Source organism: Rhinoraja longicauda, chromosome 35, assembly GCF_053455715.1.
Source record: "Rhinoraja longicauda isolate Sanriku21f chromosome 35, sRhiLon1.1, whole genome shotgun sequence".
NCBI lineage: Eukaryota > Metazoa > Chordata > Chondrichthyes > Rajiformes > Arhynchobatidae > Rhinoraja > Rhinoraja longicauda.
The window spans coordinates 1,599,719-1,743,897 of NC_135987.1; the positions used below are offsets into that span (position 1 = coordinate 1,599,719).

Consider the following 144,179-nt stretch of genomic DNA (forward strand, 5'->3'; position numbering starts at 1 on the left):
ACAAACATAGAAACATAGAAAATAGGTGCAGGAGTAGGCCATTCGGCCCTTCGAGCCGGCACCGCCATTCAATATGATCATGGCTGATCATCCAGCTCAGTAGCTGTACCTGCCTTCTCTCCATACCCCCTGATCCCTTTAGCAAAAAGGGCCACATCTAACTCCCTCTTAAATATAGCCAATGAACTGGCCTCAACTACCTTCTGTGGCAGAGAATTCCACAGACTCGCCACTCTCTGTGTGAAGAAATGTTTTCTCATCTCGGTCCTAAAAGACTTCCCCCTTATCCTTAAGCTGTGACCCCTGGTTCTGGACTCCCCCAACATCGGGAACAATCTTCCCGCATCTAGCCTCTCCAACCCCTTAAGAATTTTATATGTTTCTATAAGATCCCCCCTCAGTCTTCTAAATTCCAGCGAGTACAAGCCCAGTCTATCCAGTCTTTCCTCATATGAAAGTCCTGCCATCCCAGGGATCAATCTGGTGAACCTTCTCTGTACTCCCTCTAAGGCAAGAACGTCTTTCCTCAGGTTAGGAGACCAAAACTGCACACAATACTCCAGGTGCGGTCTCACCAACGCCCTGTACAACTGCAGCAGAACCTCCCTGCTCCTAAACTCAAATCCTCTTGCTATGAATGCCAACGTACCATTTGCTTTCTTCAAGGGAAGTTAGAGATGAAATAAAACTAAAAGAAAAGATGTATAACATAGCAAAGAGTAGCGGGAAGCCAGAGGATTGGGCAACTTTCAAAGGACTACAGAAGGTAGCAAAAAGGGTAATAAGGGCTGAAAAGATGAGGTACGAAGCGAAGCGAAGCTGGCCAAGAATATAAAGAAGGACAGTAAAAGCTTCTTTAGGTGAGGAGGATACCATTGTTTTAAGCCAGAGCTGGTTATAGGCACAAGGTGATGGCGGAAAAGTTGGTGCGGTGTGTTTCCTGCAGGATGTGGGAAGACGGGGACGTCGCGGGAGTTTCTGGGAGCTACACCTGCAAGAACTGTGTCCAGGTGCAGCTCCTGAAGGGACGTGTGGTGGAGTTGCAGAGGCAGTTGGATGACCTCAGGGCCATCCGGGAATGCGAGAGTTTCCTCGACAGGACCTATTGTGAGGCTGTCACGCCAAGGGTCCAGGTCGAGCGAAGGTGGGAGACTGTTTCCGGGGGGAGTGGACGTGGACTACAGGAGACCCCGGTGGCTGTGCCTATTGCAAATAGGTATACCCTCTTGGGAACTGTCGGGGCAGAAGACGTTTCCAGTCCGAGTGGCGGACCTGTTGGCAAGGATACTCGACAGGGGAGACCGAAGTCTGGAAGAGCCGTAGTGGTCGGTGACTCCATAGTCCGAGGGACGGACAGAAGATTCTGTGGCAGCAGGAGGGACTTGAGGATGGTCTGTTGCCTCCCTGGTGCCAGGGTTCAACACATCACAGACCGCCTTCAGAAAATCCTAGCGAGGGAAGGCGATCAACCTGAAGTCGTTGTGCACGTGGGCACGAATGACGTCGGGCGGAAGAGGAAGGAGGTGCTACAGCGGGAGTTTAGAGAGTTGGGAAAAACGCTGAGAAGTAGGACGTCGAAGGTGGTTATCTCTGGACTGCTACCGGTACCTCGTGCTGGTGAGGCCAGGAACAGAGAGATAGAGGGTATGAATTTATGGCTGAGGGACTGGTGCAGAGAGCAGGGATTTAGATTTCTGGACCACTGGGATCTCTTCTGGGCTAGGGGTGACTTGTACAAAAGGGACGGGTTGCATCTTAACAGCAGGGGGACAAACATTCTGGCAGGCAGGTTTGCTAGTGTGACACCTGTGGCTTTAAACTAAGTAGTGGGGGGGAGGGGTTAACAAATTGTGAATATGAAGATGAGGTAAAAGGGAATACAGGAGATATTGCAAAAGACTCTCGGAAGAATGGGAACAGAAGTTCTAGAGCGGAAAAGAAATTAAGGGCAGGGCCAATTGTGAACGATGTGAGAGGGGAGGTAAATACAGAAGTTAAAGTGTTGTACTTAAATGCGCGTAGTATAAAAAATAAAGTGGATGAGCTTGAGGCTCAGTTAGTCATGGGCAAGTATGATGTTGTAGGGATCACTGAGACATGGCTACAAGAGGACCAGGGCTGGGAACTGAATATTCAGGGGTACACAACGTATAGAAAAGACAGACAGGTGGGCAGAGGGGGTGGGGTTGCTCTGATGGTAAGGAATGATATTCATTCCCTTGCAAGGGGTGACATAGAATCAGGAGATGTTGAATCAGTATGGATAGAAATGAGAAATTGTAAGGGTAAAAAGACCCTAATGGGAGTTATCTATAGGCCCCCAAACAGTAGCCTCGACTTAGGGTGCAAGTTAAATCAGGAGATAAAATTGGCGTGTCAAAAATGTAATGCTACGGTGGTTATGGGAGATTTCAACATGCAGGTAGACTGGGAAAATCAGGTTGGAAATGGACCCCAGGAAAGAGAGTTTGTAGAGTGCCTTCGAGATGGATTCTTAGAACAGCTTGTACTGGAGCCTACCAGGGAGAAGGCAATTCTGGATTTAGTGTTGTGTAATGATCCTGATCTGATAAGGGGACTAGAGGTAAAAGAGCCATTAGGAGGCAGTGATCACAACATGATAAGTTTTACTCTGCAAATGGAAAGGCAGAAGGGAAAATCGAAAGTGTCGGTATTACAGTATAGCAAAGGGGATTACAGAGGCATGAGGCGGGAGCTGGCCAAAATTGATTGGAAGGAGGCCCTAGCAGGGAAGACGGTAGAACAGCAATGGCAGGTATTCCTGGGAATAATGCAGAGGTTGCAGGATCAATTTATTCCAAAGAGGTGGAAAGACTCTAAGGGGAGTAAGAGACACCTGTGGCTGACAAGGGAAGTCAGGGACAGCATAAAAATTAAGGAGAGGAAGTATAACATAGCAAAGAAGAGTGGGAAGACAGAGGATTGGGACTCTTTTAAAGAGCAACAAAAGTTAACTAAAAAGGCAATACGAGGAGAAAAGATGAGGTACGAGGGTAAACTAGCCAATAATATAAAGGAGGATAGCAAAAGTTTTTTTAGGTACGTGAAGAGGAAAAAAATAGTCAAGGCAAATGTGGGTCCCTTGAAGACAGAAGCAGGGGAATTTATTATGGGGAACAAAGAAATGGCAGACGAGTTAAACCGTTACTTTGGATCTGTCTTCACTGAGGAAGATACACACAATCTCCCAAATGTTCTAGGGGCTGGAGAACCTAGGGTGATGGAGGAACTGAAGGAAATCCACATTAGGCAGGAAATGGTTTTGGGTAGACTGATGGGACTGAAGGCTGATAAATCCCCAGGGCCTGATGGTCTGCATCCCAGAGTACTTAAGGAGGTGGCTCTAGAAATAGTGGAAGCATTGGAGATCATTTTTCAATGTTCTATAGATTCAGGATCAGTTCCTGTGGATTGGAGAATAGCAAATGTTATCCCACTTTTTAAGAAAGGAGGGAGAGAGAAAACGGGTAATTATAGACCAGTTAGTCTGACATCAGTGGTGGGGAAAATGCTGGAGTCAATTATAAAAGACGAAATTGCTGAGCATTTGGCTAGCAGTAACGGGATCGTTCCGAGTCAGCATGGATTTACGAAGGGGAAATCATGCTTGACAAATCTACTGGAATTTTTTGAGGATGTAACTAGGAAAATTGACAAGGGAGAGTCAGTGGATGTGGTGTACCTCGACTTTCAGAAAGCCTTCGACAAGGTCCCACATAGGAGATTAGTGGGCAAAATTAGGGCACATGGTATTGGGGGTAGGGTACTGACATGGATAGAAAATTGGTTAACAGACAGAAAGCAAAGAGTGGGGATAAATGGGTCCCTTTCGGAATGGCAGGCAGTGACCAGTGGGGTACCGCAAGGTTCGGTGCTGGGACCCCAGCTATTTACGATATACATTAATGACTTAGACGAAGGGATTAAAAGTACCATTAGCAAATTTGCAGATGATACTAAGTTGGGGGGTAGTGTGAATTGTGAGGAAGATGCAATAAGGCTGCAGGGTGACTTGGACAGGTTGTGTGAGTGGGCGGATACATGGCAGATGCAGTTTAATGTAGATAAGTGTGAGGTTATTCACTTTGGAAGTAAGAATAGAAAGGCAGATTATTATCTGAATGGTGTCAAGTTAGGAGGAGGGGGAGTTCAACGAGATCTGGGTGTCCTAGTGCATCAGTCAATGAAAGGAAGCATGCAGGTTCAGCAGGCAGTGAAGAAAGCCAATGGAATGTTGGCCTTCGTAACAAGAGGAGTTGAGTATAGGAGCAAAGAGGTCCTTCTACAGTTGTACCGGGCCCTGGTGAGACCGCACCTGGAGTACTGTGTGCAGTTTTGGTCTCCAAATTTGAGGAAGGATATTCTTGCTATGGAGGGCGTGCAGCGTAGGTTCACTAGATTAATTCCCGGAATGGCGGGACTGTCGTATGTTGAAAGGCTGGAGCGATTGGGCTTGTATACACTGGAATTTAGAAGGATGAGGGGGGATCTTATTGAAACATATAAGATAATTAGGGGATTGGACACATTAGAGGCAGATAACATGTTCCCAATGTTGGGGGAGTCCAGAACAAGGGGCCACAGTTTGAGAATAAGGGGTAGGCCATTTAGAACGGAGATGAGGAAGAACTTTTTCAGTCAGAGGGTGGTGAAGGTGTGGAATTCTCTGCCTCAGAAGGCAGTGGAGGCCAGTTCGTTGGATGCTTTCAAGAGAGAGCTGGATAGAGCTCTTAAGGATAGTGGAGTGAGGGGGTATGGGGAGAAGGCAGGAACGGGGTACTGATTGATAGTGATCAGCCATGATCGCATTGAATGGCGGTGCTGGCTCGAAGGGCTGAATGGCCTACTCCTGCACCTATTGTCTATTGTCTATTGTCTATTAAGAGAAAAAGATTAGTAAACACAAATGTGGGTCCCTTGAAGGTAGAAATGGGTGAAACAAGGAAATGGCGGAAGAGTTGAACAGGTACTTCAGATCTGTCTTCACAAACAATCTCCCAGATATACAAGAGAACAGAGGATCTAGGGAGACAGAGGAACTGAAAGAAATTTGCATTAGGCGAGAAATAGTATTGGGTAGACTGATGGGACTGAAGGTTGATAAGTCCCCAGGGCCTGATGGTCTGCATCCCAGGGTACTGAAAGACGTGGCTCTAGAAATTGTGGACGCATTGGTGATCATTTTCCAATGTTCAATAGATTCAGGATCAGTTCCTGTGGATTGGAGGATAGCTAATGTTATCCCACTTTTCAAGAAAGGAGCGAGAGAGAATCGGGGGAATTACAGACCAGTTAGCCTGACATCGGTGATGGGGAAGATGCTGGAGTCAATTATTAAAGAGGTAATAATGGCGCATTTGGATAGCAGTAAAAGGATTGGTCCAAGTTAGCATGGATTTATGAAGGGGAAATCCTGCTTGAATAATCTTCTGGAATTTTTTGAGGATGTGACAAGTAAAATGGATGAAGGAGAGACTGGATGTAGTGTATCTAGACTTTCAGAAAGCCTTTGATAAGGTCCCACACAGGAGGTTGGTGAGCAAAATTAGAGCACATGGTATTGGGCGTAGGGTATTGACATGGATAGAGAATTGGTTGGCAGACAGGAAGCAAAGAGTAGGAATAAACGGGTCCTTTTCAGAATGGCAGGCAGTGGAGAGTGGATTTTTTAGATTTTTTAGATTTAGAGATACAGCACAGAAACAGGCCCTTTGGCTCACCGGGTCTGCGCCGCCCAGCGATCCCCGCACATTAACACTATCCTATACCCACTACGGACAATTTTTACATTTACCAAGCCAATTAACCTACGTACCTGTACGTCTTTGGAGTGTGGGACGAAAACGAAGATCTCGGAGAAAACCCACGCAGGTCACAGGGAGAACGTGCAAATTCCGTACAGACGACGCCCATAGTCAGGATCGAACCTGAGTCTCCGGCGCTGCATTCGCTGTAAGGCAGCGACTCTACTGCTGCGCCACCATGCCGTTCTGGAGTGCCCGCAAGGCTTGGTGCTGGGGCTGCGTGACATGGGTGTCCTTGTACACCAGTTCCTGAAAGAAAGCGTGTAGGTAGAGCAGGCAGTGAAGAAAGCTAATGGCATGTTGGCCTTCATAACGAGAGGATTTGAGTATAGGAGCAAAGAGGTCCTTCTGCAGTTGTATATGGCCCTGGTGAGACCACATCTCGAGTATTGTGTGCAGTTTTGGTCTCCTAATTTGAGGAAGGACGTCCTTGCTATTGAGGCAGTGTAGCGTAGTTTCACGAGGTTAATCCCTGAGATGGAGGGACTGTCATATGAGGAAAGATTGGAATGACTGGGCATTTATTCATTGCAGTTTAGAAGGATGAAAGGGGATCTTCTAGAGACATATAAAAGTATAAAAGGACTGGACAAGCTAGATGCAGGAAAAATGTTCTCAATGTTGGGGGAGTCCAGAACCAGGGGCCAGTCTTAGAATAAAAGGGAGGCCATTTAAAACTGAGGTGAGAAGGAACTTTTTCCTTCTGAGTTGTGAATTTGTGGAATTCTCTGCTACAAATGGCAGTGGAGGCCAATTCACTGGATGAATTTAAAAGAGAGTTAGATAGAGCTCTTGGGGCTAGTGGAATCAAAGGATATGGGGTGAAGGCAGGCACTGATTGTGGGTGATCAGCCATGATCACAATGAATGGAGGTGCTGGCTCGAAGGGCCAAATGCCCTCCTCCTGCACCTATTTTCTATGTTTCTATCCTCCCTCAGATATGGCGCCCACAATTGTGCACAATATTCGAAATGTGGCCAGACCAGCGCCTTATTGAGCCTCCGCATTTCAAGGCTCTTTTTGTGTTCAAGCCGTCTTGAAATAAATGCATTACGTTTGTCTTCTTTATTACCAATTCGACTTGCAGATTAACTTTTGGGAATCCTGCACCAGCACTCTTTGCACCTCTAATTTCTGGATTCTCTCTCCATTTATAAAATAGTTTGCATCTTTATTCCTATGACCAAATTGCACGAGTCCACACTTTGCTACACTATATTCCATCTGCCCCCGGTCACCTATCCGTGTGTAGGAAGGAACTGCAGATGCTGTTTTAAACCGAAGATAGACACAAAAAGCTCAGCGGGTCAGGCAGCATCTCCGGAGAGAAGGAATGGGTGACGTTTCAGGTCGAGACCCTTCTTCAAACTAATTATAAATAGTGAAATAGATGTCTGAAGAAGGGTCTTGACCCAAAACGTCACCTACTTTTTTCCAGAGATGCTGCATGACCCGCTGAGTTACTCCGGCACTTTATTTCCATCTTTACCATCTATTTCGTCTTGTGACATGATCATCATATCATATCATATCATATATCATATATATACAGCCGGAAACAGGCCTTTTCGGCCCTCCAAGTCCGTGCCGCCCAGTGATCCCCGTACATTAACTATCCTACACCCACTAGGGACAATTTTTACATTTACCCAGCCAATTAACCTACATACCTGTACGTCTTTGGAGTGTGGGAGGAAACCGAAGATCTCGGAGAAAACCCACGCAGGTCACGGGGAGAACGTACAAACTCCTTACAGTGCAGCACCCGTAGTCAGGATCGAACCTGAGTCTCCGGCGCTGCATTCGCTGTAAAGCAGCAACTCTACCGCTGCGCTACCGTGCCGTAGTTTTTTCAATTTAAAAAAAAGTATCCAAATTTTCACGTAAATAAATCAACACGACCCTCACCCCCCCCCCCCCCCCCCGCCCCCGCCCGAGGTGACCTGCCCATGTTCTCCAGAGATCCTCCCTGACCCGCTTAGTTACTCCAGCACTTTGTGTCTTTCTCTTTTCTAAATCAGTATCTGCAGTTCCTTGTTATTGCTAGCGATTCTCCGGGCACTCCCAGCTCGCATATTATCCTGAACACACTGGCGGCTGTGAATGTGTGTGGGAATTCCCCGGGCTGGCTGCGGGTCAGGCTCAGCCCTCGGCCGCTCGGCCCTTCAGCCTCGCCTCGCCCAGCCCGGGCCTGCATTTGCATACCTGTGCTACAGCGGCCAATGGGACAGCGACATCCCCCCCCTGGCAACCAATGGGCGTCCGCGATGACCTGGGCGTGACGTCACGGGAAATCCCCGCTCCCGCTGTTGCAAATAGCGCCGGGGATTTCCACCGCCCAGAGGGGAGGAGGGGGGAGAGAGAGAGAGAGAGACAGAGAACCAGGGGGAGAGAGAGAGAGAGAGCACCAGAGCACCAGAGAACCAGGAGGAGAGAGAGAGAGACAGAGAACCAGGGGGAGAGAGAGAGAGAGACACACACACACACAACCGGGGGGAGAGAGAGACACACTCACACGAGGGAGAGAGACAAGGGGGGAGAGAGAGAGAGACGGGGCTAGGAGAGAGAGAGGCAGGCCGGGGGGGGGGGGGGAGAGAGAGAGAGAGAGAGAGAGAGAGAGAGACAGACAGACAGACAAGGGGGGAGGGGGAGAGAGAGAGAGGGGGACCGGGGGCAAGGGGCGGGGACAGGGACAGGGTGACGAGAGGCAGCGCTACAAACAGCGCCAGGGGGTTCCCAGCGGGGAGAGGGGACTGGGAACCAGAGACCGGGAACCAGAGACCGGGACAGCGCAGCGAGAGGCCGCGACCAGAGGCGACAGGGACTTTCCACTGCGAGAGAGGAAGCGAGAGTCCGGGACAGGAGCCGAGTCAGAGCGGCGCGGACTGGGCACCGGGGCCCAGAGACACAGACGAGGAGAGGCACCGGGACTGGGCGGCCGTGAGAGCCGGGGACCAGGGACCGGGAGCGGCCGGATCCAGAGCGCCAGGCGGTGGAACAGAGAGTTGGAGCCGAGACTCCGCGCTATCAGGTAGGGAGATCCGGCGAGAGTCCCTGGGCCGGGCCGGGCTGGGGATCAACGCTCAGCCCCGCTCTGCCGGGGTAAAGCCGGCGTGAATCATCTGCCAGCCCCGGCCAGACCGAGGCGGGACAGGCTGGACTAGTGCTGGGATAGCCGCGGCCGAAGGGCTGAAGCGGCGGCAGCAACAAGGCGGCCTTTCCCCCCGTCCACCCTGTGATATCCCCACACCCCTGCCTAGACGTCAGTCTGAAGAAGAGTCTCGACCCGAAAGTCACCCATTCCTTCTCTCCAGAGATGCTGCCTGACCTGCTGAGTTACTCCAGCATTTAGTGTCTTCAGTTGGCAGCGCCTTGTTCTAGACGCGATGTTGGTGTTGGGTCGGCGTGACAGCACCAGCGGCTGTAACCCTGGCGTCTCCCCATCTCCAGCTCCTCAACCTCTCCACACTGCAACTTGGCACGTGTTCCCCCAGGAATATCGGTGTTTCAAGCCTCTCCCAGGGCAGGGGCTTCAGTCTCAGCGTTGGGGTATGGGTAAGGGTTCAGACAGAGGATGCGAGGATGAAGTTTAGATACAGCATGCCCCACACAGTGAGACAAGGGAGACGTGTGATGCCTTATCAGTTATCAGTTTAGTTTATTGTCACGTGTGCCGAGGTACAGTGAAAAGTTTTTGTTGCGTACTATCCAGTCAGCGGAAAGACTACACATGATTACAATGTCTGCAGAAGGGTCTCGACACGAAACGTCGCCCATTCCTTCTCTCCTGAGATGCTGCCTGACCTGCTGAGTTACTCCAGCATTTTGTGAAATAAATGCTACATGATTACAATACTCTGTGCCCAAGATGAGGTGTTGCATATCTGGACATCTGAGATGTCCTCAGTCTTTGGGGAACGGGGGGATTCCCCTCTCCCATCATAGATGAAACTCCCCTAAGGTCTCCTCGATATCCCTCTGCTCCGCCCTTACTCCCTCTCCCCCTAGTCACAACAGAGACAGAGTCCCCTTGTCCTTACCTTTCACCCCATCAGCCGTCGCACAGAGCACATAATCCTCTGGCATTTCCGCCACCTCCAACGGGATCCCACCACTAGCTACATCTTCCCATCTCCACCCCTTTCCGCAGAGACCGTTCCCTCCGCAACTCCCTGGTCAACTCGTCCCTTCCCACCCCCTCCCCAGGTACCTTCCCCAGCAACTGCAGGAGATGCAACACCTGTCCCTCTACCTCCCCCCTCGACTCTGTCCAAGGACCCCAACAGTTTTTTCAGGTGAGGCAGTGATTCACTTGCATCTTGTCAAACCTCATCTACTGCATACGCTCATCCAGGTGTGGACTCCTATATATCAGTGAGACCAAGCGCAGGCTCGGCGATCGTTTCGCTGAACACTTCTGCTCAGTCCGCCTAAACCCACCTGATCTCCCAATTGCTCAACATTTTAACTCTCCCTCCCATTCCGACACTGACCTTTCTGTCCTGAGCCTGCTCCATTGTCAGAGTGAGGCCCAGCACAAACTGGAGGAACAGCACCTCATATTTCGCTTGGGCAGCTTACACCCCAGTGTAATGAATATTGACTTCTTTAGCTTCAAGTAACCCAGTCTGTCTGTCCCTGATTACATTTTATCTCTGTTTGCTTTGTTGTTCCCTTCTCCGACCTAACAATGTATTTCTACATTTGACTTGATCTCCACTCCCTTTGATGTCTCGTTCTCACACCTGACACTTCCTTATCTCTGTTATCTCCCCCTCCCCTGACTCTGTCTGACGAAGGGTCTCAACCCAAAATATCACCCATTCCTTCTCCCCAGAGATGCTGCCCTCCAAATGCTCGAGCAAATGAGTTACTCCAGCATTTTGTGTCTACCTTGTGTCTGCATCTGCAGTTCCTTCCTACATACAGTGTAAAAAATACATGATAAGGGAATAACGTTTAGTGTAAGGTGAAGCCGGAAAAGTCCGATCAAAGTTAATCCGAGGGTCTCCAATGAGATAGATGGTAGCTCAGGACCGCTCACTAGTTGGTGATAGGATGGTTCAGTTGCCTGGTAACAGGTGGAAAGAAACTGCCCCTGAATCTGGAGGTGTGCGTTTTCACACTTCTGTCCCTCGTGCCGGATGGGAGAGGAGGGAGAGAGTCATCCTTCAGGCCGTGTCCTCCATTTTGTAAAGTGAGATCTGTGGCACTACTTTGTGAGATCTGTGGCACTACTTTGAGAGACGGGAAGTTTGCAAGTTTATTTCTGGTAGCATCGTTGAGTGGAATGATCGATGGTACTGTTTCAGAAGGTTTACCCTGTCAAAATTGACCACACTCGGCCACATTGTGACAATGACTACGCCCGGAAAATAATTTAGAGAAATGAGGAACTGCAGATGCTGGAATCCTGAGCAATGCACAAAGTGCTGGAGGAACTCGGGGGTCAGACTGCATCTGTGGAGGACGTGGATGGGTGACGTTTCGGGACCAATGTGTAGGAAGGAACTGCAGATGCTGGTTTTTCACTGAAAAAAGACACAGGAAGCTGGAGTAACTCAGCTGGTCAGGCAGCATCTCTGGAGAAAAAGAACTAAGTGACACTTTTGGGTCGAGACCATTCTCCAGATTAATATTCAGACGAATAATAACCAAACAATATTTGGTTGGGTGCATTCGCCAGGATGTGGAAGATGTTCTGACTGAGGATCCCAGACCCAAAGCACTATGTCTCGACCCGAAACGTCACCCATTCCTTCTCTCCCGAGATGCTGCCTGACCTGCTGAGTTACTCCAGCATTTTGTGAATAAATATTTGTACAGCATCTGCAGTTATTTTCTTATACTATCTTGCACTATCTATTTCTCCGCCCACAGACGCTGACTGGCCTGGTAGAAGTTTGCAGCATGTTCTGCTTCATTTGGGATTTCCAGCATTTGCAAGTTTTTTCCTTGATTAGAAAATGTGGAGATGTTTTTTATTTGAGTCATTTAGAGTAGGAGGCGGTCTGGTGTGGTAAGTCGATGAGGTAATAATTAGGTTACAAATGCAGGGCAAACTATGAGAGGACTGAAGGGATTGAGTTTAATGAGTAAAGGACACACAGTGCTGGAATAATTCAGCGGGTCAGGCAGCATCTCTGGAGATCGTGGTCAGGTGACGTTTTGGGTCGGGACCCTTCTTCAGACTGCAGTTTAATGTAGAATATGGAAATATATTTCTGGTAATTAATATTTGTACAGTGCTTCACCCCAGTTACCGAGATTTGTAAATTCATTTAATCTTGTAATGATTGGAGCAGGGTTTGGTTTTTACCCGTACGCTGACAGTAAGACTCTCTGAGTGTTGTTCCTCAGCGCGGGCGTATGGGTACTGGACGAGGGCAGCGATCCACAACTCCCTGGCAACGTTTCGAAAGTAAATTTACCCCCGCCCCCTGTTTTGTTCAGTAATTTGAGTTTACACTTCTACCATAAAAGCAACCCACAATGGGGAAATTTTTAAATACTGTTTTTAACATTATTATTTTAAGTTCAAATAACAATAATAATAGCACATAACAATGTTATTTCATTTATTTATGAGCAACTAGTATATCAGAGCCAAACACAGTCAGTCAATGAGAACACATCAAACAACATTTCTATGTCTAAACTAATTTTTTTTTAAATTGAATTGAAAAAAAAAGTACAAATCCAGAATCAACAAATTTACCCCCTGGGGAATCAATACAATACAATACAATATATATTTATTGTCATTGTACAGAGGTACAGCGAGATTAATCCTTGCATTAATGTGTGCCTGGACAGTTTAATTGGATGTTGTAGAGAGAGCTTTCTGATACATTGAAACTGAAACTGAAAATGCTGGAATAACTCAGCAACTCAGACAGCACCTTGCTGGAGTTTAGACAGACAGCTCCTTGCTGGAGTTTAGACAGGTGAGGGGCGATCCCATTAAAACCCACCGGATAATGAAAGGTATCGATAAAGTGGATGCAGAGAGGATGTTTCCACTCGAACCAGAGGGCACAGCCTCAGAATAACAGGATGTTCTTTCAGAAAGGAGAGAAGGAATTTCTCTAATCAGTGGGTAGTGAATCAGTGGAAGTCATTGCCACAGACCAAGCAAGTCAGGCCAAGTCAATGGGTATTTCCAATGATGATTCTTGTTGATTAGTAAGGGTGTCAAAGGTTATGGGGAGAAGGCAGGAGAATGGGGTTGAGAGGGAAAGATTGATCAGCCATGGTGGAGCAGACTTGATGGGCTGAATGGCCTAATTCTGCTCCTGTGACGTATGATCCTCAGACTGTGGAAGGGGGGCACAGTGGTGCAGCGGGTAGAGCCGCTGCCTCAGCGCCAGAGGCCCGGGTTTCATCCTGACCTCTGTGTGGAGTTAGCACGTTCTCTCTGGTTGCTGACGTTTCTCCGGTTTCCTCCCAACAACATTTTGACATATGAAGAAAGAATGGGTCGACTGGACTTGTATTCACTGTAATTTAGAAGGATGAGAGGGGATCTTATAGAAACATATAACTTCTTAAAAGATTGGATAGGCTAGATGCAGGAAAAATGTTCCAGATTTTGGTTGAGTCCAGAACCTGGGGTCACAGTTTAAGAATAAGGGGTAGGCCATTTAGGCCTGAGATGAGGGGGGAAAAAATCACCCAGAGTTGTGAATCTCTGCCACAGAAGGCAGTGAAGGCCGATTCACAGGATGTTTTCAAGAGAGAGTTAGATTCAGCTCTGAGGGCTAAAGGACGCAAGGGATACGGGGATAAAGCAGGAACGGGGTACTGATTTTAGATGAACAGCCACCGAACGATGGCTTGAAGGGCTGAATGGCCTACTCCTGCACCTGTTTTCTATGTTTCTAATTCAAAGACCTGTCGGTTTGTGGGTTCATTGGCCCTCTGTAATATAATATATATATATAACAACTACAGCATGGAAACAGGCCTGTCCGGCCCTACCAGTCCACGCCGACCATTCTCCCTGACCTAGTCTCATCTACCTGCACTCAGACCATAACCCTCCAATCCCCTCCTATCCATATACCTATCCAATTTACTCTTAAATAATAAAATCGAGCCTGCCTCCACCACTTCCACCGGAAGCCCATTCCATACAGCCACAAGCCTCTGAGTAAAGAAGTTCCCCCTCATGTTACCCCTAAACCTTTGTCCCTCAATTCTGAAGCTATGTCCCCGTGTTGGAATCTTCCCCACTCTCAAAGGGAAAAGCTTACCCACGTCAACTCTGTCCGTCCCTCTCAAAATTTTAAAAACCTCTATCAAGTCCCCCCTCAACCTTCTACGCTCCAAAGAATAAAGACCCAACCTGTTCAACCTCTCTCTGTAGCCTAAGTGCTGAAACCCAGGCAACATTCTAGTAAATCTCCTCTGTACCCTCTCCATTTTGTCGACATCCTTCCTATAATTTGGCGACCAGAACTGCACACCATACTCCAGATTCGGCCTCACCAATGCCCTGTACAATTTCAACATTACATCCCAACTTCTATACTCGATGCTCTGATTTATAAAGGCAAGCATACCAAACGCCTTCTTCACCACCCTATCCACATGAGATTCCACCTTCAGGGAACAATGCACAGTTATTCCCAGATCCCTCTGTTCCACTGCATTCCTCAATTCCCTACCATTTACCCTGTACGTCCTATTTTGATTTGTCCTACCAAAATGCAGCACCTCACACTTATCAGCATTAAACTCCATCTGCCATCTTTCAGCCCACCCTTCCAAAAGGCCCAAGTCTCTCTGTAGACTTTGAAAATCTACCTCACTATCAACTACTCCACCTATCTTAGTATCATCTGCATATTTACTAATCCAATTTGCCACACCATCATCCAGATCATTAATGTAAATGACAAACAACATTGGACCCAACACAGATCCTTGGGGCACTCCACTAGACACTGGCCTCCAGCCTGACATACAATTGTCAACCGTTACCCTCTGGTATCTCCCATTCAGCCATTGTTGAATCCATCTTGCAACCTCACTATTAATACCCAACGATTTAACCTTCTTAATCAACCTTCCATGTGGAACCTTGTCAAATGCCTTACTGAAGTCCATATAGACAACATCCACAGCCTTGCCCTTATCAATTTCCCTGGTAACCTCTTCAAAAAATTCAAGAAGATTAGTCAAACATGACCTTCCAGGCACAAATCCATGTTGACTGTTTCTAATCAGGCCTTGATTATCCAAATAATTATATATATTGTCCCTAAGTATCTTTTCCATTAATTTTCCCACCACAGACGTCAAACTAATAGGTCTATAATTGCTAGGTTTACTTTTAGAACCTTTTTTAAACAAAGGCACAACATGCGCAATGCGCCAATCTTCCGGCACCATCCCTGTTTCTAATGACGTTTGAAATATTTCCGTCATAGCCCCTGCTATTTCTGCACTAACTTCCCTCAATGTCCTAGGGAATATCCTATCAGGACCTGGAGACTTATCCACTTTTATATTCTTCAAAAGTGTCCGTACCTCCTCTTCTTTAATCCTCCTAATTTCCATCACTACTCTACTTGTTTCGCTTACCTCACATAATTCAATATCCTTCTCCTCTGGCCCTAGTGTGGCCCTAGTGTGCAGGAAGTGGATGAGAAAGTGGAATAACCTAGCACTGGTGTGACCGGGGGATCGATGCGCGGCGTGTTATAGTCCGTGGCCTATTAGAAAAAACAGGCAGACAACCGAATTCGTTTAACCTCTTTATTCTACTCACCCAGATGGGAGAGAGTCTAGAAACCGAAGCGTTTAGAAACGCTCAGGAAGCTAGTGTAGTCTCTCTCCCCGAAAGCTAGTGTAGTCTCTCTCCCCGAAAGCTAGTGTAGTCTCTCTCCCCGAAAGCTTACATTTGACACCTTTTATACCCTAAATACATGTGCCAGTATTTTTCCATCACTGCCTTATATGGCAAGTTTACAATGCCCTATAAATCTTTGTGTCTTTTGGGTCCGTCGTGTCAGTCCGAAGACTGCTCTTCTTTCTTGGGAACAAAGTGCAGTCCATAAGGCAAGATGTTCTTCTTAACACTTCAAAGCTTTGAGGCCAGTTGCTGATATCAGAGGATACGATCAGCCATGCTGACAACAGGATGCCCCAAGAATAATCCGAGCTGGAGCTTTTACACTCCTGCAATAAAACCCAGATTGCTGCATTCATAATGTTAGCCCTTACATTCCCCTCTTTGATTATGCTATAATCACAGTCTTTTAAAGTGGCCGATTGACAAATATTTGGCATATCCATGGACCGAAGCAATAACAGATTAACAGAATCACAACAATTAACACAATGATACTGCCATAATGGAGAATCGGCCCCCACAAATATCCTAAACCAAACCAATCCCATCCTGAAGCATTAATTTGATCTTAAACAGTTCACAGCACCCCCTCAGAGGGCTCAAACGCTAAACACTCTTTCTATAACCTCCTTCATATGCCCTGCGATATTGGTGATATTAGAGGATACATCTGGTACAAATGTACAACATTCTTGCCCTATCATAGCACAGGTGCCCCCTTTCTCAGCTAGCAGGAAATCTAGGGCCATACGATTCTGGCCACCATTTCAGTTGTTAGCTGGGATATTTGTTCCTGAGTCTCGTACAGTCTCGTACAGCTCATCAGCAGTACAATTTGCTAATTGTTCCAGGGCACTAGCTAAGTTTCTAATTTCAGTTCCCGCCCGAGCGGTTCCCCATCTCGGGAATATTATCCACAAAACCTCTCAAACTCCGATACAGCTCGTTTAGAGCGCCACTCTGGATATTGTAGAGGATAATTTATAATTCGTAAATGTGGGATTACAAAAGCTAGATAACAGCACCCTGTCCAGGTCTCATAAGATCCCTGATCATACCGTGGCGAAAGTCCTGGTAACCAGACATATGCCCAGCTCCCACATATTAAGTAAGTCCCATTGAGAGGTCTTGGGGGAACTGCAGTACTGATATGGGTGCATGTGCTGAATCCCACAGACAGGCTAACTACATTTGGTCTAGATCCCATTCTACAGAAACAAGTTGTATTTATTGGTGTTTCTGGAGAGTCATGAGGAGAATTAACTTGTATCCGGGGCCAATTCTCCTGTGTTTGATTAAGATAGGGTCTCAAGGACCACTCATTAAAACATTGACATCCACAGTCATCTGATTGGTTGTCATAATCCGTACACCAATTATTGGAGCCAGGGCTCTGTGTGATTCAAAAAGAACCGGGCAGACCTGGTGTTCCAAAGCACCAGCTCACCCTCCGAGCAAATGGTTATCGCTCTCAATACTAGGCAGTAAATAAGTCAATAGTAAAGCGTGCACGGAATAGGAGTAAGGAAAGGTGTTATCCATAAAATAGTTCACCATGAAGTTGCTATGCCTGATTAAAAGCTTTGTCAACTTGTAACATGAATTTTAAAATACCTGGACTGAAAGACAAAAACAAAATTCCCGTGTAATCTCCAATTTTTCCAAAGTACAAGGCCAATTTATTTCATAGTGTGCCATTTGCTCGTTCCACTATACCTGCAGCTTGTAGATGTTGTACGCAGTGGAACTGCTGGCGGATATTTAACTGTTCGCACATTTCCTCATTAAGTTTGGCTGTAAAATAGGGTCCATTGTCCAAAGTGCTCAATGTACACAGTAGTCCAAACCTCGGCACTATTTCTTTCCTCATACAGTGGGTGTAATTCGAATTTAACTCCGTTTGATTCTGCATTACCCTTTCCAGTTCTTTTTCTACCTCTCCATTCTGTCTCCAAGTCATTACATCAGATAACCATCCTGAAAATTGCATTTCTTGTAATCCTTTATCCTAAGCATTTCATAGTTTTATTCCTTCTCCCATCAATCCTCCCCCTGTCTGTATCTTATTTTGTAGGGTCTCTATATCAAAGGAATTTAACGTTCCTATTCCAGTTCCAACACCTCCATTGTAATGTCAGAAAAGTTACATTCACTCTGCTTCCTGGATTCATATTCTATCCTGACGGTCAAATTTAACACATTCGGGGATCTAACCATTGGGGTACAAGTTGTATACATTCGTCTTAAATGTCCTACATTGGATTCTTCCTGGGTAGTCTCTCGTACTGACCAGATTATTACTAGGGGGTGCCTTCCTTCTATCTGGGTAGCATTGGTACACGCCAACCAATCATCTTTCTTCAGAATGTAAGTGTTGCTACTTGCCCCCCAGCTGTTCCAGCCCTTTCTGCTCCATTCCCTTAACGCAGTTTGATTACTCAACCATGCGGTTCCATCTCCTCTTTCACAAGTCATGCTTACATTCCATTTAGTGGTCAAATTGACCTTCCCTTGGTTATGTGTAATAACCATTAGTTGTCCTTTTGCTGCATACCCTCCGCACCCCTCAGGGCATTGTACTTCATACTTCCCTACTGCGCATGCTGTGTTGGCTGGACATGTAAAGCTCTCCTGCGTTCTACTGCAAGAGTCCCTTCTCCAGTCTATTCTTCCCCTCATCTCTTCTCGTAGGGACGACTGATGTAACCCTCGAGTTCGTCTAGACCGACCCTGATATGGCTGCTGCTTCTTACATGGAAAACTAAATTCATCTGTCAGGCATTGGAAATTAAACTGGCACAAAGCGTGTCCACAGGATACAACCCAATAGGCTTGGTCTCTCGATTGTTTAGCTCTGGTCTTATTAAACCATCCTGAGCAGGGTCCTATTCTTTCTGCCTTCCAGGGTATTGTGCCATTGCCTCCTCTGCACATCATCTGATCGTCTTTACATAAATGTCATGGAGTAAATACAGATTAACCACAATCCCATATAGATCTTGAGTGCACTTCCCCTAATAGCAGGAGTAACAATAGCAAAATAGCAACATCAATAGCAAAATCAATTCATCAGCTAAACACATCAACAATAACTAAGCAATACTTATAACTATGTACACGTGGCAGTTCAATAAAATCAATTTGTAAACCCCAATGTATTTTGGGGTGATACCATGTAGCATTTATTACATCCAACATTCCCCTCTTACCAGCATAGGTAAGAGAGTGCACATAATGCAACAAAACAGGTAAAAGCGCGTTAGGGACACAAACTTCGCCAGAGGCAGTAACCCAAAGCAAATCAGATTCGCGAGGGGAACACCCATCCTGGCTCCACTGGTGTCTCTCAGTCCCCCTGAAGCTGGCAGAGTTCCGAAACACTGGGCATAGCGGTAGTTGCAGAAAACTGCTGTTGTTCACCTGAAGAAACTAAAATGGTAGGGGTCAGGGCCTCTGTGCGTGCCAATATGTCAGCCAATGCATTCCCGAAAGAAATGGGATCCTTGGCAGATGTATGCGAATTACATTTAATGACAGCCAAGGTTTTCGGGAGTGTTAAACTCGCGAGTAGATTTCGGACAAACAGGGCATTTTTAATAGGAGTGCCTGCTGCAGTCAAAAAGCCCCTGTGTTGCCACAGGTTACCAAAATCATGTGCAACCCCAAAAGCATATCGTGAGTCGGTGTAAATGTTAGCACGTTGGTCAACGCAAAGGTGGCAGGCCTGCGTGAGGGCAAATAATTCAACCTGCTGGGCAGCATGAGGTTTACTGAAAAAGGCCAGGGTAGGCAGTATCCTCAATCTCTAGCGCCGATCGTGCGGATTCATGTTAGTGGCGCAACTTAACCCTTTCACCAACGGTTGTCTGGGACCTATCCATATTCCCTGATGCTGCCTCATAATCGGGGGGGTAGTCCCGAATATCCTGGCGGGAGGGTAGAACCGGGACTGGCACCACCGCACCGGATTGGACGTGTCCAGGTTCCTCGTCACCCTCCGATTCCTGATTACCTAATAAAGCCGTTATAGACTCCAGTGGTTCGGATTCTGACTTTTGTTGTTGTTGGGCGGGATATATCCCTTTGGTACCGGTTTTAAATTCTCCTCGAGCTCGGGTAGTACGGGCAAGTCTTAGATCATACACCTTACATTCCGCTTGCAAAATATCGCATGTTTTCGGTATTCCCAACAATCACGCACTGATATCCCTCTACTACTTGCAATTTCCCTCCAACTTCGCTCCCTCGACTCCTGATGGCGCTTCTGCACCCCCTCTCTCCATTCTTTAATCCTCTTTGATAGTCTCTACATTCCATTTACCTCTCACTGGCCAGGCCTCGTTTCCCAATCTTTTCATTAACGAAGCAAATAAATAAATAACACATGTGTTGTACCGGGGCACCGCCATCACTCTTATCCAAAGACTGTCCCATATGTCTGATTGCCATTTATCCGAAATTATGTTACCAATAAATACTACCAATAAATATTACCAATAAATATTAACAAACGATCAATTTCACCAAGATCAAGACAATGACAACAAGAGTGACCGCCCCTTACCTTCCAAATCCGGAACCTTATCCTTGTCCTTATCCTTGTCCTTATCCTTGTCCTTATCCTTATCGGTTCGTCTGTGAATCTCAGTTGAACACGAAATCAACCCCAAACGAGGGACTTCAGTGTCTGAAAGACGTCAACGTCCGGGGTCTTGAACAACGGTCGAGAAGTGCACTCTGTCTCCTTCGGACGTGTTTCAGTCACCGCTGCCTCTTAGTCGTTCGTGGTTGACGGTGCCAAAGAGATCCTGCCGACTACACCAAATGTTGTAGTCCGTGGCCTATTAGAAAAAACAGGCAGACAACCGAATTCGTTTAACCTCTTTATTCTACTCACCCAGGTGGGGGAGAGTCTAGAAACCGAAGCGTTTAGAAACACTCAGGAAGCTAGTGTAGTCTCTCTCCCCGAAAGCTGCTCAAAATGGGAAGGTTGCCCCATTTCCAAAATGGCACGGTGGCACAGTGGTGGAGTTGCAGCCTCACAGTGACACCAACCCCCGGGTTCAATCCACATTCTCCCTGTGACCGTGTGGGTTTCCTCCGGGTGTTCCGGTTTTCTCCCACATCCCAAAGACGTGCAGGTTTGTAGGTTCATTGGCCCTCTGTATAAATCCCCCCTGGGTCTGTAGGGTAGTGCTAGTGTACGGGGTGATCGTTGGCTGGCACGGACTTGGTGGGCCGATGGACCTGTTTATGCGCTGTATCTCTAAACTGAACTGAAAAGCAGCCTGCACTCCAGTGATGGAAATGGGTTTTAGGAACTAGGGGTACTCTAAGGTCCGTGAGGCTGAGGTTGAGAAGGGGGGGGGTTTATGTGCGGTCATATCTGTGTAGGGCCTACCTTTGTGTACAATATTATATACAGTTCTAAAAACTCGACCTGTTTTTGCTTTGTCCTTTTTCACTGACATATACACTACATTTTTGATTGCTTTTTTTTCAGCTGTTTCGTTGATTTTTGGCATCTGATATGAGCTTCACTATTTTTGTGCTTAAAAATCTTTTTTCTTAAACTCATTAACTATTTTGTTTTGTCATCATTCACTCCTACTACATTACACTGCACCACTCACGAGACAAATGAATTCCTTGTGTTCGTTCAAGTCCAAGATGACACTTGCTGCATACACTACATCCTAGTTTTCTGTTTTTAACAATTAGCCAGGGATATTCTTTCTTTTTGTTTAAGTACATTTCTTGTGGCCAACAGTCTGGGAGATCACATTTTTCATTCTCTTTCCACATGCAGCAGCAGCAGCAGCAGCAGCAGCAGCATCAGGTCAAACAGCTGCTTCAGTTACATTATCATTTTCATTATCATTTTTCATTATCTTTCCACATGCAGCAGCAGCAGCATCAGGTGAAACGGCTGCTTCAGTTACATGATCATTTCCATTATCTTTCCACATGCAGCAGCATCAGGTGAAACGGCTGCTTCAGTTACATTGTCATTTTCAAGTAATTTTGCCTTCTTTTCTGGCTGAGTGTTTTCATTATCATTTATTTCTTCATCGAAGACGCTGTCTTTCAAAGTATCTCAGTATGCTCATTTTCACAGGGGTACACAAATCTGAAATTTATAGATATTTGATAGTGATTTGATAGTGATATATAATAAAATTTGATTATGATATATAATAAAATATTTCCACTTGCACTATTGTTTTGCTAAATAAAACCACCCACAATAAAATATTCACCACTCACGATTTAGGCTGGAAAAAACTATTGGTACTACTTATTTAATTTTCTCCCCATCCATTCTAATTTAACTGAAACAACTGAGGCACAGCGGCAGAGCGGCAAATAAAATAACGTGGAGTAATAAAGTAACGTGACTTTACCTGAGCCCGTGCTCGCGGTCCGGTAGCCCTGACAGTGAGTTTAAGAAATTCTGCCTTGAATTTTCTTCAAAGGAACGCGGTGTCATTAATACATGGTCAAAACACAATTACATTTACTGAGGAATGTGGATCGATGTATTGATGACACATTGTATAACTACTACCTGTTAACTACTGGCTGTAAACAAGTGCTAACAGTGGCAGTTAACAAATCTTTTTTGTCTGAGTTGAATAAAGTGATAAACGACTGGAATCTTTCTGCAGTGCTCATTAAACCCCAGCTGGAAATTGAAAACTAGGGGAACACCGTCCTCCTGCGTACCCCCCATTTCCATCACTGCTGCACCCTGATCAATGTTTAATTTATTTTCATGTGTACCGAGCGAGGTACAATGAAAAGCTTTTGTTGTGTGCTAACGAGTCAGCGGAAAGACTGTACAGTACATGATTACAATCAAGTTGTTCACAGTGTATAGATAAATGATAGTCCAATTAAAGATAGTCCGAGGGTCTCCAATGAGGTAGATGGGAGGTGAGGATCACTCTCTGAAGAAACTGTTAAAATGTAGTCAGCCACATGGTGAAAGTGGACAACCATCTCCTCCAGTCTTGTGCGTATTTGATCAGAGCACGTTATTACAAAACTACTTTGGGTATGAGACAATGGAAGCAGCCTCTGATTCAGTACTGTATCATTGGGTGGTGTTTCAGCTGAGAAGGAGGAAGTAAAGTCTGTGTGGGGAATTCCAGGATCATTTTCCTGAGAGAGGAACTATGACAAAACATTATCATTGTAGGTGGAGCAAAGCAGGTTGTCCAGTGAACATGTACCCTGCCCAGGCAGTGAAACATAGAAACATTGAAAGTAGGTACAGGAGTAAACCATCCAGCCCTTTGAGCAGGCACCGCCATTGAATATGATCATCCCCAATTTGTACCCTGTTCCTACTTTCCCCCCATATCCCTTGATTCCATTAGCCCGAAAAATTATATCTAACTCTCTCTTGAAAACACCCAGTGAATTGGCCTCCACTGCCTTCTGTGGCAGAGAATTCCACAGATTCACAACTCTCTGGGTGAAAAAGTTTTTCCTCATCTCAGTCCCAAATGGCCTACCCCTTATTCTTAAACTGTGACCCCTGGTTCTGAACTTCCCCCAACATCGGGAACATTTTTCCTGCATCTAGTCGTCCAATCCCTTAAGAATTTTATGTGTTTCTATAAGATCCCCTCTCATCCTTCTAATTTCCAGTGAATATAACCCAGTTGATCCATTCTTTCATCATATGTTAGTCCCGCTGTAGTCGGCTTGATTGTAGTCATGTGCAGACTTTCTGCTGACCGGTGAGCACGCAACAAAAGCTTTTCACTGTGTACCGAGGTACCGGTACACATGACAATAAATTAAACAAAAGCAGGCTGCTTTTCAGTTCAGTTTAGTTTAGAGATACAGCGTGGAAGCAGGTCCATTCCCTAAATAGCAAGAATGTCCTTCCTCAAATTAGGAGACCAAAACTGCACACAATACTCCAGGTGTGGTCTCACCAGAGCCCTGTACAACTGCAGTAGAACCTCTAGTAGTTCCTGTACTCAAATCTAATACTTCCTGTACTCAAATCCATTCGCTATGAAGGCCAACATGCCATTTGCTTTCTTCACTGCCTGCTATTCCTGCATGCTTACATTAAGTGACGGATGTACAAGGATACCCAGGTCTTGTTGCACATCTTCTTTTCCGAATCTGACACCATTCAGATAATATCTGCCTTCTTGTTCTTGCCAGGAAAGTGGATAACCTCACATTGATCCACATAATACTGCATCTGCCATGCATCTGCCCACCCACCCAACCTATCCAAGTCACCCTGCAGCCTCATAGCATCCTCCTCGCAGCTCACACTGCCACCCAGCTTTGCGTCATCCGCAAACTTGGAGATGTCACATTTAATTCCTTCGTCTAAATCATTAATATATATTGTAAATAACTGGGGTCCCAGCACTGAGCCTTGCAGCACCCCACTAGTCACTGCCTGCCATTCTAAAAAGGACCCGTTAATTCCTACTCTTTGTTTCCTGTCTGCCAACCAGTTCTCTATCCATTTCGGAAATGCTGCAGGATAATGTGTTGGGAGCGGGGGCTGGTGGGGTGAAGGGTGAGGTCCAGGGGAACGCTACCCTTGTTCTGTCTGGGGGGGAGGGGGAGTGAGAGAGGAGATGTGGGTGAGGGATCCGTCTGTGACAGTAACCACGTTTACTCTAGAAAGAGGACATTGCGGATGTCCTAGAATGGAAGCCTCATCTTGAGAGCAGAAGCGGCGGGGACGGAGGAATTGAAAGCAGGAGACGGTGTTTTTGCAAGGGGCAGGGTGGGAGGGGGTGCAGTCCAGATAACTGTGGGGGTCGGCGGGTTTGTGGTAGATGTCAGTTGATAGCGTGCCCCCTGTAACGGGCAGGGTGGAAGTTAATGAAACCATTGAGTTCTGCAAGGGTGAAGGAGGCAGTCCCGAAGCAGCCATCCATGTAACAGAGTAAGACTAGCGGATGGTGTCAGTGTCTGTTTGGATACCAAGGAATTGGTGTGAACGAGTGACCACTGCCCCATGTGCACTCGGTGGGCCCACTTCCATGCTGTACATCCACACTACACTAAACCCCATCTTAGACCATGGCCTGCTGCAGGTCTCAGCAATGGGGTAAGGTTGTTCAGTCTATATTCTCAGTTTTCTACACCTTTATACGACCCCTCTGTGCCTCCTCCATTCCCAGGGAAACAAACCCAACCCATTTGGTTTCTCGAAGACAGATACAGAAAACTGGAGTAACTCAGCGGGTCAGACAGCACCTCTGGAAAAAAGGAATAGGTGACGTTTCGGGTCGAGACCCTTCTTCAGGCTGAGAATCAGCGGAAAGGGAAGTGAGAGGTATAGACGGTGATGTAGGTAGATATAGAACAAATGAATGAAAGATATGCAAAAAAGTAACTATGATAAAGCAAACAGTCCATTGTTAGCTGTGGGTTAGGTGAAAATGAGTTACAGACAACGAGACTCAACAAGCCGACTTTGAAACTCGTACGACGGGTGGGGGAGGGACGGAGAGAGAGAGAGGGGAGGCAAGGGTTATTTGAAGTTGGAGAAATCAATATTCATACTGTTTGTGTTGTTGATGATGTGTTGCTGGGAGGCCACTGTACCATCACCAGTGTGGTCACAGCCTCCTGTACTGTTGTGACAACTGTGCCCCATGGTCCAGCTGTAGATCTTTATAAACTGGGACCGTGGCCTCCATGTGCTTGAATTACCTGCCCCAGCTGATGAAGCCCAGAATCCCACAGATCTAACTTCCCATTGTGTGCTACCACAATGAGGGGTCAGTGCACTCGTACACCGCCGTCTCTCTGTTCCTCAATATACCCCCCCCCCCACTGCTCCACCATTCACGGTCCACGTCCTACACATAGCAAACTTGCAAAGGTGCGTGTCCTTTTTCTGCCTGATTTACCAGCTGATCAACATTGTTCTGTAAGCTCAGGCCTACCTTCCTCACTATCAACATCACCGCCCCATTTGGCACAGTGTCTCTGTGTAGAGTTGCTGCCTCACAGCGCCAGAGACCCGGGTTCGATCCTGACTACGGGTGCTGTCTGTACGGAGTTTGTACGTTCTCCCCGTGACCTGCGTGGGTTTTCTCCGGGTGCTCCGGTTTTCTCCCACACTCCAAAGACGTGCAGGTTTGTAGGTTAAGTGGCTTCTCTAGATTGTGAATTGGCCCTCGTTGTGTGTAGGATAGTGCTGGTGTGGGGGCATCGCTGGTCGGAGCAGACTCGTTGGGCCGAGGGGCCTGTTTCTGCGCTGTATCTCTAAATTAAACACCCAGTTTTTGTCAACTGCCAAGTCACAAATTACTTTTCTGACATTCATATCCAAGATATTAACGTCTGTGATAAATAGCAACTGAGCCAGTACCGATCCCTGTGGTCACTGCTGGTGACTGGCTGTCACTGACAAGAGCACCACTTCACTCTGTCTCCTGTTACCAAGCTAACCCTGGATCTGATTTACCAACTTGTGTTGCTGAAGACTGAAGTGGACTAGAGAGGCAGGATAGAGTCACACAGCACGGAAACAGGCCCTTCGGCCCAACTTATCAATGCTGACCAAGATGCCCCAATCTGCCCACGTTTGGCCCATCTCCGTCTAAACCTTTCCTATCCATATCTCTGTATCTGAATCAAGCTTTATTAGGGAGATGTAGAAACTGGTTTATACCAAAGATGGACACAATGTTCTGGAGTAACTCAGTGGGTCAGGCAGCATCTCTGGGGAGAAGGAATAGGTGGAGTTTTGGGTTGAGACACTTCTTTACACTGAGAGTCAGGGGAGAGGGCAACTAGAGATATGAAAATGTTCAGAGCAGATCAGAGCTCTGATGACCAAGGGAAGGTGAAGCCACAATGGAGAGGTGATAATGATGCTGTATGGATGCGCACAGTGGAACTGGCAGGACGTCTAGGGTGGGGGTGGGACGGGGAGAGGGGATGCAGGGCCTGATATTAGAGATATCAATATACCGCTGGGTTGTGATTTGGGTCAGAACTCTTCTTCAGACTTGGCTTGCGAGATACAGTGGTTAGTGGTAGAGTTGCTGCCTCACAGCACCAGAGACCCCGGGTTCCATCCTGACTACGGATGCTGTCTGTACGGAGTTTGTACGTTCTCCCCGTGACCTGTGTAGGTTTTCTCCGAGATCTTTGGTTTTCTCCCACTCTCCAAAGACGTACAGGTTTGTAGGCTAATTGGCTAGTGTTAGTGTGCGAGGATCTCTGGTCGACACAGACTCGGTGGGCCGAAGGGCCTGTTTCAGTGCTGTATCTCTAAACTAAGCTACACTATAAAATTAGTCCGAATACTTCTCAGTATAAATAACTGTTGATGAACAAGTGTACTTTGAAATTCAGCAAACCTGTTGGAGAGGTGCACCTAATGAAACAAACCTTCTAGGAAATGTCTGTGGGTACAGGTGATCGTGATGTGATTTGCTAATTGTGCTGTGTGCTGCATGAGAATGATGTGGTTAACTGGTTGGAATGAGAATCGTAAATTGAAACAAAAGATGGAGCTGAGTTTGAGGTGTCGGAATTAGATTTGCAACTGAGATTGAAACTGCAAGAAGGCAAATATGGAAAATTCTTTAATTCTCACAAATCTCTTCACACAAAGGGCTGGGTGTGGTGGGGGGGGGTGGGGAGGTTCCTGGAACGTGCTGCCGGGGGTGGTAGTGGAGGCAGATATGATAGAGGTGTTGAAGAGATAGGCACAAGGATATGTACCTGCATTTATTTCTCCCCTCTCCCTTCCCTTCCAACATTCCCCCCTCGCTTCACAATTCACAACTCTTCAATCAATATTGTTGTCATCTCTGGCCTTTGTCCAACCATCAGCCCATCAACAAACTCCTCCCCTTACACTAGCACTGCCTTGTACACCAGCGACAATTTACTGAATCCAATTAACCTACAAACCTGTACGTCCTTGGAGTGTGGGAGGAAACCGGAGCACCCGCAGAAAACACACGGGGAGAATGTACAAACTCTGTACAGACAGCATCCGTAGTCAGGATGGAACCCGGGTCTCTGGCGCTGTGGGGCAGCAACTCTACCACTGCGCCACCTTGCTGACTAGGCATGAGAATTATTAACAACATCAGTGTGATTGAGTTAGTGTTATCTCTCACTTCATTAAGCTGTAGCCTTACCGCTGAGTCGCTCTCCACGGATGCTGCCTGGCCTGCTGGGTGTTTACAGCGTTGATTTATAGAACATGGAACAGTACAGCACAGGAACAGGCCCTTCAGCCCACAATGTCTGTGCCCAACATGATGCCAAGACCAACTCTAGTCCATACCCCTCCATTCCCTGCACATCCATGTGCCTCTTAAACACCACAATGGCATGTGTCTCCACCACCACCCCTGCCAGCACGTTCCAAGCCCCCACCACCCTGTGCGTTGTGGTAGTAGCTGTAGTAGGAGTGCATTCGTAGCAGTGTACAATTAGCAGTAGTATATTAGTATAGTAAACATGTACTACTACTAATATACATATTAAATCATACTACTCCATATGTACACCATATCATAACCCCGCATGCCCACAAGCACTCAGACACACACACACACACACACACACACACACACACACACACACACACACACACACACACACACACACATGAATGGTCATGCACACACAAACACACACAGCCGCACACACAGACACAGGCACACGCACACACACACATAAACACAGACGCACACTCATGTACACACAGACGCATATACATACACACACATACATAGACATACGGACACACACACATACATACACACACAAACGCACACATACACACACACACACAGGCACACACGCACACATACACACACACACACACAGGCACACATACATGCATGCATACACACATACATACACACACACATAGACACACACCCGCACACATACACACATAGACACACACACACATACATACAAACACGCTCATACGTACACACACACACGCATGCACACATGCATGCATGCACACACACGCACACATAAAGGCTTTAACTATCTACCATATCTATACCACTCATAATTGTGAAACTTCTACTGCCTTCCCTCATCCTCCAGCGTTCCAGAGAAAGCCACCCATCTATTGTCTATTGTCCACTGCCCACAACATTGTCTATTGTCCATCGCTGTGTAGATCCCTCATTCATCCGGTGCCACTCTCCAACCAAACTAATTCCTCCCTCTCTCCCCGTGCTCGTTCTGTCCCCACCACACACTGACCACATTCCCAACAACAGTTAAAGATGTTGCCCTGAAGCACCTCCCCTCCTCCTCCACTGGCTTCCCCACGGACTGCTCCTGATCTGATTAGTTCCCCTTCACCCCCCTTCCTCCTGGCACCCATCCCCTCCCTCTCACTCCAGCACCTGCTTTGCCCTGTGCCCTGTGCCCTGTGATGCTCATTCCTTGGCACCACCCTGCCTTCTCTACAGTGTTCCACCATGTGCCCATCTCCAGCCCGGGCTCCCCACCCCCAGCACTGAGCAGCTACCCTCCCCCTCCCCCCCCCCCCCCCCACTGTATATAGCTCCCCCCCCCCCCCACTGTATACAGCTCCCCCCCACTGTATACAGCTCCCCCCACTGTATACAGCTCCCCCCCACTGTATACACCTCCCCCCCCACTGTATACAGCTCCCCCCACTGTATACAGCTCCCCCCCACTGTATACAGTTCCCCCCACTGTATACAGCTCCCCCCACTGTATACAGTTCCCCCCACTGTATACAGCTCCCCCCACTGTATACAGCTCCCCCCACTGTATACAGTTCCCCCTCTGCAGTGTATAAAGCAGCTCCCCCCACTGTATACAGCTCCCCCCACTGTATACAGCTCCCCCCACTGTATACAGCTCCCCCCACTGTATACAGCCCCCCCCACTGTGTACACCCCCCCCACTGTGTACAGCCCCCCCACTGCATACAGCCTCCTCCCCACTGCGTACAGCCCCCTCCCTACTGTATACAGCCCCCTCCCCACTGTGTACAGCCCCCCACTGTATACAGCTCCCCCCCCACTGTATACAGCTCCCCCCCCACTGTATACAGCTCCCCCCCCCCACTGTATACAGCTCCCCCCCACTGTATACAGCTCCCCCCCCACTGTATACAGCTCCCCCCCCCCCACTGTATACAGCTCCCCCCCCACTGTATACAGCTCCCCCCCCACTGTATACAGCTCCCCCCCCCCACTGTATACAGCTCCCCCCCACTGTATACAGCTCCCCCCCACTGTGTACAGCCCCCTCCCCCACTGTGTACAGCCCCCTCCCCACTGTATACAGCCCCCTCCCCACTGTGTACAGCCCCCCACTGTATACAGCTCCCCCCCCCCCCCACTGTATACAGCTCCCCCCCCCCACTGTATACAGCTCCCTCGCCTGTATACAACCAGTCAGCGGAAAGACAACACATGATTACAATCGAGCCATTCACAGTGTTTAGTTTAGTTTAGTTTAGAAAAACAGGCCCTTCGGCCCACCGGGTCCGCGCCAACCAGCGATCCCCGCACACTAACACTATCCTACACGCTCTAGGGATAATTTTTATATTTACCAAGCCAATTAACCTACAAACCTGTACGTCTTTGGAGTGTGGGAAGAAACCGAAGATCTCGGAGAAAACCCACGCAGGTCACGGGGAGAACGTGCAAACTCCGTATAGACAGCACCTGTAGTCGGCATTGAACCTGGGTCTCTGGCACTGCATTCGCTGTAAGGCAGCAACTCTACCGCTGCACCACCGTGATCGCCCAAATATCATGTATTTCTACATGATAAAGGGAATAACGACCCAGTCAATCCCACATCATCCCCCTCCCCCCCTCCCCCCTCCCCCTCCCCCCCCCCCCCCCCCCCCCCCCCGGGTCTGGGACTGGGATTGGGACTGGGACTGGGTCTGGGTCTGGGACTGGGACTGGGACTGGGACTGGGACTGGGACTGGGACAGGATCTGGGACAGGGTCTGGGACTGGGACTGGGACTGGGACAGGGTCTGGGACAGGGTCTGGGACTGGGACTGGGACAGGGACTGGGACTGGGCCGGTGTCTGGGACTGGGACTGGGACTGGGACAGGGACTGGGACTGGGCCGGTGTCTGGGACTGGGACTGGGACAGGGACAGGGACTGGGACTGGGACAGGGACTGGGACAGGGACTGGGACTGGGCCGGTGTCTGGGACTGGGACTGGGACAGGGACTGGGACTGGGCCGGTGTCTGGGACTGGGACTGGGACTGGGACAGGGACTGGGACTGGGCCGGTGTCTGGGACTGGGACTGGGACAGGGACTGGGACTGGGCCGGTGTCTGGGACAGGGACAGGGACTGGGACTGGGACAGGGTCTGGGTCTGGGACTGGGACTGGGACTGGGACAGGGTCTGGGACAGGGTCTGGGACTGGGACAGGGACTGGGACAGGGACTGGGACTGGGACTGGGACAGGGACTGGGACTGGGACAGGGACTGGGACAGGGACTGGGACTGGGCCGGTGTCTGGGACTGGGACTGGGACAGGGACTGGGACTGGGCCGGTGTCTGGGACTGGGACTGGGACTGGGACAGGGACTGGGACTGGGCCGGTGTCTGGGACTGGGACTGGGACAGGGACTGGGACTGGGCCGGTGTCTGGGACAGGGACAGGGACTGGGACTGGGACAGGGTCTGGGTCTGGGACTGGGACTGGGACTGGGACAGGGTCTGGGACAGGGTCTGGGACTGGGACTGGGACAGGGTCTGGGACTGGGTCTGGGACTGGGACTGGGACTGGGACTGGGACAAGGTCTGGGACAGGGTCTGGGACTGGGACTGGGACTGGGACAGGGTCTGGGACTGGGACAGGGACTGGGACAGGGACTGGGACTGGGACAGGGACTGGGACAGGGACTGGGACTGGGCCGGTGTCTGGGACTGGGACTGGGACAGGGACTGGGACTGGGCCGGTGTCTGGGACTGGGACAGGGACTGGGACTGGGCCGGTGTCTGGGACTGGGACTGGGACAGGGACTGGGACTGGGCCGGTGTCTGGGACAGGGACAGGGACTGGGACTGGGACTGGGTCTGGGACTGGGACTGGGACTGGGACTGGGACAGGGTCTGGGACAGGGTCTGGGACTGGGACTGGGACAGGGTCTGGGACTGGGTCTGGGACTGGGACTGGGACTGGGACTGGGACTGGGACAGGGTCTGGGACAGGGTCTGGGACTGGGACTGGGACAGGGTCTGGGACTGGGACAGGGACTGGGACAGGGACTGGGACTGGGCTGGTGTCTGGGACTGGGACTGGGACTGGGACTGGGACAGGGACTGGGACTGGGCCGGTGTCTGGGACTGGGACTGGGACAGGGACTGGGACTGGGCCGGTGTCTGGGACAGGGACAGGGACTGGGACTGGGACAGGGTCTGGGTCTGGGACTGGGACTGGGACTGGGACAGGGACTGGGGCAGGGTCTGGGACTGGGACAGGGACTGGGACAGGGACTGGGACTGGGACTGGGACAGGGACTGGGACTGGGACAGGGACTGGGACAGGGACTGGGACTGGGCCGGTGTCTGGGACTGGGACTGGGACAGGGACTGGGACTGGGCCGGTGTCTGGGACTGGGACTGGGACTGGGACAGGGACTGGGACTGGGCCGGTGTCTGGGACTGGGACTGGGACAGGGACTGGGACTGGGCCGGTGTCTGGGACAGGGACAGGGACTGGGACTGGGACAGGGTCTGGGTCTGGGACTGGGACTGGGACTGGGACAGGGTCTGGGACAGGGTCTGGGACTGGGACTGGGACAGGGTCTGGGACTGGGTCTGGGACTGGGACTGGGACTGGGACTGGGACAAGGTCTGGGACAGGGTCTGGGACTGGGACTGGGACTGGGACAGGGTCTGGGACTGGGACAGGGACTGGGACTGGGACTGGGACAGGGACTGGGACAGGGACTGGGACTGGGCCGGTGTCTGGGACTGGGACTGGGACAGGGACTGGGACTGGGCCGGTGTCTGGGACTGGGACTGGGACTGGGACAGGGACTGGGACTGGGCCGGTGTCTGGGACTGGGACTGGGACAGGGACTGGGACTGGGCCGGTGTCTGGGACAGGGACAGGGACTGGGACTGGGACTGGGTCTGGGACTGGGACTGGGACTGGGACTGGGACAGGGTCTGGGACAGGGTCTGGGACTGGGACTGGGACAGGGTCTGGGACTGGGTCTGGGACTGGGACTGGGACTGGGACTGGGACTGGGACAGGGTCTGGGACAGGGTCTGGGACTGGGACTGGGACAGGGTCTGGGACTGGGACAGGGACTGGGACAGGGACTGGGACTGGGCTGGTGTCTGGGACTGGGACTGGGACAGGGACTGGGACTGGGCCGGTGTCTGGGACTGGGACTGGGACTGGGACAGGGACTGGGACTGGGCCGGTGTCTGGGACTGGGACTGGGACAGGGACTGGGACTGGGCCGGTGTCTGGGACAGGGACAGGGACTGGGACTGGGACAGGGACTGGGACTGGGACTGGGCCGGTGTCTGGGACTGGGCCGGTGTCTGGGACTGGGACTGGGACTGGGACTAGGACTGGGACTGGGACTGGGACAGGGACTGGGACAGGGACTGGGACTGGGCCGGTGTCTGGGACTGGGACTGGGACAGGGACTGGGACTGGGCCGGTGTCTGGGACTGGGACTGGGACTGGGACAGGGACTGGGACTGGGCCGGTGTCTGGGACTGGGACTGGGACAGGGACTGGGACTGGGCCGGTGTCTGGGACAGGGACAGGGACTGGGACTGGGACAGGGTCTGGGTCTGGGACTGGGACTGGGACTGGGACAGGGTCTGGGACAGGGTCTGGGACTGGGACAGGGACTGGGACAGGGACTGGGACTGGGACTGGGACAGGGACTGGGACTGGGACAGGGACTGGGACAGGGACTGGGACTGGGCCGGTGTCTGGGACTGGGACTGGGACAGGGACTGGGACTGGGCCGGTGTCTGGGACTGGGACTGGGACTGGGACAGGGACTGGGACTGGGCCGGTGTCTGGGACTGGGACTGGGACAGGGACTGGGACTGGGCCGGTGTCTGGGACAGGGACAGGGACTGGGACTGGGACAGGGTCTGGGTCTGGGACTGGGACTGGGACTGGGACAGGGTCTGGGACAGGGTCTGGGACTGGGACTGGGACAGGGTCTGGGACTGGGTCTGGGACTGGGACTGGGACTGGGACTGGGACAAGGTCTGGGACAGGGTCTGGGACTGGGACTGGGACTGGGACAGGGTCTGGGACTGGGACAGGGACTGGGACAGGGACTGGGACTGGGACAGGGACTGGGACAGGGACTGGGACTGGGCCGGTGTCTGGGACTGGGACTGGGACAGGGACTGGGACTGGGCCGGTGTCTGGGACTGGGACAGGGACTGGGACTGGGCCGGTGTCTGGGACTGGGACTGGGACAGGGACTGGGACTGGGCCGGTGTCTGGGACAGGGACAGGGACTGGGACTGGGACTGGGTCTGGGACTGGGACTGGGACTGGGACTGGGACAGGGTCTGGGACTGGGACTGGGACAGGGTCTGGGACTGGGTCTGGGACTGGGACTGGGACTGGGACTGGGACTGGGACAGGGTCTGGGACAGGGTCTGGGACTGGGACTGGGACAGGGTCTGGGACTGGGACAGGGACTGGGACAGGGACTGGGACTGGGCTGGTGTCTGGGACTGGGACTGGGACTGGGACTGGGACAGGGACTGGGACTGGGCCGGTGTCTGGGACTGGGACTGGGACAGGGACTGGGACTGGGCCGGTGTCTGGGACAGGGACAGGGACTGGGACTGGGACAGGGTCTGGGTCTGGGACTGGGACTGGGACTGGGACAGGGACTGGGACAGGGTCTGGGACTGGGACAGGGACTGGGACAGGGACTGGGACTGGGACTGGGACAGGGACTGGGACTGGGACAGGGACTGGGACAGGGACTGGGACTGGGCCGGTGTCTGGGACTGGGACTGGGACAGGGACTGGGACTGGGCCGGTGTCTGGGACTGGGACTGGGACTGGGACAGGGACTGGGACTGGGCCGGTGTCTGGGACTGGGACTGGGACAGGGACTGGGACTGGGCCGGTGTCTGGGACAGGGACAGGGACTGGGACTGGGACAGGGTCTGGGTCTGGGACTGGGACTGGGACTGGGACAGGGTCTGGGACAGGGTCTGGGACTGGGACTGGGACAGGGTCTGGGACTGGGTCTGGGACTGGGACTGGGACTGGGACTGGGACAAGGTCTGGGACAGGGTCTGGGACTGGGACTGGGACTGGGACAGGGTCTGGGACTGGGACAGGGACTGGGACTGGGACTGGGACAGGGACTGGGACAGGGACTGGGACTGGGCCGGTGTCTGGGACTGGGACTGGGACAGGGACTGGGACTGGGCCGGTGTCTGGGACTGGGACTGGGACTGGGACAGGGACTGGGACTGGGCCGGTGTCTGGGACTGGGACTGGGACAGGGACTGGGACTGGGCCGGTGTCTGGGACAGGGACAGGGACTGGGACTGGGACTGGGTCTGGGACTGGGACTGGGACTGGGACTGGGACAGGGTCTGGGACAGGGTCTGGGACTGGGACTGGGACAGGGTCTGGGACTGGGTCTGGGACTGGGACTGGGACTGGGACTGGGACTGGGACAGGGTCTGGGACAGGGTCTGGGACTGGGACTGGGACAGGGTCTGGGACTGGGACAGGGACTGGGACAGGGACTGGGACTGGGCTGGTGTCTGGGACTGGGACTGGGACAGGGACTGGGACTGGGCCGGTGTCTGGGACTGGGACTGGGACTGGGACAGGGACTGGGACTGGGCCGGTGTCTGGGACTGGGACTGGGACAGGGACTGGGACTGGGCCGGTGTCTGGGACAGGGACAGGGACTGGGACTGGGACAGGGACTGGGACTGGGACTGGGCCGGTGTCTGGGACTGGGCCGGTGTCTGGGACTGGGACTGGGACTGGGACTAGGACTGGGACTGGGACTGGGACAGGGACTGGGACTGGGACAGGGACTGGGACTGGGCCGGTGTCTGGGACTGGGACTGGGACTGGGACTGGGACAGGGACTGGGCCGGTGTCTGGGTCAGGGACTGGGACTGGGACTGGGACAGGGACTGGGACTGGGACTGGGCCGGTGTCTGGGACTGGGACTGGGACTGGGACAGGGACTGGGACTGGGACAGGGACTGGGACTGGGCCGGTGTCTGGGACTGGGACTGGGACTGGGACTGGGACAGGGACTGGGCCGGTGTCTGGGTCTGGGACTGGGACTGGGACTGGGACAGGGACTGGGACTGGGCCGGTGTCTGGGTCTGGGACTGGGACTGGGACAGGGACTGGGACTGGGCCGGTGTCTGGGTCTGGGACTGGGACAGGGACTGGGACTGGGCCGTGTCTTGTGCAGCCTCCCACACCACTGAGAGCCGTGTTGGTGGGAAGTTTCCACCGCCCTGTCATTGTGAACACAGGGCTGTTCCAAGAAGAGTGATGACACAAACTGTCCCTCCTGACGCCAGCAATAACTCCCCCCACACCCCCAGAAGTGCTGAGCAAACTCTCGTTCAGGGACTTGCCCTAAACTGGAGAGGGGCCAAACATGTTACCCTTGGGAAATCCCAGGAATGAGTGGGTTAACCTATGATGAACAATTGTCAGCACTGGGCCTGTACTCGCTGGAGTTTAGAAGAATGAGGGGGGACCTCATTGAAACTTACAGAATAGTGCAAGGCTTGGATAGAGTGGATGTGGAGAGGATGTTTCCACTAGTGGGAGAGTCTAGGACTAGAGGTCACAGCCTCAGATTAAAGGACATACTTTTAGGAAGGAAATGAGGAGAAATTTCTTTAGTCAGAGAGTGGTGAATCTGTGGAATTCATTGCCACAGAAGGCTGTGGAGGCTGCCATTGGATATTTTTAAGGTGGAGACAGATAGATTGTTGATTAGTACGGGTGTCAGAGGGTAAAGGGGAGAAGGTAGGAGAATGGAGTTAGGCGGGAGAGATAGATTAGCCATGATTGAATGGTAGAGTTGACTTGACGGGCCGAATGGCCTAATTCTACTCCTATTCCTTATGACCTTATGAAAGGGTGCGGGGAAGAGTCACGAGGATGTTGCCAGGACTCGAGGGTTGAGCTACAGGGAGAGGTTGGGGAAGAGTAGATATTTATTGATACTGTGTAGGAAGGAACTGCAGATGCTGGTTTAAACTGAAGAAAGACACAAAATGCTGGAGTAACTCAGCGGGACAGAGAGCATCTCTGGATGGGAATGGGTGATGTTTCAGGTCGAGTCCCTATTTCAGACTGATTATTGATTTATTGATACTGTTCCATTTTGCTGCACAAAAGGCATTAATTCAGATGAGACAAAGAAATGAGTCTAAGAGTTATGGTCCCCAGAATGTCCAGCTCACAAATCCATCTGCAAAGGCAGCACAAGCAGGTCGAGCCGCTGCCTCAGCACCAGGGACCCCGGTTCAGCTCTGATGACGGGTGCTGCGTGGATCACTGTGTGGAGTTTGCACGTTCTCCCTATGACCGCGTGGGTTTTCCCCAAGTACTCTGGTTTCCTCCCACATCCTAAAGACTTGCAGGTTTGTAGGTTAATCGACCCTCCCAGTGTGTAGGGAGTGGAAACAGTGTGAACAGTGTCAGTATGGGCTCGAGGGGCCGAATGGACTGTTTCTTTCAACCAATCAAATTTGCCATCAAAAGTCATGAGCCACGTGAAAGGCTTCAACTGTTGGCTGTGAAATTAAATGTGTATCTTGAAGCAAGAGAGACTTTACATACAAGGACAGTGAAGGAGGGCGGTGGGAGCGGGCATGTGGACCACGAGTGTGCCCACAAACCATGGGCAGCCTGGTACAGGGGGCAGGAGCTGTGAGGCCACCCTCAGTGAGGGAGGAACTGCGGGCAGAGGGAGTGAGAATTGGGGAAGGGGCGAGAGTTGGGAGAGGGCAGAAGGAAAGAGAGACAAGGGGAAGAGAGGGAGAGACGTAGGGAGGGTGGTGGGCGAGAGAGGTGGAAAGGGTGGAGGTAGAGTTGGGGAATGAGGGACAAAAGTGAGGGTGAAGGGAGTGATGGGGGTGGGAGAGGGAGTAGGGGGTGGGAGAGGGAGTGGGGTGTAGGAGAGGGGGTGGGGGGTGGGGGAGGGAGTGCGGGGGGTGGGAGAGAGAGTAGGGGGTGGGAGAGGGAGTGGGGTGTAGGAGAGGGGGTGGGGGGTGGGGGAGGGAGTGCGGGGGGTGGGAGAGGGAGTAGGGGGTGGGAGAGGGAGTGGGGTGTAGGAGAGGGGGTGGGGGGTGGGGGAGGGAGTGCGGGGGGAGGGAGTGGGGAGGTGGGGTGGAGGTTGAGTTGGGAGAGGTTGGTGGGAGGGCGGGAGGGAGAGTTGAGGGTGGAGGGATGAGAGGGTGGGGTTAGAGGGAGAGAGAGTGACGTGCGAAGGTGGAGGGAGGTAGTGTTGTGAGAGTGAGGGGGAGTTGGGGTGAAGGTGGGGGGGGGTGGTGGTGATGAGGTGGGGCTGAGGTGTGGAGCCACAGTGGGGTGGGGGGGGGGTGGTGATGAGGTGTGGAGCCACATTGGGGTGGGGGGGTGATGAGGTGTGGAGCCACAGTGGGGTGGGGGGGGGTGATGAGGTGGGGCTGAGGTGTGGAGCCACAGTGGGGTGGGGGAGGGGGGGGGGTCAGGGTGACCAGGAGCTCTGTGGGGTGGTGAGGCGGTTGTTGGTGAGTTTGTCTCTCCCCGTCATTGGGCAGTCAGTAAATGATGAGAACGTTATTGTTTCTTTCAGGATGGATGATGCGTACAACCTCGGGACACAGGACGTGAGTACGGCCGGCGTTGGAGAGCATCGCGCTTTTCCTCCTGACCATGTCAATGACCAATGACCCTGAACCCGGCCCTGACCCCCGACCCTGACCCCCGACCCCGGCCATGACCCCCGACCCCGGCACCGGCCGTGACCCCCGACCCCGGCCGTGACCCGCGACCCCAACACAGGGCCATGACCCCCGACCCCAGCCTTGACCCCGGACCCCGGCCGTGACAACCGACCCCGACCATGACCCCCGGCCGTGAACCCGACCCTGGCCGTGACCCCAACCCTGGCTGAGACGCTGACCACCAGCCATGACCCTCGACCCAGGCTGTGACTATGACCCCGAACCCCAAACTGACCGATGACCCCTGACCTCGACTGAACGTGACCCTTAACCATGGGCCTGCCTGTGACCCCTGACCCCTGTGTGGTTCCCCCAGGCGGACGGTGACTTTGGGCAGCTGGATCTGAACGTGTTGACCAACGCTGAGGCCGCCCTCGTGTCAGGTAATGGCGATGACAATAGACAATAGACAATAGACAATAGGTGCAGGAGTAGGCCATTCAGCCCTTCGAGCCAGCACCGCCATTCAATGCGATCATGGCTGATCACTCTCAATCAGTACCCCGTTCCTGCCTTCTCCCCATACCCCCTCACTCCGCTATCCTTAAGAGCTCTATCCAGCTCTCTCTTGAAAGCATCCAACGAACTGGCCTCCACTGCCCTCTGAGGCAGAGAATTCCACACCTTCACCACTCTCTGACTGAAAAAGTTCTTCCTCATCTCCGTTCTAAATGGCCTACCCCTTATTCTCAAACTGTGGCCCCTTGTTCTGGACTCCCCCAACATTGGGAACATGTTATCTGCCTCTAATGTGTCCAATCCCCTAATTATCTTATATGTTTCAATAAGATCCCCCCTCATCCTTCTAAATTCCAGTGTATACAAGCCCAATCGCTCCAGCCTTTCAACATACGACAGTCCCGCCATTCCGGGAATTAACCTAGTGAACCTACGCTGCACGCCCTCCATAGCAAGAACATCCTTCCTCAAATTTGGAGACCAAAACTGCACACAGTACTCCAGGTGCGGTCTCACCAGGGCCCGGTACAACTGTAGAAGGACCTCTTTGCTCCTATACTCAACTCCTCTTGTTACGAAGGCCAACATTCCATTGGCTTTCTTCACTGCCTGCTGAACCTGCATGCTTCCTTTCATTGACTGATGCACTAGGACACCCAGATCTCGTTGAACTCCCCCTCCTCCTAACTTGACACCATTCAGATAATAATCTGCCTTTCTATTCTTACTTCCAAAGTGAATAACCTCACACTTATCTACATTAAACTGCATCTGCCATGTATCCGCCCACTCACACAACCTGTCCAAGTCACCCTGCAGCCTTATTGCATCTTCCTCACAATTCACACTACCCCCCAACTTAGTATCATCTGCAAATTTGCTAATGGTACTTTTAATCCCTTCGTCTAAGTCATTAATGTATATCGTAAATAGCTGGGGTCCCAGCACCGAACCTTGCGGTACCCCACTGGTCACTGCCTGCCATTCCGAAAGGGACCCATTTATCCCCACTCTTTGCTTTCTGTCTGTCAACCAATTTTCTATCCATGTCAGTACCCTACCCCCAATACCATGTGCCCTAATTTTGCCCACTAATCTCCTATGTGGGACCTTGTCGAAGGCTTTCTGAAAGTCGAGGTACACCACATCCACTGACTCTCCCTTGTCAATTTTCCTAGTTACATCCTCAAAAAATTCCAGTAGATTTGTCAAGCATGATTTCCCCTTCGTAAATCCATGCTGACTCGGAATGATCCCGTTACTGCTATCCAAATGCTCAGCAATTTCGTCTTTTATAATTGACTCCAGCATCTTCCCCACCACTGATGTCAGACTAACTGGTCTATAATTACCCGTTTTCTCTCTCCCTCCTTTCTTAAAAAGTGGGATAACATTTGCTATCCTCCAATCCACAGGAACTGATCCTGAATCTATAGAACATTGAAAAATGATCTCCAATGCTTCCACTATTTCTAGAGCCACCTCCTTAAGTACTCTGGGATGCAGACCATCAGGCCCTGGGGATTTATCAGCCTTCAGTCCCATCAGTCTACCCAAAACCATTTCCTGCCTAATGTGGATTTCCTTCAGTTCCTCCATCACCCTAGGTTCTCCGGCCCCTAGAACATTTGGGAGATTGTGTGTATCTTCCTCAGTGAAGACAGATCCAAAGTAACGGTTTAACTCGTCTGCCATTTCTTTGTTCCCCATAATAAATTCCCCTGCTTCTGTCTTCAAGGGACCCACATTTGCCTTGACTATTTTTTTCCTCTTCACGTACCTAAAAAAACTTTTGCTATCCTCCTTTATATTATTGGCTAGTTTACCCTCGTACCTCATCTTTTCTCCCCGTATTGCCTTTTTAGTTAACTTTTGTTGCTCTTTAAAAGAGTCCCAATCCTCTGTCTTCCCACTCTTCTTTGCTATGTTATACTTCCTCTCCTTAATTTTTATGCTGTCCCTGACTTCCCTCGTCAGCCACAGGTGTCTCTTACTCCCCTTAGAGTCTTTCCACCTCTTTGGAATAAATTGATCCTGCAACCTCTGCATTATTCCCAGGAATACCTGCCATTGCTGTTCTACCGTCTTCCCTGCTAGGGCCTCCTTCCAATCAATTTTGGCCAGCTCCCGCCTCATGCCTCTGTAATCCCCTTTGCTATACTGTAATACCGACACTTCCGATTTTCCCTTCTGCCTTTCCATTTGCAGAGTAAAACTTATCATGTTGTGATCACTGCCTCCTAATGGCTCTTTTACCTCTAGTCCCCTTATCAGATCAGGATCATTACACAACACTAAATCCAGAATTGCCTTCTCCCTGGTAGGCTCCAGTACAAGCTGTTCTAAGAATCCATCTCGAAGGCACTCTACAAACTCTCTTTCCTGGGGTCCATTTCCAACCTGATTTTCCCAGTCTACCTGCATGTTGAAATCTCCCATAACCACAGTAGCATCACATTTTTGACACACCAATTTTATCTCCTGATTCAACTTGCACCCTATGTCGAGGCTACTGTTTGGGGGCCTATAGATAACTCCCATTAGGGTCTTTTTACCCTTACAATTTCTCATTTCTATCCATACTGATTCAACATCTCCTGATTCTATGTCACCCCTTGCAAGGGAATGAATATCATTCCTTACCATCAGAGCAACCCCACCCCCTCTGCCCACCTGTCTGTCTTTTCTATACGTTGTGTACCCCTGGATATTCAGTTCCCAGCCCTGGTCCTCTTGTAACCATGTCTCAGTGATCCCTACAACATCATACTTGCCCATGACTAACTGAGCCTCAAGCTCATCCACTTTATTTTTTATACTACGCGCATTTAAGTACAACACTTTAACTTCTGTATTTACCTCCTCTCTCACATCGTTCACAATTGGCCCTGCCCTTAATTTCTTTTCCGCTCTAGAACTTCTGTTCCCATTCTTCCGAGAGTCTTTTGCAATATCTCCTGTATTCCCTTTTACCTCATCTTCATATTCACAATTTGTTAACCCCTCCCCCCCACTACTTAGTTTAAAGCCACAGGTGTCACACTAGCAAACCTGCCTGCCAGAATGTTTGTCCCCCTGCTGTTAAGATGCAACCCGTCCCTTTTGTACAAGTCACCCCTAGCCCAGAAGAGATCCCAGTGGTCCAGAAATCGAAATCCCTGCTCTCTGCACCAGCCCCTCAGCCATAAATTCATACCCTCTATCTCTCTGTTCCTGGCCTCACCAGCACGAGGTACCGGTAGCAGTCCAGAGATAACCACCTTCGACGTCCTACTGCTCAGTGCTTTTCCCAACTCTCTAAACTCCCGCTGTAGCACCTCCTTCCTCTTCCGCCCGACGTCATTCGTGCCCACGTGCACAACGACTTCAGGTTGATCGCCTTCCCTCACTAGGATTTTCTGAAGCCGGTCTGTGATGTGTTGAACCCTGGCACCAGGGAGGCAACAGACCATCCTCAAGTCCCTCCTGCTGCCACAGAATCTTCTGTCCGTCCCTCGGACTATGGAGTCACCGACCACTACGGCTCTTCCAGACTTCGGTCTCCCCTGTCGAGTATCCTTGCCAACAGGTCCGCCACTCGGACTGGAAACGTCTTCTGCCCCGACAGTTCCCAAGAGGGTATACCTATTTGCAATAGGCACAGCCACCGGGGTCTCCTGTAGTCCACGTCCACTCCCCCCTGAAACAGTCTCCCACCTTCGCTCGACCTGGACCCTTGGCGGGGAGGGGGTGGGGTGGAGTGCAGGGGGGGCTGCTTTCAGCTGGTCTGGGGTGGGGTCTGGAGGGGGAGGGGTGAGCAGGGGGTGGGCTGGTCTGGGGTGTGGGGAGCGTTGAGCCCTGCCTCCATGGGGAGTGGGGGAGGGGGGAAAGGTGGGAGTCTATGAGCAAGGTCTCTGCTTGAGCAGGGGGGGCGGGCGGGCTGGTGGGGCTTTGGGGGGCCAGCTTCCTGGGGGTAGGGGTGAGTGGGGGGGTGGGGGGGAGAGGGTGGGGACTGCTGTAGGTGTGGGGGTGGGGGTGGGTGGGGACCGCTGTGGCTGTGGGGGTGGGGGGGAGAGGGTGGGACTGAGCTTCGGGGAAAAGGGGCGATGTCTTTGGGGCCATACACAGACCAGCGCCTGCCTTACTCCCACAGCCGGAAGTCCGTTTATCAACATCTGTGAACAGCCGAAGCAGGTACGTCCCGCCCAGCGCTGGCACCGTGCAGCTGGGTCGTCAGCACCCACTCTCTCCTGTACCCACTCCCTGCTGTGCCCACTCTCTGCTGTACCCACTCTCCGCTGTACCCACTCCCTGCTGTACCCACTCTCCGCTGTACCCACTCTCTGCTGTACCCACTCCCTGCTGTACCCACTCCCTGCTGTACCCACTCCCTGCTGTACCCACTCCCTGCTGTACCCACTCCCTGCTGTACCCACTCCCTGCTGTACCCACTCCCTGCTGTACCCACTCCCTGCTGTACCCACTCCCTGCTGTACCCACGGCCTGTGTGGCCACATTCATGGGGCAGAGCTGAACCTGGGCAAGGAGGGCGTTGTGGCACTCAGCTCTGTGGCAGTTTAGTTTAAAGACACAGCACAGAAACAGGCCCTTCGGCCCACCGAGTCCGCGCCGACCAGCGATCCCTGCACATTGTAAGAGAGAAGGTCCCTCTCAAGTTGTCTGGAGCAGGTTATTTCGGGGAAAAGGAACATCGGTCAAGTGGGATGTTTTTAAAAGTGTACTGAAGAGAGCTCAGGGTGTGCATGTCCCCGTTAGAGAGAAGGGCAAAGCAGGTGTTGTGTACATGGACTTCAGTAAGGCATTCGACAAGGTTCCGCATGGTAGGCTGCTCTGGAAGGTTAGATCGCCTGGGATCCAAGGAGAGATAGCTGAATGGATAGCAAATTGACTCCATGGAAGGAAGCAGAGGGTGATGGTGGAAGGTTGCTTCTCAGACTGGAGGCATGTGACTAGTGGGGTGCTTTAGGCAGTGTTGCAGTGCTAATTGTTTAGGTGCTGTTAAATTCCCCGCTGTTTATTTTGGCTTTATTTACAGTGGTGCTGGTGCGCCTGTGAACTCCAGCAACACTGCACCCCTGGCCTTTGAGTTTGATGCTGGGCCCGTCACTGTTTGTCATCTACATCAATGATTTGGATGAGAACATTCAGGGCAAGATTAGCAAGTTTGCTGATGATACAAAAGTTAGTGGTTTTGCAGATAGTGAAGATGGTTGTGAACGATTGCAGCAGGATCTGGATCGATTGGCCAGGTGGGTGGAGGAATGGTTGATGGAATTTAATACAGAGAAGTGTGAGGTGTTGCATTTTGGGACGTCGAACAAGGGCAGGACCTACACAGTAAATGTAGGCCTCTGGGGACTGTTGTAGAGCAGAGGGATCTAGGAGTACAGGTGCATGGTTCCGATAATGTAGTCACAAAGGCTTTTGGCATTTTGGCCTTCATCAGTCAGAGTATTGAGTATGGAAGTTGGGAGGTCATGTTGCAGTTGTATAAGACGTTGGTGAGACTGCATTTAGAATATTTTGTTCAGTTCTGGGCACCATGTTATAGGAAAGATATTGTCAAGCTTGAAGGGGTTCAGAAAAGATTTACGAGGATGTTGCCAGGACTAGAGGGTGAGGGCTATATGGATAGGTTGAGTAGGCTGGATCTCTATTCCATGGAGCGCAGGAGGATGAGGGGAGATCTTATAGAGGTATACAAAATAATGAGAGGAATAGATTGGGTAGATGCACATAATCTTTTGCCCAGAGTAGGGGAATCGAGGACCAGAGGACATAGGTTTAAGGTGAAGGGGAAAAGATTTAATAGGAATCCGAGGGGTAACTTTTTCACACAAAAGATGGTGGGTGTATGGAACGAGCTGCCAGACGAGGTAGTTGAGGCAGGGACTATCCCATCGTTTAAGAAACTGTTAGACTGGTACATGGATAGGACAGGTTTGGAGGGTTATGGACCAAGCGCAATCAGGTGGGACTAGTGTAGCTGGGACATTGTTGGCCGGTGTGTGCGAGTTGGGCCGATGGGCCTGTTTCCACGCTGTATCACTCTATGGCTAGTAACACTATCCTACACATTGGGGACAATTTACAATCATTCCAAAGTCAATTCAACTACAAACCTGCACGTCTTTAGAGTTGTGCCATTGTGCCTCTCTGTTCGTCTATCACTGGTAGAGTCCTACAGCATGGAAACAGGCCCTTCAGCCCAACTTGCCCACACTGACCAACATACCCATCTATACTAGTCCCACCTGCCTGCGCTTGGCCCATATCCCTCTAAACCTGTCCTATCCATGTACCTGTTTCTTCAAAGTTGCGATAGTAGATGCCTCAATCACCTCCTCTAGCAGTTCATTCCATACACCATCCAAAGATTCCTACTAAATCTTCCACCCCTCACCTTAAACCTGTGCTCTCTGGTTCTCGATTCCCCTACTGTGGACAAGAGACTCTGTGTGTCTCCCTGAGCAACCCCCCCTGTCTGTGCATCAACGGCATCTATTCTGCCCAGAGGTTGGGGTGCAAAGGGGAACATTTCTAAATAATGTGAAACCAGAGTGAGATGAGACAGAGTGAGGGTGGGGAAAGGTTGAGGTCAGGCTGACAGATGCAGGCTGCTGTCACGGCATGGGGAAGTCCTGGAGATGTGTTGTGGACAAGGTGGTGTAGGTTGTGGCCTAATGCCCTCTGTGCCCCCATAGCGCGGCTTCCGTTTCCGCTACGGGTGTGAAGGTCCCTCGCACGGTGGGCTGCCCGGGGCGTCCAGCGAGAAAAACCGCAAAACCTACCCCAGTGTCAAGGTGGGTGCGGGGGTGGGGAGGATGAGGGAGGGGTGGCTGTAGAGGGGGGGAGGGGAGAAATGGAGGGGAGGACGGAGGGGGGGGGAGAGGAATGACAGGGGAGAGGGAAGGGGGGGATGTCAGGGGGGGGTGAGGAGAGGGGGGGAGGTGGCAGGGTCGGGGAGAGTGGAGGCACGGACGGGGGAGGGGTGGAGATGGGAGAGGGCACAACTGGGGGGGAGGACGGGAGAAGGGGCATTGACTGGGGAAAGTGTCGGGGGGAATGATGGGGTGGAGAGGGGGAGAAGGGAGGGGGGGCACTGACTGGTAGAGTGGGGATAATGGGCAGAGAGTGATGTCAGGGGAGGGGGAGGAGCTGACGGGGGGCGGGGGGTCTGACGGGGGGAGCTGGGACTGAGAGGGTCAGAGGTGGATGGGGGACTGCTGGGGTGGGTGGGAGGTGAAGGGGGAGAGCTGATGCTGACGTTTGACACCTCATCCTGCAGATCTACAACTACATGGGCAATGCCAAGGTGGTGGTGCAGCTGGTGACGGCCAAGGAGCCGCCACGACTCCACGCCCACAGCCTGGTGGGCAAGCAGTGCACGGACGAGGGGGTCTGCATCGTGCACGTGGGGCCCAAGGACATGATGGCACAGTGAGTCCCCCACGCCCACCTGCCCCTCTACACACCTGCTGTGCTCTGCAGCCCCATCGCAACTCAATACTGCAGCTCCGCTCCCCTCCTCCCCTGCTGCACCGCTGCCCCGCCCCCCGCTCCACTGCTGCCCCGCCCCCCGCTCCACTGCTGCCCCGTCACGTTGCACTGCTGCACCGCTGCCCCGTCCCGCTGCCCCGTCCCGCTGCCCCGTCCCGCTGCCCCGTCCCGCTGCCCCGTCACGCTGCACTGCTGCACCGCTGCCCCGTCCCGCTGCCCCGTCCCGCTGCCCCGTCCCGCTGCACCGCTGCCCCGCCCCGTCCCGCTGCCCCGCTCCCCGCTGCACTGCTGCCCCATCATGCTGCACTGCTGCCCAGTCCCGTCACGCTGCACCGCTGCACGACAGCACCGTTCCCCCAGTGTGCGGGGGGGGTGGAGAGTGTTGGGGGGGGTGGAGAGTGTGGGGGGGGGTGGAGAGTGTTGGGGGGGGTGGAGAGTGTGGGGGGGGGTGGAGAGTGTGGGGGGGTGGAGAGTGTGGGGGGGGGGGTGGAGAGTGTGGGGGGGTGTGGAGAGTGTGGGGGGGGGCGTGGAGAGTGTGCGGGGGGGGTGGAGAATGGGGTGGGTGGAGAGTGTGGGGGGGTGGAGAGTGTGGGGGGGCGGTGGCGAGTGTGGGGGGGGTGGAGAGTGTGGGGGGGGGTGGAGAGTGTGGGGGGGGGCGTGGAGAGTGTGCGGGGGGGGTGGAGAATGGGGGGGGTGGAGAGTGTGGGGAGGTGGAGAGTGTGGGGTGGGTGGAGAGTGTGGGGGGGTGGAGAGTGTGGGGAGGCGGTGGCGAGTGTGGGGGGGGTGGAGAGTGTGGGGGGGGGTGGAGAGTGTGGGGGGGGGTGGAGAGTGTGGGGGGGTGGAGAGTGTGGGGGGGTGTGGAGAGTGTGGGGAGGTGGAGAGTGTGGGGGGGTGTGGAGAGTGTGGGGGGTGGAGTGTGTGGGGGGGTGGAGAGTGTGGGGGGGGTGGAGAGTGTGGGGGGGTGGAGAGTGTGGGGGGGGTGGAGAATGTGGGGGGGGGTGGAGAGTGTGGGGGGGGTGGCGAGTGTGGGGGGGGTGGAGAGTGTGGGGGGGTGGAGAGTGTGGGGGGGGTGGAGTGTGTGGGGGGGTTGGGGGGCGTGGAGAGTGTGGGGGGGGTGGAGAGTGTGGGGGGGGTGGAGAGTGTGGGGGGGGTGGAGAGTGTGGGGGGGTGGAGAATGTGGGGGGGTGGAGAATGTGGGGGGGTGGAGAGTGTGGGGGTCCTGGCGGGGGGGGGTGGAGAGTGTGGGGGGGGTGGAGAGTGTGGGGATCCTGGCGGGGGGGGGTGGAGAGTGTGGGGATCCTGGCGGGGGGGGGTGGAGAGTGTGGGGGGGGTGGAGAGTGTGGGGATCCTGGCGGGGGGGGGTGGAGAGTGTGGGGATCCTGGCGGGGGGGGGTGGAGAGTGTGGGGATCCTGGCGGGGGGGGGTGGAGAGTGTGGGGATCCTGGCGGGGGGGGGGGGGTGGAGAGTGTGGGGATCCTGGCGGGGGGGGTGCTTCCTGTGGCCATGTGGCGGGGGTCTGCTCGCTGCTCCAAGCAGATGATAGGACTATTCAATCAACCTTTGTGTGAACGTGTACTGCCCGGGTGATGCGTGCACTGCCCGGGTGACGTGTACTGCCCGGGTGATGCGTGCACTGCCCGGGTGATGCGTGTACTGCCCGGGTGACGTGTACTGCCCGGGTGATGCGTGCACTGCCCGGGTGATGCGTGTACTGCCCGGGTGATGCGTGTACTGCCAGGGTGACATGTACTGCCAGGGTGACGTGTACTGCCCGGGTGACGTGCACTGCCCGGGTGACGTGTACTGCCCGGGTGACGTGCACTGCCCGGGTGATGCGTGTACTGCCCGGGTGATGCGTGTACTGCCCGGGTGACGTGCACTGCCCGGGTGACGTGTACTGCCCGGGTGATGCGTGTACTGCCAGGGTGACGTGTACTGCCAGGGTGACGTGTACTGCCCGGGTGACGTGCACTGCCCGGGTGACGTGTACTGCCCGGGTGACGTGCACTGCCCGGGTGATGCGTGCACTGCCCGGGTGATGCGTGTACTGCCAGGGTGACGTGTACTGCCCGGGTGATGCGTGCACTGCCCGGGTGATGCGTGTACTGCCCGGGTGATGCGTGCACTGCCCGGGTGACGTGTACTGCCAGGGTGACGTGCACTGCCCGGGTGACGTGCACTGCCCGGGTGACGTGCACTGCCCGGGTGACGTGTACTGCCCGGGTGAGGTCTGCTGTGTGCTGGGTATGTGTGGCAATAAAGTGACAGTGAAACAACCAAAGCCTTAACCCGTCCCCCTGCCCCGAGTATGTGTGGGAGGAGTTAGTCTCTCCGTGTGCGTGTGCGTGTGTGTGTGCGTGGTGTGTGCGTGGTGTGGGGAGATAGTTAGGTCTCCTCCTTTCCCGTGTATGTGTGTGGGGGGGAGTCAGTCTCTCCGTGTGCGTGTGTGTACGCGTGTATGTGCTTGTGAGTTTGTATGCACCTGCGTGTACACATGTGTGCGTGTACGCGTGTGTGTGCGTGCACACGTGTGTGCGTGTACATGTACGTGTGTGTGTGTGTACGCATGTGTGCGTGTGCGTTTATGTGTGTGCGTGCCTGTGCGCGTGTTTGTGCGTGTGTACGCGTGTATGTGCGTGCCTGTGCGCGTGTGTGCGTGTGTGGGGAGAGTTAGCTGGGCAGTAGTACCAGGGGCTAATGCACTGTGTTCTCCATCACCAGGTTTACTAACCTGGGCATTCTCCACGTCACAAAGAAGAATGTTCCGGAGGTTCTACAGGACCGGCTATTTAACGAACTGTACCAGAAGAACCATCTGAGCTCTCAGGACTTTCTCAGCAAGTCCCTGCTGTCAGGTGAGTTCACTGGAATGTTCCAGCATGGAAACAGGCCCTTCAGCCCACCTAGCCCAATGGCATGCCCGGCACGCAGTGCCCAGTGCCCAGTCCACTGGCATGACCAGTGCCCAATGCCCAGTGCCCAGTCCACTGGCATGTCCAGTGCCCAATGCCCAGTCCACTGGCATGTCCAGTGTCCAATGCCCTGTGCCCAGTCCACTGGCATGCACAGTGCCCAGTCCCGCACTGACCAGACCTCTGCCCTTGCCCTGCCTGCCGTGCTCTGCTGTGGGTTTGCTGTTCATGGTGAACGTATCTGCACTGAGACTGGAGTACGTCAGCACATCGGTTATGGGCGGCACGGTGGCACAGCGGTAGAGTTGCTGCCTCACAGTGCCAGAGACCCGGGTTCGATCCTGACTATGGGTGCTGTCTGTACAGTTTGTACGTTCTGCCACAACCATATGAGCTTTCTCCGGGTGCTCCGGTTTCCTCCCACATCCCAAAGACGTGTAGGTTAATTGGCTTCTGTAAATTGTCCCTAGTGTGTAGGATAGAACAAGTGTGCGGGGATCACTGGTCGGTGTGGATTCAGTGCAGGGCTGGAGGGCCTGTTTGCTCACTGTATCTCCAAACTAAACTAAACTGATTGTGGAATGGGATCAAATAATTGACTAAATGTATGCACTCTGATCATGGAAGTGTTTATTTGTTCCAAATGGCCGTCCTCCTGCACTGTCCAGACCATGTCTGTGTGTCTGTGTGTGTGAGTGTGTGTGTTGTCAGGCAGCGACTCTGATACAAGCCCAGATCAGCATCGCCACAAAGGGCAAGTAACAAGCTGGGCTGAATGGCCTTTCTCTTGATCACCCCATATCATTTGTTAAACTGCCTGCATTTATTGCTTTAAGCATTGGAAATATCAGTTTGGGCATTTGAAATGAAGTGTGTGTGTGTGCGGCGTGTGTGAGTGTGTGTGTGTGCGGCGTGTGTGTGCGGCGTGTGTGTGCGGCGTGTGTGTGTGCGGAGTGTGTGTGCGGAGTGTGTGTGCGGCGTGTGTGTGCGGTGTGTGTGTGTGAGCGGCGTATGTGTGCGGCGTGTGTGAGTGTGTGTGCGGCGTGTGTGAGTGTGTGTGCGGCGTGTGTGAGTGTGTGTGCGGCGTGTGTGAGCGGCGTGTGTGTGCGGTGTGTGTGTGCGGCGTGTGTGAGTGTGTGTGCGGCGTGTGTGAGCGGCGTGTGTGTGCGGCGTGTGTGTGCGGCGTGTGTGTGCGGCGTGTGTGTGCGGCGTGTGTGAGTGTGTGTGCGGCGTGTGTGTGCGGCGTGTGTGTGCGGCGTGTGTGTGCGGCGTGTGTGTGCGGCGTGTGTGAGCGGCGTGTGTGAGCGGCGTGTGTCTGTGTGTGTGAGTGTGTGTGTGTTGTCAGGCAGCGACTCTGATACAAGCCCAGATCAGCATCGCCACAAAGGGCAAGTAACAAGCTGGGCTGAATGGCCTTTCTCTTGATCACCCCATATCATTTGTTAAACAGCCTGCATTTATTGTCTTAAGCATTGGAAATATCAGTTTGAAATGAAGCTCCAGATTACCCAATCAGATCATTAAACACTGCAGGGTGCTCCAGTTTATTAGTTTATTATTATTATGGTCACGTTTACCGAGGTTGTTGTTGCGTGCTAACCAGTCAGCGGATAGACTGTACGTGATCACAATCAAGCCGTCCACAGTGTAGATACAGGATAAAGAGAATAACGTTTAGTGCAAGATAAAGTCAAGTGAAGTCTGATTAAAAATTGTCCGATGGTCTCCAATGAGGTAGGTGGGTTGTCAGGACCGCTCTCTAGTTGGTGAGAGGATGGTTCAGTTGTCTGATAACAGCTGAGAAGAAACTGTCCCTGAATCTGGAGGTGTGCGTTTTCACACTTCTGTACCTCTTGCCTGATGGGAGAGGGGAGAAGAGGGAGTGGCCGGGGTGAGACTGGTCCTGGATTATGTTGCTGGCCTTGCCGAGGCAGCGTGAGGTGTAGATGGAGATGTAATGATGTATCAGCTACGTGCAGGGTTTAGTGAGGTACGTGATGTTAGTTGGCGGGCAAGGCGGACGGGTGGGTGCGTTCTCCCCGTGACCTGCGTGGGTTTTCTCCGGGGGCTCTGGTTTCCTCCCACACTCCAGAGATTTAAATGAAAATTGTCCCTAGTGTGTGTAGGATAGTGTTGGTGTGCGGGGATCGCTGGTCGGTGGGCCAAGGGGCGTGTTGGGGTGGGTAGGTGTGGAGCGGGCAGTGAAGGTGGGTTTGGTCACTGACTCTCCTCTCCTCTCCCCCCTCCCTCAGGGCAGGAGCAGCAGAACCTGAAGCAGGAGTCTGAGCAGCTGGCCAAGGAGATGGACCTGAGCGTGGTCAGGCTGCGTTTCACCGCCTTCCTCCCGGACAGCCAGGGCATGTACACCCTGCCCCTCCCACCCGTCATCTCCGACCCCATCTTCGACAGCAGTAAGTCACCACGTGTGGTGCAGCGGTAGAGTTGCTGCCTCACAGCGCCAGAGACCCGGGTTCAATCCTGACTACGGGTGCTGTCTGTACGGAGTTTGCACGTTCTCCCCGTGACCACGTGGGTTTACTCAGGGTGCTCCGGTTTCCTCCCACACGCCAAAGACGTGCAGGTTTGTAGGTTAATTGGCTTTGGTAAAAGATTGTAAACTGTCCCCAGTGTGTAGGAAAGTGTGAGTGTGCGGGGATCGCTGGGCGGCACGGTAGCGCAGCGGTAGAGTTGCTACTTTACAGCGAATGCAGCGCCGGAGACTCAGGTTCGATCCTGACTACGGGTGCTGCACTGTAAGGAGTTCGTACGTTCTCCCCGTGACCTGCGTGGGTTTTCTCCGAGATCTTCGGTTTCCTCCCACACTCCAAAGACGTACAGGTATGTAGGTTAATTGGCTGGGTAAATGTAAAAATTGTCCTTAGTGGGTGTAGGATAGTGTTAATGTACGGGGATCGCTGGGCGGCACGGACTTGGTGGGCCGAAAAGGCCTGTTTCCGGCTGTATATATATGATATGATGATGACTCAGAGGGCTGAAGGGCCTGTTTCCACACAGTGTCTCTAAACTAAACGAGTGGAATCAGCACATCTATTTACACATTGCTCCTCCTCCACCTGAGAATTAACCACTCAAGTCAACAGACCGAATGATGGCTGGTGGAACCACTCACTGTCTGTATAACGTTACCACCTACCCCACAGCCAACAATGGACCATTGTGGGCTCCACCTAACCTTCATCATCCTTACTTCTTGCATATCTTTCATTCATTTGTTCCATTTACCTTGTGTTCCTCTCCTGACTCTCAGACTGATGAAGGGTCTCACCTATTCCTTTTCTCCAGAGATGCTGCCTGACCCACTGAGTTACTCCAGCTTTTTGTGTCTATCTTCGGAACTAGTATAGTGGCTACTTGTTGGTCAGGATGGGCTAGAAAGTCACTGTGTTGTAAGACTGTCTGCATTGAAATGGAATTCAGTGGCAGTCAAGTTGTACAGCACCAAGCATCTCCAACGGCAGCACATCCTTCACTCAGATATGGGGCCCAAAACTGCTCACAATACTCCAATTGTGGTCTGACCAGTACCTTCCAGTCCTCTGGAAATGAATGCTGACATTGCATTTGCCTTCCTCACTGCCCACTCAACCTGCAAGTGAACCTTATGGCAATCCAGCACCAGCATTCCCAAGTTCATTTGCACTTCCAATTTCTGAATCCTCTCCCCACTTGCAAAATAGTCTACATCTTTATTCCTTATTAGAAAATGCATGACCATACACTTTGTGACACTATATTCTATCTGCCACTTCTCTGCCCACTCTCCCAACCTGTCCAAGTCCTTCTGCAGAATCCCTGCTTTCTCCACACTACCTGCCCCTCCACCTGTCTTTGCATCACCTGTAAACGTGCCCACAAAGCAATTGCTCATAGTTTAGTTTAGAGATACAGTACGGAAATAGGCCCTTCAGCCCATCGAGTCCGCACTGACCAGCGATGCCCATATACTATCCCACACACTAGGGACAATTTACAATTTTACCAAAGCCAATGAACCAACAAAGCTGTACGTCTTTGGAATGTGGGAGGAAACCGGAGCATTTGGGGGAAACGCACACGGTCACAGTCAGCACAGACAGCACCCGTAGTCAGGATCGAACCTCGTAAGGCAGCAACTCTACCGCAGCAACTCTACCGCAGCAACTCTACCGCAGCAACTCTACCGCAGCAACTCTACCGTGCCGCCATTAAGTATGATTGTGCTTTTAATGAATTATTTGCAAAAAAGGAATTTCACTGTACCTTGCATTCAAGAGAGAGCTAGATAGAGCCCTTAAGGATAGTGGAGTCAGGGGGTATGGGGAGAAGGCAGGAACGGGGTACTGATTGAGAATGTATTTATTCACAAAATGCTGGAGTAACTCAGCAGGTCAGGCAGCATCTCGGGAGAGAAGGAATGGGTGACGTTTCAGGTCGAGACCCTTCTTCAGATTGAGACCCTGATTGTGAATGATCAGCCATGATCACATTGAATGGTGGTGCTGGCTCGAAGGACCAGATGGCCTCCTCCTGCACCTATTGTCTATTGTCTATTGGTACATGTGACAGCAAAGAACCATTGAACCGTTGCCAAAGCTCTGTGGAGGTTGGTGAGCATTAGTGTGCAATTGCATCAATGTGCTGGGGTCAGGACAGATCAACAGGACATGCACACCCAGAACCTGAAGCCACTGCTGTTCCGTTGATGTAGTCAGGTGAGGGTCCCTCTGCTTTCCCTTCATAAAGTCATCACTCAGCTCCTTGGTCTTGCGAATGTTGAGAGTAAGACTGTTTAGGGCGGAGTCGCCTGCTGCCTCACAGCGCCAGAGACCCGGCTTTGATCCTGGCTATGGGCGCTGTCTCTACCGAGTTTGCAAGGTTTCCCCGTGACTTGCGTGGGTTCCCTCCGGGTGCTCCTGTTTCCATTCACACTGCAAAGACGTGCAGGTTTGTCGGCTAAGTGGCTTCTGTAAATTGTCGCTAGTGTGAATTGTGCTGGTATATGGATGGTCACTGGTCAGTGCGGACATGGTGGACCCAGCAGCCTGCTTCCACCCTGAACCTATTGACTTCCCTCCTGAAGTCTGACTTGTTGTTACCCGTTTTTTGTCCAATATTAATTAGTTCAAGGAGCAGATTTAGGCCATTCAGCCCATCAAGTCTACCCCGCCATTCAATCATGGCTGATCTATCTTTCCCTCTCAACCCCATTCTCCTGCCTTCTCCCCACAACCTCTGACACCCGCACCTATCTATCTATCTATGTATCTATCTATCTATCTCTGCCTTAAAAATATCAACTGTCATGGCCTCCATAGCCATCTGTAGCAAAGAATTCCACAGATTCACCGCCCTCTGACTAAAGAAATTCCTCCTCATTTCCATTTTAAAAGTGCCTTTCACTATTCAGTAAATTTCAATGAGGTCCCCCCTCATCCTTCTAAACTCCAGCGAGTACAGCATGAGTCAAACGCTCATCATTCATTCCTGGGATCATTCTTGTACAATGATGGTATTGTTGGTAAAAGACAGCGTTGGAGTAAACAGCAAATGTGTTGATGAGGGGAAGGAACTCCCGGTTAGTTTAGAGATACAGCCCAAGTCCATTTGCACTTCCAATTTCTGAAAATAGTCCAGGCCTTTATTCCCTATTATAAAATGCATGACCATACACTTTGCTGCACGATATTCCTTCTGCCACTTCTCTGCCCACTCTCCCAACCTGTCCAGGTCCTTCTGCAGAGTCCCTGCTTTCTCTACACCACCTGCCCCTCCACCTTTGTATCACCTGCAGACTTGCCCACAAAGCCATTGCTCGTAGTTTAGTTAAGTTTAGAGATGCAGCGCAGAAATAGGCCCTTCGGCCCACTGAGTCCACACCAACCAGCGATCCCTGCATACTAATGCTATCCTACAAACTAGGAACAACTTACAATTATACCAAGCCAATTAACCTGCAAACCTGTACGTCTTTGGAGTGTGGGAGGAAACCGGAGATCCCAGAGAAAACCCACGCAGGTCACGGGGAGAACGGACAAACTCCATACAGACAGCGGCCGTAGTCGGGATCGAACCCAGGACCCTGGCGCTGTGAGGCAGCAACTCTACAGCTGCGCCAAAGCTTGGTCTTGGGCAAGGATGGGTAAGGTTGTGGCTGATCGTGAGAAAAGGAATAAAGAGATGACGGGGAATTTTTTTTTTGCTGCTTCTGGCAGTGACTGGTGATGAGTCATGGAACATTCCCCGGCCTGCTTCGGGGTTTTGTGGCCAGGTTTGTACTTTGTACTGGAAGCTGACACTGTCAGTGGTGGGGACTCGTAGCACAGTGTCGAAACTGATGAGGCCGACACTGGGCGAGGAGGCAGTGAGGTGCACTTGCTCAACCTCCTCATCTTTAGTTTAGTTTAGAGATACCGCGCGGAAACAGGTCCTTCGGCCCTTCGGCCCACCGATCCCGCACTGACCAGCGATCCCCACACACTGACACTACCCTACGCACACTAGGCACAATTTACAATTTTACTGAAGCCAATTAGCCTACAAACCTGCACTTTTGGAATGTGGGTGGAAACCGGAGCGCCCGGAGAAAACCCACGCAGGTCACGGGGAGAACGTACAAACTCCGGACAGACAATATCCGTAGTCAGGATGGAACCCGCTGTACGGCAGCAACTCTACCGCTGGGCCACCGTGCCACCAAAGCAATGTGTCAGAGGGGAGAGGGAAACTAGAGATATGGATGTGTAAGGCGTGAAAAGGACACCTCAAAGCAGACGTTGGTCAAGGAAATGTACAATGGCTCATTGTTGGCTGAGGAGAAGGTGACAACGAAGCAAACAAACAGTAAAATTAATCAGGACAGTGAAAGGAGTGTGAGAACGAGGGTGGGGGAGACGGAGAGAGAGGGTTACGTGACATCACTGCCTGTGTTTGTGCAGCAATGCCCTCCCCTCCCCTCCCCTCCCCTCCCCCTCCCCTCCCCCTCCCCTCCCCTCCCCTCCCCCTCCCCTCCCCTCCCCTGGCTCATCAATCACTTGCGGGATACATTGGTTGACTTAACTTTTTAGTTTAGTTTAGATAGCCAGCGTGGAAAAAGGCCCTTTGGCCCCCACCTACACACTAACACTACCCTGCACACTAACACTACCCTGCACACTAACACTACCCTGCACACTAACACTACCCTGCACACTAACACTACCCTGCACACTAACACTACCCTGCACACTAACACTACCCTGCACACTAACACTACCCTGCACACTAACACTACCCTGCACACTAACACTACCCTGCACACACTAGGGACTATTTACAATTTTACTGAAGCCAATTAACCTACAAACCTGTACATCTTTGGAGTGTGGGAGGAAACCGGAGCACCCGGAGAAAACCCACGCAGTCACAGGGATAACGTACAAACTCCGTACAGACAGCTCCTGTAGTCAGGATCGAACCGGGGTCTCTAGCGTTGTAATGTAAATGGGTGGTTCATGGTCAATAAAATGCTCGTTTCTGTGATGCATCTCTACAACTGCACAACTCTGAATCGTTCATTAATTTTCATTTGCTACTTGTGAGAGCACAATGTGTTAACGATCCATTGCTAATTAACGGTAACGTTTGGTTTAGTTTAGTGGAGAGATACAGCTTTGTCCCACCGAGTCTGCAATCCCCGCATATTAACACTATCCAACACACACTAGGGCCAATTTACACATACCAAGCCAATTAATCTATAAACCTGTAGGTCTTTGGAGTGTGGGAGGAAACCGAAGATCTCGGAGTAAAGCCACGCAGATCACAAGGAGAACATACAAACTCTGTACAGACAGCACCCGTAGTGGGGATGGAACCCGGGTCTCCGGCGCTGTAAGGCAGGATCTCTACCGCTGGCCACCGTGTCGCCAGTCACCTTATTTCCAAAGTAACAGCAAATGCTTTTGTAGATTGCACTTGATTGTGTTGTTCTTGTTGATATTTTAAATGTTTGATCTTGTGTGTCTGACAGAGGCACCAAACGCTTCCAACCTGAAGATCGTCAGGATGGACAAGACATCGGGCAGTGTGCTGGGTGGAGACGAGATCTACCTCCTGTGTGACAAAGTCCAGAAAGGTGAGGGTGCTGCTCACTGCTTGCTGGGGGGGGGGGGGGGGGGGGGGGGAAGTGAGCTCGTGCTTCAGTAGGGCTGCAGGTCCCCAAGGTCGGTGCGCCCCAAGATGGCTGCTCCCCACCCACGGGTCTGCTGCTTCTGCTGGTGATGGGAAATTATGTAAGGGTGGCGCGGTGGTGCAGCGGTAGAGTTGCTCCCTTACAGCGAATGCAGCGCCGGAGACCTGGGTTCGATCCCAACTACGGGTGCTGTCTGTACGGAGTTTGTACGTTCTCCCCGTGACCTACGTAGGAGTGCTGCCACACATGTACAGGGCTATGGTGAGCTGGGTAGAGCTGTGCTTATAAGAGCACAAGACATACAGTCGGAGCAGAATTAGGCCATTCTGCCCATCGAGTCTCCTCCACCATTCAATCATGGCTGATCTACTTTTTCCCGCTCAACCCCATTCTCCTGCCTTCTCCCTGTAACCTTTGACACCCGTACTAATCAAGAACCTGTCAAACTTTGCTTTAAAATACCCAATGACTTGGATTAGGCAGGAATGGGGTACTGATTGTGGATGATCAGCCATGATCACGGTGAATAGCTGGCTCGAAGGGCCGAATGGCCTACTACTGCACCTATTGTCTATTGTTTCCACAGCCGTCTGTGGCAATGAATTCCACAGATTCACTGCCCTCTGACTAAAGAAATTCCTCCTCATCTCCTTTCTAAAGGTACGTCCTTTAATTCTAAGGCTGTGCCCTCTGGTCCAAGACTCTCCCACTAGTGAAAACATCCTCTCCACATCCACTCTATCCAGGCCTTTCATAATTAAATAAGTTTCAGTGTGGTCCCCCTCATCCTTATAAACTCCAGGCCAGGATCGTCAAACGCTCATCGTACGTTAACCCAATCATCGCCGGGATTGTAATTAAGGATTGCAGTGCTCTGGTAGTTAAGGAAAGATGTGTTTAAAGGCAACTGCCGAGACACAAGACTACAGGTGCTAGACTCAGGAGTAACAACCAAACTGCTGGAGGAACTCAGCAAGCTGAGCAGCATCTGTGGAGGAGAGAGATGGCCAGTTTTGGGTCAGGATGCTGCAAGGCACCAAAGGGTTGCTCATTGGTTTGTACCATGAGAAGCCCAACTTGTCCATGCCGACCAGCATGCCGCATCTGCACGAGTCCCACCTGCCCACGTTTGGCCCAGATGGAAGATGGCACTGGCAACCACCGATTGGTGGAACATCAGCAGTATATCTGTCCTGACAGCCCTCGTAACCTCAGATATTTGGTCCCCAATCCCAACCTTACTGTAGACCAGAGACACAGATGGAAGCATGCCCTTCAGCCCACAGGGCCCACAGCAACCAGTGCACTAGGGACAATTTACAATTTTTACCAAAGTCAGTTAACCTACAAACCTGTACATCTTTGGAGTGTGGGAGGAAACCAGAGCTCCCGGAGAAAACCCACGCGGTCACGGGGAGAAGGTACAAACTCCGTACAGACAGCACCCGTAGTCAGCATGGAACCCGGGTCTCTGGCGCTGTGAGGCAGCAACTCTACTGCTGTGCCACCGTGCTGCCCTAGTGCCTGACATGTGCTGGCCTTCATGTTGAGTTTGCATTAGCTCTGTGTTAGCGGCTCTTGTTGCTTTGCAGATGACATCCAGATCCGCTTCTATGAGGACGATGAACGCGGGTGGGAGGCGTACGGAGACTTTGGTCCCACGGACGTGCACCGACAGGTAACACTTGCCGCTTGTACCCACCTCACTGAGCCCTCGATGCCAGGCACTGTGAGAGTGTGCCGTGCTGCCCTGTCCTGGCCACGCTTCTACAAACACCAGTAGTGCGGTGGGAAGAGAGCATGTCTCCATGCTTCACAGTGCAACACTTCTCATTGTTCCCATCCACGTCATAGAGTGATGCAGCGTGGAAACAGGTCCGACCTGCACACACCGGCCAACATGCCCCATCTACACTAGTCCCACATGCCTGCATTTGGTCCCTATCACTCTAAACCTGTCCCATCCAAGCACCTGTCCCAATGTTTCTTAATCGTTGCGATAGTCCCTGCCTCAACCATCTCCTCCGGCAGCTTGTTCCATTCCCCCACCTCTCTTCATGTTAAAAAAAAATTGTTGCCTTTCAGGCTCCTATTAAATCTTTTCCCCCTCACCTTAAACCTATGTCCTCTGGTTCTTGATTCCCCTACTCTGGGCACGAGACTGTGCATCTACCCTATGTCTGAGAAGGGTCTCAACCGGAAACGTCACCCACTCCTTCTCTCCAGAGATGCTGTCTGACCCGCTGAGTTACTCCAGCATTGTGTGTCTCACCTCTCTATTCTGCGGTCTCTATATCCACAGGTCAATGAATGTCTATGTTTCCTAATCGCAACCAATCTCCTATTGAAGATGGTTCCCCCATTCTTTGTACATTCCACATCGCTATTTTTTGTTTAGTTTAGTTTAGCGACACAGCGTGGAAACAGGTCCTTTGGCCCACCGAGTCCGCATTGACCAGCGATCCTTGAAGGTGGAGTCACAGGTAGATAGTGAGGTCCTGACTATACTGAGTATAGAAGTTGGGATGTCATCTTGCAGTTATATAAGACGTTGGTGAGGCCACATTTACAGTATTGTATTCAGTGCTAAGCATCATGTTAGTGGACAGATGTTGTCAAGCTGGAAAGAGTGCAGAGAAGATTTACGAGAATGTTGCTAGGACTCGAGGGCCGGAGCTACAAGAAGAGGTTGAATAGGCTCGGATAGACACAAAAAGCTGGAGTAACTCAGCGGGACAGGCAGCATCTCTGGAGAGAAGGAATGGGTGACGTTACGTGGCGAGACCCTTCTTCAGACTGGTTAGGGATAAGCAAAACGAGAGATTTAGACGGTGATGTGGAGAGATAAAGAACAATGAATGAAAGATGTGAGGATGATAAAGGAAACAGGCTGTCAGGTGAAAATGAGAAGCTAGTGTGACTTGGGTGGGGGAGGGATAGAGAGAGAAGGAATGCTGGGGCTACCTAAAGTGAGAGAAATCAATATTCATACAACTGGACTAGAAGTTGCCCAAGCAAAATATGAGATTCTGTTCCTCCAATTTGCATTTAGCCTCAGTCTGACAATGGAGGAGACTGAGTGAGGACAGAAAGGTCTGTGTAGGAATGTGTACGCTCGGACTTTATTCCCTGTTGCACAGGGGGATGAGGGTGATCTTACAGAGGTGTACAAGATCATGAGGAATAGATTGAGTAGGTGGTGGAGTCTCTTGTCCAGAATAGGTGAATTGAGGTTGTGCAGCAGTAGAGTTGCTGTCTCACAGCGCCAGAGACACAGGTTCGATCCCAACCAAGGGTGCTGTCTGTACGGAGTTTGTACGTTCTCCCCGTGACTGCGTGGGTTTTCTCCGGGTGCTTTGATTTCCTCCCACACTCCAAAGGTGTACAGGTTTATAGACTAGAACAGACTAGTCTATAGGTTTATAGGCAGGACAGACTAGAAGGCTCGATTAAGGAGGCTGTTTGGGTGGAACTCAGAAATGAGAAAGGTTTAGCAACACTTATAGGGGTGTATTATAGACCGCCAAATAGGGAACGAGAATTGGAAGAGCAAATATGTAAGGAGATAGCAGATATTAGTAGTAAGCACAGAGTGGTGATTGTGGGTGATTTCAATTTTCCGTATATAGACTGGGAATCACATTCTGTTAAAGGGCTGGATGGTTTGGAGTTTGTAAAATGTGTGCAGGATAGTTTTTTGCAGCAATACGTAGAGGTGCCTACCAGAGAAGGGGCAGTGTTGGACCTCCTGTTAGGAAATGAGATGGGTCAGGTGACGGAGGTATGTGTTGAGGAGCACTTTGGGTCTAGTGATCATAATGCCATTAGTTTCAATATCATTATGGAGAAGGTCAAATCTGGACCAAGGGTTGAGATTTTGGATTGGAGAAAGGCTAATTTTGAGGAGATGAGAAAGGATTTAAAAGGAGTGAAATGGAAATTGTTGTTTTATGAAAAGGATATAATAGAGAAATGGAGGATATTTAAAGGTGAAATTTGAGAGTACAGAGTCTTTATGTCCCTGTTCGGTGGAAAGGAAAGAATAATAATTTGAAAGGGCCGTGGTTTTCCAGGGAAATTGGACACTTGGTTCGGAAAAAGAGGGAGATATACAATAAATATAAGCGGCAGGGAGTAAATGAGGTTTTTGAGGAATATAAAGAATGTAAAAGGAATCTTAAAAAGGAAATTAGAAAAGCGAAAAAAAGATATGAGGCTGCTTTGGCAAGTAATGTAAAAGTAAACCCCAAGGGGTTCTCCAGATATGTCAATAGCAAAAGGACAGTGAGGGATAAAATTGGTCCATTAGAGAGTCAGAGTGGACAGCTATGTGCTGAGCCGGAAGAAATGGGGGAGATATTAAACAATTTCTTTTCTTCGGTATTTACCGAGGAGAAGGATATTGAATTATGTGAGGTAAGCGAAACAAGTAGAGTAGTGATGGAAATTAGGAGGATTAAAGAAGAGGAGGTACGGACACTTTTGAAGAATATAAAAGTGGATAAGTCTCCAGGTCCTGATAGGATATTCCCTAGGACATTGAGGGAAGTTAGTGCAGAAATAGCAGGGGCTATGACGGAAATATTTCAAACGTCATTAGAAACAGGGATGGTGCCGGAAGATTGGCGCATTGCGCATGTTGTGCCTTTGTTTAAAAAAGGTTCTAAAAGTAAACCTAGCAATTATAGACCTATTAGTTTGACGTCTGTGGTGGGAAAATTAATGGAAAAGATACTTAGGGACAATATATATAATTATTTGGATAATCAAGGCCTGATTAGAAACAGTCAACATGGATTTGTGCCTGGAAGGTCATGTTTGACTAATCTTCTTGAATTTTTTGAAGAGGTTACCAGGGAAATTGATAAGGGCAAGGCTGTGGATGTTGTCTATATGGACTTCAGTAAGGCATTTGACAAGGTTCCACATGGAAGGTTGATTAAGAAGGTTAAATCGTTGGGTATTAATAGTGAGGTTGCAAGATGGATTCAACAATGGCTGAATGGGAGATACCAGAGGGTAATGGTTGACAATTGTATGTCAGGTTGGAGGCCAGTGTCTAGTGGAGTGCCCCAAGGATCTGTGTTGGGTCCACTGTTGTTTGTCATTTACATTAATGATCTGGATGATGGTGTGGCAAATTGGATTAGTAAATATGCAGATGATACTAAGATAGGTGGAGTAGTTGATAGTGAGGTAGATTTTCAAAGTCTACAGAGAGACTTGGGCCTTTTGGAAGGGTGGGCTGAAAGATGGCAGATGGAGTTTAATGCTGATAAGTGTGAGGTGCTGCATTTTGGTAGGACAAATCAAAATAGGACGTACAGGGTAAATGGTAGGGAATTGAGGAATGCAGTGGAACAGAGGGATCTGGGAATAACTGTGCATTGTTCCCTGAAGGTGGAATCTCATGTGGATAGGGTGGTGAAGAAGGCGTTTGGTATGCTTGCCTTTATAAATCAGAGCATCGAGTATAGAAGTTGGGATGTAATGTTGAAATTGTACAGGGCATTGTTGAGGCCGAATCTGGAGTATGGTGTGCAGTTCTGGTCGCCAAATTATAGGAAGGATGTCGACAAAATGGAGAGGGTACAGAGGAGATTTACTAGAATGTTGCCTGGGTTTCAGCACTTAGGCTACAGAGAGAGGTTGAATAGGTTGGGTCTTTATTCTTTGGAGCGTAGAAGGTTGAGGGGGGACTTGATAGAGGTTTTTAAAATTTTGAGAGGGACGGACAGAGTTGACGTGGGTAGGCTTTTCCCTTTGAGAGTTGGGACGATTCCAACAAGGGGACATAGCTTCAGAATTGAGGGACAAAGGTTTAGGGGTAACATGAGGGGGAACTTCTTTACTCAGAGGGTTGTGGCTGTATGGAATGGGCTTCCGGTGGAAGTGGTGGAGGCTGGCTCGATTTTATTATTTAAGAGTAAATTGGATAGGTATATGGATAGGAGGGGATTGGAGGGTTATGGTCTGAGTGCAGGTAGATGAGACTAGGTCAGGGAGAATGGTCGGCGTGGACTGGTAGGGCCGGACAGGCCTGTTTCCATGCTGTAGTTGTTATATGTGTTATATGTTATATGTTGATTGGCTTGGTATCATTGTAAATTGTCCCCAGTGTGTGTAGGATAGTGTTAGTGTACGGGCATCACTGGTCAGTGCGGACTCGATGGGCCAAAGGGCCTGTTTCCGCGCTGCATCTCTAAACTAAACTAATTATCTGAGTGGTTGTGAAGATGCATCTTCCACCCTGCGGCAGATGGTGCCCCCTGGTGACCTGTGGCAGTACTGCCGCCCCGTCCATGTGTCTCCCTCACTGCAGCCCTTCTCTCTCCTCAGTTTGCCATTGTTTTCCGGACTCCGCGATACCGGGACATCGACATCGAGCGGCCCATCACAGTGTTCGTGCAGCTGAGACGCAGGAAGGACGGGGAGACGAGTGAGGCCAAGGCCTTCACCTACTGCCCCAGAGTGGAAGGTAAGGCTCAGCGCCATCCCCCGCCACCGCCCCAGAGCCCCACCCCTCCCCACCCGCCCCACCCCTCCATCGCCCCACCCCCCCCATCGCCCCACCCCCTTCCACCGCCACACCCCCCTCACCGCCCCAGAGCCGCAGTCCCACTGCCCCCCCCATCGCCCCACCCCACCCATCGCCCCACCCCCCCATCGCCCCACCCCCCCATCGCCCCACCCCCCCACCGCCCCCCCCCATCGCCCCGCCCCTCCCCCCCACCGCCCCGCCCCACCCCCCCACCGCCCCACCGCCCCACCCCCCACCGCCCCACCCCTCCCCACCACTCCACCCCCCCACGGCCCCCCCCTCCGCACGGCCCCACCCACCCCACCTGCCCCACCCACCGCCCCACCCCTCCCCACCACCCTACCCTCCCCACGGCCCCACCCTCCGCATGGCCCCACCCTCCGCATGGCCCCACCCGCCCCACTCCCCAACTCTACTGCTGCACGACCTCAATTAACCTACTCTGGACAAGAGACTCCACCACCTACTCAATCTATTCCTCATGATCTTGTACACCTCTGTAAGATCACCCCTCATCCCCCTGTGCAACAGGGAATAAAGTCCCTGGATCTGGAGGTGTCCCTGAATCTGGAGGTGTCCCTGGAGCTGGAGGTGTCCCTGGATCTGGAGGTGTCCCTGGAGCTGGAGGTGTCTCTGGAGCTGGAGGTGTCTCTGGAGCTGGAGGTGTCTCTGGAGCTGGAGGTGTCTCTGGATCTGGAGGTGTCTCTGGACCAGGAGGTGTCTCTGGAGCTGGAGGTGTCTCTGGAGCTGGAGGTGTCTCTGGATCTGGAGGTGTCTCTGGAGCTGGAGGTGTCTCTGGATCTGGAGGTGTCTCTGGATCTGGAGGTGTCTCTGGAGCTGGAGGTGTGTGCATGCGATAACTCCCTGCCCTCCTCCTCTTTCTGACAGACAGGGAAGAAGTGAATCGCAAGAGACAGAAGAGGCTGCCGCATTTCTCCGATCACTTTGGCGGAGGTGGTCCCTCGGGACCGCCGCCAGGGATGGGAGGCGGAGGAGGAGCGGGGGCAGGAGCAGCGGGTAAGCCCTGGGCATTGACCCCAGCTGCGGAACACGGTGTCCCCCTGAGCGACTGGGTGGGGTTTGGGGTGAGGGGGTGGGGTGGGGGGAGGGGATGGGATGGAGGGGTGGGGTGGGCCGGAGGGAGAGGGTGGGGCGGAGGGTGGGGGTGTGGGGAGGGGATGGGGGTGTGGGGAGGGGATGGGGGTGTGGGGAGGGGGTGGGGCAGAGGGAGGGGGTGAGGGGAAGGGGTGGGCAGAGGGAGGGGAGGGGGGGGTTTGGGGTGAGGGGAGGGGGGTGACGGGTGAGGGGAGGGGGTGGGGGGTGGGAGGGGGTGTGGGCCAGAGTGGAGGGGGTGGGGGGATGGCGCTGAGCCTTACCTTCCACTCTGGGGCAGTAGGTGAAGGCCTTGCCCTTTGGTGGGTGGCAGGCAGGTGCGGTGTGCTGTGTGTTGGAGCTGGAGTTGGGTGAGGAGTGGTGGGGGCGGGCAGAAGTGGTGCTGTGGGTGGGCAGGGGTGTTTGTGAAGCCGGGGTGGGGTGGGGAGGGGAGGGGGAGTGTGATCTTGCCGCGGGAGAGGTGCTGGTGTTTGGGGTGCTAGATGTCCCCACCCCAGAGGGAGGGGGTGGAGGGAGGGGTGGGTGTGTGGGGGGTCGGAGAGAGAGGGTTGCGGGGCGTGTAGAAGCTCTGTCTGCTGTTGGCCATGACTGTGTGGAACATTGCTGCCTTGTTGCAGGCTTTAGTTTCCTCGGCTACCAGAACAGCTTTGCTGGTGCGCTGTGGGCAGGCCAGCAGGGGATGCAACATGGTGGCGTTACGCCGGGAGCGATGGAGATGGGCGGACAGGCGACGGAGATGGGCGAGGAGCAAGAATGCCCGCACGTTGCCCCAGACCAGACACCAGAGTGCTCCCCAGGACAGGGCCTGCAGACCACTGACGATGCGGCACTGCCCAGTGACCAGCTGGCACATCACGGTACGTGAGCTGGGAGCGGGGGAGGTGTCACCTCTGTGTCGGTTCTGCCAGAGTCAAAGAATAGATTGATAGAGTGATACAGCGTGGAAACAGCCCCTTCATCCCAACTGGCCCACACCAGCCAACGTGTCCCAGCTCACTAGTCCCAGGTACACTAGTCCCAGCTGCTTGCGTTTGGCCCATATCCCTCCAAACCTGTCCTATCCATGTACCAATGTCCAAATGTTTCTTAAACGTTATGATAGTCCCTGCCTCAACTACCTCCTCCAGCAGCTCATTGTCAATGGTTCAATGGTGCTTTATTGTACGTTATCTCATTGAAACGTGCAGAATAGTGAAAGGCTTGGACAAAGTGGATGTGCAGAGAATCTTTCCACTAGTGGGAGGGTCTTGGACTAGAGGTCACAACCTCAGAATTAAAGGACCTTCTTTTAGGCAGGAGATGATGAGGAATTTCTTTAGTCAGAGAGTGGTGAATCTATGGAATTCTTTACCACAGATGGCTGTGGAGGCCATAATTGGGTATATTTAAGGCAGAGATATATGCATTCTTGATTGGAACGGGTGTCAGAGGGTATGGAGAGAAGGCACGGTTTTGTATACCTCTATAAGATCTCCCCTCATCCTCCTGCACTCCATGGAATAGAGACCCAGGCTACTCAACCTCTCCCTAAAGCCCTCACCCTCTAGTCTTGGCAACATCATCGTAAATCTTCTCTGAACCCTTTCAAGCTTGACACTATTTTTTCTATAACATGGTGCCCAGAACTGAAAACAATATTCTAAATGCTGTCTCGCCAATGTCTTATCCAACTGCAACATAACCTCCCAACTTCTATACTCAATACTCTGACTGATGAAGGCCAAAGTGCCAAAAGCCTTTCTGGCCACCTTATCTACCTGCGACTCGACCTTCAAGGAACCATGCACCTGTACTCCTAGATCCCTCTGCTCATCAACACTACACACTACACCATTTACTGTGTAGGTCCTGCCCTTGTTCGACGTCCCAAAATGCAACACCTCACACTTCTCTGTATTAAATTCCATCAACCATTCCTCCGCCCACCTGGCCAATCGATCCAGATCCTGCTGCAATCATTCACAACCATCTTCACTATCTGCAAAACCACTCACTTTTGTATCATCAGCAAAGTTGCTAATCTTGCCCTGTATGTTCTCATCCAAATCATTGATGTAGATGACAAACAGTAACGGGCCCAGCACCGAACCCTGAGGCACACCACTAGTCACAGGCCTCCAGTCTGAGAAGCAACCTTCCACCATCACCCTCTGCTTCCTTCCATGGAGTCAATTTGCTATCCATTCAGCTATCTCTCCTTGGATCCCAGGCGATCTAACCTTCCAGAGCAGCCTACCATGCGGAACCTTGTCAAATGCCTTACTGAAGTCCATGTACACAACATCTACAGCTCTGCCCTCATCAACCTTTTTGGTCACGTCTTCAAAAAACTCAATCAGATTTGTGAGACACGACCTCCCACGTACAAACCCATGCTGACTATCCTTAATCAGCCCTTGCCCATCCAAATGCCTGTGTAACCTATCCCTCAGAATACGCTCCAGTAACTTACCAACTACAGATGTTAAGCTCACCGGCCTATAGTCCCCAGCATTTTCCCTGCAGCCCTCCTTGAAAAGAGGCACAACATTTGCCACCCTCCAATCTTCCGGCACCTCTCCTGTATTTAAGGACGACTCGTAAATTTCAACCAGGGCTCCCACATTTCCTCTCTAGTTTCCCACAATGTCCTCGGATATATCTGATCAGGCCCAGGAAATTTATCTACCTTCAAACACAACAGTACCTTCAGTACTTCTTCGTCGGTAACCCTGACTGCTCTCAAGACACTTCCAGTGACTGCTCCAATTTCCTCTGTTGTTCGAATTAATCTCAGCTTGTTCCTGGATGTGCTGGACATCAGATCCTAGCTCATTCCCAGGAGGTACTGGTCATCAGATCCCAGCTCATTCCCAGGAGGTGCTGGTCTCTGGATCCCAGCTCATTCCCAGGAGGTGCTGGTCTCTGGATCCCAGCTCATTCCTCTCCGGATTGGTGTGCAGATCCCAGCTTGATCCCAGGAGGTGCTGGACATCAGATCCCAGCTCATTCCCAGGAGGTGCTGGACATCAGATCCCAGCTCATTCCCAGGAGGTGCTGGACATCAGATCCCAGCTCATTCCCAGGAGGTGCTGGTCTCTGGATCCCAGCTCATTCCCAGGAGGTGCTGGGCATCAGATCCCAGCTCATTCCCAGAAGGTGCTGGTCATCAGATCCCAGCTCATTCCTGTCCGGATTGGTGTGCAGATCCCAGCTTGTTTGCAGGAGATGTTGGTGTGTAGATCTTTGGATGCCAGCTGGTTCCCTGGCATGGTGCCTGATTGTGCTGTCACTCTGTGCCCACAGAGGTGTTGGTGGGCATGGGCGCGCTGCAGATCACGGAGCGGACCGCGCGGGCACTGCTGGACTACGCCGTCACGGCCGACGTGCGCATGCTCCTGGCGGTGCAGCGACACCTCACCGCCGTTCAGGACGAAAACGGAGACACGTAAGTGAGGGTGGGGGCAACTCTGTTAACCCCTCCCCCCCTGCACCAGGCCGTCATACACCAGCAGCCGATGGAGCGGGGATGGGGTCGAGGGATGGGTGTGGGGGTTGGGGGTGGACATGAGGGGGTGAGGGGGGTGTTGGTGGGAGTGGTCGTGAGGGGGGGTGGGAGGATGTGGGAGTGAGGGCTGGGCTGGGGCCGCTGTGTAACCCTCCCCTCTCTCCCTGATCTCCAGGTCGCTGCACCTGGCCGTCATCCACCAGCAGCCACTGGTGGTGCAGCATCTTCTCCAGGTCATCGTCAGCATCCCCTGGCAGAACATCATCAACCTGCCCAACCACCTGCGCCAGGTAAGTTCCCCTCACCCCCCGTCGGCTCTGTGTACCCCTCTGTGTCTACTCCCACGTTCCCCCCACCCCATCCTCCAGCCCTGTGTCACCCCTCCCCAGCAGCTCTGTGCACCCCTGCCTCAACCCAGCCCCCACCCCACCCTGTGTCAGGCCTTGTGTCTCTCCCACCCCACCCTGTGCCACCTCCATCTCCCCCACCCTGTGCCACCTCCATCTCCCCCACCCCGTGCCATCTCCATCTCCCCCACCCCACCCTGTGCCATCTCCATCTCCCCCACCCCACCCCGTGCCATCTCCATCTCCCCCACCCCACCCTGTGCCATCTCCATCTCCCCCACCCCACCCTGTGCCACCTCCATTTCCCCCACCCCGTGCCATCTCCATCTCCCCCACCCCACCCTGTGCCACCTCCATCTCCCCCACCCCGTGCCATCTCCATCTCCCCCACCCCGTGCCATCTCCATCTCCCCCACCCCACCCTGTGCCACCTCCATCTCCCCCACCCCGTGCCATCTCCATCTCCCCCACCCCACCCTGTGCCACCTCCATCTCCCCCACCCCGTGCCATCTCCATCTCCCCCACCCCACCCTGTGCCACCTCCATCTCCCCCACCCCGTGCCATCTCCATCTCCCCCACCCCACCCTGTGCCACCTCCATCTCCCCCACCCCGTGCCATCTCCATCTCCCCCACCCCACCCTGTGCCACCTCCATCTCCCCCACCCCGTGCCATCTCCATCTCCCCCACCCCACCCTGTGCCACCTCCATCTCCCCCACCCCGTGCCATCTCCATCTCCCCCACCCCACCCTGTGCCATCTCCATCTCCCCCACCCCGTGCCATCTCCATCTCCCCCACCCCACCCTGTGCCATCTCCATCTCCCCCACCCCACCCTGTGCCATCTCCATCTCCCCCACCCCACCCTGTGCCATCTCCATCTCCCCCACCCCACCCTGTGCCATCTCCATCTCCCCCACCCCACCCCGTGCCATCTCCATCTCCCCCACCCCACCCTGTGCCATCTCCATCTCCCCCACCCCACCCTGTGCCACCTCCATCTCCCCCACCCCACCCTGTGCCATCTCCGTCTCCCCCACCCCACCCTGTGCCATCTCCGTCTCCCCCACCCCACCCTGTGCCACCTCCATCTCCCCCACCCCACCCTGTGCCATCTCCGTCTCCCCCACCCCACCCTGTGCCATCTCCGTCTCCCCCACCCCACCCTGTGCCACCTCCATCTCCCCCACCCCACCCTGTGCCATCTCCGTCTCCCCCACCCCACCCTGTGCCACCTCCATCTCCCCCACCCCACCCTGTGCCATCTCCGTCTCCCCCACCCCACCCTGTGCCATCTCCGTCTCCCGTCTCACTATTTTACTGTCTCAGTGATATTCTTTGTTTTGTGTACGCAAGGTAAGCAAAGGGCGCTGACAAAGTATGCTGAACTAGCCCTCGTTTGTTCTCCACCCCACCCCACCCCTCCCCCCCCCCCCCCCCCCCCACCGTTCCCACCTCAAACCCGCCCTGTCCCCCCATGCTGTGTTTTTTCTAGTTTAGTTTAGAGATACAGCTCGGAAACAGGCCCTTCGGCCCACTGGGTCCGCACTAACCAATGAACCCCGCATCTTAACACTATCCCACACACACTAGGGACAATTTTTACATTTACCAAGCCAATTTACCTACATACCTGTACGCTTTTCCCTTTGTTCTCCCCTCCCCGCTGCGACCCCCCCCCCCCCAACGCCAGGTCCTCTCTTGTCCACCTCCCCCCCACCATCATGGTCCCCCCACGCCAGGTCCTCCTTTGTGAGGGGACCGCCGTGAGGGAGGCTAGAGCTCTGTAGGGTGGGTCACGGCCATCGAGACTCTGCTCCGTGGGCTGCAGCGTGTGGCTGACTGTTTGGTGCTTGTGTCTCCTGTGTCGACAGACTCCGCTCCACCTGGGGGTCATCACCCAGCAGTACAAGATTGTGGAGTTGCTGCTCACCGCCGGGGCCGACGCCGCCATTTTGGATCGCCGTGGAAACTCCATCCTCCATCTTGCTCTGCACAGGAGTGACGAGCAGATGGTGCACCTGTTGCTGCAGGAGCTCACTCCGCAGCTGCTCAGCAAACTGCTCACCTCACCTGACTGTGATGGTCGGTCATGCTCCCTTATCATGTATCTGTACACTGTGGACGGCTCGATTGTAATCACGTGTTGTCTTTCCGCTGACTGGTTAGCACGCAACAAAGGCTTTTCACTGTACACGTGACAATAAACTAAACTGTATTGAACAGAACTAATAGTAAGGAACCAGAGATGCTGGTTTATACCAAAGATAGACACTAAGTTCTGTAGTAACTCAGCGGGTCAGGCAGCATCTCTGGAGGGAATGGACGGGTGACGTTTCGGGTCGAGACCCTTCTTCAGACTGATGTTGGGGGAGAGGGTTCTGGAAGCAAGAAAAGATCAGGACAAATCAAGTCCGGAAACATGACCTCTGGCAGGTTGGTTCCAGTGGGCTGATAGTTCATGTTGTCCCCACCAGCCTGCCTGTGGTGAAGTTACCTCTCATTACCAGTGTCAGGTCCCTTCGGCCCACTGAGTCTGTGCCAACCGATGATCACCCCATACACTAGCACTATCCTGGCCAGCAGGGGCAATTTAAAGAGGCCAATTAACCTACAAACCTGCACGTCCGTGGGATGCGGGAGGAAACCGGAGCACCCGGAGAAAACCCACGCAATCACTGGGAAAACATGCAAGCTCCACACAGACACCACCCAAAGTCAAAATCAAACCCAGGTCCATGGCGCGGTGAGACAGTAGCTCTACCAGCTGCGCCACTGTGTGCCCCTAAATAGGAAACAAAATGGTGGTGGGTGGCTGTGCCTTGCAGTGCAGTGGTCGGTCACTGTGCCAGCGGGGGAGATGTCTGTGTTGAAGATGAGCCTGTGGGGGATGGATCGCAGACAGCTTTACCGAGTGTCCCCGCTTACCTGATCTCCACAGGGCTGTACCCGGTACACTTGGCGGTGAAAGCACGCAACGAAGGCTTGGTGGAGCTGCTGCTGAGCAAGGGGGCCGATGGCAACGTGGCTGAGCAGAAGAGCGGGCGGACACCACTACACCTGGCTGTGGAGATCCAGAGCTTGAAGCTAGTCGGACATCTGGTAGAGGTACGCTCACCTTGTGCTCAGGTATAGGTACACACCTTGTGGTACAGGTACACTCACCTTGTGCTCAGGTATAGGTACACTCACCTTGTGGTACAGGTACACTCACCTTATAGTACAGGTACACTCACTTTATAGTACAGGTACGCTCAACTTATAGTACAGGTACACTCACCTTATAGTACAGGTACACTCACCTTCTTGTACAGGTACCCTCACCTTGTGCTCTGATACAGTACATTCACCTTGTGGTACAGGTACACTCACCTTGTGGTACAGGTATACTCACCTTGCGGTACAGGTATACTCACCTTGTGCTCAGGTATAGGTAGACTCAGCTTGTGGTACAGGTACATTCACCTTGTACAGGGACACTCATCTTGTCCTCTGGTATACGTACCCTCGTGTGCTCTGGCACAGGTGCACTCACCTGGTGGTACAGGTACACTCAGCTTGTGGTACAGGTACACTCACCTTATGGTAGAGGTACACTCACCTTGTGGTACAGGTACATTCACCTTGTGCTCTGGTAGAGAGGTACACTCACCTTGTGGGCATTGACGTGCCCGCGCTGCCCGCTGCCCACTCGTGCTGCAGCCTGGCCCATCCCGTATGCCCAGTGAATCAGCTGACCAAACCTGCTCACCACAGCACCACTGCAACACCACACGCCAGAACAAGCAGCATGGTGGCACAGCGGTAGAGCTGCTGCCTTCCAACACCAGAGACCCAGGTCTGATCCTGATTACGGTGCTCCGGTTTCCTCCCACAATCCCAAAACTCCCAAGGTTTGGAGGTTAATTGGCTTGGGTGAAATTGTAAATTGTCCCTTGTGTTAGTGTGCAGGGATCGCTGGTCGGCAAGGACTCGGTGGATTGAAGGGCCTGTTTCTGTGCTGTATTTCTAAATTATTATTATTTTTAAATCATCTATTCTACCCACTCCCTACACACTGGGTGCCAAAGGATGAGGCTAGTGGGACTAAAGTGGAGCCAGCGAGCAAGGAACACCCCTTTCAGATATTCCAACAGGTACAGAAGTGTGCAAACGCACAGCTCCAGATTCAGGGACAGTTTCTTCCCAGCTGTTATCAGGCAACTGAACCATCCCACCACAAGCAGAGAGCAGTGCTGAACTACTATCTACCTCTTTGGAGACCCTCGGGCTAGCCTTACACGAAACCTTATTCCCTTATCATGAATCGATACACTATAAATGGTTCGATTGGAATCATGTATTGTCTTTCAGCTGAGTGGATAGCACGCAACAAAAGCTTTTTGCTGTACCTCAGTACACGTGACTATAAACAGTAAGTGTAAAGTGCTGTTGTTGGTGTCTGCAGGCCGGCGTGGAGGTGGACCGACCGACATTCCAGGGGAACACTGCGCTGCACCTAGCTGCCGGCTACGGCTTCCCGGCCCTCACCGCCATACTGCTCGGGGCAGGTTGGTCACCACGGCCCACTCGCCGCGGCCCCACCTCCCCTCACCGCGGCCCCGCCTCCCCTCACCGCGGCCTCGCCTTCCCTCACCGCGGCCCCACCTCCCCTCACCGAGGCCCCGCCTTCCCTCACCGCGGCCCCGTCTCCCCTCACCGCGGCCCCGCCTCCCCTCACCGCGGCCCCGTCTCCCCTCAATGCAGCCCCGCCTCACCGCGGCCCCGCCTCCCCTCACCGCGGCCCCGCCTCCCCTCACCGCGGCCCCGCCTCCCCTCAACGCGGCCCCGCCTCCCCTCACCGTGGCCCCGCCTCCCCTCAACGCGGCCCCGCCTCCCCTCACCGCGGCCCCGCCTCCCCTCATCGCGGCCCCGCCTCCCCTCAACGCGGCCCCGCCTCCCCTCACCGCGGCCCCGCCTCCCCTCAACGCGGCCCCGCCTCCCCTCACCGCGGCCCCGCCTCCCCTCACCGCGGCTGTGGCAGCCCTCACACCCCGTCACAGCCCTGTCACTGCCCAAACCCCACGTCCTTCTGCCCCGCTGCAAGCTGCACCCGGGGGTGGGCTGCTCACGGCCCCTCCTGTGGGGAAGGGTCGACCTTCTGCGTCCACCTGTGTTCATACTAGATCAGCAGAGATGTCCTGATTCTTTAGGAAATGGGGCTTCCCCTCTTCCTATAGATGAGGCTCTCACTAGGGCCTCTTCTACATCCCGCAGCTCCACTCTTGCTCCCCCTACCCCCATCAGAGTTCCCCTTGTCCTCACCTTCCACCCCATCAGCCGTCGCATACAACATATACAACATATAATCCTCCAACATTCAACGGGATCCCACCACTGGCCACATCTTCCCATCTCCACACCTTTCTGCATTCCGCAGAGACCATTCCCTCCAAAAGTCCCTGGTCAACTCGTCCCTTCCCACCCAAACCACCCCCTCCCCAGGCACTCTCCCCTGCAACCGCAGGAGATGCAACACCTGTCCCTTTACCTCCCCCCTCGACTCCATCCAAGGACCCAAACAGTCCTTCCAGATGAGGCAGGGGTTCACGTGCACCTCCTCTAACCTCATCTACTGTATCCGCTGCTCCAGGTGTCAACTTCTGTATATCGGCGAGACCATACGCAGGCTTGGTGATCGTTTCGCTGAACACTTCTGCTCAGTCCGCCTTAACCAACCTGATCTCCCGGTGGCTCAGCACTTTAACTCCCATTCCTATTCTGACCTTTCTGTCCTGGGCCTCCTCCATTGTCAGAGTGAGGCCCAGCACATATTGGAGGAACAGCACATATTTCACTTGGGTAGTTTACACCCCAGCGGTATGAACATTGACTTCTCTAACTTCGAATAGCCCTTGCTTTCCCTCTTTCTCCATCCCCTCCCCCTTCCCATTTCTCCCACCAGTCTTACTGTCTCTGACTCTGTCCTGCCCACTCCCCTGACATCAGACTGAAGAAGGGTCTTGACCCATCTTTCCAGTGTTACTGCAGCATTTTGTATCTACCCAAGATGAGGTGTTCCTTGCCAGGTTATCCGAGATGTCCTCATTGTTTTGGGAACGGGGGTTCCCCTCTCCCATCATAGATGAGGTCCTCAAACATGTCTCCTAGATATCCTTGCTCCCCCTCCCCCTATTCATAACAGTGACAGAGTCCCCCTAGTCCTTACCTTTCACCCCATCAGCCGTCACATACAACACATAATCCTCCGACATTTTCACCACCTTCAACGTGATCCCACCACTAGTCACATCTTCCCATTGAGACCGTTCCCTCCACAACTCCCTGGTTAACTCATCCGTTCCCACCCAAACCAACCCCTCCCCAGGTACCTTCCCCAGCAACCGCAGAAGATGCAACACCTGTCCCGACACTTCCTCCCTCGACTCTGTCCAGGGTCCCCGACAGTCCAGTATGTCTTATGTACTGGACCACCCTATTATGGGGAGCTTGTCAAGTGCCGTGACTGCCCTGATCATCTGCCCTCTCATGCCACTTATATGGTTGGGACAAAGCTGGGAGATGAGCATCTCCCTCCCCAGCTTTAGCCACCCATTTACACTGAGGCTGGGACTGGTTCCTGCTCTCACTAATGAGATGTATCTCATCCCGGCCACCTCCAGTGCCACAGCACCGCTCGCTCACACTCATGGTGTCCACGCTCAGCTCACTCTCTATCCTCTCTACCACATTAATTGTGGACCTTATGGCTGAATGTTTGTTAAATATGTCTTCCCCATTCCTGCCAACAAGCCGTTGCCCCTGTCTGCTGCGATCCATTACCAAGACCAATTGCAACCATGTGCAACAATGTACTACACCATGTCATAGGAGCAGAATTAGGCCACTCGGCCCATCCAGTCCACTCCGCCATGCTATCCTGGCTGATCTGTTTCCCCATTCTCCTGCCTTTTATCGTGACCTTTGACGTCCTTACTAAACAGAACCTATCAATCTCCACTTTAAAAATACCTAATGTCGGCCTCCACAGCCGACTGTGGCAATGAATTCCACAGATTCCACTGTGTTCCCTGCATTTCCATGTGCCTGTTTAAAGGCTCGTCAAACAGCATGCCAGTGAAGGAGCTGTGCGTTTAACTTGTCCTCTCCTGTCCTGCCCTCACCCGCCTGCCTTCCTCCCACGCCAGGAGCTGATCGCGATGCGGAAAACTATGAGCCACTGCTGGACTCTGAGGAAGAGGACGATGCAGACGTAGACACCAGCCGTGGACACACGCCGCTCGACATCACCAGCAACCAGAAGGTATGTGATCCCCCGCTCCATCATAGGCCCCATGGTGTCCTCTACCTCAACACTGGTGCTCAGAACCTCACCGCCAATGATATTTCACTGGTCCCATGTTGCCACAGCTCACATTAGTTCAGTTTAGAGACACAGCACAGAAACAGGCCCTCCAGCCCACCGAGTCCGTGCCGACCAGCAAACCCCAAACACTAGCACTAACACACGAGGGACAATTTACAATTTTACTGAAGCCAATTAACCTACAAACCCATATGTCTTTGGAATGTGGAAGGGAACCTGAGCTCCCGGAGAAAACCCAGCCGATCACAGGGAGAACGTACAAACATCACGCAGACGGCACCTGTAGTCAAGTCCCTGGCGCTGTGAGGCAGCAACTCTACCGCTGCGCCACTGTACCGCCATGTTTGGGCGTCCACAGAACAAGTTAGCCACTTTAGTAGAGGGGAGTGTGGGAGGAGACCGGGGCACCCGGAGAAAACCCACGTGGTCACGGGAAGAACGTACACACAGCACCCGTAGTCAGGATGGAACCCGGGTCTCTGGGCTCCGTGAGGCAGGGCTCTCCCTCTGTGTCACCGTGCCGTCCCATAGCTACGGAGCACGAGCGACGTTACACTCCCGACTTTAGTGTAAACCTCCCAGCACGGCCGCCATTGTGGCCTCTCCGCGGCCAACAGCCTTCACGGTCAGACGCTGCGACGGAAGGAGGGGGGCTTGCTGTGTTATCATTAACTCTAACACACTAGGGTCTTAAGGCAGTGGGGAGTTTCCTGGGTGGGCAGTGAGGGTGGGACGTGTTGCCAGAGTGGAGTGGGATGGGACGGGCTGCTGTGCCTGGGTGGGGGGGGGGGATTCCTGGGTGGGGAGTAAGGGGGGGCTGTTGTGCCTGGGTGGGGAGTGGGGAGTAAGGGGGGGCTGTGTCAGAGTGGGGAGTGTGGAGTGAGAGGGGGGGTGCTATGCCTGGATGGGGAGTGAGGGGGGGGTTCCTGGGTGGGGAGTGGGAGGGGGTGCTGTGCCTGGGTGGGGCGTGAGGGGGGGTTCCTGGGTGGGGAGTGGGGGGGTGCTGTGCTTGGGTGGGGAGTGAGGGGGGGATATCTTGGGCAAGCAGGGGTGAGCAGAGGGGTCTTCCGCTGGGTGAGGAGATGAGGAGGGGGCGGGATTGTGTGTGCACCAGGGTGGGGCCTGGACAGTGGGAGGGGCAGCGGCACATGTAATGGCATACGTTTTTCATTAGCTGAAGCAGAGAATACATGCCCATGGTCACAGCTAACTTGTACACAACCCTTGCTAGACCAGAGCTTGAGTATTGTGCTCATGATCAGGTAGAAGTTGTGGTGGGGGGAGATGGGAGGGAGGTCTTTACTTTCGAGATACAATGAGGAAACAGGCCCTTCGGCCCACCGAGTCCGTGCCAACCAGCGTTAGTACACTAGCACTATCCTACACACCAGGGACAATTTACAATTTTACTGAAACCAGTCAACCTACAAACCTGTATATCTTTGGTGTGCAGGAGGAAACCGGAGCACCCGTAGAAAACCCACGTGGTCACAGGGAGAACGTACAAACTCCATACATACAGCACCCGTAGTTAGGATCGAACCTGGGTCTCTGGTGCTGTAAGGAAGCAACGCTACTGTTGCGCCATCGTGCTACCCACAATGCAGTGCCCGGGGTGAGACTGGGCCTTGATTCTGCTGGTGGCCTTGCCAGGGCAGCGTCAGGTGCAGATGGTCCATGCAAGGGAGCTGGCTCCAGGCAGGGGCTGTGGGACTGTGAGTTCCAGAGACGGGCCGGCCGAGACTGACTGTACAGATGACTGAATAGTCTTCGTTAAGGTGTACAAATGTGCATCACGTTGAACAGGAACAAGCCAGGTACAGAACACAAATTAATTGGTGACAGACACAAAACATGGAGTAACTCAGCAGGACAGGCAGCATCTCTGGAGAGAAGGAATGGGTGACATTTCGGGTCGAGACCCTTCTTCTCGACCCGAAACGTCACCCATGCAGTTCAGTTTAGTTTATAGTCACGTGTACCGAGGAACAGTGAAAAGCTTTTGTTGCGTGCTAACCAGTCAGCGGAAAGACAACACATGATTACAATAGAGCTGTTTACTGTACAGATACATGATAAAGGAAATAACGTTTAGTGTGAGGTAAAGTCCAATCAAAGATAGTCCAACAATGAGGTAGATAGACGTTCAGGACTGCTCTGTTGTTGTAGTATGATGATAACATCTGCAGAGATGCTGCCTGACCACTGAGTTACTCTAGCATTTAGTGTCTATCTTCGGTGTAAACCAGTATCTGCAGTTCCTCCCAACTACAAATTAATTGGTGTCAGGCGGAGAGGGGGCTGAGAAGAAGTGGGTGCCTGGAGTGCTGGAGGGGCCATGGGACCGAGACCCCACCGTGATTCCCGGAACCCGGCTGAGAACATGAAGCTGGAGGCTCCGACCGGGAGTTGGGAAATGGGAATGACTTGTAGCCCCGCACTTGGTGAATGTGCAGCACGGTGGCACAGCGGTAGAGTTGCTGCCTTACAGCGCCACAGACCCGGGTTTGATCCCGACTACGGGCGCTGTCTGTACAGAGTTTGTACGTTCTCCCCGTGACCTGCGTGGGTTTTCTCCAAGACCTTCGGTTTCCTCCCACACTCCAAAGACGTGCAGGTTTGTAGGTTAATTGGTTTGGTGTATATATATGTAAAATTGTTCCTTGTGTGTTTAGGATAGTGTTAGTGTGCGGGGATCACTGGCCGGTGCGGGCTGGGTGGGTCGGTCAGCCCATCACTGGCTGGGTGGGTCGGAGGACCTGATTCTGTGCTGTATCTCTAAACTAAACTAAATCTAAAATACGGAGATAGTGGTGGGGTGCTGTGTTATGCCATTACTAATTAACAATCAGACTCCCAGGTGACTGTGTGGGGAAACTGAATAGTTGGTAAACTTTGCATTGAAAAACCTTTAACACATATATAAGATAGTGTCAATATTCTCAGTACAGCCTTGTAGCCCATCTGACCTATTCTATTTCACACAGGTGCGGGATATTTTACGAGGAGTTTCGTGCAGCTTGGAGGAGCAGAGTGTGAAGTCGGCTGACGTTCAGCAAGGTAGCTCCGGTTTGTCCGTGATTCTGTGTTTGGACAGCGGGGGCTGGAGGGTACATCGCGGGGGCAGGTGCCAATCTGCTGCCCATTATCCACCCCTCTGCCCTTTGCATTTTGTCCTGGGTAGAATGATGAGAGAACTTGGCTAACAAGGCTAGTGGGATTGTGTATTCATTGGTGTACCCAGTGATCAGTAGTGTTTAGTTTGAGAGTCATACAGGCCCTTCGGCCCAACCTTCCCATGCTAACCAACATGCCATATCTACCCTAGTCCCAACTGTGTTTGGCCCATACCCCTCGAAACCTTTCCTAACCATGTACCTGCCCAAATAATTTAAAAAGTGGTGACCTGCCTCAAATACCTTTCCATAAAAAAAGTTGCCCCTCAGGTTCCTATTAAATCTCTCCTTTCACCATTAACCTATGTCATCTGGTTCTTGATTCCACTCTTCTCGGTAAAAGATTCTGTGCATTTACGCTATATATTTCCCTCATGATTTTGCACACCTCTATAAGATCACTCCTCATCTTCCTGTGCTCTCAGTGATAGAATCCCAGCCTGCTCAACTGCTCAGACCCTCCAGTCCTGGCAACATCCTCATAAATCTTCTCTGCACCCTTTCCAGCCAAACAACATCTTTCTTATAACAGTGTGAACAAAACTGAACACAATAAGTGTAGTTTATTATTGTCACGTGGACTGAGGTACAGTGAAACATTTTGGTTTGCGTGTGATATCCAGTTAAAGAAAAGACTCTACTTGATTGCAATCTAGCTGTCCACAGTGCACTGATAAAGGATAAAGAGTACAACATTTAGTGCAAGATAAAGTTCGATTCAAGCTCAAAGATCTCCAATGAGGTAGATGGGAGGTCAGGACCGCTCTCTAGTTGGTGAGTGATAACAGCTGGGAAGAAACTGTCCCTGAATCTGGAGGTGTGCGTTTTCACACTTCTGTACCTCTTGCCTGATGGGAGAGGGGAGAAGAGGGAGTGACCGGGGTGAGACTGGTCCTTCATGATGCTGCTGGCCTTGCCGAGGCAGCGTGAAGTGTAAATGGAGTCAATGGTAGGGAGGTTGATTTGTGTGACGGTCTGGGCTGCGTCCACAACTCTCCGCAATTTCTTGCGGTGTTTGATGGAGCTGTTCGCAGACCAGGCCGTGATCATGCCGATAAAACGCTTTTTGTGGCGCATCTGTAGAAGTTGATGAGAGTTGTTTAGATGTCCAATGGTTCTGAGCTGGCAAGTTGTCTGCTCCCGTAACTCGAGCGATCCTACAACTTCCGACCTGTCTGCACAGCTTAATGAGATCACAGATGATCCCATTGTAACTCAACTGTGTCTTGCCCTTCCACCTGGTAACCTTTCACCCCCCATCCCCCACCATCCCCCCCCATCCCCCACATTCCACCCATTCACTGTGAAGCTCCTGCCCCGGTCTGACTTTCCAAAATGCAACCCCTCACCCTAATCTGCATTAAACCTCGTTAGCCATTCTACACCCACTTGCCCAGCTGGTCAAGATCCTGCTGTGATTTGTGATAACCAGCTTCACTGTCTATGATACCATCTACTATAGTGCCATCTGCAAACTTGCCATTCGTGCCTTGTACATTCTCATCTAAATGTGTTGGAAAGAACTGCAGATGCTGGTTTAAACCGAAGATAGACACAAAAAGCTGGAGTAACTCAGCGGGACAGGCAGCATCTCTGGAGAGAAGGAATGGGTGACATTTCGGGTCGAGACTCTCAGTCTGAAGAAGGGTCTGATCCAAAACGCCACCCATCCCTTCTCTCCAGAGATGTTGCCTGTCCCGCTGAGTTACTACAGCTTTTTGTGTCTATCTTCTCATCTAAATTGTTGATATAAACCACAAACAGCAATGGGCCCAGCACCAATCCCTGAGGCACATCATTAGTCAGAGGCCTCCAGTCCAATAAACATCCTTCCACCATTACCCTCTGCTTCCTTCCACAAAGCCAATTCTCCATCCAGCCGGCTATCTCTCTCTGGATGCCATACAGTCTAGCCTACCATGAGGAACCTTATCAAATGCCTTTGTGAAGTCCATGTAGACAACTTCTTATGACCGGGCCGTCAGCCATCTTGGTTTCTTCAAAACACTCAATCATATTTGTGAGACACTCCCGTGCACAAAACCACACTACCCATCCCTAATCAACCCCTGTTGATCCAAATGCTTATAAATCTTATTCCTGAGAATTCTCTGTGGTACCTAGCCTACCACAGATGTTGAGCTCACTGGTCCATAGTTCCCAGGCTTTTACTTGTACCGCTTCTTAAATAGAGGCGCAACATCAGCCACCCTCCAGTCTTCCGGCACCTCACACATGTCTAACAATGATATCTCAGTCAGGGCTCCTGCAATCTCTTCCCCTAGCTTCCCACAGTGACCTCGGGTATATCTGATCAGACACCAGGCGATTTTTCTACCTTCATACACATTAGGATGTCCAGCACCTCCTTGACTGTAATACGGACTGTCCTCAAAACATCTTCAGATCCTGCCCCAACTTCCCCAGTTTTCATGTCTTTCTCCACACTAAAAACAGAGGAGAAATCCTCATGGAGGACATTCCTCATCTCCCATGGCTCCTCACAGAGATGACTGCTTTGGTTTCTGAGGAGTCCTAAATTCCTTTTAGTTACCGTCTTTCCCTTAATGTACTTATAATATCTTGACTCAGCTGCCAGAGGAAGCAAGGAACCTGGAAGCAGAAACAAAAGAATATTTAAGAGGCATCTTAAGAGACCGGTACTTGAATGAGCAAGGTATGAAGGAATATAGAATTAATGCAGCCGAGTTGGAATAGTCATAACATCAGAAGGAATAGGAATAGAATTAGGCCATCTGGCCCAGTCAAGTCTACTCTGCCATTTATTCATGGCTGACCCAATTCTCCTGCCTTTTCCCTGTAACCTCTAACACCTGTACCAATCAAGAATCTATCTATCTCTGCCTTAGAAATATCCACTGACCTGGCCTCCACAGCCTTCTGTGGCAAAGAATTCCACAGATTCACCACCCTCTGACTAAAGAAATTTCTCCTCATCTCCTTCCTAAAAGTACGTCCTTTAATTCTAAGGCCGTGACCACTAGTCCTAGACTCTCCCACTAGTGGAAACATCCTCTGCACATCCACTCTATCCAAGCCTTTCATTATTCTGTATGTTTGAATTAGGTCCCCCCTCATTCTTCTAAACTCCAGCGAGTACAGGCCCAGTGCCGACAATCACTACCGGTTAACCTACTAATAATTCCTGGGATCATTCTTGTAAACCTCCTCTGGACCCTCTCCAGAGCCAACACATCCGTCCTCAGATATGGTGCCCAAAATTGCTCACAATATTCCAAATGCGGCCTGACCAGCACCTTATAGAGCCTCATCACTACATCCCTGTTTTTGTATACAAGCCCCCTTGAAATAAATGCTAGCATTGAGTTTTCTTTCTTCACTACTGATTCGACTTGCAGATTAACTTTTGAGAATCCAGCTGCGTTGTCCCTTCCCCTCAGCTAACAATGAAGCATTCGACATTGCCTTATTACCATTTGCTTTGATCTGTTGTTTTCACACCTTACCCTTCCATATCTCTAGACTCTCTCTCCCCTGACTCAGTCTGAAGAAGGGTCCTGATCTGAAACGTCACCCATCCTTCTGTCCAGATGCTGCCTGACCCGCTGTAAATGAAGCGTGACCTCCCTACTTTTGTCTTTTATTCCACCAGCTATAAACATTGACATTCTGTTTGTTTTCCGGCGTGTTGGTGGTTTACGCACTATGCACAGGACCATCGGCACGCTCTGTACCTCAGCGCTGCCATCTTTCCGGCGTGTTGGTGGTTTACGCACTATGCACAGGGCCATCTGTACCTCAGCGCTGCCATCTTTCCGGCGTGTTGGTGGATTACGCACTATGCACAGGGCCATCGGCACGCTCTGTACCTCAGCGCTGCCATCTTTCCGGCGTGTTGGTGGTTTACGCACTATGCACTGGGCCATCGGCACGCTCTGTACCTCAGCGCTGCCATCTCCCACCATCCACATCATCTGCTTTCCCATTTTTCTATCCCAAATGGACAAAGTCAGGCACATGGATATGGAGGGATATGGATCAATGCAGGCAGAGGAGATTAGTTTAACTTGACATCATGTTGGGCATGGACATTCACGGTGGCACAGCGGTAGAGTTGCTACCTTACAGCGAATGCAGCGCCGGAGACCCGGGTTCGATCCCGACTACGGGTGCTGTCTGTACAGAGTTTGTACGTTCTCCCCGTGACCTGCGTGGGTTTTCTCCGAGATCTTCGGTTTCCTCCCACATTCCAAAGACGTACAGGTTTGTAGGTTAATTGGCTTGGTAAATGTAAACATTGTCCCTAGTGGGTTTAGGATAGTGTTAATATGCAGAGATCGCTGGTGAGCGTGGACCCGGTGGGCCGAAGGGCCTGTTTCCATGCTGTATCTCTAAACTACAAAGACTAGACATTGTGGGCCGAAGGGCCTGTTTCCATGCTGTATCTCTAAACTACAAAGACTAGACATTGTGGGCCGAAGGACCTGTTTCCATGCTGTACTTCTCTATGTTCTCTGTGTTTATGTTTCAGGCAGTATTGCATCCCTGGGTTTGGAAGCGTTGGGAGAGCTGAACGAAGTGTTGAACCAGGAAGTTTCAGGGGCCGACTGGATGAAACTGGCGGAGAAGCTGGGCCTCGGCTCCCTCAGCAAGCTACTGCAAAGTGCCACGTCTCCAAGCAAGTCACTGCTGGACAACTTTGATGTACGTTCACCCTCATACCATCGCTCATCATCTCGCATCACTACTGCGAGTCAATTAAGCCCTTCTGACTGTCTACCTTATCGATGCCTCTTGAAGTACCTCAAATTATGAGAGGCATGGATAGGGTAGACAGTCAGAACCTTTTTCCCCAGGGTGGTAATATCAAATAATGGAGGGCATCGTCTTAAGGGAGCAAGGCAAAATTTAACATGGGTGAGTCTGGAACGTGCTGCCTGGGGTGGTGCTGGAGCAGATACGATTGTGGCAGTGAAGACTGTTTTAGATAGGTACATGGAATGGAGGGATACGGACGATGTACAGGTAGATGAGAGGTGGTCTTGGCTTCATGTTCAGAGACATGGTGGGCTGAAGGGGCTGTTCCTGTGCTGCACGACACCCACATCCAGACCAGTTCCGAGCCCACTATGACGTAGAGCTCTTCTTCCATCGCTTCCAGGCCTCCTATGGTAAGGAGCCCTCACTGCCCAGTGACGACCTCTTCTCCCATCTCCATCGTTCCTGCTCTTGGACTCCCTGTCGGCCTTTTCCCCTCTCTGGAACTTTTTATTTCCAACTGCTATCATGACATCAGCCATCTGGACATTTCTCCACTCCCCTCTGACCCCACAATCTCCCCCGCTCTGACCCCACAATCTCCCCTGCTCTGACCCCACAATCTCCCGCTCTGAACCCACAGCCCTCCACTCACTCAGCAACAATCCCAACGTTGTCATTAAACCCGGCGATAAGGGAGGTGCCGTGATAGTCTGGCAGGCTGACCTCTACCATGCTGAGGCAGGGTGCCAGCGTGGTAGTCTCGCAGGCTGGCCTGCACAATGCTGAGGCAGGGTGCCAGTTCTCAGACACCTCCTCATCCCCACCCCTTCACAATCACCCCACAGATGAACACCAGCACCATCTCCCAGACTGTTTCTAATCTCATCACCTCCAGTGATCTCCCCTCCACAGCCTCCATCCTCATCGTTCCCCGGCCCCACACTGCCCGCTTCTATGTCCGCCCCATAATCCACAAGCAGCACTGCCCTGGCAGACCCATCCTCTCTGTCTGCTCCTGGCCCACTGATCTCAGCTCCACACACCTTGACACCACCTTACACGCCCCCACCCCCCCCCCCCCCCCCTTGTCCTGTCCCTCCCCACCTGCTTCTGAGACGCACCCTTCAACTCTTCCATAACTTTCAATTTCTCAACCCCAATTACCTTGCCTTTAAGAGAGAGGTGGCCAGAGGATGGGATATAGGTGAAAGGGAACGGAAGGAGAACGAGGGGCAGGATAGTGGGACAAGTGGGTGCACATACAGGTGAGGGAAGGGGAAGGGGCAGGCGGAAAGTTATAGTTATACAGCGTGGAAACAGGCCCCTCGGCCCAACTTGCCGCATCCACACTAGTCCCACCTGCCTGCATTTGGCCCCTATCCCTCTAAACCTGTCCTGTCCATGTACCTGACTTATTTTTTAAATATTGCAATAGTCCCTGCCTCAACTACCTTCTCTGGCAGCTTGTTCCATGCACACACCATCCTTTGCGTGAAAATGGTAGCCCTCAGATTCCTATTAAAACTTTCCCCCTTCAATTTAAACCTATGTCCTCTGGTCCTCGATTCCCCCACTCTGGGCAAGAGACTCAACCCGAAACGTCACCCATTCATTCTCTCCAGAGATGCTGCCTGACCCGCTGAGTTACTCCAGCATTTTGTGTCTACCTTCGATTTAAACCAGCTTCTGCAGTTTTTCTTCCTACACATGCTGCCTGTCCCGCTGAGTTTCTTCAGCATTTGTGTCTATCTTCGCTGTAAACCAGAACCTGCAATTCCTTCCTACACACAATTTCACTGTCGTTCTGGTGAATTTCATTGTCTGTAACTCGTTTTCACCTAGCCCACAGCTAACAATGGCCTGCATCCTTTACCATTGTTATCTTTTTGCATATCTTTCATTCATTTGTTCTATATCACCATCTATTTCCTTCTTTCCCCTTTCCCCTGACTCTCAGTCTGAAGAAGGGTCTCGACCCTATTCCTTTTCTCCAGAGATGATGCCCGACCCGCTGAGTTACTCCAGCTTTTTGTGTCCATCTGCAGAATGATCTGCTTGTGACGGGTAGACCCTTGGTTCACCAGCTCTTGCAATCTGGAGCAGTTTGTTACCGTTGGTGGATGTGGGTGGGGTGCTAGAGAGTGGATGTGGGGTCATTCACCACACTCATCTGTCCCAGTTACAGGTGTTATACAGAGCCTTGTCTGATCCCATCTCTGGGTACAGCACACTACACCACTGGAAAGTGGCAATGGTTAAACTGTATGCACTACTCTTTGGAAAGGAGATGACCAGAATCCCGCCTGTCTATCCTGGCTACTCTCTCAGTGGGTATGCCGTGTTTGCAGACTTAGTACGGTTTTCTTTGTGTGACTAATGATAGTTTAAGGCCACATGTAGTGAAATTCATTGTTTTGCATACAATACACACAGTATGCAGAGTCTCCACAAAGGGCCCTGACAAAGTGACAAAAGTATTCATTATAGTCCCAATGGTTCCTCTTCACCCTCAGTTTCAGTTCAGTTTATTGTCACGTGTACCGAGGTACAGTGAAAAGCTTTTGTTGCATGCCAATCAGTCAGCAGAAAGACAAATCATGATGACAATGTTTACAGTGTACAGACGCAGTGTACGGACTGGAGGCCTGTGACTAGTGGTGGGCTTCAGGGTTCGGTGCTGTGCCCGTTACTGTTTGTCATCTACATCAATTATTTGGATGAGAACATACACAGCAAGATTAGCAAGTTTGCTGATGATACAAAGGTGGGTGGTTTTGCAGATAGTGAAGATGGTTGTGAACGATTGCAGCAGGATCTGGATCGATTGGCCAGGTGGGCAGAGGAATGGTTGATGGAATTTAATACAGAGAAGTGTGAGTGTTGCATTTTGGAAAGTATAACATGGGCAGGACCTACACAGGGTTCTGGGGAGTGTTGTAGAGCAGTGGGATCCAGGAGTGCAGGTGCATGGTTCCTTGAAGGTGCAGTCAGGTAAATAGGGGGTCAAAAAGGCTTTTGGCACATCGGCCTTCATCAGTCAGAGTTTTGAGTATAGATGTTGGGAGGTCATGTTGCAGTTGTATAAGACGTTGGTGAGGCCGCATTTAGAGTATTGTTCTGGGCACCATGCTATAGGAAAGATGTTGTCAAGCTGGAAATGGTTCAGAGAAGATTTACGAGGATATTGCCAGGACTCGAGGGGCCTGAGCTACAGGGAGAGGTTGAGCAGGCTGGGACTCGACTACTTGGACTACCAGGCGGATAGAGGTATATAAAATCATGAGAGGAATAGGTCAGGTAGATGCACAGAGTCTCTTGCCCAGAGTAGGTGAATCGAGGACCAGAGGACATAGGTTTAAGGTGAAAAGATTTAATAGGAATCTGAGCGGTAACCTTTTCACACAAAGGGTGGTGGGTGAATGAAACAAGTTGTCAGAGGAGGTAGTTGAGGCTGGGACTATCTCAACATTTAAGAAACAGTTAGACAGGTACATGGATAGGACAGGTTTGGAGGGATATGGACCAAACGTGGGCAAGTGGAACTAGTGTAGCTGGGACATGTTGACCGGTGTGGCCAATTAGCATACAAACCTGTACTATCCATGTACCTGTTGGGCCTGTTTCAATACTGTATCACTCTATGACTCTATGACAATAGACAATAGGTGCAGGAGGAGGCCATTCGGCCCTTCAAGCCAGCACCGCCATTCAATGTGATCATGGCTGATCATTCTCAATCAGTACCCCGTTCCTGCCTTCTCCCCATACCCCCTGACTCCGCTATCCTTAAGAGCTCTATCCAGCTCTCTCTTGAATGCATTCAGAGAATTGGCCTCCACTGCCTTCTGAGGCAGAGAATTTCACAACTCTCTGACTGAACAAGTTTTTCCTCATCTCAGTTCTAAATTGCCTACCCCTTATTCTTAAACTGTGGCCCCTTGTTCTGGACTCCCCCAACATTGACATGATAAGGGAATATCGGTTACTGCAAGGTAAAGCCAGCAAGGTCCGATCAAGGATCTTCCGAGGGTCACCAATGAGGTAGATGGCAGTGCCCGCCTGTCTCCCCCCCCCCCCCCCCCCCCCCCGTCAGATCCCTCTTTGTCTCTCTGTGGCTTTACAGAAGATACCACAGTGAATAGTATCACAGATAGTGAAGATGGTTATCAAAAGTTACAGCAGGAACTTTATCACAGGAACTTTAGCTCGTGAGCCAAGAAGTGTTTAATGGGGTTTAATACAGATAAGTCAATCTTATGCCAATCTACTGTTCACAAGTGGAGTCGTAATCTTCTTGAAACGTCGTCTGTCCATTTCCCTCCACTGATGCTGCCTTACGTTACTCAAGGATTCATATCTGCAGTGTCTGATTCTGATTATGTCTGTAATTTTCTCTCTCTCCAGATTTCCGGTGGAACAATTAAACAATTGATGGAAGTACTCCAGCAGCTGGGCTGGGAGAAAGCTGTGAATATTATCCAGAAAACAGAGAGCTACAAAGCACTCCAGTGCTCAGGTGTGTTGGGATGGTGTTTGGGAAGATGAGTTCAGGGCTGGTGTCATCATTGTTGATCAGTAAATTGGATTTGAGCGTGATTTCCTTGGATACAGGGCAGCACAGTGGTAGAGTTGCTGCCTGACAGCGCCAGAGACCCGGGTACGATCCTGAATACGGGTGCTGTCTGTACTGAGTTTGTACGTTCTCCCCGCGACCACGTGGGTTTTCTCCGGGTGCTCTGGTATTCCTCCACACTCCAAAGATGTACAGGTTTGTAGGCTAATTGGCTTCTGATAATTGTGAATTGTCCCTATGGTGTAGTGTGGTGCTAGTGTACGAGGATCGCTGGTCGGCGCGGACACGGTGGGCTAAAGGGCCCATTTCCACGCTGTATCTCTAAAGTCTAAAGGCAACTCGCAGAATTGGACAATGAGCCAATGAGAATTGGACACAGAGTGGGGCCTCTGTGGCTGATGGTGTCTTTTTGATCATAAGCAAGGGGGGGCATTTGGCCCATCCAGCCTGCTCCTCGCCCTCCTCCAGATTATGGCAGATCATTCCCCTCACTACCATGCTCCTGTATCCCTCAGTTCCCTCAATCATCTATCAAACACATCTATCAAACCCTCTTGAACCCTCTCCATGTCTGAGTCTCCACCATCCACCAGAGAAGAGAATTTGAGAGGTTCACCACCCTCCGAGTCCAGGAATTTAACCCCAGAAGGTCATAAGTGATAGGAGCAGAATTAGGCCATTCGGCCCATCATGCCTACTCCACCATTCAATCATGGCTGATCTATCTCTCCCTCCTTACCCCATTCTCCTGCCTTCTTCCCATAACCCCTGACACCCGTACTAATCAAGAATGTATCAGTCTCTGCCTTAAAAATATCCATTGATGGCTTCCACAGCCTTCTGTGGCAATGAGTTCCACAGATTCACCACCCAAAAGAAATTATTTCTCATCTCCTTCCTAAAGGAAAGTCTTTTAATTCTGAGGCTATGATCTCTGGTCCGAGACTCTCCCACAAGTGGAAACATCCTCTCCACATCCACTCTATCCAGGCCTCTCTATCCAGGCTCCGCCAATCCAAAGTAGCTGGATATCCCTCTTATTCTGAGACTGCGGTCGCCTGGTTAGTCAAAGGAAACCTTCCCTTCATTGCCCCAATGAACTCTCAACGGCTTGTATCCACTGCAATTTAGAAGGGTGAGAGGGGATCTTATAGAAACATATAAAATTCTTAAGCGATTGGACAGGCTTGATGCAGGAAAAATGTTCCCGATGTTGGGGGAGTCCAGAACCAGGGGTCACAGTTTACGAATAAGTGGTAGACCATTTAGGACTGAGCTCGGGAAAAACCTTTTCACCCAGAGAGTTGTGAATCTGTGGAATTTTCTGCCACAGAAGGCAGTGGAGGTCAATTCACTGGATGTGTTCAAGAAAGAATTAGATTTAGCTCTTTGGGCTAACGGAATCAAGGGATATGGGGGAAAAGCAGGAACAGGGTACTGATTCTGGATGATCAGCCATGATCATATTGAATGGCGGTGCTGGCTCAAAGGGCCAAATGGCCACCTCCTGCAACTACTTTCTATGTTTCCATGAATAACTTTGTACATTTCACTGAGATCACCTGTCAGTCTTCTAAACTCCAGACAATGGAGGTTTTGACAATCCGGTCCCACCTATAACCGATGGATCTTTATTGTAGTTCGTCTGTGGCAACCACCATGAATCACAGTACTCGAGGTGTTGCCTTGCCAGAGACACCTGCCCCTGCATTCACTTTCAGCCACAGATCACGTTGAACTGAAGCACTTTGGTTATCCACCATTCTGACAGTTCTTGGTATTTTGGATGTTTCAGCTGGGCCACTTCATGAGCTCTGTTCTCACTCACACAATTATCCCTATCCCTGTGAAACCTCTTGTTTTTAGAGATACAGTACGGGAACAGACCCTTTGGCCCACCGAGTCCACGCCGACCATCGATCACCCCTTCACACTAGTTCTATGTTATCTCACTTTCTCATCCACTCCCTACACACAAGGGGCAATTTACAGAGGGCCCATTAACCTACAAACCCACTTGTGTTTGGGATGTGGGAGGGAACCGGAGAACCCTGAGGATTCGCAAGGAGAGAACATGCAAACTCCACACAGACAGCAGCTGAGGTCAGGATCAACCCGTCTATAATGCTGTGAGGCTGCGGCTCTACCAGTTGTTCCACTGTGTCCACCAAGATGTAATGAGTGGTGTGTCAGGGAGATTTCCATCATGGTCTCAACTTAGGCCAAAGAGTGTCCCAGACCCACATGAATTTATCACCTCCTGTGACATTTGAATCAAATGATAGCATGTAAATTCAACAAATGACTTTGATGAAGATACTGAGATAAGTGGGGAAGTAGGTTATGAAGAGGACCCACGGCACTAAAGGGATTGGTTGGGTTGAGTGAGTGGGCAAAGATGGTGCAAATGGAGTCTAACATGGCAAAGTGTGACATTGTCCATTTAGGGCAGAAAAATGGAAAAGCAGACGATGTAGATGGTGGGAGATGGCAGAGCTCAGGTACAGAAGGTTCCGATGGCCTTGTGCATAGTGTGTAAACCACCAACACGCCGGAATAAGTAAATAGGAAAGCAAACAGATCTTTGGGGTGTGGGAGGAAACCAGAACACCCAGTGGAAGCCCACACGGTCCAGGGAGAACGTGCAATCTCCACACACCTCCTCATCACTGTCCTCACTCACATTGCCACTTAGTATTCTGGGATTAGTAAACTTGGAAAAATTACATTCACTCCCTGCTGCCAAGCATCTTGTGAGCAGTCAGGGTCTGAGGACCAGCTGTGTCAGAAGGAACTGTAGATACTGGTTTATATCAAAGATAAACACGAATTTAAAGACTGAGAGGTGATCCACCATCCTTGGTCATCTGTTGCCGGCCCTGATTTCTTGTGGCCTTTTCATACCTCCACTCCCCCCTCCTCCCCCACCCCCCCCCCCCCCCCCCCCAGCCCCAGGTAAGTCTGAAGAATTGTCCCAATCTGAAACATCACCTATCCTTTTTCTCCAGAGATGCTGCCTGACCCGCTGAGTTACTCCAGCACTTTGTGTCTTTCTGAGGACCAGTTGCTGTGTACCCCACCCATCACTGCTAGTCAGTCCAAGGCATTTACAGAGTAATTTTCTATTAGCTCAATCCACTCAGTATATCAGTGGGATTAGTGGTTGGACCAGGGTAGGGGCTGGTGTGTTTGTACACACTTGAACCTTTGGTCTGGGTTGGTGCAGCAAATGACTCTGTGTGCTGTGTTCAAGATAACGTTACTGGTGAGACTGACGGGAGTTTGTTTCTTACAGACGGGAAGCAGTCCGTGGACAGTGCGTATGAAAGTGAGTCGCAGAAGGACATCAGTGCCAAGGATAACTTGTCCAACGCCATCCACATTGGTGACCATCTGGTTTAACCGGCAACACGATCTGGCACCACGAAACTGAGAGACTAAAATTACTTTGTCATTCCCGCCAAATGTAGATAGTAGGGAGACAGTTGACATAACTCTATGCACCTCCAGCCTGCAAGAAGAAAAGTGATTGTGACTGTTTGGATCAGGCCGGCTCCATACTGATTGACCTGCGGCTTTCGGGGTATGTGGTGGAGAGTTGGATTAAGTGATCTATTCAGACATCAGGGGTCTTCAAGTGACCACTGCTCTCTGTGCTGAAGGAGGAAGGATGAGGAGCCCTGGGGCTGCACAAAGCAACAACGTGCAGATGTAGTCGGGAGATGCCTCTTCATGTAAAGGATCTGTGTTGTGCCTCTGGGCAATCAGGAAGGACTGAGGAAGGCAATCACAGTCATAACGTTTTACAGAATAGGAACAGGCCCTTCGGCCCACCATCGTGCCTATCTGGACTAATCCCACTTGCCTGCATAAATCGCCTTACAAGATGCGAGCCAAATGATGTTTAGCTCTCTGTTCCTGGAACAACCTCTCCCTTGTCCCCTCCCCTGATGCTGCCTCTCTCTGAGTTTGCGTCTTCTGTGATCGCGGCTGTGGTGAGAAGCCTCGTTGCTGGCGATATCAACCAATGCCGGTGATACTATTGGGACAACCTTGGAGAGTCCGCAAGGGGAAGACAGGGACTGATTCACTGTCGTGTGCCCAGTAGTCACAGTAAACAGCTGCCACCCGCACCCTTTGGCTTGGTATGGATGTTTTATAAAGATTCAAGGGAGAAATCAACTCCTTTAATGTTATGTTGCACAATAATGTGGAAGACCACACCATCCCAGAGCAGACTTTCTCCGAGTCAGCGGGTGTAGGTTTGGACGTGGTTGCTGTAAGATGGACCCGACAGTTCTGGGGCCCTGAGATGTTGCTGTCATGCCGTCTTTATGTATCATATGATGTACTGTGTGAAAATGATAAAAGGGAGTGAATCCATGAGCTGCTGCTGATATATAATGTGGGGATGTGGGGTGTTTAGTGCGGGAGCCTGTGGACATATCACACGCTCAAAGCTGATACTTTACGGAACTGACCTGATACTAAACAATAAAAATGTGCCGATGATTGGCAAAAGGTTGCCGCCAAGGAACACGGGACATCATTCATCCCTTTGAACCCATTTCACCAATGGGGCCACACTGATCTTCTGTCTGGAAAGGTATATATCCTGTTCTCCCTCCCCTCCATACTCCACCCTCCCCTGCAAACTCCTGTGACCTATCTCCTTTCAAAGATTCACCTTTGGTGGCAGTGAGTTCCACAGGTTCACCACCATCTGAGTGAAGCGATTTCTCCACGTTGACCTAAATGTTATCTTGCACCTTAAGCCTGCTGTGGACCCCAACAGCCAAGAGAAACGTCCAACATTGTCAGGCCCTTTTGAAAATGTGGACAGCACAGTTGCATCTGCTCCCCATCTTCTCGACCTCTGTGCATATACCGTCATCCTTGCCTTGCCTCCTCTTGTACACCAGCCCTGCCATCCCAGGAAACCCTCTAATGAACACACATGGCACTCCCTCTATGACAGATACATGCCTGCCTTAATCCAGACACCAAAACTGCACGCCCCACTCCAGGTGTAAACTCACCTATGGTTGTTCCTGCATTCAAATATTCTACATACTTGCTCTACCTGCAATAGACAATAGGTGCAAGAGTAGGCCATTCGGCCCTTCGAGCCAGCACCACCATTCAATGTGATCATGGCTGATCATTCTCAATCAGTACCCCGTTCCTGCCTTCTCTCCCATACCTCCTGACTCCGCTATCCTTAAGAGCTCTATCTAGCTCTCTCTTGAATGCATTCACAGAATTGGCCTCCACTGCCTTCTGAGGCAGTGAATTCCACAGATTTACAACTCTGACTGAAAAAGTTTTTCCTCATCTCCGTTCTAAATGGCCTACCCCTTATTCTTCAACTGTGGCCCCTGGTTCTGGACTCCCCCAACATTGGGAACATGTTTCCAACCCCTTAATAACCTTATATGTTTCGATAAGATCCCCTCTCATTCTTCTAAATTCCAGTGTATACAAGCCTAGCCGCTCCAGTCTTTCAACATACGACAGTCCCGCCATTCCAGGAATTAACCTAGTAAACCTACGCTGCATGCCCTCAATAGCAAGAATATCCTTCCTCAAATTTGGAGCACATTTGCTTTCAGTAACAGTGGTGCAGCGGTAAAGTTGCTGTCTTACAGCTCCAGAGATCTGGGTTAGATGTTGACTCCAGATGCCGTCTGCACAGTTTGTACATTCTCCCTGTGACCTGCGTGGGTTTTCTCCGGGAGTTCTGGTTTCCTCCCACACTCCAAAGACGTACTGGTTTGTAGGTTAATTGGCTTGCTAAAATAAGATTGTCCCTGGTGTGTGTAGGATAGTACTAGTGTGCAGGGATCGCTGGTCAGGACTCGCTGGGCCGAAGGGCCTGTTTCTGTAATGTATCTCTAAACTAAAACTAAAATTGCCATATGGGAACACCCAAGTCCATCTATGCATCTAACATATGAATTTAGGAGTCATAGAGTGACACAGCATGGAAACTTGCCCCTGCCGACCAAGCGGCCCCATCTACACTCGTCCCACCTGCCTGCGTTTGCCCCATATCTCTCAGTCATTCCTGTCCATGTACCTGCCAGTAGTAATGTTGGCATTTGCCCCGGCAGAATTGATCACTTCACTTTACTGCATTTGCCCTCTAGTTGGATCCTTTTTGCTGCAACATCACAACCCACACATCAATTTATCTCAACATTGTCTTTCTGCTTTCCGTAATTATTGAGTGCCTGAATGTGCATAAGTTACCAGTACATGGACTGTACTGACAATATGCATCCAACAGCTGTGTAAGACGTGTAGAGTACATTGGTACAAGTGAAGAATGGAAGTCCTGCAAGGACAGGGTTTCCATTCATATTTAAATTGATTATATAATAAAATCATCGCAGGTCAGTGGAATTTTGCTCCAACTTTTATTTATTTTCTACTGAATATAGAAAATAATATATTCAGCATGAAACTATATATGGTGCTGGGGTTAGATGGTATTAGCTACAAGGAGAGGTTTTCTCTGGAAAGTCAGAAGCTGAGGGGAGGCTTATAGAAGTAACATTACAATTCAAACACAAAGTATATACTTGTGCCATAACACCAGGATAAAAAACCGAGCCCAAAGCCAAAGTACTGTCTGAAACGATTATACAAACTTATGATAAGGACAATAACCAACTCCATAAAATTATGATCGGGTAGATAGAACCATTTTCCCACAGTGGAAAAGTCAAGCACTAGAGGACACAGCTATCAGGTGAGAGGGGCGTTTATAGGAGATGTGCGGGGTGGGAATTTTACAGAGAGGGTGGTGGTGCCTGGAATGTGCTGTCAGGGGTGTTGGTGGACGCTGATACTATATGGCATTGAAGAGGCTTTTAGATAGGCAGATGGATATGGGAGGGATGTGGATCATGTGCATGCAGAGGAGATTAGTTTACCTTGACATCATGTTCTGAAGAGAGATAGTGGGCCGAAGGGCCTGTTCATAAGTTCCTAGGAGCAGAATGATGCCATTCAGACCTTTGAGTCTATACTGCCATTCAATCGTGGCTGATCTATCTTTCCCTCTCAACACCATTCTTCTGCCTCTCCCCATAACCCCTGATGCCTGAATCACGAATCTATCAATTTTCTCTTTAAAAATGCCCAATGACTTGGCCTCCACAGCCGTCTGCGGCAATGAATTCCACAGATTCATCACCCTCTAGTCCTAGACTCTCACTACCGGAATTATCCTCTTCACGTCCATTCTATCGAGGTCCTTCATTGTTGAGTCAGTTTCGATGAGGTTTCCCCCTCATCCCTCCTAACTCCAGCGAGTACAGGCCCCGAGCCATCAAACTTTCCTGTGAAGTACTGTTAAATGTTCTTACATTAACTTGGACTTGGTGCAGTGCAAAACAGCATCCAGCTGCACAGAGTATGTCAGAACAAGAGAAAGAGCATCAAGCTCGACATAATTTAGTGCAATTTCATTTGATTCTAATTTCACAAGATGCGTTCAACATCAATGTTGTCTTACATTGCTTTTGATATGGTATGATATTCAGTACAGAATAAAAGTATATGTCAATGAATGGGATTCCACACACCTTCAATTTACAGGTGACAGGTGACAGGCCATCTCTCCTTATCAACACGCTTTTGTCTCCTTTGTCCCTCTTTTTCTCCTCTCCCTATCCACCCACCTGTCACTCACCTAACTTTCTCCCTCCACCATCTCTTTTCAAGCTTGCTTTACCCAATTACAATCATTGTGACGAAGAGTCTTGACCCGAAATAGCACCTACAGTATCCATGTCCTCCAGAGATGCTGCCTAACCTGCTGAGTTACTCCAGTACTTTGTGCTTAGTTTAGAGATACAGTATGGAAACAGGCCCTCTAGCCCACCGGGTCTGCACTCACCAGCGATCCCCGCACACCAAAACTATCCTGCACGCACCAGGGAGAATTATACCAAGCCAATTAACCCATCTTTGGAGTGTGGGAGGAAACCAAAGATCTCGGAGAAAACCCACGTGGCCACGGGGAGAACGTACAAACTCCGTGCAGACAGCACTACAACTCTACCGTTGCACCATTGTGCCGCAAGATTTCAGCATCTGCACTTCCTTGTGTCTACAGGTGATGAACTACAGTCAAGGGAGATTTTAGTTTAGAGACACAGCGTGGAAACAGGCCCTTTAGCCAACTGTGCTGACCAGCAATCATCCGTACATCAGTTCTATCACAGAGGCCAATTGACCTACAAACCTGTACGTCTTGTGGGAGGAAACCGCAGCACCCAGAGAAAACCCACGCAGGTCATAGCAAGAACATGCAAACTCTGTAGAGACTGCACTCATAGTCGGGATGGAACCCGGTTCTCTGGCGCTGTAATGCAGCAACTCTACCGCTGCGCCACTGTGCCACCCTGCGTTGCTGCATGAAATGGAGCACAATATATTATAGCCTCATGATGAATACACTTTATCAGAGCACCATTGGTAAAGCCACACCTGCCTGCGTGTCGTAGATAGGAGTCTGAGTGAGATGGGCACACACGAGCTGCAGGCAGCAAGTAACTGAGTGAGTGACCACCGGGAAGGGTAGAAGGAGTCAACAGCCCTGTGGGCCATTCCCCACAAACATGTGTACTCTTAGTCTGAAGAAGGGTCCCAATCCTTTTTTCCAGAGCCGCCTGATCCGCTGAGTTACTCCAGCACTTTGTGTTTATCTGTGGTATAAACCAGCATCTGCAGTCCTGTTTCTATACTCTTTTGGATACTGTTGAACGTGTAGTGTGCACGAGAAAGTAGCAGCAGCAGCCAGGTTTGTGCTACCAACACTGGCTCTGAGCTACAGCTGGGAAGGGTGAAGTCAGACAGGGCTGTAGTCACAGGAGATTGATGAGTTAGAGCAGCAAATGGGTCTCCAGGATGGTGAGTTGCCAGAGTCCAGGATGTCTTGGTGGCTGCAAAACATTTTCAAGGGTAGGATTCCTCTGGTTGGTTACTCTGGAAGATTACACTGCATGGGACACAGGGAGAGCTGGATAGCTGGATATGGATTGGCATAGAAACATAGAAACATAGAAAATAGGTGCAGAAAATAGAAACACAGAAAATTAGGCTTCATGGAAGGAAGCAGAGGGAGGTGGTGGAATGTTGGATTTCGGTCTGGAGGCCCATGACTTGTAGCGTGCCTCAGGGATCGGTGCAGGGCCCCTTACTGTTTGTCATCTATATCAATCATTTGGATGAGAACATACAGGGCAAGATTCACTAGTTTGCTGATGTTACAAAAGTTAGTAATTTTGCATATAGTGAACATGGTTGTGAAAGATTGCAGCAGGATCTGGATCGACTGGCCAGCAGGAATGGTTGATGGAGCTTAATGCAGAGAGGGTGTATGGAACAAGCTGCCAGAGGAGGTAGTTGAGGCTGGGACTATCCCATTGTTTAAGAAACAGTTAGACAGGTACGTGGCTAGGACAGGTTTGGAGGGATATGGACCAAGCGCGGGCAAGTGGGACGAGTGTAGCTGGGACATTGTTGGGCCGGTGTGGGCGAGTTGGGCCGAAAGGCCTGTTTCCACACTGTATCACTCTATGACTCTACGACAATTTACATTTATACAAATCCAATTAACCCACAAACCTGTAAGTCCTTGGAGTGTGGGCGGAAACCGAAGATATTAGGAAAAAATCCACACTGGGCACAGGGAGAACATCAAGCTCAGTACCCAATGTCAGGATTAAACTCTGGCACTGTAAGGCTGCAACTCTACTCTACGGTTTGAGAAGTCGAACCACGACAGGACCTTCACAGTGAATAATAAAGCCTGGGGAGTATCGTAGTGCTGAGGGAACAAGGAGGGCCAGGACAACGTTCCCTGAACATGATATCACAGGTGGATAGGATGGTGAAGCAGGGTTTGGCCTGCTGTCCTTCATCAGTAAGGGTATAGAATATAGCAATTGGCTTCTGTTGCAGTTATACAAGACCTGGGTAAGGCTAAACTTGGAGAGTTCTCTTATGTTTTGGAAGTTATAGGAAAAATGCCATTAAGCTGGAAATAGTGCAAAAAAGATTTATGTGGATGCTAGCAGGACTCGAGGGGCTGAGTTATTGGGAGCGGTTGGGTCTTTATTCCTTGGAGTGCAGGGGAAGGAGGGAATATTGTAGAGTTGTATAAAATCATGATGGGAATAGTTCAGGTGCATGCACATAGTCTTTTTTTGCCCAGTTTAAGGGAATCTGAACAAGAAGACATAGGTTTTCGGTGAGAGGAGAAAGATTTAATGGGAACTTAGTGACAACCTTATAACACAGAGGGCAGTGGGTAGATGGAACAAGCTGCCAGAGGCAATAGTTGAGGCAACATTTAAAATACACTAGACCAAGTGGACCCGTTGGGCCCAAAACTCTCCTGCATTGGTGCAGCACCCTCTCCACCCCCCCTCCACCCACCCCTCTTTCCCCCTCCCCCTCCCCTCCCCCTCCCCCCTTCTCCTCCCCCACTCCATTCCCCTCAACCCCCCTTATCCTCCCTCCTCTCCCTCACTCCCTCCCCCACCCCCTCTCTCCCTCCCTCCGCCCTCCCTAGGAGATAGATAAAATGTGAATAACTTTAAAAATATAACAGCGATTTCAATTAAACTTCTTCCATTAGCACTGAAGGGACGACGGTGAGTAAGGTGGGCCTAAAATTGTCGCGCTACCATGTACCGTTTTGGCTGTAGTTCAGGATCAAACAAACAAACAAACGAGAGTTTTAACATATAGATGTAGACAAGCACATGGATAGGAAAATGAGAAAATGGGCCTAACGTTGCGGCTGGGTATCTTGCTCGCATAGAAGAGTTGGGCCGAAGGGCCTGCTTCCATCCAGTATGACTATGAAATGTGGCCCAAAGAGCTGAATTCCAGAGGTGAGGTGAGGTGAGAGTGACTGTCATCGATGTCAAGGCAGCATTGGGCTGAGAATGGCCGTAAGGAACTCTGGTCATTGGGCGTCCAGAGCAGGTTCCACTGGAGGCTGGGTCCCTCAGACAGAATGATGTGTGGAGTTGCTGCACATCCATCGTCAGCAGCATGGCGGCACAGCACTAGAGCTAGTGCCTCACAGCACCTGAGACCCCGGTTCAATCCACACTACGGGTGCTTGTACATACGGAGTTTGTATGTTGTCCCCGTGACCTTTGTGGGTTTTCTCCAGAATCTGTTTTCTCCCACACTCCAAAGACATGCAGGTTTGTAGGTTAATTGGCTTGGTATAATTGTAAATTGTCCCCCGTGTGTGTAAGGTAGCGTTAGTGTGCAAGGATCGCTGGTCGGCATGCATTGGGTGGGCCAAAAGGGCCTGTTTCCCGCTACATCTCTAAATGAAGCTAAACTTAAAAATGTCAGCCCAAGTATATCTCAGCAGGAGTAACAACAGCAGTGACATCGCCAGGGCCTTCATACATAACCTGCCAGATATCATGTTGGAACTAGCAATGGTCACTTCCATTTGAGATGCCAAAAACAAAACAGACCACTACTCTATGAAGTAAAACCCAAGCAGCATTCAAAGATGCACTCATGAGTGGTGACTGACATTCCACACATGCAACTACCAGGCAACAACCATCTCCAAGCAGAGAGACAGACACAAAAAGCTGGAGTAACCTCGGGGGTCAGGCAGCATAAGGTCATAAGTAACAGGGGCAGAATTAGGCCTTTCGGCCCATCAGGTCTACTCCACCATTCAATCATGGCTGATCTATCTCTCCCTCCTAACCCCATTCTCCTGCCTTCTCCCCATAACACCTGGTAGCCAGTGATTGCCAACCAATCCAAACCAAAGCTCTTTGAGAGGATCCAAAAAGACTCAAAATAATTGATCTCTGATTTTGAAAGCGAAAGCAAATTTAAAGCTTAGATGGAAGAGACTGGAGTGCTAGAACCTTGAGCAAAAAAACAAACTGCTGGGGGAAGTCAATGGGTCAGGCTGCATCCGTGGAAGGAATTGGATAATAGAGAATGCCCATTTTTCTCCACAGATTTAATGCTGATTCAGATTCTCCATAGATTTAATGCTGAATCGCCAATTTAGTTTAGTTTAGTTTAGTTTAGTTTAGTTTAGAGATACGGCTCAAGCATCTCAGGAGAAAAGGAATAGGTGACGTTTCGGGTCGAAACTCTTCTTCAGACCGTGAGTCAGGGGAAAGGGAAATGAGAGATATAGACGGTGATATAGAGAGATATAGAGAGCTATAGAACAAATTAATGAAAGATACGCAAAAAGTAACAATGATCATGGAAAGGTAGAGTAAAGAAAGACATCAGCACCAGACATTGTGGGGCATTTTCATACCATCAGCAATGGTTGGACCTTGCTCCAACCCACATAGTTTCATTAAAATACCCACTCAAGCACTTGGTGTGTGGCCTTACTAGTATTAGTGAGCACAGCTCTCCATATCTACCACCAAATGATGCAGTGAATTCAACTGGCTGAAGGATGATTCTTGTACCTGGACGGTGTTTTTGTGTTCATTTAAGTTTTGATTTGATACAAGGTTAGAAACATAGACATAGAAACATAGACAATAGGTGCAGGAGTAGGCGATTCGGCCCTTCGAGCCAGCACTGCCATTCAATATGATCATGGCTGGTCATCCAAAATCAGTACCTTGTTCCTGCTTTTTCCCCATATCCCTTGATTCTATTAGCCCGAAGAGCTAAATCTAACTCTTTCTTCAAAACATCCAGTGAATTGGCCTCCACTGCCTTCTGTAGCAGAGAATTCCACAGATCCAGGTACTTTTTGTTTCATTTTTATTAGTTTAGTTCAGAGATACAGCATGTAAACAGGCCTTTGGACCCATTGAGTCCGCACTGACCAGCGATCCCCACACACTATCGCTATCCTGCACACACCAGGGACTATGTACAATTTTACCGAAGCCCATTAGCCCGCAAATCTGTATGTCTTTGGAGTGTGGCACAAAACTGGAGTTCCCAAAGAAAACCCAAGCAGTCACTGGGAGAACGTACAAACTTTGTACAGACATCACCCTAGTCAGAATCGAACCCGCATCTAGCTGTGAGGCAGCAACTCCACCTCTGCACCACCGTGCCACCCTACTGACGTGTCTCATCCTGATAGTAGAATATCAACTAGCTGTGTCAAAAAACTGTGTGTTTAGCATATCATTACTTAAAGTCATGAGGCAAAGAAATGGCCCTTCGGCCCATCGTGTCCATGCTAACCATTGGGTACCCTTCTAAACTGATCCCATTTACCGGTATGCAGTCCCTGGCTGAATATGTCTGGGTGATTCAGGTGCTCATCTCAATGCTCAAGTGTTGAGAGAATTCCTCTATCACCCAGTCACCCAATACGATCCAGATTCCAGTCATCTAGAGATCAAATAATGACAAGACTGTGGCGGATCAGGCCACTCCTTGGGTCAGCCCCCTCGTTACGTGACGGACAGGCGTAAGGGGTTAAAAGCCAGCTCATGGGGAGGCGTGGCTCATCCCTAGGTGGACTACGCTGTGGGCAGGAGCTCACAGCCTAATAAAGAACCTTACTGAAAACTGCCTGGCGTCTTGCCTTTTCTCTGGCATCCGCCAGGCCACTACATTGGTGACCTCGACATATATCACGAGTAGTGATGTCGCGCAATAATGCGCAAACCGGGTCCTGCAACAGGCCCCGGGGATACAACACTGTTGTGCGACACCTCCACTGGCCTGCCGCGGCCCATCGTCCCTGTCGTCTGGTGTCGCAGGGTATTTGAGGTGCTCCACGGGCTGTCTCACCCCTCCATTCGGGCGACGGTGGCCCTTGTATCCTCCCGTTTCATGTGGCACGGGCTGCGTAAGCAGGTCGCACACTGGGCACGCACCTGCATCCCGTGCCAAACTTCAAAAATCCAGCGACACGTGCGTGCGCCTCTGCAGGAGTTTCGTGTCCCTCGGCAGCGCTTCGACCACATTCATGTGGACATCGTGGGGCCGCTGCCGCCGTCCCGGGGCATGACCCACCTCTTCACTGTGGTCGATCGCTTCACGCGGTGGCCGGAGGCCATTCCGCTGGTGGACACCTCGACGGCCACCTGCGCGCGGGCCTTGGCGGCGCACTGGATTGCCCGGTTCGGGGTGCCACTGGACATTACATCCGACCGGGGGCCACAGTTCACTTCGGAACTGTGGTCGGCCATGGCAAGACTCTTGGGTGTCCGCCTACACCACACTACGGCGTACCATCCACAGTCGAACGGGTTGGTGGAACGCTTTCACCGCCAGCTGAAGGCTGCCCTGAAGGCTCGGCTCACGGGCCCAGACTGGGTGGACGCCCTGCCGTGGGTTTTGCTGGGGATCCGCACCGCACCCAAGGAGGACTTGGCCTCCTCCTCCGCCGAGTTGGTAAACGGGGCCCCCTTGACGGTTCCCGGGGAGTTCACCCCACCGGCGCAGGGTCGAGTGGAGCAGCCTTCTGACGCCCTGCAACGTCTTCGGCAGACGGTGGGCAGGCTGGCACCTGTGCCCACGTCACGTCATGGGACCTTCCAGCCACACGTCCCTGCCGCTCTGGAGGACTGCCAGTTTGTGTTCCTGCATAGGGACGCACACCGATTACCTCTCCAGCCGCCGTACAAGGGCCCCTTCCGGGTCCTGCAACACGGCTCGGCCACATTCGTTCTGGACATGGGGGGTCGCAGAGAGACTGTTTCGGTCGCACGGCTGAAGCCGGCACACGTGGACATTGATCGGCCGGTGCCGGTTGCGCAGCCCCCCCCCGCGCGGTCGCCCCCCGTCCACGCTACCCCCGCCAGTGTCTGCTACGACCCCTCCACCTGTCGGTCAGTCGCCGGTCCCTGCGCCGGTCATGGTGCGCACCCGGGCTGGTCGCCTCGTGCGCCCTCCTGTCCGTTTTGTACCTCCGGTTCTTGGGGGGGGGTCCTGTGGCGGATCAGGCCACTCCTTGGGTCAGCCCCCTCGTTACGTGACGGACAGGCGTAAGGGGTTAAAAGCCAGCCCATGGGGAGGCGTGGCTCATCCCTAGGTGGACTACGCTGTGGGCAGGAGCTCACAGCCTAATAAAGAACCTTACTGAAAACTGCCTGGCGTCTTGCCTTTTCTCTGGCCTCCGCCAGGCCACTACAAGACGGAGTTAAGGAAGGAGATTGAGAACCTCGTAACCGGGTACCAAGACAACAATCTTTCCCGCAATATCAACAAGACAATTGAGATCGTGGTGTACATTGACGGTGCAGAAGTACATGGTTGAAAGCTTCAAGTTCTTAGGAATAAATATTACCAGCAATTTGTCCGGGACTGTCATAGCAAAGCAATGGCCAATAAACCACACAAATGCCTCTACTTCCTTAGAAGGCTTAGGAAGTTCAGCAAGTTCCCAGCTACTCTCACCAACCAACTTCCCTTCCATTGACTCCATCTACACTTCACGCTGCCTCGGCAAGGCCAGCAGCATCATCAAGGACACTCCCTCTTCTTCCCTCTCCCATCAGGCAAGAAGTATAGAAGTGTGAAAACGCACAGCTCCAGAACCAGGGACAGTTTCTCAGTTTCTTCACAAGACTGCTTCCTTCAGCTCCCTATCAATCCTGCCACTCTCTCCTTCCCCATGACCTCTCCTCACCACCAAATACCTTCCCTAGGTCATGCTACTCATCCTCTCCTTCACCCCACCATTCCCTCCCTCCCTCCCTCTCACCCCATCACATTCACTATGCACTCATCCTCAACATTTCCCCTCCATGCTCTCACCCTTAACACGCCCTCCTCTCCGCTCCTGTTACTCTCCCTCCCAACCATCGCACCCCATGAATTGTCCTCTGTTTCTCTCTCCCACCCTGAGCCTAACCCCAGCAGCCTTCTTCACCAACCCATCCCATCTCATAGGTTCTATGAGTAGAATTAAGCCATTTGGCACATCAAGTCTACTCCGCCATTCAATCATGCCTGATCTATCTTTACCTCTTAATCTCATTCTCCTGCCTTCTCCCCATAACCCCTGACACCCGTTCTAATCTGTCAATCTCCGCCTTAAAAATATCCATTGACTTGGCCTCCTGCATCATCTGTGGCAATGAACCTCCTCCCCATCAACCCCTCAGACAACCCAGAGACTGAATAAAAAATCCTCCCTCCTATTAATCTCCCGACAACAAAACATTGTCATAAGTAGAGCCAGGATGTTTAGGCGCAGGCAAATAGGCATAATAAAATTACAAAAAAGGCACAAAAAAGGCATTTATTGAAAAAAAGGCATAAAAAGGCAAGTATTTCCACCACCAAAATATGGTAAAAAATTATAAAAATAAAGGTATGCTATATTGAATGACCAAAGTTGCCTGGTTGCACATAATTACTAGCATTTTTTCTCAAAATATATGGTGTTAAACTATGCCGTCTGTCAGACAGAACATGCTTCAGTTGTGAAAAACTTCCTTCTACCCCAGCTGAGGTCACTGGTGCATACCCGAAACAAGCTATCGACTCTATATTCATGTCGATATCTTGTGCATAACAGCTACCTTTAAGAACTTTAGCTATGTTTTGTATTTCTTCAAGATCTTTGTTACCTAAAATCATTCTCACACATTTTCCTTGTATGTCTTTACCTACATCGCCAGGAACTTTATGAATATCGTCAGTTACTTTGTTGAAAACCTGCAAGTTATTCACAAATGTTTCACCTTGTTTATCAAGGGAAGTGTTGTGGAAAGTTTGTGGAAAGCTTGTGGAAAGCTTGTGGAAAGTTTGCAAAATTGGAAGTAATAAACACAAGATCGCAGTGGAAGGACTTTTTCAGCATAATTTCACTAACGATCTGTGCAGCAGACTGCAGTAAATTTCGCCGGTGTGGGACAAATAAAGGAATATATTATCATTAGGGCGGCACGGTAGCGCAGCGGTAGAGTTGCTGCTTTACAGCGAATGCAGCGCCGGAGACACAGGTTCGATCCTGACTACGGGTGCTGCACTGTAAGGAGTTTGTACGTTCTCCCCGTGACCTGCGTGGGTTTTCTCCGAGATCTTCGGTTTCCTCCCACACTCCAAAGACGTACAGGTATGTAGGTTAATTGGCTGGGTAAATGTAAAAATTGTCCCTAGTGGGTGTAGGATAGTGTTAATGTGCGGGGATCACTGGGCGGCACGGACTTGGAGGGCCGAAAAGGCCTGTTTCCGGCTGTAGATATATGATATGATATGATATGATATTATTATTATTATTATTATTATTCAAAACAGTTGACGATTTCTTTTATATTTTCAAAATTTGCAGCATTGTAGAGTAGAGCAGAATGCCATGTCAAAACGGGCTGAGGAGGTAGTGGAATCTCGGGTGCTATTTCCTTGAACAACTGCACACGTGCTTTGAGGAAGATTTTCTTGACATTGGAAACTAGGCGATCGACATTTGGAAACAAGCTACGTATATGCTCAGCAATTCTATGGAGTCTGTGAGCAAAGCATGTCAAATGCAACATTTTGGGGAATAAAACTTTAAGAGCACGAGCAGTTTTTTTCATGTAAGGAGCTGCATCTGTCACAAACAAAAGAACATTCTTGTGTTTTTTATACCTTCTGGCCAAAGTACAGCAAGTAAAGATGTAAAACAACTGAGCAACAGTTGAGCTGTTTGACTTCTCCAATACTTCCGATGTCGATAAAATAATCCTTTGATGGTTGACCTGCCTCCAGTGTACATTGGCATTGACCACATTGGCAACATATCTCCCCATAGCATCGGTTGTCTCGTCTATTGAGATCCATATTTTGTTGCATGCAACTTCAACTCTAATTTTCTGCATAATCGTCAGCTGACCAACGACCTAAACGAGAATAGAAACTTAACCCTGGTACCCTCTCCCCCCCCCGCTCCCCAACCAACACTTCACACCTACTCACAGCCTAACTCCTGTTTGAAAAGACTGGATCCTTCCCCACCCACCCCTCTCTAATCTCGCCCCGGTGGTGGATTATTTTTTGTAAATTACGTTAAAACGGCAAATAAAGGCTGATTTAGGCACTCGGTCGTGAAAAAGGCATTATCGTGCTGAAATCATCAAAAAAGGCATGAAAAGGCACTTATGGCAAAATCCTGGCTCTAGTCATAAGAAAATCATGGCCCAGGCTCTCCACGTTCCCATATTGGACGGTGCTTCTCACTCAGGCAGACTGTTGAAGAACCACCACCCCACGTTCGTTGATACTATGGCTGATTTCTGGAACTCACAGCTGGGGGAAGGGTTGGAATCAGACACAATTACTGCATTTGAGAAGTATTTGCAGGCAATTAGATCAGTAAGATATTGATGGATGCAGTCCCAGCGAGGGTAAATGCTACTAGTGTAGGTGGGTAAAAAGGTTCACAAGAACGTGTTGAACTGAAAGGACTGTCTCTGTGCTGCACGATTCCTTGCTGACTACAGAATGGATAGTGTTTACAGTATGAAACAATGTTTGGAAGTTACTCTTTACAAGGATGGCTAATAGTCAGTGAGTTTAGTTTAGTTTTGTTTCTTTGGAGATACAGCGTGGAAACAGGCCCTTCAGCCCACCGAGTCCGCACCAACCAGTAATCCCAATAAACTAGCACTATTCTATACACTGGGGACAATTTACAATTTATAGCAGCCAATTAACCCACAAACCTGTACGTCTTTGTAGTGTGGGAGGAAACCGTAGCACGCGGGGAGAACGTACAAACTCCGTACAGACAGCACCCGCAGTCAGGATTGAACCCAGGTCAGGATTGATCCTGACTACGGGTACTGTCTGTACGGAGGTTGTACGTTCTCCCTGTGACCTGCGTGGGTTTTCTATTGGTGCTCTGGTTTCCTCCCACAATCCAAATATCTCTAAACTAAACAAGACCGTGCAAAAAGGGGTGATCTTATTGAGGTGAAAATATCATGAGAGGAATAGATCAGGTAGATGCACAGAGCCTCTTGCCCAGAGTAGGTGAACAGAGGATCAGAGAACATAGGTTTAAGGTGAAGGGAAAAAGATTTTATAGGAATGTGAGGGGTAACTTTTCACACAAAGGATGGAACAAGCTGCCAGAGGAGGTAGTTGAGGGAGGGAGGGAGGGCGGGCGGAGTGGGGGAGAGGGTGCTGCACCAATGCAGGAGGTTTGAGGCCAACGGGTCCATTTGGTGGAGTAATAAGGTAAAGTTTGGAGCTTTGTAAACGAGGATGTGATGTTGGTGCTTTATACAGAGACGGAGCATATGTAAAGAGTTGTTTTGCAGACTTTTGTTTTGCATGTTGTTTTGAACATTCGGAATTGGTTATGTTGTAACTGAAAGACAGCTAAAGGGGAGTGTTACCCCCTCTCCCTCTCTCTCACACACAGGCTGCGGGGGAGACAAGGCCTCATCGCCGTCACCATGGCGACAGCAGCGCCGCCGCTCCCCGCCCCGGACAGCAGCGCGCATGCGCGGGGCCGGCCGGCGGCCACAGATTCGGTGCAGACAGGCGGGAAAACGTGAGGTGGCGGAGAGCGGCCGGAGAACCGCGGGGCAGAGGGTGAGGCGATGTCGGGGCCGTGAGTGACCGGCTCAGAGGAGGGGGCGGTCTGAGCCTCATGGGTCTGGGCTCCCGCTGGGACGGTTGGGCTGGGCTGGGCTGGGCTGTGCTCCTGTGCTCCTGTGCTCAGGGTGGGCATGGCATGGGATGGGGAGGGGGAGGGGGTCTAGTCTCCGGCGGGAGGGGGTGGCTGGCTGGGGTCCGGCTCTCGGCGCCTGGGTCCATTGGACGGCGACTCTCTCCCAGCACCATGTCCCTTAACGTACACAGATCCTGGGATCTTGCCCGCGCTCAGTGACTGAGCTCCCTGCCCGACTAGGGAATTCCGAGGGTCTGTTGTCCTCTTGACTAAAGCCCCTTCTCTCGGTGCTGGTTGACGGGCCCGTACCCCCGGGTCTGTGCTGGCCTCGGTTGCTGGGGAAGGTTCAGGCCTGCACCATGGCCTCCAGTTTCAGAAACAACTTCTTCCCAACAACTAGCAGGCGACTGAACACTGCAAACCACAACTAAACTATGTCTTGGTTGCATTAGGGACTTTGGGTTTTTATTTTGCACTTATATTGTTTTTACTTTTTTTGTTTTATTATGTTATCTATTGAATAATGTATTTGCATACCTGTTGTGCTGCTGCAAGTAAGAATTTCAGAGTTCCTTGATGCATATGACAATTAAACACTTAAAACTTGTTTCAGTGAGTGCCTCTCATTCTTGTAATGTCAAGAGTGTACAGACCCAGTAAGTATATCATTCCTTAGTTAACAAACCCACCATCCCAAGAATTCAGTTGCTGCCTCCTACAATAAGAAGTATATTCTTCCTTGAATTGGGAATCTCAGGTGTGTGTGCATTTGGATGCAGTTCTAATCCTCTTGTGATAAAGGCTGACCTATCTTTTTCTCTTGCTCGTTGTTCTGCTGTGACAGGTGCCAGAAGCCAGCTTGGTCATGGGGCTCCTGGAGCAGTGTGAGGATGAGTTTGGTACGTCAGACTTGTATCAGGTGTTGGGCGTCAGGTCCAGGGCCTCCGAGGGAGAGATCCGACGGGGATATCGAAAAGTTTCCCTCCAGGTTCACCCTGACCGAGTTAAGGAGGCGGAGAAAGACGCGGCCACTCAGAAATTCCAGGTCAGTAAATTCTACCAAGATGACGCCTTGGTTGTGGAGAATGTGGAGTATTGTGGTTCAGAGTGATGTGTGACTAGCTGATTTTTATTTGGGAGGCAAAGTGGCGCAGCGGTAGAGTTGCCACCTTACCCGGGTTCGATCCTGATGACGGGGTGCTGACTGTACGGAGTGTGTATGTTCTCCCCGTGACCTGCGTGGGTTTTCACTGGGATCTCCAGTTTCCTCCCACACTCCAAAGACATACCAGTTTGTTGGTTAATTGACTTGGTATCATTGTAAATTGTCCCTAGTGTGTGCAGGATGGCGTTAGTGTATGGGGATTGTTGGTTGGGGCGAACCCGGTGGGCCGAAGGGGACAAATCACAAGAGGCCTTGATTGCCACTGTATTATGCGTTCCTTTCTGGATCAAGGTACAATGCTGTACAAACCAATTAATATCGGTGAAGATAGACACAAAATGCGGGAGTAACTCAGCAGAACAGGCAGCATCTCTGGATAGGAGGAATTTGATGTTTTGGGTCAAGACCCTTCTACAGAGACAGGGGAGAGGGAGACACAGAGATAAGGCAGTGTAAGGTGTGAGAACGAGACATTAAAGGGGATGCAGTTCAAGGAAAATGTACAACAGATCATTGTTAATTATGAGAAGGTGATAATGAAGTATACAGAGATAAGATAAGGGGAACATCAGACTGGTCGGAGAACTAGGAAGGGGGAGGATCAGAGAGAGAGAGAGAGAGCGGGAAAGCAAGGGTTACTTTAAAGCAAGGGTTACTTGAAGTTAGAGAAGTCAATATTCACACTGCTGGGGTGTAAGCTGCCCAAGCGAAACACAAGGTGCTATTCCTCCAATTTGCGCTGGGCCTCACTCTGACATTGGAAAAGGCACAGGACAGAAAGGTCAGTATGAGAATGGGAGAGGGAGTTAAAGTGTTTAGCAGCTGGGAGATCAGGAAGGTTTAGGCGGACTGAGCGGAGGTGTTCAGCAAAACAATCGAGCCTGCGCTTGGTCTCACCGATTTATAGGAGTCCATACCTGGAATAGCAGATACAGTATATAGACGACAGTACAGTAGTCGAATCAGCATCTGTAGTTTCTTCCTATTCATAGAAACATAGAAAATAGGTGCAGGAGTCGGCTATTCGGCCTTTGATCATGGCTGATCATCTGAAATCAGTACCCTGTTCCGGCTTTTTCCCGATATCCCTTGATTCCCTTAGCCCAAAGAGCCAAATCTAACTCTCTCTTGAAAACATCCAGTGAATTGGCCTCCACTGCCTTCTGTGGCAGAGAATGCCACAGATTCACAACTCTCTGGGTGAATTTTCCCTCATCGGTGGCGCAGCGGTAGAGTTGCTGCCTTACAGCGAATACAGCGCCGGAGACTCAGGTTCGATCCTGACTACGGGCGCTGTCTGTACGGAGTTTGTACGTTCTCCCCGTGACCTGCGTGGGTTTTCTCCGAGATCTTCGGTTTCCTCCCACACTCCAAAGACGTACAGGTATGTAGGTTAATTGACTGGGTAAATGTAAAAGTTGTCCCTATTGTGTGTAGGATAGTGTTAATGTGCGGGGATCGCTGGGCGGCGCGGACTCGGTGGGCCGAAGGGCCTGTTTCCGCGCTGTATCTAAATCTAAAAATTTAAATCTAAAATCTCAGTCCTAAATGGCCTACCCCTTATTCTTAAACTGTGATCCCTGGTTCTGGACTGCCCCAACATCGGGAAGATTTTTCCTGCATACCCTGTCCAATCCACTAAGAATTTTATGTGTTTCTATAAAATCCCCTCTCATCCTTCTAAATTTAGTGAATGCAAGCCCAGTTGGCCCATTCTTTCATCATATGCCAGTCCCGCCATCCCGGGAATTAACCTGGTGAACCTACGCTGCACTCCATCAAGAGCAATAATGTTCTTCCTCAAATTAGGAGACCAAAATTGCACACAATACTCCAGGTGTGGTCTCACCAGGGCCCTGTACAACTGCAGTAGGACCTCCTTGCTCCTAAACTCAAATCCTCTCGCAATGAAGGCCAACATGCCATTAGCTTTCTTCACTGCCTGCCATACCTGCTTGCTTAGTTTCAGTGACTCGTGTACAAGCGCACCCAGGGCTCGCTGCACCTCCCCTTCTACTAATCTGACACCATTCAGATAATAATCTGCCTTCCCGTTCTTGCCATTGGGTAACCTGACATTTATCCAGGAGTTCCCCATTTTCGAAGCGATCAACAGAAGTCGCTGCCTCTAAAAGGCAGCCAGCATCATCAGAGACCCACATCATCCTGGCCACTTTCTCATATCACTCCTGCCAGCGGGAGGAAGGTACAGGAGCTTAAACTGCAACATCTGAGGTTCAGGAGCAGCTTATTTCCAATCATTAGGCTATTAAACACTACAACCTCTAAATGAGCTCTGAACTACATAGACGGGGGCATTATTTTTGCCTTTGCATTATTATTGTTTGTTTTTTAACATACAGTGCCCTCCATAATGTTTGCGACGAAGACCCATCATTTATTTATTTGCCTCTGTTACTCTACAATTTGAGCTTTGTAGTAGAAAAAATCACACGTGGTTAAAGTGCACATTGTCAAATTTTAATAAAGGCCATTTTTATACATTTTGGTTTCACCATGTAGAAATTAAAGCAGTGTTTATACATAGTCCCCCCATTTCAGGGCACCATAATGTTTGGGACACAGCAATGTCATGTAAATGAAAGTAGTCATGTTTAGTATTTTGTTGCATATCCTTTGTATGCAATGACTGCTTGAAGTCTGCGATTCATGGACATCACCAGTTGCTGGGTGTCTTCTCTGGTGATGCTCTGCCAGGCCTGTATTGCGGCCATCTTTAGCTTGTGCTTGTTTTGGGGGGTAGTCCCCTTCAGTTTTCTCTTCAGCATATGAAAGTCATGCTCAATTGGGTTCAGATCGGGTGATTGACGGCCACTCAAGAATTTACCATTTTTTGGCTTTGAAAAACTCCTTTGTTGCTTTAGCAGAATGTTTGAGATCATTGTCTTGCTGTAGAATGAACTGCCGGCCAATGAGTTTTGAGGCGTTTGTTTGAACTTGAGCAGATAGGATGTGTCTATACACTTCAGAATTCATTTTGCTTATCAGCAGTTGTATCATCAATGAAGATAAGTGAGCCAGTACCTTCAGCAGCCATACATGCCCAGGCAATAACGCCCCCACCATCGTGTTTCACAGATGAGGTGGTATGCTTTAGATCTTGGGCAGTTCCTTCCCTCCTCCGTACTTTGCTCTTGCCATCACTCTGATATATTCATCTTCATCTCATCTGTCACAGGACCTTTTTCCAGAACTGTGGTTGCTCTTTTAAGTACTTCTTGGCAAACTGTAGCCTGCCCATCCTATTTTTGCGGCTAACCAGTGGTTTGCATCTTGCAGCGTAGCCTCTGTATATCTGTTCATGAAGTCTTCTGTCGGACAGATGTTTGGGGATTTTTCTTTATTGTAGAGAGAATTCTTCTGTCATCAGCTGTGGAGGTCTTCCTTGCCCTGCCCACCAGTTCTCTGATTTCACAGCAGAATTAGCCGACAGTTATACTGTATAGTAAACAACTTTTGTTTTTTGTTAGATACTACTCTACGAAAATATTCTATCAACTACATGGGTACCAATTATTTCATTAGTCATAACATACTTTTTGTTTATGTTAATCTTATTCAACAACAGATAGTTAATACAAGTCAAACACAATACAAGGGGATCTTGACATTATTCTATCTCACCTTTTAGGCGGCCCATCCCCTCGGAGCCAGTCACAAGCCCAGGCATGTGAAGTTTCCGCGGATTTCCACGTTTTTAAAACCCGTTTTCAGCGCTTTTTGCATGGTTTCCGCGTTTTTCACTTTGCCAAATAAACATAGAAACGTAGAAACATAGAAAATAGGTGCAGGAGGAGGCCATTCGGCCCTTTGAGCCAGCACTGCCATTCATTGTGATCATGGCTGATCGTCCCCAATCAATACCCCGTGCCTGCCTTCTCCCCATATCCCTTGATTCCACTAGCCCCTGGAGCTCTATCTAACAGAGAAATCGGATCGAAAAAAAGAAAGAGAAAAAAATAAACAATGTATAGACTTATAATGAACACTAGGTTCCGCTAGAGGTCGCTAGGGGTTCCGCGAGAAATCCCCCCCCCGCGCGCCCTGGAAGTCTCCCCGCAACTGTGGCACCTAGCCTTGACAAGGTTCCACATGGAAGGTTGATTAAGAAGGTTAAATCGTTGGGTATTAATAGTGAGGTTGCAAGATGGATTCAACAATGGCTGAATGGGAGATACCAGAGGGTAACGGTTGACAATTGTATGTCAGGTTGGAGGCCAGTGTCTAGTGGAGTGCCCCAAGGATCTGTGTTGGGTCCACTGTTGTTTGTCATTTACATTAATGATCTGGATGATGGTGTGGCAAATTGGATTAGTAAATATGCAGATGATACTAAGATAGGTGGAGTAGTTGATAGTGAGGTAGATTTTCAAAGTCTACAGAGAGACTTGGGCCTTTTGGAAGGGTGGGCTGAAAGATGGCAGATGGAGTTTAATGCTGATAAGTGTGAGGTGCTGCATTTTGGTAGGACAAATCAAAATAGGACGTACAGGGTAAATGGTAGGGAATTGAGGAATGCAGTGGAACAGAGGGATCTGGGAATAACTGTGCATTGTTCCCTGAAGGTGGAATCTCATGTGGATAGGGTGGTGAAGAAGGCGTTTGGTATGCTTGCCTTTATAAATCAGAGCATCGAGTATAGAAGTTGGGATGTAATGTTGAAATTGTACAGGGCATTGGTGAGGCCGAATCTGGAGTATGGTGTGCAGTTCTGGTCGCCAAATTACAGGAAGGATGTCGACAAAATGGAGAGGGTACAGAGGAGATTTACTAGAATGTTGCCTGGGTTTCAGCACTTAGGCTACAGAGAGAGGTTGAACAGGTTGGGTCTTTATTCTTTGGAGCGTAGAAGGTTGAGGGGGGACTTGATAGAGGTTTTTTAAATTTTGAGAGGGACGGACAGAGTTGACGTGGGTAGGCTTTTCCCTTTGAGAGTGGGGAAGATTCCAACAAGGGGACATAGCTTCAGAATTGAGGGACAAAGGTTTAGGGGTAACATGAGGGGGAACTTCTTTACTCAGAGGGTTGTGGCTGTATGGAATGGGCTTCCGGAGGAAGTGGTGGAGGCTGGCTCGATTTTATTATTTAAGAGTAAATTGGATAGGTATATGGATAGGAGGGGATTGGAGGGTTATGGTCTGAGTGCAGGTAGATGAGACTAGGTCAGGGAGAATGGTCGGCGTGGACTGGTAGGGCCGGACAGGCCTGTTTCCATGCTGTAGTTGTTATATGTTATATGTTATATGTTATCTCAACCTCATCGGGACTTCCACGGCCAATCGGTAGGTTGAATTTACAACCTGCGTCCGGGGCTCTGGTGCTCCAGCCCAGCTGGAACCAGCACATCTATCCCCACAGCCGTCTTCCTTGGCCGGCTGGATAAACCAGCAAAGCTCTGGAACCAAGGGTGCCAGAAAATCAGTGGTGGAACTATAATGAGTAAATATTAGATTTAAGTGCAAGATTATATAACTAAATTAATTAGGTCAGGGTTAAAATATAAAACACAGCAGAAAAGCCAATTACCACCTTTTTGGGCTGATTATCAATTAATGTGCGAATTTACTTAAAGGTTATTAGTGTACAGTGACATATTCACATTATTTTGTATTGTCTGTTTTTACTTTGAAATGCACTAAAAGAGGCTTGAAACTGGTAATTTTGTGTGTAAATTTTTGACCCCCATTGTACGCCTCGTTCAAGCGCTGGGATCTTTTCCTCTTTTTACCTCACTCACATGCCTGCAAGCCCCACATTTACAGTAACATTTCTATGCCATTAGCAGTTTTATACAACTGAGTACTAACTTTACATATCTGTTGTGCTGCTGCAAGAGTTTAATTGTTCCATTTTGGGATATTTGACAATAAAATACTCTTGGAATACATTACATGCTATTACAGAACCAAAACAAAACAAATTATTGAAATCCTAATTTGCGCACACTTACCCTGGTTTTGATCAGGAGATTAGCATGCTTCCATACCCACACACACCTGCCAGCATCACATCACACGCACTGAAGAATTTTGACGTGCACATCTCCCAACACACAGCCGGAAGCAAGATCTCCCCAGAGTAACATTCCCAGCAATACACGATCCTATGCTGAAGTCTCGCCGCAGTCCCAGGTTTGGGCGGCATGGTGCTGCAGCGGTCGAGCTGCTGCCTCACAGCGCCAGAGATCCGGGTTCGATCCTGACTACGGGTGCAGTCTATACAGAGTTTGTATGTTCTCCCTATAACCGTGTGAGTTTTCCCCAGATGCTCCGGTTTCCTCCCACACTCCAAAGACGTACCGGTTTTTAGGTTAATTGGCATTGACAAAGATTGTAAATTGCTTCTCGTGTGTACGATAGTATTAGTGTGCGGGGATCACTGGTCGGCCTGGACTCAGTGAGCCGAACGGCCTGTTTTTGCACTGTATCTCTAAACTTAACTAAAGTTTCAAGTCATGGAATTGGTTCTCCCCAGCGTGACACAACATTCACGCTCATCTAAATGAGGAATGGAAGCTGGGTAACATAGTCTTACCAGTGATCGATTCCTCTCAATTGCTGAGCTGAAATGGAAATCTCCCCAAGGTTAAGCTCGGACTGCATCTTCTGTTCTCTCTTTGAGTCTAGTTATCACTTGTGTTAATTATTGCTTGTGCTTCCCACAGACGCTGGGTAAAGTGTACACAGTTCTGAGTGATTCAGAGCAGCGTGCGGTGTATGATGAACAAGGCATCGTGGACGAAGAAGCAGATGGCTTAACACAGGATCGTGACTGGGAGGAGTATTGGAGACTGCTGTTTAAAAAGGTACCGGCAGAGGTGACTCTCGGACCTGGGAGACTTGAGACCAGGAGCCTCAGGAACTGATGTGAAGCAGGAGTGATCAACGAGGGCCTGTTGTACAAGGTCTTGTGAGCTTCATTCTCACAGTGCTCGGGGCAGACTGCTCTTTTAGCACCGTGCATAGTTCTGGCCAGAGTTCTTGTGATATCATGGCCCATCAGGGAATGGTAGACGTCCAAAACACAAAGCACAGGTTAACTCAGTGGGGCAGGCAGCTTCCATGGAGGTCGTGGACAGGCGACATTTCAAGCAATAGGCTGTGAAACAAGGAGAGAAGAGTGAAATGAGAAGCCAGAGGAAGGGACTATGGTAGAAGGTGGGAGGGATAAGGGGTGGTGGGAAGGTAAAATAAATGGGTGCGCATTCGGGTGGGGCACAGGCAGGGTGAAATGGGGGGGGGGGAGACGGGAGACTTACCTAAAATTGGAGGATTCAATGTTCATACCATTAGAAAAAAATAGGTGCAGCAATGTATTTTGTCAGCACTGATGCCCCAGAGAAAATGATCCAGGATTATCCAATCTCACCTTATAATTGATACTCTCTAATATAGGCGGCAGCTCTTCTGCCCCTCTGATTGGTGGTGTGCCTCAGGGGTTGGTGCTAGATTGATTGTTTTTTATCACCTCCATTAATGATTTGAATGAAAATGTACAAGGAATAGTTAGTAGGTTTACAGAAGACACTAAAACATAGTTGTAGAGCCAGAGAGCAGTAAAAATCACAGAGAGGCAGTGAGAGAGGGTGTCTGCTCCACTGCGAGATCTCAATGTATGTCCACTTTGAAGAAGTTTTCCTCCTCTTTGAGAGGGTTCTGTGCACTTCCCCACATCCTCCCCATCCAGCATTGGACCATTATGGACTCCACCCTTCCTGTGGTTATCTATTGGCAGCCCTGATTTGTTCTGGCCTTCCCCATCTTTCAGTCTGAAGAAAGGTTCCAACCTGAAAAGTCACCTATTCCTTTTCTCCAGAGATGCTGCCTGACCCGCTGAGTTAGTCCAGCACTGGCTTTGGTATAAACCAGCACCTGCATTTAGTTGGGGTGTTAAATTGTATTTGTACAATGCATTTGTAAGGTGCACTTGGAGTGTTGTGTTCAGTTTTAGTCACCCTGCTTTGGGAAAGGTTCTATTTAGCTGGATAAGGTGCTGAAAAGCGGGCTAGAAGGACATTATTGGGAGAGGTTGGCCAGGCTAGGGCTTCATTCCTTAGAGTATAGGAGATCATACATCACCCCTCTTTGTTATGGAGGTGCCTTAAATCATAATGGAAAGAGATGGGATGAATGCGCAGTCTTTTTCCAAAGGTAGGGAAATGAAGAGCTAGAGGGCCTAGATTTAAGATGAGAGAGCAAAGATTTAAGAGGAGTGTGAGGGGCACTATTTTCACAGGGTGGAACGGACATGGAATGAGCTGGCAGGGAAAATGGTTCAGGCAATTTCAATAACATTTAAAAGACTTTTGCGCAGGAATACGGTGAGGGAAGTTTTATCGGGATATGGGTTAACGTAGGCGGATGCAACTACATTAGAGCACATTGCCAGGGGTGGAGGTAGAAGCAGATGTGATGTATAAGAGGCTTTTGGATAGGCGCTTGAATTAGCAAGGATGGAGAGATACAGATCACGTGCAGGCTGGAGAGATCGGTTAAGTGGACATCATGTTTGATGCAGCGTTGGGCCAAAGGGCTTGTCCCTGTGCTGTGCTATTCAATGACTCACGGAAATATAGAAAATAGCTGCAGGAATAGGCCATTCGGCCTTTCGATCCATCTCCGCCATTCAATGTGGTCATGGCTGATCATCCAAAATCAGTACCCCGTTCCTGCTTTTTCCCCATATTCCTTCATTCCGTTAGCCTTAAGAGCTAAATCTAACTCTCCCTTGAAAAGATCGAGTGCATTGGCCTCCACTGCCTTCTGTGGCAGAGAGCCCTACTCTGGCTTTGTCTTCAAGCCACCACGTCCACATCCTTCCTGTACTGGATGGACCAGAGCTGCACGCGATGCTCCAGATGTCATCTAACCAATGTTTCATACTGCTACAACATAACGTCCTGACTCTTATCCTCTGTGCCCTGACCAATGAAGACAAGCCGACCATACGCCTGCTTTACCACTTCACCTACATTCTCATCCAAACCAATGACAGACATCTGATGTCCCAACACTGATCCCCACCATCCAGGCTGTGCCCTCTTCTCACTGCTACCATCGGGCAGGTGGTACAGAAGTGTGAAGCCCTACACTACCTGGCACAGGGACAGCTGCTTCCCTTCAGCGATTGGGTTCTTGAAGCAACCCTCAGGGTGGCACAATGCTGCAGCGGTAGTTGCTGCCGCACAGCGCCAGAGACCCGGGTTCCACCCTGAGTATGAGTGCTGTTTGTATGGAGTTTGTACGTTCTCCCTATGACCGTGTGGGTTTTCTCCGGGTGCTCCAGTTTCCTCCCACACAACGAAGACGTGCAGGTTTGGAGATTAATTGGCTTTGGTAAATTGTCCCTCGTGTGTAGGATAGTGCTAGTGTACGGGGTAACTCGCTTGTCGGCCGATGGGCCTGTTTCCACACTTGATCACTAATGTCTAAAGACTGCACAACCCTAATCCTACCATGGCAATGGAATAAAAACCAACCTCCTCTGGCCCTACCATGGACTTGTTTCTAACTTTGTTTTGTTTTTACAGTCAACTTTCTTTGCACTGTCTTGCGGAATTCCTGTATAATTAATGTTTTTGTGTGTGATCAGTCTATGTGCCTGTGATGCTGCTGCCAGCAAGATTTTCATTGTACCTGTACCTTGCCTAACGACAAACTCGATTAGCATTTGTTAGCATAACACTCTATCCTTGGATTGTAATCATTGTGGCCCCGTACTAATCATTTTTATTCAACTCCATTGAAATGGTGTCCTTTGGTAATGTTCTTGTTTTATTGTGTGCTTGTATAGTTGCATATTATTCTGGCATCCAGCAAGTCAAGTCAAGTCAAGTCAATTTTATTTGTATAGCACATTTAAAAACAACCCACGTTGACCAAAGTGCTGTACATCTGATTAGGTACTAAGGAAAAAATGAAACATACAGTAGCACGCAAACATAACAGCACATACAAAACAGTTAACAGCGCCTCCTCAATGAGCCTCAAACGCTAGGGAGTAGAAATAGGTTTTGAGCAAGGCTTTTTGAGCAAGGTTTTGAGCAAGGCTGAAACCCAAATTCTCCTAGTTAAGTTCCAGGAGCAAAATTAGGCCGTTCAGCCCATCAAGTCTACTCTGCCATTCAATTATGGTTGATCTATCTATCCCTCTCAACCCAATTCTCCTGCCTACTCCCCGTAACCCCTGACATCCGTACTAACCAAGAATCATGCAATCTCCACCTTAAAAATATCCATTCACGGCCTCCACTCCATTCTGTGGCAATGAATCCCACAGATTCAGCACCCACTGACTAAAGAAATTCCTCCTCTTCTCCTTTCCAAAGGTACATCCTGTTATTCTGAGGCTATAGCGTTTGATCCTAGACTCTCCCACTAGTGGAAACATCCTCTCCACATTCTGTAAATTACTTATTTATTTTGCTGTGCTGTGTAACTATCAGTCTGAAAGAGTCCCGACCTGAATCATCACCTATCCATGTTCCTCAGAGATGCTGCCTCACCCGCTGAATTACCCCAGCACTCTGTGAAACGTCACCTATCCATGTTCTCCAGAGATGCTGCCTGACCCGCTGAGTTACTCCAGCACTCTGTGAAACGTCACCTATCAATGTTCTCCACAGATGCTGCCTGACCCGCTGAGTTACTCCAGCACTCTGTGAAACGTCACCTATCCATGTTCTCCACAGATGCTGCCTGACCTGCTGAATTACTCCAGCACTCTGTGTCCTTATTTATTTTTAAATCTGTTAGCCATCCTATATGACTCTACATAGTTAGAGATTTTGGTGAATTTATATACATCATCATCATATCATATACATACAGCCGGAAACAGGCCTTTTCGGCCCTCCAAGTCCGTGCCGCCCAGTGATCCCCGTACATTAACACTATCCTACACCCACTAGGGACAATTTTTACATTTATCCAGCCAATTAACCTACATACCTGTACGTCTTTGGAGTGTGGGAGGAAACTGAAGATCTCGGAGAAAACCCACGCAGATCACATCCTTATAGCCATTGCCTCAGAATACAAGGACATACCTTTAGAAAGATGAGAAGGGATTTCTTTAGTCAGGGGGTGGTGAACCTGTCGAATTCATAGGCACAGACGGCTGTGGAGGCCGTCAATGGATATTTGTAAGGCACAGTTTGATAGATTCTTGATTAGTCAGGGTGTCGAGGGTTATGGGGAGAAGGCAGGAGAATGGAGTTGAGAGGGAGAGATGGACCTGCCATGATTGGATGGCAGAGTAGAATTGATAGGCCGAATTGTCTAATTCTGCTCCTAGAATTTATAGCTTTTGTTAATATTCCTGTCCACAAAAATCTAAAAGCAAAAACCAGATGCTGGGAGTCTGAAATGATTGCAGAGAATGCCTGAAGTGTTCAGCGATCCATCGGCATGTGGCAATGAGAATCCTCATCAGCCTTCAAGGCCAGGACCTACCTTGTCGTCAAGAAGGTCATGGAACTGAAATACTGACTCTCTCCACGTGCTGGCTCACCTGCTTAGCGCTTCAAGGCATTATCTGATTTCATTTCAAGTTTACAAGAATGCCTGAAGGAGAGAATCATATAGGAAAACTCCAATAGTCGTGGTTGATGAGAAATTCTGTTAATTTGGTATCTGCCTCATTTGTCAGTCGGCAGTGCAATCTGTGTATGATGCTGGAGCCAGGGTAGGGAGGGAGAGTTGGGGGGGGCGAGTGGGTGTAGGCAGAGCATGGGATGGAAAAGGCGGGGTAGTGTGAGCGGAGGGGGGGAAGTGTGGGGAGGGAGTAGGAAAGGCAGGATTGGAGAGGGTGAGCAAGAGGGGTGTGGAGGAGGTGGGGCAGGGATGGGGAGCAGGAGGGGTGGAGAGCTTGAGCAAGGGTGGGTGGGGAGGGGGAGGGCGTGGGGGTGTTGAGGGTGGGAAGGTCAAGGGTAGAGAGGGTGAGCAAGAACGGGTTGATGGGGAGTTTATTTTGATGACAGGTACTTGCAACCACACACAGATTCCATTTTCCGCCCCCTCTAAACACACCAGAACATTTACCATGCTGCTGTGGTAGTTAAAAAAAAATCAATCATGATGCGAAGTGCAAACACATAATGAAATTAATTTCTTACAAACAGTCTAGTAGAGTATTGCCATAACATCCCCTGATTAGAGATTGTACAGAAGTAGTCCACTGAGTCCACATGCAAGAGGCGTCATGTTTTGGCACTAATTTCCAAGTCCCGTCCATGCTCCCATTGTTATGAGCGTTGCCCAATTCAGGCAAGCCCCAAGCAGCCGTCGCCTTCCTTGGCCAGCAACCAACGTCCTCTCCTCGCCTCTCCTCGCGGGTCCACCTTTGTTCCCCCAGGGGTGCCTCCTGCAGCCAACCTTGAGGGCACGGGATAGAAATATGTGAGGGTATCAACAGAATTGCCATCCAATGGTCCAGATCTGAGTCTGGCACCACCAAAGTGTGCAGGGTTCTGGATTGTTAGAGTTTTGCTGCCGAAAACAGAATCTCCTGACTACTGTGATGTAACATTCCTCTCAGTACCTGTACTAGACACAGCTTTCAGCAGATAGACACAGGACTGCTATAACTCAGCGAGTCAGGCAGTCATTCAGTCTGAAGAAGGGTTCCGACCTGAAACGTCACCATTTTGTTTTCCCCAGATATGCTACTTGTCCTGCTGGGTTACTCCAGCACTTTGTGTCTCTCCTCGGTATATACCAGCATCTGCAGTTCCTTTGTACACATAAGTTCCTGCGTGTTCAGTGTGATCACTGAGTGACTAATGATGCTTGATTCATTGTTGCCCAGGTGACAGTTGCTGAAATTAAGAACTTTGAGAATAACTACAAGGGATCTGAAGAGGAGATGGCGGATATAAAGCAGGCGTACGTGGACTTCAAGGGGGACATGGACCGCATCATGGAGTCGGTGCTGTGTTCCACGGCGGAGGATGAGCCACGGATACGAGGCGTCCTGGAGAAAGCCGTCCAGGCCCAAGAGCTCCCAGAGTACACGGCCTTCACCAAGGAGAGCATGAACAAGCAGAGAGCTCGCAAGAGGCGGGTGAGAGACTAAATGTTTCAATTTGTCCTTCATCTGCTTGTTTTTCCCAGCTGGTCAGCTTTAGTCATGAGATGCCATCTGTGAGTCGGAACATTCCCCGGCTGTAACTGTGTTGAGTTGCGCCAGAGACCCAGATTCGATCCTGACTACGGGTGCTGTCTGTACGGAGTTTGTACGTTCTCCCTGCGACCAAGTGGGTTTTCTCCAGGTGCTCCGGTTTCCTCCCAGACTCCAAAGACATACAGTTTTGTAGGTTATTTGGCTTCCATAAAAATTGTAAATTGTCCCTAGTGTGTAGGATAGTGCTAGTGTACGATGATCAGTGGTCGGCGCGCAATCTGGCCCGAAGGGCTGTATCTATAACCTGCACCCTCCGCTCTGCTGCTGCCAATCTCCTATCCCCCCACATCCGGACCAAACTCAGATCCTGGGGGGACAGGGCTTTCTCCATCGCTGCTCCCACCCTATGGAACTCACTACCCCAAACCGTTAGAGACTCCTCCACACTCACCACATTCAAAACATCGCTGAAGTCTCACCTGTTCAGTACTGCCTTCAACCACTGAAGGTCACCTCACCTTCTGTCTCCTTTCTCTGTTCGTTTAGTTATTTACTTATTTATCTATTTATTCATTTCCCTATGTTCTCTAAATCTCTGTAAAGCGTCTTTGAGTATATGAAAAGCGCTATATAAATAAAATGCATTATTATTATTATTATTATTAAGGAAAGATTGCAGGATTTCTTTTGCTGTTGTTCAAAAATACATCTGGCCGATTGAAGTTAAATTTGATAAGTCCTAGTATGTCCACATTTGCCTGACTGGATTTGGAAAGGTCCCACCGACTGGATTTGGAAAGGTCCCACCGACCGGCCTCAGGAGGCATCTGCTGCTGCTCTCATGGGAAGCCTGCAATCCCTGACTTTAGAAACCCCTGCAATGCCCCAACAGGCTGAGAGGGGGCAGTGCCGGGCTGGAGCTTCCTGTCAAAGCTGGGAGCCTATTGTTATATAATACGTATTTAAAACTATTTTTACACTGTGATTGAAAAGAAACAAGAGAAAGTTTAAATTACAATGAATTAGTTTTTTAAATGAAGAGAGTGCTAGATGGAAGATAGACACAAAGCTGGAGTAACTCAGTGGGACAAGCAGCATGGAGAGAAGGAATGGGTGACGTTTCGAGTCAAGGCTCATCTTTAGATTGGTTAGGGATAAGGGAAACGAGAGATATAGACGGTGATGTGGAAAGATAAAGAACAACCGTTGCTGAGGAAAGCTGTGTACCTGTCCTCCTGCCCACTGCTCCACTCCTTGCCAAGACAATGCAAGTAGCATTACATTGTGTGCCCATCTCTCGTTGGTGTGATGGTGGTCTTATACGGCAGGCTGCTCTTCCATCACTAATTGGTATTTCTTCTTGTCAGAATGATAAAGAAGCTAAGGAAGCGGAGGCAGCGAGGCAGGAGATGGGGCTGGACACAGACACGGACTCTCTCAAAGCACTGATCCAGGTGAGTGAGGCGGCAACATTGTGACACGCCCACACCCGGACACCCCATGTTGCCGTTTGTCTCCTGTCATTGTAACCTTTTCTACAATATGCTGACGAGCTTATCCCCTCATTACCGAAACTGCTAACATGCTCCCGGGACTCCCAAATGTGGCGGTACGGTGGAGCAGCGGTAGAGTTGCTGCCTCACAGCACCAGGGACTTGACTACGGGTGCTGTCTGTATGAAGTTTGTACATTCTCCCTGTGATCGCATGGGATTTCTCCTGAAGCTCAGGTTTCCTCCCACATTCCAAAGACATACGGGTTTGTAGGTTAATTGGCTTTAGTAAAATTATAAATTGTCCCTGGTGTGTAGGATATTTATTAAGTGTACGGGGGTCGCTAGTCGGCATGGACTCGGTGGGCCAAAGGGTCTGTTACTAAACAAATTTAACCTGTGGCAACACAGGGGCAAAGAGTAAGTTAAAATATCATTGGCAGTTAGGTTAAGGAAAAATGTCAAAGCATTGTATAATTATAAATCCAGGAGGTTAATTGAAGGGAAGAGTAGGGAACATTAGACAAAATGACAATGTGTGCATTGAGCCACAGCATAGAAGTAAGATCGGAACTGAATACTTCCCATCTTCATTCACTAAGCAGGACTTGGTAGCTCGATAATTCATGGGTTGGGGAGATGACATTCCAGAACACCATTAATAAATAGGAGGAGAAATAGATGTTTAGTGGATTTACAGGGGAAATCTCCCCAAGGCCTGGTGAACATTGAACAACACAGCACAGGAGCAGACCCTTCAGTTCACAATGTCTGTGCCAAACATGACCTGTACCTGAACGTGATCCATATCCTGCATATCATTGTGCCTCTAAAAGCTTCTTAAACAACACTCATATCTACCTTCACCCCCATCTCTGGCAGTGCGTTCCAGGCACCCACCACTCTGTGTACAAAATAAGCTTGCCCTGTACATCTCTTTTAAATTTCTCCCTTCTCACCATGAAGCTATGCCCTCTAGTCTTTGTCATTTCCAACCTGTGAAAACTTTCTTCGGTGAAAGAAAGAACTGCAGATGCTGGTTTAAATCGAAGGTGGACACAAAATGCTGGAGTAACTCAGCAGGTCAGGCAGCATCTCTGGAGAGAAGGAAAGGGTGACATTTCGGGTCGAGACCCTTCTTCAGACTGATGGCAGGGGAGGGGGCGTAACAAAGATAGGATGTAGTCGGAGACAGTAAAACTAGTGGGAGAACTGGGAAGGGGGAGGGGATAGAGAGGGAAAGCAGGGAAGTTAGAGAAGTCAATGTTCATACCGCTGGGGTGTAAACTACCCAAGCGAAATATGAGGTGCTGTTCCTCCAATTTGCGCTGGGCTTCACTCTGACAATGGAGAAGGCCCAGGACAGAAAGTTAAGATTGGGAATGGGAGGGGGAGTTGAAGTGCTGAGCCACCGGGACATCAGATAGGCTAAGACGGACTGAGCTGAGATGTTCATCGAAACAATCGCCGAGCCTGCACTAGGTCTCGCTGATGTAGAAAAGTTGACACCTGGAACAGCGGATACTGTAGATGAGGTTGGAGGAGGTGCAAGTGAACCTCTGCCTCACCTGGAAAGACTGTTTGGGTCCTTGGATGGAGTCGAGGGGGGAGGTAAAGGGACAGGTGGTGCAACTCCTGCAGTTGCTGGGGAAAGTGCCCGGGAAGAGGGTGGTTTGGGTGGGAAGGGACAAGTTGATCAGGGAGTTCTGGAGGGAACATCTCTGCGGAAAGCAGAAAGGGGAGGAGATGGGAAGATGTGGCCAGTAGTGGGATCCCGTTGGAGATGGCAAAAATGTTGGAGGATTATATGCGATGGCAGATGGGGTGGAAGGTGAGGACAAGGGGAATGCTGTCCTTGTTACGAATGGGGGTAGGGAGAGCAAGAGCAGAGCGGCGGGATATCAAGTAGGGGAATCAAGAATCAGGGGACACAGATTTAGGGTGAGGGGGTAAAAAGATATAATAGGAACCTGAGGTGTAACTGTTTTACACAAAGGCATTTATGGAATGAGCTGCCAGAGGAGGTGGTTGAGGCAGTTACTATCACAAGGTTTTAAAAAGCATTCGGACAGGTACATGGATAGGACAGGTTTAGAGGGATATGGGCCAAACACAGACAGGTGGGACTAGTGTAGAAGGGGCACGTTGGTCGGCGGTGATGAAGGACGTGTTTTCACGCTGTATGACTTTATCAGACTTCCAAAGTGCAACTCTTCACACTTGCATGGATCATCTTCTTGCGTTTGAGGCAGCAGAAGTTATGTAACGCCCTCCAGGCGCTGTAGCCAGTGCAATGTGCTGCTGTCGAGGGCCGTGAGGTCTACCCCTCCACCAGGGGGATGGAGGACAGTGCAGTCGAAAATGACGTGCTGCACTGTTTGCTGGTCTGCTCCACACACGCAGGCTGCTGATGGACGCAACCCCCAACGATGTTGGCGTTGAACCGGCCGACCCCTGTGCGGAGCCGGTTCAGGGCGAACCACTCTTTGCGGGGCATGTCCGAGCCGGGTGGGGCTGTGGTGTTCGGTGTGACAGTGAATTGAGGAGGTCGTGATTTCTGTTCCCAGCTGGTTCTCCATGCTCCTAGTATGTTGAAACCGGAGCCACAGAGGGTCGCTGCATGACGGGATAAAGGGCGATGAGATGACAGGCGTTGAGGTCCCAGTTGCTGTGAATCCTGGGCGAGGTGGTGCAAAGGATGTTTGGCGTCCGATGGGGCCTTGCACACCAGCCTATGAGTGAAGAACTCTCTGCGAAGCTTGACGGGTGCGATACCTGCGAGCACCGGCAGGAGATCAGTCAGAGTAGGGCGTAGGCAGCCAGTGATGATCCGCATGGTGTCGTTGAGGGTGGCGTCTAGCTTGCTGGTATGAGCGCTGAGGCACCATGCTGGGGCGGCGTACTCAGTGGCGCTGTACACGAGTGCAAGAACACTGGTTCGAAGAGTAGATGTCCTGGTGCCCCATGATGATCCGGCCAAGCATCGCAGGAGGTTGTTCCGTGCTGAGACTTTAGCACGGAGAGCTTCAAGGTGTTGCTTGTAGGTCAGCTGCCGATCTAGTTTCACCCTGAGGTATGTAGGAAATGGGTTGTAGGGTAGGGGTGACCCATTGAGGGTGACGGTTAGCTGGCGTTGAGCTTCCTTGTTGTTCAGGTGAAAGGCCGTTGTGGTGGTTTTTGCCACACTCGGTTTTAGTCTCCAGGTCTTAAGGTAGCCCGCGACAAGTTCCATATCTGCCAAGAGCACATCCTCAACATTTGACCAGCTCTTGTCCGAGTGCAGTAGGGCCAAGTAATCTGCGTATCCATACTGGCGCGAGGTTGTGCGTGGCAGATCGCTGATATAGAGGTTGAAGAGCATGGGGGCCAGTACCGAGCCTTGGGGGACTCTGTTTCATAGGCGTCGCAGTCGGCTAGATTGTCCGTCACTGGTCTTGAGTACAAAACTGCGGTTGGCAAGGATGTTGGCAAGGAACCGCACTAAATGACGGTCAGGGATGGTCCGGAGGAGCTTCAAGATCAAGCCCTGGTGAGGTCCACCAGCGTGATGCCCGCCTTGTGACACTTTTCGAAACTGTCTTCGATGTCATTGGTCAGCTTCACTATTTGGTGGGTCGTGCAGTGTCCACGCCAAATTCCGGCTTGTTCAGCGGGTAGTTGAGGGTCAACGATTGGATGGAGCCGGGCCAGGAGAAGCCGCTCGAGGAGCTTGTACGGGACACAGAGGAGTGAGATGGGCCGATAGTTCCTTGGGTCGTCCGCAGGCTTGTTTGGTTTTGGTAGCGCAATGATGGTGGCTTTCCGCCAGATCTTCGCAATGGACTGACCAATGAGGCAAGCGGAGTAAAACTCACGGAGCCGGGCCAGGCATTTAGGACCGCAGTGTTTCAGGAATTCTGGGGGGATGTCATCAGGACCCTGAGCTTTTCCACATTTCAGTTGAGAGATGACAGAAGAAGGTTCTGCAGAGGAAAAGGGTGCTGACAGGTGCCCATCAGCACCTGGAGCTTTCCCAAGATTAGTGAATTCCTGTTTGACAGAACGAGTATGGTTCTTGTCCGCGTCTTTGCAGTGGCCATTGGCCAGGAACTTGCATGGATTAAATGGCACCTGACATTTTCTGCCCATGTGTGCAGCTAATCAAAATCCCGCTGTATCCTTTGACAACCTTCTTCGCTGCCTGTGACTCCACCGTTTCTGGTGTTGTTTGCAAAGGAACTAAGCATGGTGAGAAGATTGGCTGACTGGCAGAATATAGGAGGCCTTTTCTGGTTGGGTGCCGGGGACTAGTGGTGTTCTGCACGGTTGGTGTTTAGAAGGATGAGGGGGGAATCTCGTTGAAACCTACCAAATAATGAAAGGCCTAGATGGACTGGATGTGGAGAAGATGTTTCCACTAGTGCGAGAGTCTAGGACCAGGTGGCACAGTTTCAGAATAAAAGGACATACCTTTAGAATGGCGATGATATGGAATTTCTTTAGTCAGAGGGTGGGGAATCTGTATTTCATTGCCATTGAAAGCTGTGGAGGCCATCATTGGGTATTTTTAAAGCACGTTCCTGATTAATAAGGGCGTCAAAAGTTATAGAGCGAAGGCAGAATAATGGGGATGAGAGGGAAACAGATCAGCCATGATCGAAATTGTCTAATGATGCTCCTATGTCTTATGATATGACTGAGGAATAAAAGAACAGTATAAGTGCAAAGATCCCAGAAGGTGGCAGCATAGTTAGATTAGGTGGTGAAGGTGGCGTATGGGATACTTGCCTTAGAGTCAGAGTCATAGAGTTACCCAGCATGGAGACAGGCCATTTGGCCCAACCCATCCATGCTGACCAAGTTGTCCACCCAAATTGTCCCATTTGTCTGATTTGGACCATATCCGCCTAAAACCTTCCACTAAATGTGTCTATCTAAGTGTCTGTTAAACATTGTAATTGTACTGCCCTCTGCAGCTTCTGCCCCCCTGTTCCACACACCCACCATCCTCTGTGTGAGAAATTGTCCCTCTGGTTCCTTAAAATCTTTCCCCTCTCAACTTAAACCGATACCCTCTAGTTGTGAACTCCCCTACTCTAGGAAAAAGACTGTGAGCATTCACTTTATCGAAGCCCTTCATGATTTTATAAACCTCTACTGGTGCTTCTCAACTTTCTATGCTGCCAGTGAAAAAGGTTCCAGTCCCTCCATGTAACTCAACCCTTCCCGTCCCTGCCACATCCTCGTGAATGCAGTTTAATGTGATAAGTGTGAGGTTATCCACTTTGGTGGTAAGAATAGGAAGGCAGATTATTATCTGAATGGTGTCAAGTTAGGAAAAGGCGATGTACAACGAGATCTGGGTGTCCTAGTGCATCAGTCACTGAAAGGAAGCATGCAGGTACAGCAGGCAGCGAAGAAAGCCAATGGAATGTTGGCCTTCCTAACAAGAGGAGTTGAGTATAGGAGCAAAGAGGTCCTTCTGCAGTTGTACAGGGCCCTAGTAAGACCGCACCTGGAGTACTGTGTGCAGCTTTGGTCTCCAAATTTGAGGAAGGATATTCTTGCTATTGAGGGCGTGCAGCGTAGGTTTACTAGGTTAATTCCCGGAATGGCGGGACTGTCGTATGTTGAAAGACTGGAGCGACTAGGCTTGTATACACTGGAATTTAGAAGGATGAGAGGGGATCTTATTGAAACATATAAGATTATTAAGGGGTTGGACACGTTAGAGGCAGGAAACATGTTCCCAATGTTGGGGGAGTCCAGAACCAGGGGCCACAGTTTCAGAATAAGGGGAAGGCCATTTAGAACGGAGATGAGGAAAAACATTTTCAGTCAGAGAGTTGTGAATCTGTGGAATTCTCTGCCTCAGAAGGCAGTGGAGGCCAATTCTCTGAATGCATTCAAGAAAGAGCTAGATAGAGCTCTTAAGGATAGCGGAGTCAGGGGGTATGGGGAGAGGGCAGGAACGGGGTACTGATTGAGAATGATCAGCCATGATCACATTGAATGGTGGTGCTGGCTCGAAGGGCCTAATGGCCTACTCCTGCACCTATTGTCTATTGAATCTAGCAGCTTCACAGTGTAGCAGGAGCTTCCTCTGTCATTTTCCATCAAAGGGACAATTGCTAAGGGGAAAGCAAATGAAGGGGGATCACGGCTATTGGTGGTGGTGGGGGGGGGGGGGTGGAGAGAGTGGCAGGCAAGAGGACAGAAGGAGGGCCTGAGTCAGGCTATGTATACAAGGTGAAAGAAAATTCTCAGTCATACAGTGTGGAAACAGGCCCACTAGCCCAAAACGTCTATGCTGACCATGATGCCAGTCCAAGCTATTGCATTTGGTCCGCATTTGGCCCATATTCCTGTAAACTTTCCTATTATTGTATCTGTCCAAATATCTTTTAAATGTTGTAATTGTACCTGCCTCAACTACCTCCTCTGGCAGCTCAATCCTCTAAATGGAAAAGTTACCCCTCAGTTCCTATTAAATCTTTCCCCTCTCGCCTTAACCCAGTCGTCATGTTCTTGATTGCACTACTCTAGGTTAAAAATAACTGTGCATTCACCCTATTTCCCTTGTGATTTTATACACCTCCTTAAGGCCATCACTCAGCGTCCGGCTCTCCAAGGATTAAAGTCCTAACCTGCCCAGCCTCTCCCACAAGCTCAGGCCCTGGCAACATCCCTTCTAAGTCTTCTCTGCACTCGTTCCAGATTAATGGCATCGTTCCCACAGCAGGGTGGCTAAAACAGAATACAATAATTAAATAGAGCTATAAAGTATTGATAATGTATCATTCACTCATTCAGTTTCATTCATCAATGTGGCATCTTAATGTCTTTCACAACTTTAGACTTTCGGACTTGCGGGATACTGTGTAGAAACACGCCCTTTGGCTCACTGATTCCGTGCCAAATACTGGGCACCCGTACACCAACACTATCCTACACGCTAAGGAAAATGTACAATTTTACCGAAGTCAATTAACCTACAAGCCTGCATATCTTTGGAGTGTGGGAGGAAACCAAAACACCCAGAGAAAACTTACACAGGAAGAACATACAAACTCTACAGATAGCACCTATAGTCGGGGTTGAACCTGGGTCTCTGGCGCGTAAAATAACAACACTATCACTGTGCTGCCCAACACTGTAACAACCTGTCCCAACTGCTATATTTATTTCCCTGACTGATGAAGCCCAGCGCATCTAAAGCGGTCTTCACCACCTGAATATCTGTGGCACCACTTTCGGGGAACTCTGGTCTTGTACCCCTTGATCCTTCTGCTCTACAACACACTCCAAGCCTCTGCCATTCACTGTGAATGTTCTGCCTTGGTTTGACTTCCCAACTCCTCGCACTAATCTGTATTAAACTCCATTTGCCATTACTCAGCCCACTTGCCCAAATGATCAAGACCCTGCTGTAATAGTTGATGACCATCTTCAATGTCTCGGATACCAGCTGTTTAATGTCATCTGCAAACTCACTAAGAAATTCCACGAGTGCAATAACAGCAAACGGGTAACTAGGCAGAGAAGAGGTCCCTTTAAACATGTGCTCTTCTACAGATGGAGTCACAGTGGGGGCTTGTATGAATATTTCTAGTCTGCATTTACCATGGAGAAGGTTATGGAGTCCACAGAGTTCAGGGACAAGAGTAGTGTTATCTTGAAACATCCTACATTACAAATGAGAAGTGCTGTCAGTGTTGAAGGTGGACGAAACCCCAGGGCCTGACTGAATGTTGTGGGAAGAAAGTGAAGAAATTGCTGCAGCTCTTGCAGAGACTTTTGTCCTATCGAGAGCCATGGGTGATCATGGACAAGTTCCAGATGACTGGTGGATGGATCATGTTGTTCCTATATTCAAGATAATGCTAAAGAAGGCATATGTTGTGCTTGGCTTCATTGGTTGGGGCATCTATATAAAACTCTCGTTTATTCGCTTGTTCCTGATCTACAAGCAAAACGGTACACTATAGCCTGACAATTTTAGGCCCACCTCACTCACCGTGGTCCTGTGGTCCTATGGAAGAGGTTTCATTGAAATCGGAGTTATATGTTTAAAGTTATTCACATTTTAAAGTTTTTTTTAAAACGCGCATGTGCAGTTGGGGCTCCGTTGATCTGATACTTACATAAGATGGCTGCCGCATCTGCGCAGAACAAACATGTCCGCGCCTGCGCAGTTGGGGCCCGTTGAGCAGGCCGCCTGCCTCTTGGGGGCAGGAGAGCCAGTCCTGGTGCCTGGGAGAAGCAGCCAAAGCCTGGGCCCAGGGCCTGGACGTGACCAGGTAACCGCGAGCCTGAGGTGGGCCAAGGGGAAAGGCGGCAGCAGCAGCAGCAGCGGCGGTGAGGCCGAGTGTTGGTCGAGGCCTGGGCCTGGTGCTGGGCCTGCCTTTGGCTCCCCGTACCCCCTCCTCTCCCCAGTGTGAGAGCCGCCACCATCTACCACTGAACATCCCCGCACCAGGACAAGACAGGACTCTCCACCACCCCCCCACCTCCACCAATGGCGGCCTCCCGGGCCGGGATGCGGGTTGCTATGGCAACCGTGGGTTGCTCCCGGGAGGGGGGGGAGGGAGGGAGAGAGGTGGGTGGAGGAGGGGAGGGAGGCAGGGGGAGAAGAGGGGAGGGAGGGGGGTGCTGGGGGGAGTGGGGGAGGAGAGGGTGCTGCACCAATGCAGGAGTGGTTTGGGCCCAATGGGTCCACTTGGTCTAGTTGATTATAAGGGTCAGGAAGTGATGTGTATCTTTATAGGACTTTGGTTGGTCGAAGAATGGTACAGTGTGGAAAAAGGCCCTTCAGCCCAACTTGCCCATGCCGACCAACATGTCCCACTTGCCTGCATTTGGCCCATATCCCTCTAAACCTGTCCTGTCCATGTTCCTGTCTAAATGTTTCTTAAACTTTGCAATAGTAGCCACAAGGGATTGGAGTATTGCTTGCAATGAAACATTTGGAGTATTGCGTGCAGTTGTGGTCACCCCATTACAAGAAGGATGTGGAGGCTTTGCAGGGGGTCCAGAAGAGGTTTACCATGATGCTGCCTGGAATAGAGAGCTTAGTTTAGAGATACAGCATAGAAACCGGCCCTTTGGCCCGCTGAGTCTACGCTGACCATCGAATGCCCGTTAGCACTATTTCTATGTTATCCCATTTTCTCATCCACTCACTACAAACTGGGGCCAATTTACAGAGGCCATGTGACCTACAAATCCATGTATCTTTGGGCTGTGGGAGGAAACCGGAGCAGCCAGAGAAAACCCACGCAGTCACAGGGAGCGTGCAAACTACACAGACAGTATCTGAAGTTATGATCTTCCCAGCTCTCTGGTACTTTGAAGCAGTGGCTCTACCAGCCGAGCCACACAAACTTTTCTCTGGTGTATTGGAGGCTGAGGGAAGACCTGATAGAAGTTTATAAAATTATGAAAGGCATACAAAAGGCTACACAGTCTGAACCTTCTTCCCGAGGGGGAAATGTCAATAATGGAAGCATAGCTTCAAAGTGAGAGAGGCCAAGTGTGAAGGAGATGTGCAGGGCCAGGTTTGTTTCACACAAGAAGCTGGTGGGGGCATGGAATGTGTTGCCAGGAATATTGGGGGGAGCAGATATGATAGTGGTGTTTGTGGCTTTAGATGGGCATGTAGATGTGGAGGGATATGGGTCATTTACAGGCAGATTAATTCATTTGGTATTGTGTTCGGCACAGACATTATTGGCTGCAGGCATGATTCTGGGTTATATTTTTTTAGTTTCACAGTTTAGAATAATTCAGCTAGAATTACTCATCTTTGATCTAGTTTAGAGATACAGTGTGGAAACCGGCCCTTCAACCCACCGAGTCCACACCGACTAGCAATCACTCCATACAAACAGCACCCATAGTCAGGATGGAACACGGGTCTCTGGCGCTGTGAGGCAGCAACTTTCACAGAGGATACAGAATGCAGAATATAATGTAGGAATCCCCATCTAAGTTCTCCATGCCGCTCCATTGAGGCAGGATCGAACCTGGGTCTCTGGGAGAAAAGATGAGGTATGAAGGGAAGCTAGCCAAGAATGTAAAGGAGGATAGTAATAGCTTCTTTAGGTATGTGAAGAGGAAAAAAATAGTTAAGACAAATGTGGGTCTCTTGAAGACAGAAGCAGGTAAATTTATTATGGGGAACAAGGAAATGGCAGAAGAGATGAACAGGTACTTTGGATCTGTCTTCACTAAGGAAGACAGATCCAATCTCCCAGATGTACTAGTGGACAGAAGTCCAAGGGTGACGGAGGAACTGAAGGAAATTCACATTAGGCAGGAAATGGTGTTGGGTAGACTGATGGGACTGAAGGCTGATAAATCACCAGGGCCTGATGGTCTGCATCCCAGGGTACTTAAGGAAGTGGCTCTAGAAATTGTGGACGCACTGGTGATCATTTTCCAATGTTCTATAGATTCAGGATCAGTTCCTGTGGATTGGAGGGTGGCTAATGTTATCCCACTTTTTAAGAAAGGAGTGAGAGAGAAAACGGGAAATTATAGACCTGTTAGCCTGACATCAGTGGTGGGGAAGAAGAAATTGCAGAATATTTGGATAGCAGTATTAGGATCATTCCGAGTCAGCATGGATTTACGAAGGGGAAATCATGCTTGACTAATCTTCTGGAATTTTTTGAGGATGTAACTAGGAAAATGGACAAGGGAGAGCCAGTGGATGTAGTGTACCTGGATTTTCAGAAAGCCTTTGATAAGGTCCCACATAGGAGATTAGTGGGCAAAATTGGAGCACATGGTATTGGGGGTAGGGTACTGACATGGATAGAAAATTGGTTGGCAGACAGGAAACAAAGAGTAGGGATTAACGGGTCCCTTTCAGAGTGGCAGGCAGTGTCTAGTGGGGTACCGTAAGGCTCGGTGCTGGGACTGCAGCTATTTACAATATATATTAATGACTTAGATGAAGGGATTAAAAGTAACATTAGCAAATTTGCGGATGACACAAAGCTGGGTGGCAGTGTGAACTGTGAGGAGGTTGCCATGAGGATGCAGGGTGACTTGGACAGGTTGTGTGAGTGGGCAGATGCATGGTAGATGCAGTTTAATATGGATAAATGTGAGGTTATCCATTTTGCTGGCAAGAACAGGAAGGCAGATTATTATCTGAATGGTGTCAAGTTGGGAAATGGGGAAGTACAAAGAGATCTGGGTGTCCTTGTTCATCAGTCACTTAAAGTTAGCATGCAGGTACAGCAGGCAGTGAAGAAAGCTAATGGCATGTTGGCCTTTAAGTTAAGAGGAGTTGAGTATAGGAGCAAAGAGGTCCTTCTGCAGTTGTACAGGGCCCTAGTGAGACCGCACCTGGAGTACTGTGTGCAGTTTTGATCTTCAAATTTGAGGAAGGACATTCTTGCTATTGAGGGAGTGCAGCGTAGGTTTACTAGGTTAATTCTTGGAATGGCGGGACTGTCGTATGTTGAAAGACTGGAGCGACTAGTCTTGTATACACTGGAATTTAGAAGGATGAGAGGGGATCTTATTGAAACATATAAGATTATTAAGGTATTGGACACGTTAGAGGCAGGAAACATGTTCCCAATGTTGGGGTCCAGAACCAGGGGCCACAGTTTAAGAATAAGGGGTAGGCCATTTAGAACGGAGATGAGGAAAAACTTTTTTAGTCAGAGAGTTGTAAATCTGTGGAATTCTGTGCCTCAGAAGGCAGTGGAGGTCAATTCTCTGGATGCCTTCAAGTGAGAGCTAGATAGAGCTCTTAAGGATAGAGGAGTCAGGGGGAGAAGGTGGGTGGGTGTAGGGTTGGGGGGAACATGGGCCGTTGTGATTTGCTGTTGAAGACCACTGGAGCTAGTATGTCTTCAATTAAATTAGGTATGTGCAGTTTTTTAATTGAAACTTTCTTCATAACTTAGACATACATTTTATGACCACTGTTCTTTTATTCAATACCAGGAGAATTGGGATGTGTAAGGAAAAATCTAAATAGAAAAAACAAAACAAAACTATTTTTTCTTTGTTGTAAAAAGTATTTCTGTTCAATAACCTTTCTATAAATAGTAGAATATACTCATGATAGGCCTGACATTGTACATGTAGTCCAAGAACTACAGACTGTTGGAAATAATAGTTGTTTTTCACATGTGAATGTAGCACAACGCCTACGCACATTTGGCGTGCATACTTTTTATTTTGCTGAAAAGTTGCATTACGCACCATATAACAATTTTTGATGTAAAATTCTGAATTTTGGACATCAAAATTCTGAATTTTGGACATCAAAATTTGGAATTTTGGACATCAAAATTCGGAATTTGCAACATCAAATGTTCGGAGGTCTGCTATTGTTTATTGTCTTTTGCCTATTGGCTCTGCAAGGCAGCAACTCTACCACTGTGCCTCCATGCCAATCTGATCTGTGCATCATACCCTTTCTTTAGCTTCATCCTTGTGCATTTGTGTGTTATGTTACTGTGAAAGTAAGGGTTGATTTGGTGGAAGTTATTCAACCAGTGCTGCGAGCCTATGTTGAAACATTATGCTGCTTGTGGAGTCACGGGGTAGGGCTATTCTCTAAAAACGAGAGCAGACTTCTGAGAAGTTAGGAAACACTGTCACGAATTTTGCAATTGAACGTAGTTGTGGTATGTGGGGAAATAGAAGATATATGGAATTGGGTCACAGATTAGTCACTGCCTGGTTGGGTGAGAGAGCAGGCTTGAGTCAAACAGGCAGGCCAGGCCCTGTGGCTGTGTTTCCACCACATCCTGCTTCAGGCTCTAACTAGATCACAGTGCTGGAGTAATTCAGCTGGCCAGGCAGCATCTCCGGGGAACATGGGACATGGATAAGCAATGTTTTGTGTTGGGGTTATTGTTCGAACAGATTGTAATTGGTGGGAGGGTGGAGGGAGAAGGCTGGAAAGGGAGGCGGACAATGCCTGGCAAGTGTTGGGTGGGTACAGGTGGGGTGGGGGGAGATTGATGGGCAGATAGTTGGATAAAGACTAGAGATGATAGAAGACAAAAGGATCTGCACTATCACTATCCACTACAAGAACTTCCACTATCACTTGTCAGGCTTTGTCCTGTCCCGACTTTCCCAGCGTTCCCTCCCCTGCTGCTGTAATCAGCCTGAGGCAGGGTCCCGATCCACGAGTGTCTGTCCATTCCCTACACGGATGCTGTGTGAGTCACTGAGTTCCTCCAGCACTTTGTTCTCTGCAGGTGTGGGGCCAGCATCTGCAGATGGCTGGTGCTGTGGTGTGAGTGCAGGCGTCACCTCTACACCTCTATACTGTGTGTTGCGGAGAGCTTGTAACCACCAGCTGCGTCTTGTTTCAATCTTTCCATCCTCCAGAAGAAGCAGAAGGACCGAGGGAAGGAGGCGGACTCGTTCCTGGCTGCCATGGAGGCCAAGTACTGCCGCAACTCTCAAAAAGGTGGAAAGAAAGCTGCCAGGAAAGGGAAGAAATAAGAGGAGCAGTCGTGATGTCCACGTGCAGATGGACGAGCCACAGATGTCAAGAACCTGCACATATGATCATGCTTGATGCCAGACTTGGACATTATTTTTTTTCCTGCGACTTGCTCTTCCCGCTAGCTTTGAGCTTTGTAATGTTATGTAATTTATACTGAATCGTTCTCCTCCTGCAATAACTGTTAGGTTGGGAAGCGAAACGGGTCCCGACCTGATGGTCCTGTTTTGTAGCAATGATGTGCTTCCTGGAAATCATTAATTTTGGATTACATTGTCATTTAAACAGAAGTTCTATGTTGATAATATTCAAACAACAACATCGGTATGAAGTGATACAACTGTTTCACAGAACCCCAGCCTTGCTGCTTCCCACAGTCACTGCTGCAGTAAAATGCAAGTGTCTGTCATGGCGGGGCAGGTGTACCTTGGGGGCAAATCTCCTGAGGTGGAGGGGGGCAAATCTGCGGTGGGGGGAGGGATGGGGGTCAAATCTGCGGGGGGGGGGCGGTAGTCTAGGGACCCACATTGGGCGCAGGTGCTGTGGGATGGCACCCGCACTGGGGCGTGGGTGCTGTAGGGGGGACCCACACTGGGGCGCGGGTGCTGTGGGGGGGACCCACACTGGGGCGCGGGTGCTGTGGGGGGGACCCACACTGGGGCGCGGGTGCTGTGGGGGGGACCCACACTGGGGCGCGGGTGCCGTGGGGGGATCCACACTGGGGCACGGGTGCTGTGGGGTGGGGGGGACCCACACTGGGGGGCGTGTGCTGTGGGGGGGTACCCCACTCTGGGACGCGGGTGCTGTGGGGGGGACACCCACTCTGGGGTGCAGGTGCTGTGGGGGGGGCACACTGGGGGGCGGGTGCTGTGCTGTGGGAGGGGACCCACACTGGGGCGTGGGTGATGTGGGGGGGGGGGGCCACACTGGGGCGCGGGTGCCGTGGGGGGATCCACACTGGGGCGCGGGTGCTGTGGGGTGGGGGGGACCCACACTGGGGGGCGGGTGCTGTGGGGGGGGTACCCCACTCTGGGACGCGGGTGCTATGGGGGGGGGGGACCCACTCTGGGGTGCAGGTGCTGTGGGGGGGGGGGCACACTGGGGGGCGGGTGCTGTGCTGTGGGAGGGGACCCACACTGGGGCGTGGGTGCTGTGGGGTGGGGGGGGAGGGGACCCACACTGGGGGGTGGGTGCTGTGGGGGGGGGGGGGGACCCACACTGGGACGCGGGGGGGACCCACACTGGGGCGCGGGTGCTGTGGGGGGGGGGGGGCACACTGGGGCGCGGGTGCTGTGGGAGGGGGTGGACCCACTCTGGGGGGCGGGTGCATGGTATTTGCTCCAGCGTGTTACATCACCTTGCGCACACTGACCCATGCAGGAATAAAGATTCTTTCAGGTAAGACTTTTTCAAGCTCTTAAGTGCCTCTTACATGTAATGTAAATATTTCTGCGTTAAACCATAGTGTATTGGATGAGACAATTTGAGGTTGTGGAGTCATTTGACAATTAAATATTTAGATTTTAAGTAAATGCTGTAGAATTTGTTGCTTTAGGTTCCCTCTCAAGGTCACGCTGTTTACATTTGTAATGAGCGTTTCCACCCTGGCCCTTCATTGTCAGAAGCTCACAGCAGGCTGTTGGAGATGGCAGGGTGTGTCATTTAGTTTTTATCTGAGAGGTACCGCATGGAAACAGTCCCATCGGGGTAGCGCGAGTGTGGACTGGGCTGCCAGAGAAATCTGCAGAAGCCGATACAATCACGGTTTTCAAAAGACAGTTTGACAGATACATCAACAGGAAAGCTTTGGAGGGATATGGGCCAATGCAGGCAAAAGGGACTAGCCCAGAATGCAAGGACAGTTGGCATGGACAAGATGGGCGGAAGGGCCTGTTTTCATTCTGTACAGCTTTGTGGAATTTGACACTGCATTCCTATACAGGGTGTGCAAGTGTTTTTTTAAGAGGTTCGGCATAACTTTCTTAATCTTGTAAACAGTATCCTCAGTCAGAGCCACACCTCTTTCTCTCAAAACTGCTGTCAGCATCCCCTCCCCCCAATCCTCTATATACTGCAGCTCTGCCTGCTCTCAGACTGTTTGGACATTCATGGTAAAAACAGGATCTTCGGACCACCGAGTCCATGCCGATCAACAAATACCCGTACACTAGATACTGCCTGTCCCGCTGAGTTACTCCAGTTTTTTAGATTTAGAGATACAGCGCGGAAACAGGCCCTTCGGCCCACCGAGTCCGCGCCGCCCAGCGATCCCCGCACGTTAACACTATCCTACACACACCAGGGACAATTTTTACATTTACCCAGTCAATTAACCTACATAACTGTACGTCTTTGGAGTGTGGGAGGAAACCGAAGATCTCAGAGAAAACCCACGCAGGTCACGGGGAGAACGTACAAACTCCGTACAGACGGCGCCTGTAGTCAGGATCGAACCTGAGTCTCCAGCGCTGCATTCGCTGTAAGGCAGCAACTCTACCGCTGCGCCACCGTGCTGCCCATTTTGTGTCCATCTTCGGTGAAACCAGCATCTGAGGTTCCTTCCTACCTGTACTCTAGTTCTAACCTACACATGAAGGACAATTTACAGAAGCCAATGAACCTACAAACTTGCACGTCTTTGGGATGTGGGAGGAAACCGGGGTACCCAGAGAAAACCCATGTAGTCACAGAGAGAACGTGCAAACAGACAGCATCGGTAGTCAGGATCGAACCTAGGTGAAACCCACCCTTGCTGCCGGTCTTCTCGAACCTCGACAGGTGTGTCCGGTGGAGAGCACACGACTAGTTGCATCATTTGATGGAAAGTAGTGCAGACGCTGGTTTACACCGAAGATGGACACAAAATGCTGGAATAACTCAGCGGACCAGACATCATCTCGAGACAAAAATAGGTGACGTTTCGGGTCAGAGTCTGAAGATGGGTCTCGATCCAAAACATCACCGATGCCTTTTCTCCAGAGATGCAGCCTGACCCACTGATCTAGTTTTATGTCTATCCTGTGGTTGCATCGTGGCCTGGTTCGGTAACTCAATCACTCAGGAATGAAGGAGGATGCAGAGAGTGGTAGACGTGGCCTGGGCCATCACAGGTACTGACCATCGAAGGGGTCTACAGGAAGCGTGCAGACCGCAGATTCCTAAAGGTAGCAGTACAGGTCTCTTAGCCTGAAGAAGGGTGGTGCAGCGGTAAAGTTGCTGCAGCGCCGGAGAGCCGTGTTCAATAGACAATAGATGCAGGAATAGGCCATTCGGCCCTTTGAGCTAGCAGCGCCATTCAATGTGATCATGGCTGATCATTCACAATCAGTACCCTATTCCTGCCTTCTCCCCATTCCCCCTGACTCCGCTATCATTAAGAGCTCTGTCTAGCTCTCTCTTGAAAGCATTCAGAGAATTGGCCTCCACTGCTTTCTGAGGCAAAGAATTTCTCGGATTTACAAATCTCTGAGTGAAAAAGTTTTTCCTCTTCTCCGTTCTAAATGGTCTGCCCCTTATTCTTAAACTGTGGCCCCTGGTTCTGGACTCCCGCAACATTGGGAACATGTTTCCTGCCTCAAACGTGTCCAAACCCTTAATAATATTATATGTTTCAATAAGATCCCTTCTCATCCTTCTAAATTCCAGTGTATACAACAAGCCTAGTCGCTCCAGTCTTTCAACATACGACAGTCCCGCCATTCCGGGAATTAACCTAGTAAACCTACGCTGCACTCCCTCAATAGCAAGAATGTTCTTCCTCAAATTTGGAGACCAAAACTGCACACAGTGCTCCAGGTGTGGTCTCACTAGGGCCCTGTACAGCTGCAGAAGGACCTCTTTGCTCCTATACTCAACTCTTGTCATAAAGGCCAACATGCCATTAGCTTTCTTCACTGCCTGCTGTACCTGCATGCTAACTTTAAGTGACTGATGCACTAGGATACCCAGATCTCTTTGTACTTCCCCATTTCCCAACTTGACACCATTCGGATAATAATCTGCCGTCCTGTTCTTACCACCAAAGTGGATAACCTCACATTTATCCAATAGACAATAGGTGCAGGAGGAGGCCATTCGGCCCTTCGAGCCAGCACCGCCATCCATGTGATCATGGCTGATCATTCTCAATCAGTACCCCGTTCCTGCCTTCTCCCCATACCCCCTGACTCCGCTATCCTTAAGAGCTCTATCTAGCTCTCTCTTGAATGCATTCAGAGAATTGGCCTCCACTGCCTTCTGAGGCAGAGAATTCCACTGATTCACAACTCTCTGACTGAAAAAGTTTTTCCTCATCTCCGTTCTAAATGGCCTACCCCTTATTCTTAAACTGTGGCCCCTTGTTCTGGACTCCCCCAACATTGGGAACATGTTTCCTGCCTCTAACGTGTCCAACCCCTTAATAATCTTATACGTTTCGATAAGATCTCCTCTCATCCTTCTAAATTCCAGTGTATACAAGCCTAGTCGCTCCAGTCTTTCAACATATGACAGTCCCGCCATTCCGGGAATTAACCTAGTAAACCTACACTGCACGCCCTCAATAGCAAGGGAATCCACATTAAACTGTGTCTGCCATGCATCTGCCGACTCACACAACCTGTCCAAGTCACCTTGCATCCTCATAGCATCCTCTGCATAGTTCACACTGCCACCCAGCTTTGTGTCATCTGCAAATTTGCTAATGTTACTTTTAATCCCTTCATCTAAGTCATTAATGTATATTGTAAATAGCTGCGGTCCCAGCACCGAGCCTTGCAGTACCCCACTAGTCACTGCCTGCCATTCTGAAAGGGACCCGTTAATCCCTACTCTTTGTTTCCTGTCTGCCAACCAATTTTCTATCCATGTCAGCACCCTACCCCCAATACCATGTGCTCTAATCTTGTCCACTAATCTCCGATGTTGGACCTTATCAAACGCTTTCTGAAAGTCCAGGTACAGTACATCCACTGGCACTCCCTTGTCCATTTTTCTGGTTACATCCTCAAAAAATTCCAGAAGATTAGTCCAGCATGATTTCCCCTTCGTAAATCCATGCTGACTCGGAACGATCCTGTTGCTGCTATCCAAATGTTCCGCAATTTATTTTATAATTGATTCCAGCATCTTCCCCACCACAGGTCCATCTTACCCTAGGACCTCTGTCCACTAGTACATCTGGGAGATTGTTTGTGTCTTCCTTAGTGAAAACAGATCCAAAGTACCTGTTCAACTCGTCTGCCATTTCCTTGTTCCCCATAATAAATTCACCTGCTTCTGTCTTCAAGGGACCCACATTTGTCTTAACTATTTTTTTCCTCTTCACACACCTAAAGAAGCGTTTACTATCCTCCTTTATATTCTTGGCTGGCTTACCTTCGTACAACATCTTTTCTCCCCGTATTGCCTTTTTAGTTATCTTCTATTGCTCTTTAAGAGTCCCAATCCTCTGGCTTCCCACTCATCTTTCCTATGCTATACTTCTCTTTTATTTTTACACTGTCCTTGACTCTCCTTGTCAGCCACGGTTGCCTCTTAATAATAATATAATAATAATAATAATAATAATAATAATAATATTCATTTATTGTCATTGCAACGAGTACAACGAAATTAAAAAATAGCCAATCCTGACGGTGCGTACAAACATATATGCAATAAATGCAAAAACAAATAAATACATAAATACAATTAAATACAATTATATTAAGTACAAGATTTTTTAACGGTGTTGCCTAGTGCAAAGGTAGTGTTCAGTTCTCGTATGGCCCTGGGGTAAAAACTGTTCTTAAGTCTGTTTGTTCGGGATTTGATCGACCTGAAACGTCGACCAGAGGGCAGATGAACAAACAGACGGTGGCCGGGGTGGGATGGATCTTTTATTATTTTGCCTGCTCTACTGAGGCAGCGTAGGCTGAACAGGTGCTCCAGGGAGGGCAGTGAGCAGCCGATGATCTTCTGGGCCGTCGTGATGACCCTCTGAAGGGCCTTCCTGTCCTTTTCTGAGCAGCTGGCATACCATGTGGTTATACAGTATGCCAGCACACTCTCGATGGAGCAGCGATAGAAGGACAACATGAGCTTCTCCTGCAGGTTGGTCTTCCTGAGGATCCTCAGGAAGTGGAGTCTCTGCTGTGCCTTCTTTACTGTGGTGATGGTGTTGGTAGACCAGGTAAGATCCTCTGCGATGTGCGTACCCAGGAACCTGAAAGCTGGTACCCTTTCCACACAGACCCCATTGA

At 50.4% G+C, this 144,179-nt stretch overlaps 2 protein-coding genes across 2 annotated transcripts; both read left to right on the plus strand.

The window, feature by feature from the left end:
• The first annotated feature begins 8,523 nt into the window (after positions 1–8,523).
• On the plus strand, positions 8,524–95,517 carry LOC144609893 (nuclear factor NF-kappa-B p100 subunit-like). Its single transcript, XM_078428275.1, has 23 exons — positions 8,524–8,857; positions 38,537–38,570; positions 39,004–39,070; positions 43,279–43,319; positions 45,851–45,949; positions 46,435–46,586; positions 49,368–49,501; positions 51,811–51,969; positions 57,567–57,671; positions 59,321–59,406; positions 64,068–64,206; positions 65,158–65,286; positions 66,000–66,239; positions 68,668–68,809; positions 69,045–69,159; positions 71,092–71,302; positions 72,159–72,325; positions 73,665–73,767; positions 76,405–76,520; positions 79,571–79,643; positions 84,273–84,445; positions 88,907–89,018; positions 92,371–95,517. Exons 2-23 carry the CDS (start codon positions 38,538–38,540, stop codon positions 92,475–92,477), a joined length of 2,703 nt encoding a protein of 900 aa, XP_078284401.1. The 5' UTR covers positions 8,524–8,857; position 38,537; the 3' UTR covers positions 92,478–95,517.
• A 12,991-nt stretch (positions 95,518–108,508) lies between these two features.
• On the plus strand, positions 108,509–138,349 carry dnajc9 (DnaJ (Hsp40) homolog, subfamily C, member 9). Its single transcript, XM_078428354.1, has 6 exons — positions 108,509–108,611; positions 109,535–109,735; positions 116,541–116,681; positions 122,684–122,938; positions 124,366–124,452; positions 137,841–138,349. The coding sequence occupies exons 1-6, from the start codon at positions 108,519–108,521 to the stop codon at positions 137,955–137,957; spliced, it is 894 nt and encodes a 297-aa protein (XP_078284480.1). The 5' UTR covers positions 108,509–108,518; the 3' UTR covers positions 137,958–138,349.
• The last annotated feature ends 5,830 nt before the right edge of the window (positions 138,350–144,179 follow it).

Excerpts from the sequence above, each read along its gene's own strand:
- LOC144609893 (XM_078428275.1), top strand. The coding sequence starts at position 38,538 with ATGGATGATGCGTACAACCTCGGGACACAGGAC. Across the intron at positions 51,970-57,566 it reads CGACCCCATCTTCGACAGCA|AGGCACCAAACGCTTCCAAC; the intron begins GTAAGTCACCAC and ends TGTGTCTGACAG. Across the intron at positions 66,240-68,667 it reads TGACCAGCTGGCACATCACG|AGGTGTTGGTGGGCATGGGC; the intron begins GTACGTGAGCTG and ends CTGTGCCCACAG.
- dnajc9 (XM_078428354.1), top strand. The coding sequence starts at position 108,519 with ATGCGCGGGGCCGGCCGGCGGCCACAGATTCGGTGCAGACAGGCGGGA. Across the intron at positions 116,682-122,683 it reads GGAGACTGCTGTTTAAAAAG|GTGACAGTTGCTGAAATTAA; the intron begins GTACCGGCAGAG and ends ATTGTTGCCCAG. Across the intron at positions 122,939-124,365 it reads AGAGAGCTCGCAAGAGGCGG|AATGATAAAGAAGCTAAGGA; the intron begins GTGAGAGACTAA and ends TCTTCTTGTCAG.